The sequence below is a fragment of the Limanda limanda genome, chromosome 15 (genome assembly GCF_963576545.1).
Source record: "Limanda limanda chromosome 15, fLimLim1.1, whole genome shotgun sequence".
Classification (NCBI taxonomy): domain Eukaryota; kingdom Metazoa; phylum Chordata; class Actinopteri; order Pleuronectiformes; family Pleuronectidae; genus Limanda; species Limanda limanda.
The window spans coordinates 18,736,023-18,880,201 of NC_083650.1; the positions used below are offsets into that span (position 1 = coordinate 18,736,023).

Genomic DNA, 144,179 nt, shown 5'->3' on the forward strand with positions numbered 1-144,179 from the left:
GAGAGGAGGCTTTATTTTGGCGCACAGGGGAGTTTCTGTTGTGGGAATAACTAATGGATTTCAAATGCAATAAATCTTCTGGACCTCTGGACCTATATCACCTCATTTATTACAAGGGTATGACGCTACAATCAGCACAGCTCTCATGAGACCCAAGATTGATGCAACAAATGGTATGAGTTATATTTTTTCATATATGTGGAGAGTGATTTTCAAAAGCAGATCTCACAAGTGTCATTTGTGCTCTCCTTTTGTGGAGGAACACTGGGTGGGAGTCGGGCATATTCACCACTCTGCTATCAGAATAACTCTAATTAGGCTATTTTTAACACATCCTTTTCAACAGCTCTCGGGTGTTTACATTTGCTAATGACAGCCTGAGTAAAAATCATCTATCAGCTAGCATCACCATCATCGTCGCAAACAAATTAAGATGAATTCTCTCCCAAGAAAAATGCCACTTACCCAGACTGCCTTGGCTATTCCCCTATTTACATAAAGCATATATATATATAAATGCCCTGCCCAGACCAGCATATTGCTCTGGGCAATAGTATATATATATATACTGACTATATATATATATATATATATATATATGCAGTAGCTGAGGTGATCATACTAATGTATTTATGTAACATATTTACATTTGACATTGCATTTCAGAGAGCTAATTAATAATAGGCACTGAGGCACAGAGTGTTGATGGTATTGTTTGTTTGCTGTTGTGACTGTAGGACAGCTCCTTCAAATCATAGCATGCACCACATTACACCCTCTGTAATTACTCTTCTTGCGTCCGTGTGCTTTTTTTTCAATTTAGTTTATTGTCAACTCTAAAAACACAGCATACACTTGTGATTGTAAAAATATCTTGTTTATCGTTCATGCACAAAGTAAAAGAGAACTTTTAATATTTCTTCAGGGGCTTCAAGTGTGTCTGAGGTATTCAGCAGTTGCTTTATGGTCACCTTGATGTACAATTAGGGTATATCAAGCCCATAATGCATCATCATAATATTACAACTGGGACTTGAATATTTCTGCAGTGATATTAAACTGTCAGTTACAAAGTCCTCGTTCCAGTGGTACCGTCTGACAATCCAGGCTCTATCACTCCATCTAGTGGCCAGCTGCAGGGAAAGCAGGCAGTTGCATTCTCCTTCACTTTCTCTTTTCTTCTTTATTAAGAAAATAAACATATCCTAGCCCATCACAAAAAGCAGTGTTCTCTCAGGAGGGTCACTGAGACCTGAGGCGAGGCCGAGCCCTCTCATTATTATTTGCCACCAGAACCAATTTTGGTCAGAATAATGTTCCAGGGACAACAGCCGCCCCTGAACATGGACGAAACATTTTTATTTGGTCAGCATGATGAATTAGTATTCGTGGGTTGACAAAATAAAGCAGCTCAGAGGAAAAAAATTTGGTCACGAATGCCCCTCTGAGGTGAATCATCGGTGTGTAGCGTCCGAAATGTATACCAGGGGAGGATCATTAGATCTGTGCTCTCCCCTTATTTGTAGCAAATAGCAAATAAATGTTAACACATAGATTTGATGCAGAGGTATGTGAGGCTGCGCAGCCGGCAGATCATGTGGCCTCTCTGCGAGTCAGCCACTTGATCTGAGCTGCAAACAAAGACAGTCTCTAGGCAACCAGCACTCACTGCATCATTATTGCTGACAGCAGATCTATGACCTCCTCTGTCAACCACACACACACTTAGGCACACTCACAGACACACACACTCTCCACTGTTTCTCCAGTGGCAGGAATGAGTGCGGTTTGGGATCCCTTCAAGCCTTTCCCTGCAGAGCAACATGTCATCAGACGGCTGAACTACAGTTTGTACGGGACTGGTGGTAGAAACGGACCAGCACGAGAACCTGGAAGAGCAAACTCTCCTTTTGATAGATTTCACGCACCTGCTGAGCGTGTCACCCGGGCTCCTTCACGTTACGACGTCCCCCTGCTGGATCCGTGCACTGGTCAGCTGAGCGCAGGAGCGGAGGTGGAACTGGGGGTCAAAGGTCGACCCAAATTCATAGATTTCCATCATGTGGCCTCTGCCCTGTGGGTCCCTCCAGGTTTCAGAGAGAGGGCAAGAACAGCCCCGAACCCCCCTGCTGTCTGTGTGGACCTGAGTGAGAACAATGACTGGAACTACAGGAGGATCCCTGATACTGCAAGAACCAAAGGTAAAACTACAGTTAACAGTTTTTATTTGAGACTAGACTATAGATAGAGCCCATCCCAATTCGTATCGGATGATGTGTTGTTGCATTGGTAAGATTTATGAATTTGGAAAGAATGAGCAGTAGTAAAGAATGGATTATCAACAGGAATACCGCCCCAGGACCCCAAACACTGGAAGAATAAATCATAAAACTGATTATATTTTAATCACATCTTTTAATGTCAGTGGCGGATCTTAGATTTTTCTAATTAAGGGGCCAGAATTTACACCAAGGGGCCAATTATATGTGTCTAACATCCATGTACAATTCCTGATTCATTAAGGAGCACAAGCTCTTTATCTTTGAGAATTGTTTAAACACATTGTGTTCTTTAAAAAAGCATAGAAAATACAAACTTTCCAAAGAAATATCCTATTTATTGACAATAAGTGACTTGTCTATAAAAAAAAAAACAATACTGATAGGACAGGGGTACTTCAGGGGTCCAGCAGGGAGGGACTGGCCCACCCCTGGATCCGCCCCTGTGCAATGTTGTATAAGTTGTTTTGTTTTATTACATATCCAACACTGTGAGTGCGGAGTTATAAACTCTTTAAACAAACACTGCTATGACAGTTTCTAAGTCAGAGCCTTACATGGTGTTAATGTAATGTGTAGTGGTTTGACTCTGAGCTCTACATTTCTGTTTGTGCCATTATGCAGTTTTGTGGATGTAAGTCTTTATTAGAAGCTTAAGCCTGGTGTTTATTTGGGGACTTACCACTGTCAGCAAATGTCCTTAAGCTCCGAGATGGAAAACTCGATGCAAGGACAGTGTATTAACCATTTCAGCTGTTTTCATTAAGATCTGTTTAACCATATTTAAAAAACAAACAGACACTAAGCAAACCGTGGGAAGTAATCAAGTAGAGAATTACCCATGGGTATATGCAAATGTGTGTTGTGTTATTATGCAGTATGCTGTGTGTGTGCTCTGTACCTGGTCGAGAGGAACAGAGGGTCAGTAGGAAGCTATGGCTGATTTCAGCTCAGGGTCTTCTTGTTTACAGATATACGTATGGTTCCCAGTTTGCAGAGACTTGATTATTGTTCTATTGTCCTTAGGTTCAGCCACTGCTGATAAAGTTCAACCAACGCACCTCAGACTCACTGATGAACACACTGGACCTCAGGTGGGTGATAACTGTATGATTCCCTACTGAAGTGTACTGCAAACAGCATTGATTTACTGGGTAATAATACTCATATTTCAACTGTACTGTAACCCCAACAGATTTCTGTTTTCATTCTCCTTGATTTCCTGCATTTCGCTCTTAGGGCATTGAAACACTGACTGATTTATAAATTGAATCTGCAGTGCAGACAACACAATCATCTGATTGAACCAAAGCTCTGTTTGTTTCTGGTTAATTAATCACTTCACAACAATGACACATATTAAATATGAAAGAGCAACTCACACACAAACACAGAGAGACCTCCCCTCAGGTCTCCCCCCACAGGTTGAATCCTCAGCCAGTAATTATGTGGGCAGATGTTCACTTTGAGAACATACTGGTGCTTTATTATTCAGTTTGTCACTCAGCTAATTAAAGTCGTCACAATTACCTTGACATTCATTATCCTGGTTTAGGAGACTCAGTTGTATGAGGAGAGGAGGTTTAATGAATGTCTGTATTTGGAATGTCTGACTTGTGGGAGAGAGGTGAAAACAGTGCTGCTCCCTCATGTGTTCAAACATCACATTGTCTAATTGATTCATTCAGATTCACTTATCTGGATTTTTCCCTTTTGCTTTGTATAAGTCGTTCCAGCACCGTCTGGTTCAGGTCGAACAGAATCAGACTACATCCTATGTTTTAATTTGAATATGGCGATTTCAAACTAAATCGATCTCTATTCACACAAGCGTTTTGGCTTCTTAACAGTTTTATCCCCATCAATACTAACATGCCTGAAAATGCGCATATGACCACTCACGTAAACCAGGCATGCGTGCACCGTTGTGCACAGGACATGCTGGAACAGCTGTTAGCAAAGACAAAAGGGTCAGCAATGCTTTTAATTGATTATTCATGTTGGTAGGGAAAGAAGTTGGCCATGTGATAGCAGCCTGTCAAAGTAGAGACGGCTGCTTTTAGACATGTTTCCACCCTGGTTAGGTTTTAGGTTGGTCTTTTCAGTCTTTTGCTTTGTCTGTTCACCACTTTGCTCCAGACTGAAATATCTCAACGGATTTGGAGGATGAATCCTGACAACATTATAGAAACTCAGAGAGAAATATCATAGTTTTCTGTCATGGAGGAATTTAAGCTAAGTTGAATATTCAGATGTGTCTCAGATCTGGAGTCATTACAGGCTACAAGAACAGAGGTCATTTGTAGGATCACCCCACTGGTGTTATGTTGTTTACAGCTCAAATAGATTGTCTAATTCAATGGTTCTCAACCTTTTTTCAGTGATGTACCCCCCTTTGAAAAAAAAAGTGGAAAGTGATGTTTGATTTGTACATGGATTTACATATTGTGTTGGTAAAAAAAGTATATATTGAATGGATAACAGAAAGAAAGAAAGAAAGAACAAAAGAAAGTTAGCTATTGACCTCTGATTGAGTATTCTGTTTGGTTGTTAGTTGCCTCCCGACCACAGAATAAAACCACTGACAGTATGAATGTTGTTTTTCAGGATGACATCTCCTCTGATGTGAGACTGTGGACAGACCCAGTGGGAGTGCGACGCTTCAAATACACATCTACAACCCACAGGTCAGACACACTGACCTTGCATTGTCTCCTTTTGATAATAATAAACTGAAACAAAGCTCAATGCCCACATCGTTCATTTAATACAGTCCACACACACACACAGTGTCGTTTTGCATTGAGGGTTGTTGGGGGTGATCAGGTTTGATTTTGTGCTCCTGTGATATCATCGGGGAGCAGTGCTGCTTCTTGTTGTGTTAATTACTGCTCAGTGAAATTATGCAGATAAACTGTAGCTTTGCTTAAGGCCTCCGGGAAGAATAAGTTCCCCTTTAATCAGCTGTCTACTCTACTTTGTGCAATGAACGCGACTGTATAAGAATTCAAACTGAAGCAAATAACTTTTGGAAATCAAGTGAGTCTATTACAGAGCTCTGGATTCAAAACTTCTCTTTCAGGACTTATGAGAAAGTTGGTTGGGAAACGAAGTTCCCACGGTTCTTGAATGCACCAGAAACATCCCTGATGAGTAAGGCTGACCCAGTGAGTGAGCGTCCCTCGTCCAGGCGCTACAATAGTAGACCTCAGCTGTGGCAGGTGAGTCATGGAGAACAACAGGTGAACTCTGGCTGGTGGCTCTTAGAGGTTTAAGATAAGATACATTTATTTGTCCCAAACACATGCACAGACATGCACAAGCACACTCATGCAAGGAGGGAAATTTAACCTCTGCTTTTAACCCATCTGGTGCAGGACACACAGAGCAGTGAGCAGCCATGTACGGCGCCCGGGGAGCAGATGTTGGGGGAGTAAGGTGCCTTGCTCAGGGGCACTAGACAGGGTAGGGAGAATCCTCTTGGATTTTTGGACAGATCAATCCAGGTTCGTCTTTTTGTTGTTTCTCCGTGGAGTCGAACCAGAGACGAACCAGAGACCTTTTCTGCCCATAGTCCAAGATGAAGTGGGACATTTTCTATTTGGAATACCTGATTATTCTGAAAACGCACAGGATAGACTGATTACCTCTGCTGAGCTGAAGTTACTTTTTCCACAGTGCACTAGATCGACCTCCATCTGTTTTAACTTGGTGTCACAAGAATGGAGACTGAAGGAAGAGGATAGGAAATGAGGGTGAAGGATATCTTTATTGTCCCTGTTAGATAGATCACCCAAACAAACCACAGACACACTCACATACTGTAACATAAGAGATGGACGATACATACAATACAAAAGACTTATAGTAACATACAAACAGGGAAAAAACATAAAACATACATTAATGCAGGGTCTCAATAATTCAAAATCGCAATAATTTATTGAAAGAGGCAATCACAAATTAATTTCTGTGTCTATTTGTCCTGCCTATAGGCAAACTGGGCCCTCTCTCAGAGTCTGGGGTCGGGTGGTATTCTATATTTAAACATAATCAGAATATGTAAATTAAATTTGTCCTGTTTCACAAAGACGCATGTGTATCGTGCACATCATACATACATGGACTGTGTGGGGACAGTGACTGAGAAGAGGATGAGAGCAAAACTGAAAGCCGTCACGGAGCCTCTCATCCTCTCTCTGCTGAACGGAGGCAGCTCAGGAGCACGTTCAGTCACGGACTCATCCAGCCACGTCCCTTAAGCGGTTACAGGGGGGGCTCCTTTGTGGCATCAGTCATTAGATTGCACGATGCCACAGTACCTACAGTCAAACATTGAAAACTTCAGGAAAGAACTGCTGCACATTTTGCACTCAATATATCACAAGGAATGGACAGAACTGCACATGAGCACAACTCTGATTCCCATCTCTATGCTGCACATTTTTGAAAAAACTGCATTGTGTATATATAGCATTATTTCTACCTTTTTATACATAATATTTCTATTTTTATTCATACTTCAAATCTCAATATAATTTCCCCCATGTACAGCTTCTTTATTGTGCTGCTGTGTCATTTGTGACTTTCCTCTCCACAGGGTATATAAAGGAACATCTTATCATTACAATAAATCACTGTGTTGTGTTCCTCATATCTTGCATCGGAGCCATAGGGCTTGGGTCTTTTGAAGGAGTTTGAGATAAAATAGGAAAATATAGACTATGACCCTGAATATCTTCACATTGATGTGGTAAAAATGTACAAATGACAAAACACTGCATGCAGCCTTACTTGAAACAGCTCGGTGTAGTTGGGAAGGTCAGATTGTGAATTAAAATACGTCTATAACAAAGGTTTACACACTGTACACAAGACAAAATCAGTCTTTCCTGGTGTAGATGTCTGATAATCTGCGACAAACAATCTGTTGTTGCTGTCCTCTGTAAGTCTATAGGAGCTGAGTGGAGCCGGCAGCAGCTTCGATCGAGGTACGATGCCAAGAAACCCATATCGTTGTAAGTTAAAATTATAATCAGTGAAAACTCTGTTACTGTCGAACTAAACAGTTTTATGCTGATCTGCACTGACCTCCTGTGACCCCACTTTCTCCTTCTTTTCAGTTGCAGCGGATGTCCAAGGTCGGGTCAGATCCCTCTGTACACGTGAGTACATGTGTCTGAGAGGTCATCGCCCATGACTGACTTACATGTTGGCATGAACGATGAGGCATGTATCCACAGAGCTGACCCTGACCTACCTTAACATGCATGCTGTCACGTATGTGCAGTGGTACAATTGGCTCCAAGAACATGGATAATATTGACAACATGGATGAAACCTTTCAGCCGCTCACCCTGAAGAGGAGCATCGTGCCTCGGTACACACCAACAGCAGGGTGAGTTAGACTTTCATGACTTTCTCCAACATTCAGTTTATTTAGTTTTAGATTTTTACACTTAATAGTTTTTAAATTCCTCTCACATGGTGATATTCAGCCTCATAATGTGTGATCTTGTGATATTGTGCCAGACGAACCACCATCCCTGGGTACACAGGCAGGGCTACCTATGCTGACGGAGGTGCTGACGCTGCACTGCCTGTCCCGGCTCCTGCTCGCTCCTCTGGGTGAGTCCTCACCGTGACTGTCCTCAAACAACTGAGGCAGCAAAACAAATCATTACCTCAAGTTTGCCGCTCAGTAGGCCAGTGTTTCTTGTTTTCTTTTGTTATTCAAGGGGCTCAAAGCAACCTCTTTTTCATTAGTTAAATTCGGCTAATTAATGAATTCTTTCCTTTTTTCTATTCTGTATTGTATGTATGTGTCTGTATTATTTTTCTTTAATGCCACTGTTGGAACGTGGATTCAGATTTTTGGCTTCAACTGTAATACACATATTTGTATGGGCCTGTGGATTAAAGACCTGGGACCAGAATTTTTAGAAATGTCCACTGGAGGGCGATCTAATGCACTCCACTGACAATCTGCCTCAACTTCTAGTCACACTTTTATCGCATTTAAATGCACTTCTGTGTGTCCTGCCACTGGGATCCTTCACGTCTGACTCCCTCTGAGGTTTTCATTAATTTATTTCTCCCATTTCTTTATTTTTTTTTATGGTTAATTAAGGACAGAGGATGTTGCACCTTGCACAAATTGTAAAACCCTGTTGGCAAACTTTGTGAATATGGTCTGTATACAAATATAATTTTATTGACTAATGGATGATTTGATGGCATTCCTTCCTAAATGAAAAACAGCTTAAAGGAATCATTATTATTCCAACATTATACAAATGGGTCATACACGTAAAGGTGAATGAATAATTGAAGATGTTTGGTACATTTTAAAGGTTGTTTAAGTATTGACATCAATTTGGAGACGTTTTGCAGATGTTGGGGGGGATACCAGAGACACCAGGGACACCAGGGACACCACGATCTAACACTCCCTACCCCCTAAGGTTAAACCTAGAAGTCAGAAGTTACCCCTAGGTTCAGTTGACAAGATGGGGATAGAGAAAATATAGTGATGACCATATGTCAGACATATGTTATTGTTATTTAAATGTGGACCGACAAAGAGACATAAAAAAGTAAAACCATTACAAATACAACTAGGGCAGCAGAGACATATTTCAGCCTAAATCCTTTATCAAGGTCAAGGTCAAGCACAGTGGATTTAATAAAACATATATCTTTCTGTTGTATTTTGTTTCTGTCATCCTTCCTTCTTTCCTGACTTCTTAAGCATCCCTTTCAAATTTTGTTGTTTTTTGTATTAGCACTGCATTTGCATAAGTGTGGATTTAAATTTTTGATGAATGAGCTGCTGAGATAATTGTCACTAACAGTAATTAGAAGTGTTCATTTAGAAATTTTAAAAACAAAGGAAAAAAGGGAACATTTTGGGAAAATTGGGATGAAACTAAATGAATTATTTAATAAATAAAAGTGTTAGTCATAGTCAGTAATAGTCAGCTGAACTGAGACCATGTCAGGTTGCGTGAATGCAAATGATAAGTGTTTGCCTTGGCTCCGGGAGTGCTCTCTGTCTGTTAAGGAGGCGTAAACCTGTTTCCTAGTTGGGCCTCACTTGAGCGAACTTTACCGGCTTTTGGAGCAGGCATCTCCAGATGGCTGAATCCAGAGCAGCTCGTGGTAATCGTGGTTTTTCACAACCCAGATCCATTTTCCTGGTGCCTGACACCCCCCGAGATCTGTTTCCTCTGCTGATTAGGCTGGCCTCCCGTATTTTTTCCCCAAAACAGAAGAAAAGACAAGCACTTGGATTGATTAACTGTCTGCTGCAACGGTTAGACGCTTTGGGATTTCCACTTGCAGAGCTTACGCCTTACACAAGTGTCTTTGGGGATATTTTGAGTCTCGGTCTGATATAGGGTCTTTCAAGATAACTGTTGGATTCTTGGATTATTAATTCATCCTAAATGATTCATAATTTAATGACTGTTAAAAATAATCACATATTTTCACAGGGCAATCGAAGGGAGGCCTGTTTTCAGCCACGCGGCGCCCCTGTCCAGAATGGTGACCACAGCGGCCCCCTGTAACCCCTTCCTGAGACTTCCTGTCTCACACAGCAACACACGAGGAGACATTAGACAAAGCAGATGAGAAAGTTTAGAAGGTGTCGGCTTCCTTTCTATGCGCTCCAATCTGTTTATATGAATACGTCTATAATGATGTGATGTCAGTGACTGATTCGCAGGGAGTTGGAGAATAATGAGATGCCCCATTATCATAATTTCCCTGATTTAGATGAGTGGTTTTCTAACTCTGGGTAGTGAGCGCTTGCATTGTGCTCTTAAACATTCACTCTCTCACCGACTCGCTCACTCTGTGTGTGTGTGTGTGTGTGTGTGTGTGTGTGTGTGTGTGTGTGTGTGTGTGTGTGTGTGTGTGTATGTGTGTTTTGCATATATCCACCCACGCATTGTGTTTCTGTAGTGAAGGGTAAATACTGACAAAACAGAGAAAATATGGATGGAATCAAGGATTTTCTTGAATTATTGTTCATATTTACCAGTATAAGTTATGGTGTGTTTATAATGGATCCATTATGAATTGCATTTTGGTATTAACCCAGGATAATTTGCTTGTTAAAGCCACATTATATACACAGTCACTCTTTACACAGCACACAGTTTGCTATAGATGTGACTCTCATGCAAACTGACATTACTGTTGTTTTATGTTTGTTCGGCTTCACGCTGAGGAAGGAAATAGGATGAGATGTTTTCCTTTTTCTCTTCATCTATACTTTGTAAAGATTTAGATTTCACGAGGATTCCTACATCCTACATCTCAGGGTTTAACATTGTGAGATCAATAATGCAATACTTGTCTAATCCACTTCTAAATGTGTAGCTTAATGATGTATAATTTAAATTCTGTAAAACGTAGGGACTTCGTGGAGCAGAGGCTGAGACAACCTTAAGATTAGAAAATTTTATAATAATCCAATATAAAAAAAGTTTCATTTAACATTATGCAGTAGCATTTTTTTATTAGAGCTCATCAGCATTGTGCACCTGTTATCCCAGGACTGAACTTTTCCTTTAGGCTTGATATCAATAAACAGCTCTGAAGTTAATTAATGTTTCTTAACCACCAATTTATGATCTGGACTGTTTTGAATTAAAGCTTAAATTTAGGAAGCAAACCCCAGTATTAAAATGTAGGAGGGACCAGAGTTTGTTGCAATTGACTGAAGAATTTGGGATCGTGGTTTCGGACTTTTATGCTTTGGACTTGGAGATGTCAGCCACTTAAAAATATAGTTTGGTGTTTTGGAAAGTAAGCTTTCCTGCTCAGAATGAGATTACACGATTATTATAACTCAGTACTGTACATGAAGCTACAGCAAACAGTTTGCTAAGAATACCATAGAGACTCAAAGCAGGGTTATAGCTGTATCCTATAAGTCAATGACAATGTGTCTCCAATTCCTCCCACTATCAGGAAATAAAGCTAAAATATCCTGGATTTGAACGCCGCCACCTTGAACATTTGGAGCCAGAGTCTTTGCAGTAGCAATCGGGGGATGGAGCCACGGTAGCGAGGTCCCATCAACACACACATGACCAGTCGTGACTTAGATGACATTTCACTCCTTTTATCAAATTCAGACCAAACTAACTGGAATAATGAGCGCTTGAACAAAATTCCTAACCTGACATGACATTGAGAAAAATGTTTTGTGTAGTGTAGTTTTTAGTTTGGTCAATAAACAAGCAGTCAACATGGAGGAGGCAGGAATTATGACATATACTGCTGCAAGCCACTAGATACCTTCAAGAGCAGTCATGTTGTCCGTCTTTATACGTCTATGATTTGAACTATTTACAGCTACAGCTCTTAACAAAGTCAGCAAACAAGTGATAAATTGACCATCTTCTGTACAGTGAAGAAACTAAAAACTAAAAATGCTCCACACGGTTTAGGTGCCGTAAATCTATTTACTGTTTTCATGACCTGAGGAGGATCTGCGTAAAATTGAGTCTGCGCTTTCTCCGCAGTGGGAGCTTCTCAGCTCAGACACATTCACACAATATCATACACAATTTGTAAAGCGCCTAATATAACAGTTCCTACAATGAGCAAGCATTTTGGCGTTTGTGGAGAGAAAAGCTTCCCTCATTATAACACATTAACACCGGTGTCAGCTCTTATCACCACAAACTCTCTTGACATCTTCGTTGGTGTCTTCTATGTGTTAGAAACGTCATCAACTCCCAACTTACTTGCGGTGAATACTGCAGAGGATCTCATGCTGTGTTCTCACATTGGCTCCTCCGGACTTTCTGTAGACTATACAGGGCCAGATGGTGAAAGTCTGCTAGAAACTATGGAGGCTCCCTCTCGGACATTTTCACCCACACATTCATCTCCTGCGGAGAAACTACGTAAGGTCTCCAGAGTTCAGAACATGTCTGACAGCAGGTGTAGTTTACTGATGAGTCAATAGGGCAGGCGATAAGTCAAACCATTGACTGTATATATAGATGGAGGAATATATGTTAAATACATTTTCCAATAATTTTGGTAAAAATCAGTTATTAGATGCTATAAAAATGGAGGGGAAATGTCATGATTGGCAGCTGAGACCTTGCTACCGCAGCTCCATTCCCCAATCACTACTGCGCAGACTCTGGCTCCAAATGTACAAGATGGCAGAGTTCTTATCTGGGATATTTTGTCTTCACGATTCGGGATGTGGGAGGAAGTAGACACGTGTAGTTCATCTTCAAGGAAATTACTTGTAATGGTCTGATGTACTCATATGAAGTCATTACAGTTCAAATACTAATTTTTTCAAACGTTCGACTGAAAGTTTGAATGAACCTGATAGCCATCACCTCTTTAACTCACTAATTAATATGTTATGGTATGACTCTCTGATGCCTGCTGGCTCTTCTAAACCGTAATGCTAAGCCAAGCTATCCTTCTCCTGGCTGTAGATTATTATTAAGCAAATAGACTTATGGGTGGTATCAATCTTTTTATCTATCTCTCAGCACGACAGCAAGGAAATGTTAAAGCGTTGCATTATTGTACCCAAGACGCTGTTTACTGTTGTGTGTGAAACCAATAAAACTGAGTAACCCTCCTCACAGCAATCATAACTCTATTTTCTAAAAAAAAAAAAAAAAAAAAAAAAGTGCCCCCTCCCCTCATTTTCCAGCCTGTGGTCTGCATCTCATCACTGGCTCCCTTTCAAAACAGCCTCACAAACATTGTGATTGATTCAGCCACTATCCTCCAGGATCTCTCAATGCCTGCCTGGGCTGGAGATTAATTTCCTTTTCCTCATCTTAGTTTTTACTCATCGCCTCTCTATAAAAAGGCTAAATGTCAAGCATGCCTGACTCCTTCTAGTGACACGTCTATTCCAGCAGATAATTACCATAAGGAAATTGATGCTTTAGTGTGCAGAGGGGAATTTAATTTACTCTGACATCCTCACAGCATAATGCGTTCCTAAAGAAAGAGAGTTTCTCAGTTTGCAATTGACTTTTTAGATAAATTGGACTATTTAATGTGATTATCAGTCTTGAACGTCTTTGACTTATTAAGGTGTTGAAACCAATTAAGGGTTACATGCTGCTCATGCTTCCAAATGTGAATCAGTGAATACTGTTTAAAGATCCATGAAATAGGAACCAGCCAGAGTCTATTGTTCCGTAGTCGCCCTGCTACGTCTCCTGATGATGTTTTGAGACTTTCCATAATGATATTAATTACAGCAACATCAGGTTGTGGATTAACCTGAGGGAGCAGAGGGTAATGTTGAGTTTGATTTGTAGCAGAGGGTTGCAGCTTGTATGCGAAGTGTAATCTTTAATGCAGCAGAATGCATAAATGATGTTAGGAATTGTTGGAGCCCTCTGCAGAAATGGGCTTTAATTTGCAGGCATTTGCATATTACCAATGACAATTTACAAGCTTTGTCCAAATCATACTGTAGGATGAGTATCAGTAACTCAGCCAGAAGTGAGAATCGATCCTGCTTTTGCAATTTTTTAAGTTAAAATGACATACAAGATAGATAAGACACATATTTGTACAGAATGAGAAGACAAACAGACAAAACATGAAACAGTTAAAATTATTTATTTGAAAATTAATGATTTAATAAGGGTTTCTGGAGTAGAGATAGAGTAGGGTGTGTGCGTTTGTGTGTGAGTGTGTGATTGCGTGTGCATGCAATGTCTGTCTTCATGGAGCATGTCCATGTTTAGTGGACAAGATAATACTAATAAACACATGCTGTAATATCAACATCTTTATAATAGTTATAATAAACCAATATGCTATGGTATAATACTGTTGCTACCACCATTATTGTGTGTATATATATACACAATACAAATTGTAACATTAAAAAATCATTATCATATGCCATATAATTATTGTCATATACCCTATCATATGATATACAAATAAAGAGTGTTATAATAATATTGCAGTAACTTCTCTCAGATCCTGCCTGAACGGTTGTCCTTACAGTGTTTTGTCAGTGAGTGAAGCTGCTGTGTCACTGAAGGGAACAGTATCTCTGGGTCCTGGAAGAGCCCCAGCCTGGTTGGACACCTCTGCGTTCACTGATAGCGCCGGGTCACATCACAGTCCCAGCATTCCCTCTTGGTGGCCTCAGGAGTCGCACCCATCCTGCAGCCTGGTCATACCTGCACGTGTCAGAGGACTGCAGCCTCCGAACGTGTAAGACAAAGCAAGGAGCACTGGCTGCCCGGCTTTCAGGAAGTTGGCGGACGTTGCTGCAATCCATGTTATGGCCGTGAAGACACAGCAGGCCGCAGCTCTCCTGCCCAAAGTTCCTCCTTTTGCAACCAACTGCCTGAATGTTGTGCTTCTCAGGAGATAAGGGCGGCTTCCAACGAAAGGTGACTCAGCAATCCAGCACGGCCTCTCCTGAGATAAGAGCACTGAGGGGGGGCCTGAGGACAGTGGGATACTGGGATAAACAGTCACAGCTAGCAGAGAGACAGTGGAGCAGAACCATCACGTTTTCTGGGAAAGTGAATATAAACTCTGCAGTGAATATCAACAAGCTCCATCTCAACAGTTGAAGTTTAAGTTCAAATAATTACAGATGGTCCACTTCAGCAGATTCTCATATGCGAGAATAATGACAGGACCAATTTGAATATGAGAGACGAGTTAGCCAAACCATAAGTCATTATTTATTTAGAATTTCCATCAATATTAATCCACAATTTATATTTATTTCAATAATTTCAGATAATATGTGAGTACCCATCATTCAGATTCAAATTTAACAATTGCTCAAGAGACTGACCTTAATATTGGCCTTTAAAGAAAATTGGAAAGTTATTAAACACCTAAAAGGGTCTGTATAGGGATTGTGGCTGCTGCTGTGCATACTAGAGTGTTGATTATCAGAACTACTCTAATGTCCTATTCTAAACCTGCCTGTTTGCAATAAGCTGATCGCGTGTCCTGTGTTAAAGGGATAGTTCACCGAAAAATGGAAATTCACTCATTATCTACTCATATGCCAATGGAGGGGTGGGTGAAGTGTCTGAGTCCACTAAACACTTTCAGGGGTAAAAAACCGTGTTGTAGCCAAGTGACCTCTTCTTACTTGTCTGCAGAGCTTTTTTAAAAACAATCTGGTGCAGAAGTTAGAAACTTTGTGTTCATCATAACTGGTTTAATTGCTGTGAAGACATTGTAGTGAATGTTTTTCATACAATTAAACAGAATTTGTTGAATTTCTGTTGTATCTGGCTTATATATAAGTTTGGATAATTGATTTGATGAACTGTTGTTGAAGTAAAAGCTCTGTAATTTAGCTTAATAAAGCAGCGACAAATGAGCATTGTGCTTTTACTTTGAAGACAAACTGCCAAAAAGGAAGTGATTCTATGAATGTTGTTGTCATGACAGAGATCAGCACCCATCTCAATCCATCTGTGACAGTCTGACATGGTGAAATTAAAACATTCAAATTATCAAAATGCTCGGGCGTCATATTTGACCTGCAGCTTGACCCAGTTACCAACCACTGCTGTAGTGTTTACAAAGACATAGAAGAAGACATGTTCAACTGGGTCCACAAACTGAAAATGCTCTGCCCCCCTCCCCCACTGACTGCTGCAGAGCGCTGGTCGCCTGTTTATTAAATTTGTATTAACATTGAACGTATCACGTGTCCAAATCACACCAAATTCAACACTGCCCTTCCTCTGTCAATGTTCAATACACAGGCCAACTGTGAAGCCCATAGGTTAAACAGTTGGCAAGATATAAGTCCCACATACAGACAGACAGATGTTTGGGAAATTAGTAGGTTGATCAGTGATGGGAGAAGCAAGGGAGATGAAATATTGGGACCTATCCAAATGTATGTGTACTTCAGTTTCAAGGAATGACTAAATGGAGCTCTCATATGGAAGCCTCAGAAGCAAAACTATCTCCGATGGGTTCGGACTCACAGAATCAGTGGCGGAGTAGTGAAAAGATAACGTAGATCTTCACGATGCTCATCTGCAGGACTGTAACCGCTGGGAGTGAGGGAAGAGGCACTCGGTTTACATGCATCTTAAAAGAGAGCAACTATAGCGCATGAGAGTAAAATGTTAGAAAAGGGAAACAATGTGCTCCGACCCACTCCCGATGGTGGACACCTGCTGATGTGATGAGGTGGGACAGGGGGGCTCTGACACTGAGGGGCTAGAAAGTCTGATGCATGAAAGACTACACACATTGGGGTGGAAAAAACTCATTATGTGGGAAAGGGAAAAAAAAAACCCAGTTGTGTTAATTTCATGGACTGCTTCAGCGTGCCAGAACAGGTGACAGTGGAGGGGGGTGGAGGAGGGGAGGGGGGTGTCCAATATGCAAGTGAGGACCCCCACCACCACCACCAACCCCCCCTCCCCAATCAGCTTCCTCAGTGTGAACGAAATAAATAAACAATGAACGGGTCCACTCTCCTCCTGCGCCTCATCCCATCTCATGCATGGCTGCCAGTGATGGTCTACTGGGTGTCAGCTTTTTTTATTGGCACGGCACAAAGCGGGGTGCCAGGGGCTCCGTGCGTGGAGTGAGCAGACTCGGCCCTGTGGATAAAAGCGAGCAAAATGCCTCAGCACAGCTCAGAGGCGTGAAGTCATGTTGGGCTGGAACGAGGAAGTGCAGTGGAGAGGAGGGGAGGGACTCCGGGCGCAGCTCCATGGGGCCGCGGCGGCGCTGCGACCTTCTGCACATGGAGCCGGGGAGAGTTGGAAGAACTTCATACTGCAAACTCAAGGAATAGCAGGTAACGTGAAACTCCGACGACCGAGCCTCTTCTGCTCCACACTGACCTCGCAGGGACTCTCAGGAGCTCTGGACTCTCTCAGTTTGCTCTCTCTAGTCTTGAGGAGTCGTTTGCGCCTGATGGAAAAAGAGCTCTCCATTAGTTTCGGTGCAGGTGCAGCCTCAGCATCAGATCCCGTTTGCTGCGCGTAATTCTCCTCTGGCAGCACCACATGTCAGTGATTAATGATCCACTTTGGTGGTTTGTTTTTTTTAATCAAATGACTAGAAATATGTCATTTTGAAATCCTAATCCTGTGGAGCCAAGTGTCCGAGAGCAATAAAGGAATGTTCCCTGTTTCCCTTGCGTAATTTTCTTTTGGGAACAGGCGGATAAATTATTTCAAAATGATTTTTGATTTATATAAAAACTTCACAAGAAATTTCATAATTTCATAATTATTATCTGCGCGTTTCTTTATAATTTAAACTTGTTTTAAAACATTTTGCACTCCTGTTATTTATAGCACCTGTTGCAACAGAGGTGCGCACTAAACTTCACGCAGTCTCTATCTGGAGTTCAGCAAAGTACTAAAAAGATGTATTTTGAGATTAAAACTTGTATTAAAATGTACATTTGACGAGAATAAAGATATGATAAAGCGAATGTGAAAATATTTTCGCGCCGCTCAAACAGGAAATCAGTACGCACCGACTAACGCAGCTTTTCATGTCTATGAAATAAATCAATAATCGATAGATCTGATAATTTCCTATCGCTAAAGTCTTTGTGTTCACTTGCTCCATCCACACAGTCTGAGTTGTTAAACGTGTGTGTGTGAAGGAGAGAGAGAAACACACACATGTAGGCAGGACTGATGAAAGTTTTTTACACAGAGGAAGAAAGTTGTTCTTCAACGCCCAGAAAAAAAACAAGACACGAAAGATTTCACAGAAAAACTAATGAGGAATTTGATAATTTTCTATTTTTTTCTGGTTTTGAAGAAGTTGAACCTCTGTAGAAAATATTTTAGACTTCAATTAATCTTAAATATTTATTAGATAAGGAGTTAATTTACTTTTTTACAATTTGTATGAGGTAACTCATTGGATTGCCATTTTAATGTATCATACAAGACATATTAATTCAATATTCTAATTTTTTAATAAGTATATTGGATTTGCAGTTCATATTTAAGTAAAATGCAGTTTCCTTTGTTAGGTTGAAACATTTAAGGGCTTTTTAACACAATCAGACTTGAATGCAAACATTTAATAAAACCTATAACACTTGGACAGAGTCTATTGAAAAGTTGGAAAAGAACCCCGGCACCTGCACTTTTTCACAGCTCAGAGAGAGAGAGAGGTGCAAATCTGTCTGCGGATCCATTATCTTTCTTGTCAGCAGACACAGAAGCAGTAGGGGGGGCAGAGGAAGACAGGCAGTTATTAAAATGATTGTTGTCTGAATAGCAGAGTAGTGAAGTGTGTCAGATGCAAATGAAGGAAACTTCTCCTCAGCACCTCAACTCTCCCCTCACCCCCATCGATGAGCTCCCAGAACACATCCGCTCACACTATGTCTACCCACTTGCACCCATACATTTCATGAATTACTGATGAGACTCTTCATGTGCGTATAGGAACAAAGGTGACCGTGTCGCGTATTGTGCAGTGTAGGATGAACTCTTTTCCTAAAAGTCGATAAGAAGATGCCCATAACTTTATTAGTCCACGTGAAACACATCTTTTCAGTCTGATTAGTTTCTGCCTACAGTGGAAACCTTTAGCAAAGTATACAAGTAATAATAATTAGAATGATGTTTCAGGTTATTAAACACTGATAGACATGGCCCTGGAAAAAACCCTATAATGAATATTATATGTTTTTCTATATCATGTTATCTATTAATAGCAAGGTTTCGTTTTTATAAGCAGAAGCATACAAAAATATTTCCCTTGGACTTAACTCACTCTTATATTTTTCATTTCAAAAAATAAATCAGTCCCATAAAAGTAACTCATTACTTTTGTTACTTTTGTGGAAATTATCAAATTATGTCCTATTGCTTGACTATAAATACGATTAATTAAATGTATTACAAGAAATGTATTTTTAGGTAATGTTTCTTTACGGTTTTGTTATTTCTAAATGTGTCTCTTTTACACTGTGCATACTAATGTATACGTACACACCAGTGTTCGAGCCTCTTCCACAGTACCATGTCTTCACTGGTGTGGTCCCTCAGTATCTGTTAACGGTTTCGTTGTTTCTCATCTCCACCCTGCTCCCTGGTGTAGCTTTTGCACCTCACTATGAGCAGACGCCTCTAACCCTAACACCCCCCCCCGTCAACACACCACCATGATACACGAAACACAGACACATACGCACACACACAGGAGGAGGATCGAGAATTCTGTCAACCCACAAGCCTCTTCCTGCCTCTCCCTCACTCGATGCACTCAGACCTAAACTTTTCCAGTCCCCCCTGCGCTGTGTCTCAAGTCTTTTCTGTGGCTTCATTTTTAAGCGGGTGAAAGGTTCCACCTGCCCACAGTTCACGCATACACACACACACACACACACACGCACACTAAAAATCCTGCTGTTTTTATCATTTCAGTTTGATCCTACTACACAAACGATCAAATAGGTCATGACTGATTTGTTGAATGAATACATCACACATTTTCACTACACTATAGAAAACAGAAAGTGAAAAAAAAAAGTAAAGTTTTCATTGTTTAAAAAGTAAAACTTTAAACTTAGGGAAAAGCACAATTCCAGTCCTGCTAGACTGATGTACAATAGACAACTATACTACAATACAATACAACTAAAGAGTTCTTTGTGACAGAAATATGCGGGAACCATGTAGAAAATAAAAGCCGTTTGAAAATAGTCTCACTTTCTCGAACAAAATAGCTACTTCCTGAATATTCCACGTGCACCTTACTTTCCACATGCCTACGCAAGTAGGTTGTGGCTGAAAGTAGGGACTCTCTTTTTTTTTTATTCTTTCTGTCGAAGCCCCCCCACCCACACATCCGTGTTTCCCATCGCACCATCTGCCCAGAAAAAAGGGCACATGAGAATACACCTCCCGCTGTACCCGACCTCCAAACTCCAGATGCTGAAGAAGCTGCTGCTGCGGAGTCGGAGCTCGGCAGAATTACACGCAACACCCCTGTGTTGTGCTTGAACAATTCATCTGCACCAGTGACCTTTGCCCCCCCCCCTCCCTCACACTTGTGTCCTGGGCGTCTGCAGGAGCTCCTGACTTGACTCCGCAGAATATGGTGTCTTGCGACAGAGCGCCCTGGTCGCTTCCCACTATTTGTTCCAAATGTGTGGAGCCATCTGTCAGTAAAACAGGAAGGCCTAGGTTCCCCTTCTCCCTTGGGCTTGTTTCGCTATTTTCGGGAGCTTCACTTCTCCCTGTGTGGCTGCTTGGACTGGGCAGCGGCCCCACCGAGGGCTTCTTGAAGTGGCGGAGCTGGGGCTGAGGCTGTCGGGCCCATCTGCTGCAGGCTTGAGGGCCATCCATTATTAATGGGGCCACGAGCGCTGGTGACTCCTCAGATATTCAGCCCTGGCCAGAGGTTTGCTTCTGGACTCAACTGCCTGGTCCTGCTAAAAGAATGAATAAATAAAGAGAAGATCTCTGTCCTTTGGCCTGCTTTCTGTCTCTTTTCTTTTCTCTGCACCTTCCTGCTGCATTTGCTCTTCTGACTCTTGCCCTCCCGTCGCCGTCCACTTCTCCGCCGCTATATCTATCATGTTGCTGTCTCCTCCTCCTCCTCTTCTTCTTCTTCTGCTTCTTCTTCTTCTTCTTCTCCTCTCCCTTTCTCTCCCTCTCTCTCCCTTTGTTTCTCATTGTGACTTGCATGCATCTGTGCTCCAGCCGTGGGCTCAGCGATGCATGCTCAGTAAATTAGAGAGAACACGAGCGCCGATCAGCTGGGCACGGCGAACACCCGCATCCCCGGTGACCTGGGGGCCAGTTAATTTTCTGCTTAATTTTGCGGCAGTCAGTTTGCATTTTTGGATGATTACGTGGCAGGAAATTAACAATAAATAACAAATGTGGTCTGAAAGCTCATTCCCGGCGAAGTCACGCTACCAGTGGGCCCCATCAGCTGGAGCCGAGCCACTCTCCAGGCTCGGGCTCTCTGTCAGGCTCGTAATGAAAATGTCTGTGATTCTTTGTAATGTAATGTGGGGGACAGTGGTGCGTCTGCGGCTGTGACAAGAGTGATCTCACCGAGGTGACGGAGTCATGCCTAGATGTACACCTTTTACTCCACTGTGGCTTTTTATAATGTTGTTTCCTCAGCCTGCACTTGATTAAACTTACACGCAAATACATCTCTGTCTCTCTCTCCCATTAGAGTACCTGCACCGCATGGAGACAGAGGAGGCCCAGGAAATGAACCTGATGCCAGGTAAAAGACTACCTACTGCATGATTGAGCCATTGAGCGCAGAAAGTAGATACAATAGGCCCACAAACAGGCTCGCACACCCACCTGGAGGTAATTTTGCTTCTAGTGAATGAAACACATCGAGGGGTTGCGCTGTGAGTGATGGGTGTTTGCTGGTGTGTGTCTCCCCAGGCAGGGACAGCCCCCCTCCCACCGAGGCGTCCGAGGACGCAGAGGAGCCGATGGCCGTCCCAGAGGACCTGTCAGCCGGCTCCACCCACCAGCAGAACAACAGAGGGGACAAAGGTACGTGCACGGCAACATCTCCTCAAATTCACCCACAGCCACTCAGAACATCCCTGGTGCTCCTGTTAATTTAGAGTGTGAGATTGCCACATGAAGTGGAGTGTATCCCATGAAGCAGCCTTTCCCAGCTGTAATGTATTCATTCCCAAAGCATCCAAATCAGAGTAAAACGCTTATGAGAGAAACATCAGTAATATCAAAAGCATTAAAAAGCATAAAGATGTTTTTATAACCTAATCTCATGTCCATCCAGTGGGAGAACTTTGCCATTTCAAATCCCTGGGAAAATTAATTTAAAGCTGCAAAGGGACACATTTAGGTCATTGGCAGAAAAGGTAAAAAGGAAGAAAAAAACTCTTTGATCCATGGTGTGTCATTAATAAGCCGAATCTTAAGGAATAGCTAATGTGGCCTTGATTTGAGTTTGTGAACATCAAGCCAGGGAATATCATGGTGGAAATAAGGAGGAGGCTTTCAAGAGGGAACCACAGCGCTGGTGTATATTTATCTCATGCCTGCTGATGTGGGTGGTTTGTGGAGAAAATGTGAAAAGTTATTCAGACTTAACATTCACAGGACAAATAAGTATTATAACTTTTCTTAATATTATTGTTTATTCATGAAATTCTGAACTATGTTTAAAGTTAAAGGAATGTCCAAAATATAAGGGAGGGTCACGGTCAGCGTTAAAGATGCACTCAGATGGAGGAATTTGCCAAATGTATTAGTAACAAATGTAAAATTGGCACAAAAATAAATATCTCAGGAGCATAAAAATTTGACTTGAATATTGTATTTTCATCATGATAATTAGCTTTACCCGATCGCAGAAAAAAATCCAACATGACAGCTGAAATTTCACCACCCTCCGAGTGTTTTTCTACCTTTCCAGATAACGGCAAAGATTAGAGGCACAGAGTCAAAAATAAAGTAGGAGAGGAAACTGAAATAGGATGTGTAAGAGTTTCCAAAGAAGAAGAACATTGCCATCAGACAGTTTCAACACTCATGGAGATAAAGAGTTCAGGAACAGGGCCAAGCTCGAGACAGAAAAGCGCATCGCTACACCACATAGGTCACACACCTGCACACACACACACACACACACACACACACACACACACTTAACTCACAAATGTGCTTCGTCTGACTTAAGAGCAGCTGAATTGTCATGCAGGAATCTCTGAGTTAATTTGTGTTACACGTTGCTCTGTAGATCCATGTTTTCTACGTCTGTGCCCGTCTCATCTCAGTTGACTGATGGACGTTTAGTACAATCTGGATAAAACAAGAAATAGAGCCTTCAGATAATTTAAACATTTAACTTTCATTTAAGCCACCTAAAGACAGTATCGAGGACACAGCTGTCTGTGTGGTCATCTGACTCTATACCTGACTTTCTGTTCAATCCCGATTCAGTATCATTACTTTGCGTGGGTGTGTGTGTGTGTGAACACGTATCTATACAGGGACAGAGAAAAAGCCAGAAGAGCGAAAGAAGGGAAGTGCAAGTATCTGGTGATCTATGCATCGCTGCCTCTGTGATAAAAGCCTGAATGTGTTATAATTATCACTCAGGATCATGTGCTGCTCAGTTCTCTGTAACGAAAACAGGCAAAAAGCAGAGGTCTGTAAGTGGGACATAGGACCTCAAAGTATTGAATGCTCAAAACCTCAAAACCCATGTTCTTTCCTGTTGCAAATAAGTATTTGCAGCAGTTTGGCATTGCCATTATTGCTATACATTCACAACATTTCAAGTATAAGGTATAAACGTCGACGTTAAAATCTGTTTTGTTATCACATTTTTAAAGGCTCACTATATTTAATTTTTTCTTACTCAGCTATAACTGAAATAAATAAGATTATCTCCGTCCAGTGAAATGATTTCACTTTCAGTGAATAAGACCGAGCCCTCTAGTTCCCGAAAACATGGAGACGAGTGTTTAAAAAAAGAAAAGTGTGAGGGGAAAAGCAGTCTGTTTTTGGTGTTCCTGCAAGTCGTGTGTTACTGGCGTGGTTTAACACATGTGGTTCCACTACCTTGCACACAGGGTTATTTTCAGGCAGTGAGAGCAGCACAAGTCAGTAACAGGAACCTCCTGCAGTCTCCCTGTGTCTCCATGATGCAGAACTAACGCACTTGTTATCGTACTTTGTATTTATCATTGATCTCTGTCAGAATAGTTTGACCATTTCTTTTTGTATGCCAGACAGGCTTCACCGCTATTTTGCATACATATTCACTTGTCACTTCTGTCAGTATTTGTCCTTGCCGTTTCATTTTCAGTTACAGTTACCTGTAATCTGAGAATCAGATCGACACCAGGTTAGAACATTGTTTTTGTGACCTGCTTTGTTTGTCTAAACTAAAGTGTGTTCTGGCAGTTGCTTCCCAAAACGAGCTAATCAGGATGTGTGACCGTGACAAACATGATATAAAGTAAAAAGCCTTCTTCCTTCTCCCATTTTAGTCACAACTTCCCCATATCCATGAGAAGCAGGAACATGGTTCCATTCCGTCTGCTTTTGCAGTCTGATAACCTGAGAGCCTCTCTGCTGTGTTCGAATTTTAAGGAACTGACCTTTACAGATAAAAAAAAAAGGTTTTGTTGCATTGATCCAACTATTAATTTTCCTTAAATCTGTTAGAATGTACAAAATGCTCTGTGCAGATTATGCATTGCTTTACGGTTTTATTTGTTGTTAAAATGAATTTTCTCTGGATCAGTGGCTGCACCTGTCGGAGAAATACCTCTTGGTGTACTGAGGAAGACAATAGTATGAATAAACCTTTTTATTGATTAACATAATTTTATAACTCCCTGATGACATAAGAAAAGTAGTTAAGTTATCGAGAAAATTGTGGCAATTTGATGATTTCGAAAAAAATAAGGCAATAACGTATAAATAGGATACAAAAATCTTCATATTGTCTCCCCTAACCTCACCTTCTAAAAAGGGGTGAAGCTATTGAGCAAGTAGAGAGGTTGAAAGATGTAGTCTTCTTAATAGGAATTGATAAATAATAAGCAGAAGCAGAGGCGTTTATATAGTGAGCTAAAAGTAGGTGTGTATAAGTAAAATGGTTAACGTAGGCAAAAAGTACAATGGTTAAAAAAACTAGCGATAATATTTGATAAGGTGTTAAAATAGATATGTTAGCTCCAAGTACAATGGTTAAAACTGTTGAATCCAAGTACTGACATATCTTTAGGTTATCAAGACACGGCTGAAATATTAAGCTAAAGATAATAAACAATGAAAGCTCAAATTAAGGGAATGGTTTAATTTGTTAAAAGTTATGGCAAAATGCTCAAAATATAAGCGTAGGACCATGTCACCAGGGCAGTGGGGGCACAACTGACATAAACAGTTAAGAACCACCATTGTTATTGTTATATGTAAAACCAGAGATTTCGGAAAAGACACGAAAGATTTCAGTTCAATTCAATCGCATATTATCCCTTTGTGGCACTAAAGGATTATCTTGTCTTATCTTAAAAGCATGACGGTATTAATAGCCTAAGAGTCTTTTGTTAACATATAGATTTCTACCGACATCCTCATTGCGATGTAATTGAATGCATGTGTAGTGTGTGCAGTAAATAAGTGCTACACACTCAGTTTTCCTGCAGTGAAGCCTTTCCTTCTTTCTGCGTGCACGATGTGTGTTTGTCTCATGTCATCTCAGCAAACGACAAGAGAGGTTGTCCTCAAAGTGTCAACAGTTGAACCGATGAGAAGATTGTTTGTACTGCAATAGAAAAAAAGAAAAATCTTGCGTGTTGAGAGATGATTGGATAACGTGAAGCTGGTGATCTTTTGTTGTTAGTTCTCAAATTTTGCTCCACTACCTGCTCTCTATGGGAAACATTCTGTGCAATAGGATATTTATGTTTCCTCATGGCTCTCTGTGAAAATTAGTAAAAGAAAAAAACCTGTTTCAGTTACAGGCTGTTTTACAATTCCCTTCCCGTGCTTCCCTTTCTGTCACTTCTCCATAATTCTTGGTATTTCAGTTAGACAGGGCCCTCTTTCTGAAGCTTCCCCTTTTCCATAGATTCCTATATTTCATGATTTCCCCTTCTTCCTCTTCGGTTGTACAAACAGAGCTAGCGGCATGGGGAAATCAGTCTGCCACCACACCATGACATGCAACCACATTCTGGGACTTGCGAGATCTGTCAGTTCTGTGAAATGAAAGGTTTTCTGGTGGGAAAGTAAGGAGTTGGTCGTTTAACGCAGAGGACACTTCTCTTTTTCTGATCACTTCGGGAACACCAGAAAAAGATCATAGATTTTCCTCTAGTTTCACAGATGATGCAATTCTTATTTTCTTTCTGTACGCTTAAAAGTTCCAAATGTCAGAGGGAAGACAGATCACAAACCTTGTAAATGAACAAGGTGGTGAAGGCCATACACGCATGTCTCTCTCTGTTTGTGTGTGTTTGTTCATCGCACACTGTGGCTCTGATGCACACCGCTGTCGTCCCTAGTTTCGCACTGTTTCCTGTGTCTCTGTTTCCTGTTTATCTTGCTGTCATTCGCCTCACCAAAAGTGTGATAGTGTGAGATGATCTGTGTGTTTCTTCATCTCATCACTGACATCCTCAAACAGTGATCGTGCTCTCCACTGGTGAATCCTGATGAAATATGTGTTGCTTTGTTAGAAAGAAGCAGGAGAGTCTGACTAATCGCCAAATGAGTCAGTCAGGAAGTGATTCATTGAAATAAATCTTACACAAGTATATTAAAAAATATATTTAAAAAGAGTAATTGATAATATGAATGAGATATAAAACAAAAAACAAGTTTCTCACCAAAATAAAATGCCAAAACAATGACACAAAGACAATTTCAATAAATCGCTTAATCAAATTGTTCTGGTAAATTGTAAAAAAAAAAGATACAAATAGAAAGAAAAGAAAATAAGAAGATGAAGAACAAAACCATACAAGTAAAAAAGAAGAGAAAGAGAAGCCATACTCGACCGAAAGCAAAAGAGGGACACTTACAGTGTAAAGTAAAAGCACCAGCATTTTAATAAATGATCACTAAGGTAGTTTATTCTCATGTCACAGTATCAACATCACACTGACAAATTGCCCATCTTCAATAAGTAACATCATGAGAGAAGCATGCTCGTATTCTAAACCGTGGCCCCCCCCCTTGCCCTCTTTTACAGTCTGTAACATTAAAGTTGAGGCTCGCAGTGATGAGGAGAATGGGCTGGCCTGTGACATGAATGGCGTGGAGGAGGAGGAGGAGGAGGAGTGTGCGGAAGACTTGCGCGTGATCGATGCCTCCGGGGCCAAGTTGAACGGCTCACAGCCGCGCCCCCAAGCCAAGGCCTTCTCCTCGGCCGGCGGTATCCGGCTGCCCAACGGGAAGCTCAAGTGCGATATCTGCGGGATAGTTTGCATTGGCCCCAATGTGTTGATGGTGCACAAGCGAAGCCACACTGGTAAGCCAACCTGCACTACTTCATGCCCTTCCTTTGCACCCATGTTCACTGTCAGTATGAGAGGCTGGATGAGGGCTAGAAAGGTGTCTGCTGCGGCTCCTCCATAGGTTCAGACTCTAAATGGCAAAAATAAACATTATCAGAGTACTTGATTCCGACAAGCAATACAACAGCACATATAGTCTGCTGTGGATTTGTGTTCTCTATGCCTACAAAATAATAATTAGAAATAGTCATAACTTCAGAGCCTGTACTTATGATTTCAGACCCTTAAACGTAGTTGTGGTGGCATGCCTGCATTGGGCTGTATGCATGTACAGCCTCCTATCGTGCGTGAAATAGACTTTGAGCGTGACATTAGTTTTCATTATTGTTCATCTAAATGACTAAATTACCACATGACAAGCAACTGGTCAAATTATCTTGCGATAAAGTATCAGAGAACAACTTGGTCCGAAAAAAATGGGGAAAAGGCTATCTGCTGCAATTATATGGAATCTCCACCAAGTGACAATTATCTGGCTATTAAAAGTATTTTCAAATTTCAAAATTGATATTCTATTGTAATGGAACCAAACCAGTGGTGGGGAACATTTTTGAAAAAGGCACTTAACTGTCAAGCTTTAGAAACTAATGAAACTCAAAATGGAAGAAAGGAACACCAGACTAATGTAAATGCAAAAGAAACTACAATAAAGGATATAATGAAGTGCCTCCTATTTAAATAGAAAATATTCTGTGGTGAGTCTTAGCTCCTGAAATGCATTTTTAATGAATTTCCTCTTTTATATATTTTTGCTGCTTCACTGGTGACTCTTATTTTATGGGGGGCCTTTGAAAAAAAAAGCCATATTAAAACCTTCTCACAGAATGCCACAACACTCAGAGAGGCTGGATATTGGTTTATTCCAGAAGCGCTGATCAGGAAGACTGGCTCTCAACACAAAGTGTTTCCTTCGCTTTATTCAAATGAGGCTGAATTTGCATTGTGATGTGCCGCTCTTATTTTAGAGATGAAGAAGAGTAAAAAATGAGATTTTCAGATCAAATTGACCTAGGCAATGGTGCATTACGGAACTGGCAGGCTGAGTCTGAAAGGCTCTTGTTCGATCAGAGCGCCAGGAGTCGGCGGGGCCGGGGGAGCAGGGAGAGACGGAGTGTCACTCTGCTGTGAAACCCTCCTGCAGGCTGCTGGATCGCTCTCTGCCCCGGAGACGCTCCATCATCCGGCTTGTTCTGGCGCTCGGGATGCTTGTAGTGCAGTGACCCGGCATTCCCACAGTAGCAGGCTGCTTCTTCTCCACATAGAAAAGAAAAAAGACATTGTGTTGTTATTGTTGTCAGATGAGGAATCAAACATGGTGACATTAGGGAGAGCAGTGCAATTAGGAGAAGCCTTAAAAGCCATAAGTAAAAAACACAAATGGGTGCTGTTGAAAACATACAAGTGTGTTATCGGCCTCTTTACAGTAAAGTGTGTCTGTTGTGTTCTTCCCCCGCAGGAGAACGCCCTTTCCAGTGCAGCCAGTGCGGTGCCTCTTTCACCCAGAAGGGTAACCTGCTGCGCCACATCAAGCTCCATTCGGGGGAGAAGCCCTTCAAGTGTCACCTGTGCAGCTACGCCTGTCGCAGGAGGGATGCCCTCACCGGACATTTACGCACCCACTCGGGTGAGTAGGCACAGGCCGCCCCCACACTGCAAACTTCTGCACTCATGACATGTTCTTCACACAGCGGCAGCTCGGGGCTACAGTACATGAGGAAGTTGACAGGGTAGATATGGTGTCACTTTTATTGCAAATGCTTTGCAGAAGTATGTGTTAATGAAATGATTTGCTTGTAAACAGTATACTCTTGCAAAGCCTGCTCTGAAAGTGAAAGGTTAAACTGCAACATTACAGCTGGAGACAATTTTAGAATTTTATCATGCAGGTTATAATTGGTTTAAATACAACAATGGTCACAAGTATTTTGAATTATTTGTCCAATGCACTTTTTAAGTCTCCACAAGTTGAGATGCACTTGCTACTAAATGGAATGAAATGAACAGTAAAGGCTGCATGGAAGGTAAGGCAATCAATTAAAAGCTTACAAACTGTGGCAAGCTCTCATGCTATACTTGATATATGCAATTAAATATGGTTATAATATAATTCATATAATTTAATTAGTGTTAGGCTAATAGAACAATTTTTGTTATCGTCAACAAATCCCATAAAAAGACCTAGAACCAGTAGTCGTGATTGAAACTTCCCTACCCCATGACTCCTTTGGTTACTTTGTGAACTTTTAAAACCAGGTCGCATACACGCAGGTTCATACAAATAAAAAAAATCCTTCATGTCCCAAACCAGCTAGTTACTGTAATTTTTAACACGTTATTTAAATGTCAGTAAACTGTGCATTTTCCTGTAACTTGTTTGAGCTGCGGATGAATACATGCTGATGAGTATTAATTACACAAGGAGGATGTATGTGGACATCTTTCAAAGGAAAATTACACACGGTTTCTATGCTATTTTGGACAATTACAGAGCTCAATGCTATAGTGGTGACTCATACACAGGGATGTAGACACAGTTTTAGTCATACTGAAGTCATGAGTAATTTATTTTCTTCATAATAATTTAACATATTTTATTTAACTTTTCATTTATAGATAGATAGATCAAATCACCCCATAATAATAATAATAATAATAATCATAATTTAAAAATCAACATCAAAATCCTCCACAGAGAAAAAGTAAATCCGCTTATTATTTAAAAGTAGTTCAATTTAAATTGACTCCATACAGGAATCTGTTCATAAAATACCCGCTCTATGTAAGCTTTTATTTGTAGAGTGTAAAATCCCCTCAAATTGCTTCCAGAATTCCCCCAAAAATACACGAGAAGTGACCTCAGCACTTACAGGTTAATTTTCTCCAAGTTTTTTGCACTGGACTTTCCAGGGATCATCAGTGTGAGTTCTGCTGTCAGGTCTTTCCTGTAGGTGGTGCTCTTTTCTTTGTCTGACCACTGTAAGTGCCACAAACCCATTTGGTCTTCTTCTATTTTTTTCTAATCAAAGTGGACGTATAAAATCCAGCACATCACCACGACAGAGCACAGAGAGGAGCAGAGAAAGTTAACAAATACATTTTTTTAAACATCTTCAAGGCACCTTACTCCCCCAACATCTGCTCCCCGGGCGCCGTGCCTGGCTGCCCACTGCTCTGTGAGTTCACTGTGTGTGTTGGGTCCTGCTTTGCTCACACGGATGGGTCAAAACCAGGGGACAAATTTCACCATTTGCATATACTGTGTCTGTGCATGTGTGTGGGACCAATAAAATGAATCTTGATCTTGATCTTATCATTGTCTTGGCAGTACTTTCATTGCTCTGTTCATTCTGATGAACTGTTTCTTTTTGTTGCAGTTGGAAAACCCCACAAGTGTGCGTACTGTGGGCGGAGCTACAAGCAGCGCAGCTCTTTGGAGGAGCACAAGGAGCGCTGTCACAACTACCTCCAGTGCATGGGGCTGCAGAACAGCATCTACACAGGTTCGTGCCTCGGGAGACGCTCGCTTCTCGCACTTCACCCAAATCTGATGACCTACTTTCCCCTGAGCCCAGCGCTCTCTATACATGTGTACCATATTTTTAGACTTCTTCAATAAGTGTGATGTTGTTCTCTTTGGGTACTTCATGTCATGCCCATTTGAATATTGTAACAGTTTAGGTGCATGTGGGTGGGGAAAATGGCAACAGGCTAAAAAGTCACAGACACACTGTAGCTAGAGATTCCATTATGCTCATCTTTTATTGCTAACATCCACTTCAACCTGACGAAGCCGACTACCTGTCAAACATGAACTAAACAGAGTCCAGTTGTCACCTCAACATTCAGTCACGAGTTGGAACGAGAGGAAGAGTCCAGTATCACATCCGTCCACAGCAGGGCATGCTTCCCAACTAACTTAGAGCACAATACGCAGTCTGATGATGTTGTGTCTCTTGTATCTAGGCAACACATAATGTCTTAAAGGTTCAGTGTGTAGAATTTAGTGACATCTAGTGGTGAAGTGGCATGTTGCAGCTGAGTACCCCTCACCTCACACTCCCATTCCAAACATGAAAGAGAACCTATGGTCGCCTTCAGTTTTCATAAAAACTCAAAAGGTGTTTAGTTTGTCCAGTTAGGACACTGTAAAAAAACATGGCGGAAGACCTGCTCAAAATGTAAATATGAAGTACTTAAATATAAAGGGCCCATTTTATGGTAACAAAAACAACAATTTGTACAATTGATGATTACAGGTGATTACACACTAATGAAAACATCACTAGGATTATTTGACATAACATTTTTGACAATAGATCCCTTTCACCTAAATCATACACACTGGACACTTAAAGGCACATTTCAAAATTTCGGCTGTGACAATATGCAACCAAAATACATTACGTCGCTTTCATAGTGTGCTCTGTGAGACAAGCATCACCAGGCATGTGTTATCAGGCACCAGTTCTTCGCTTTAAACCGTACGACCTCAGAATACATTGACTCTGAAATCTACCTCTCTGTCTTGCTTTCCAGTAGTAAAGGAAGAAAGCAACCAGAATGAGCAGAGGGAAGACTTAAGCCAGATGGGATCTGACAGAGCCCTGGTGCTAGACAGACTAGCTAATAATGTAGCTAAGCGTAAGAGCACTATGCCACAGAAGTTTGTGGGTAAGGGCTGAAATCTGCTTCCTTTGATTGAAACCAATACAATGTTACTTCTGAAAGCTGCTTAGATGAAGCTGTTGTGTGTTTTGTGTTTGTTAGAGGCCGACTCGGCTCAGCATGCAGTATTAGAGAAAAAAAGTTAATTTCTGCAGCTCAGCCTGATTAGGAATTTGTGCCTGTGATTTGTTTGATTGCCTGTAGATTATGAATTGTATCAATATTTCCTGAGTGTTTAATAGTGGATATTATTTAAAAAATTTAAATCGGATATGAGACGTTTAGTCATTAAGAAACAGTAAAAGTGAGTTATTTTCCGACTCAGCTAGAGAGGAACAGACACAGTGTGTAGACAGTGGAATCCCAGAGTGTAGGTGAGAGTGAGAGTGTGTAATCAAAGTGGAACCTTCACATTGCTCCTCTCTCTGGCTCTTCAGGTGATAAACGTCTGTCCGACCTCTCCTACGATGGAGGAGCAGGCGAGCTCATTCAGCCCCACGTCATCGACCAGGCCATCAACAGTGCCATCAGCTACCTGGGAGCCGAGTCGCTGCGGCCTCTGGTCCAGACCTCTCCGGCCTCCTCTTCTGACCTCGGCCTCGGCTCCATGTACCCCCTTCACAAGCAGGTGACCGAGTCCCACGTGGGCCACAACCTGTCTGCCAAAGACAGTGCGGCCGAGAACCTGCTGCTGCTCTCCAACTCCAAGTCTGCCTCCAGTGAGAAGGACGGCTCGCCCAGTCACAGCGGCCAGGACTCCACCGACAGCGACAGCAACAACGAGGATCGTCCAGGCAGGGCGACCTCCGGCCTCATCTACCTGACCAATCACATGACTTCGGGGGGGAGGAACGGCGTGCTCCCTCTGGTGAAGGAGGAGCAGCAGAGGCAGTACGAGGCCATCCGCGCCAGCATGGAGATGGCCTCCGAGGGCTTCAAGGTGGTAACCTCGGATGGGGAGCAGGTGAGGGCGTACAGGTGCGAACACTGCCGCGTCCTCTTTCTGGATCACGTCATGTACACCATCCACATGGGCTGCCACGGCTTCAGAGACCCCTTCGAGTGCAACCTCTGCGGTCACCGGAGCGAAGACCGCTACGAGTTCTCCTCTCACATAACGCGAGGGGAGCACCGTTACTGAGCCCTCACACACACACACACACACACACACACACACACACACACACACACACACACACACACACACACACAGACACAGTTCAAGTGTACATAGTGAAAAATGCCACACATACTCTGAGACATGCATCTGATAGAAATGCATAGAAAAACTAAATGTAAAATACACTGTTATTGTCTGAAAGGTTTTTCTTTTTTTACACGAAGATTGCATGTATGTTAAACACAGATAAACGTATACAATTATTAAAGATATTGCTTAATTTTCATTTCAAAAACCATGCTCAAAAGAAAGACTTGTTATTCATTTGTCTTTTGTAACGACAGAAAAGGAAGACGACACAGCTGAGGTACTGTGTGCCGCTTCGTACACACAATTTAAATCATTTATCTACAGTTGCCACTTGTATAAAATGTATAAATGTTACTTTTCTTTTGGAAAACCAGGCAGCAACTTTTTTTCCTAGTTTTAAAATAATAAGGAGCTCCATCCCTTCATTAATGCAGTCATTTAGTGATGTGTCTGAAATGTCAGTAGAAGATTCTCCAGCTGTTTTCATTAGAGGAACTTAAACGTCAGAATTAAAATCCACTCAATTCAAAACGTAACAATCAGTGTGGATAACTTCACGTTTCCCTCTTAAGTATCAACCTGTTCTGGTATTTGTAGCCGCTTACACATTATTTATATCACATTTAGACAAATCCTGTCTGTTTTTGTATTTATTATTATAATGATTGTTGTTTGTCTGTAGGGTAGTTTTTTTTTTAAAAGTTGCATATTTTTCTGTTCAACTGTACTAAATGTATGTGAGGTGAAAACATGACTGCTGCTGGACGCTTCTCTTGGTTTTATCTTGAGGAAATGTTATCGTGGCCCTTTTTTGTTTTATACCTGATAGCTAAGAATTGTCTCACTCGCATAATGAGAGTGAACCATCTGATGGGATCTTTATGCTTGCAAAATATCAATAAAGGATATTTTATATATGCACAATGAGTGTTTTTTTCTGAAGTGAATGAATTTAGAAAGCGGATATATGCCTTTAAAACTTTGTAGCAGGTAAATGAGAATTAACAGTGTTACTATAATTACTAAGGACTAATCGTAACTGTATATGGGTCATTATGACTTTATTGCACATATAAACAGATATCGGCAAATGTGTTTTTGATAGGATCGTTTTCTTAAGTAGACCGTGACTACAGGAAAAGTTTATTTGACTTTTACGGTTTTATTTTTTTTCTTCTTCAGACATATGGAGATTTTATCTCACCCTCTCGAACCTTCTAAAATAATTAAGGTTGGATGTCATTCAACATGCGGCTCAGTCCTGCCTGTCAAGGGAGCGCCAAGACAGAGGGAATGAGTGGCATCTGTGTATAGAACGAAACACGATCACCATACTGAAAGAAAATGTACAGTTAGAGGGGAATGAATGAGTCAATACCTCCCCACAAACTGAATAATTGCTGTGGGTGTGGTTAGAGTTATCAGACATAAATGTACTTATTTCTAATTAGACATATAATAATGTTTTCATATAATTTCACAAGGATGAAAATCAGACAGAATACACACCACAGTTGGAACTCTCTGCACAGAAAACATCATGCTAAAATTGTGACATACACACACACACACACATACACACACACAATAGCATGCTGACATGTGTCCAGGAGCTGAAGACTGTGGCTGGTCCTCTGAGGAGCAGCAGCAGCAGAGAGCTGGGACGGAGAGGATCAGCCACTGGAGCAGAAGCCCAGGTCCGTCTGGAGACGTCAGGTCAGGGCCCATGTAGGAGCTCGCCATCATTGTGTGGCGACGGCCCCGTCCAGATGGCTGCTGTGTGATTTAGCAGAAACGGGAAGCAGCTGTGGCCAGCGCTGCGTCCCCCCATGCTTGACTGGGGCCTGACATGCAGAGGGAGGGCATTTGCATGAGAGGGATAATGTGGCCAACCAGCTCTGGCCCTGCCAGGATCCCAGATCTCACTTCTGCTTCTCAGCCAGCTGACTTACATGAGCACCCGACTCGACCAAATCCAAATGTAATGTCAACAGGATCCAACAAGATGTTGACCACTCTTTTTTACTTCAATAGATGTGACAGAATATTAAACATCCACTTTGCCAATATGGTCTTGGTTCCAGTCTTTCCTCAACATGGGCTCAGCTTTCCTGATAAAGGGGGTTAATCAAATGATACAATTGAATGCTTCGATTAACATTATGTAGTTAGCTTACTGTGCATCCTTATTTTTCAGATGTATGTGGATTATTAGCAGTTCAATCAAACAGAAATATCCCCTCTAAATACTCATTTGGTGTAAATTTCAAATGAAAATAAAGGCCTAAAGATGTAAATAATTGGTCTGTATTTACAGTGTATTGTGTTTTTCTTGATAACCACTTACAGTACAGTTTAGCTATTAATTTATTCACACACAATCAAACAGTGAGTTTATGTGCAGCACTTTCTTTTTCACACATTATTCACACACTGTCAGGAACACCCGCAGGGGTCAATTTGGGGGTCAGTATTTTGGGATAGAGGAACCAGGGACTGACCCTCCGACCTTCTGGTTAGTGGAAGGCTCCGCCCCCTGTGCCACAGTTTTTTTTTCTTAAAGAAAATAAATAAAATTTGGTTTAAAAAACTTGCGTCGCTGATTTTTTGTACCTTTTGTATTACTCATCAATGATTTCATATTTACCTTGTGACCCTCACATAAACAGATAACTGTACCATGGCTCTTATAGAATTAGCCATACCTTGACCAGCAAAGTCAAACCCTAAAAAATATATAACTCTCAAAGGGACCATTTCCAGCAAAATAAGTATGTTTGATTTCCTATTTTGAAGCTACAGTTTTTAGGATTTCAGTTACAGTTTGTTTAGTGAAGTTTAAAGCAGCAACTTATGAATCCATTCACACGAAAGTCTCATGTTGTTGTAATAAGTCAGTTTAAATTACAAACAAAATCTAATCACTTGTTGAACACAACGTGTAATTTTCCTAATAAAATACAAAAACCACAGGATTTCATGTTGCATTGTTCCATCATGCATGTGAAGGCAATTTGAAAATCCTAAAAGACGTTCTTACAGAATGGAAACGTATTGAATCTTTATTGATGAGGAAATGTTGGCCATTAAATAAAGGTAAAAAACAGGGTCTGATTTGTGATATATTTTATTATAGTTATGATTCATACATGATTTATGGATATTTATTCTGAGTGATAAATCGTCTCCGGGTAAATGAAATACTAAAAGTCTAATCTTCATTTTCAAATGTCAGTGTTTCAGATGTAAATAACAAGAACACAGGCAGCAGACATGTATTTGTCTGTTTTCTGTGAATGCGATGTGTACAGTGTGTCCCTTTGCCACCACACGGCCCCAGATGTATCCGCTGCTGCACAGCCACAGTCAAATTGTGCTACAAGCTTCCACCATATGGCTCAGTCTTCAGCCCATACTCTGTGGACTCTACGGATCCCGCCAGCACCAGAGGAATTCTGTGCATATGTCCCAGTCCAGCTGTGAGGAGTCCCCACGTTCGGAGACATCCACAGGGGGTAGAAAGGAAGGGAAGTGGGGGGGGGGCTGCTTTCAATGCTGGCTAATTCAACAAAGTGTCAATACAGAGGCCAACCGCACACGTCTGAATTATTTATTAGGGACTTGACAAAAAGATGAAAAATAAATGAAAGTCTTTTTTCATGGTCTTCCAGATTTTTAAACATTATTTTCATAAAATTTACATGAGTTTCATTTCATGTTTGCGCAATCTATAATGGTCCTCTTCATCAGTAAAGTAAGTACGACCAGTGAGGGGGGGGGGAAACCATTAACATTGTTAAGACGATCAAGAACCAAGAACTTTCACTTGACCACAGGATAATTAGTTTCTGCGGATATAGTTCCAGACGGACCTGGACAGATCCTCATGTCTGCTTCTGCACCATAAACCCTGTGGATCTGAATAGGTTCTAAAATAATGGAAGTCACACGATTTCTCAAACATGGGAAGTGTTGCAGTAACAGATTTTCCTGTTGAGTCCACTGCTGTGTTATCTCCGACAGGAAGGGAGGCAGGGCATTACAGGTTTCTGTAAACATGACACCCAGGATACTCTCTGTGTGTTGCCCAACTTCCATGGACAGGATTAGCACACCCAGCCTCAGGGGACCTTTCAGCACGATGAGACCTGAGGCAAAATGTGCAAATAAAACTGTGGCCACACTGCCCTCTGTGGATTTAGAGGGAGAAGGATGAAGTGGGAAGAGACTGATTTGGACTTCTGGGGGATTACGCCAATACTGATATTAGGGAGTTAATTTTTTTGATATTGATAGTTTAAACTTAATAAAAAATAAACACAATATTAACAAAGATATAGAATAGATTTTCTGCATAGTTTATTCTGTAAAATAAGTTTTCATATCAGCGGATACCAATGTGCCTGTGAAAAGCTCATATAAACCTATATATCAGTCAGGCTCTGCTTACACTCTGTTTAAACTCTGAGACAGAACAAACTTTACTTTGTGAAATCTTACTCTATTTTATTCAAGAAAAAACAACAAATTTGAAAACGTAATTTATTGGAACTGAACTAAATAAAACAAAAGTGAAGTCTTAACATAAGTGATATTGGTGAACATGTCTCTTGCAATATATACCAACTGCTGAATGTTCAACCTTATTATTAGAAAAAGGATGCTAACTTTAAACAGAGATCCCGTCTCGTTTAGAACACACTTTATGTAAACAACATGGTGCCTAATGCTTACATCGAAGTTCAGAGCAAAGAATGTGTGTAAGAACAAGTTTCGGACATTTTCAGGAATTATGCTTCATCACTCTACAGCAAATTGTGGTGATATTTTTCTTTCCAGTTACAGCAGGCTGGATGTAAGTAGTAAATGATCGTGGATCACACAAGAAATCGGACTGGATGTAACGAGATTAACTCAAATATCAGGATTTAGAAAACTATGTCCTTGAAGGTGCGCTTTGTAGTCCACACCCTTCAACTTTTTTTTCAGCTGCTTTAATATTTTCAAGGACTGAAACTTTCTCTCATCCCAGTTCAAACCAGAGGTAGAGGACAATCTGGATGAGGGGTCAATGTTTTAACGGCCACATCCAAAAGTCTTGTTCCACTCTTCATACAGCTCCAGATCTTTCGATGAGACACTGGGTCGAACCGTCTTCAGAGCCTCCTGGAAATCACAGTAGAGGATCGGTCGCACCTGGTCTGCGGTGATGGTGGCGATGTCGTTGAGCTGGATGCTTCGGATGGGCCCCAGCGCCGCCTCTCGACACAGCTGAGTCATGTCAGCCCCGGAGAAGCCCTCGGTACCCGTCACCACGCTGCTCAGCTCCGGCTCCATCAGCTGGTTCTTCTCCTGGGCCATGAGGTTGGTCACGATCTGCCACCGGGCTGTTGCTTCAGGCAGCGGGATGTATAACCTCTTCGCCAGGCGCCGCCGGGCAGCCTCGTCTATCTCCTGAGGCCGATTGGTGGCGCCCACCACGAGGACCCGGTCCTCCGCTGCTGTAGCTGCTCCGTCCAGCTGAACCAAGAACTCTGTCTTGATCCTGCGTGAGGAGTCGTGTTCCCCGTCTGTTCGCTGGGACAGCAGCGAGTCAATTTCATCAATAAAAATGACAGCGGGCTGGTGACAGCGGGCGATGGCGAACAAGGCCCGCACCATTTTTTCTCCTTCACCGACCCACTTCGATGTGAGCGATGAGGCACTGATGCTGAAGAATGTGGCACCTGATTGAGATGCAATACATTTTCCTATCAGAGTTTTTCCTGTTCCCGGGGGCCCGAACAACAGGATGCCTTTGGGTGGACCCCTGAGGCCGGTAAAGATGTCCGGTCGCATCATGGGCCAAACCACTATCTCCTTTATGGTGGTCTTGGCAAACTCCAGACCTGCAATGTCATCCCAGGACACAGGAGGCCCATGGTCCATGATCTCACTCATGATCAGCTCCACTATCTTTGGCTCAAAGTTTTTCAGACTCTCGTCCACGACCTGAGGCTCCGTGTTGGAGCTACGGCTCTCCCCCCCGTCCTCCTCATCCTGTCGTGGGATGGGTGACACAAATTTAGAAAATGCACCTCGAGGCCTGTTAGCGCCCAGAGATTTTTTCCCAGCTGCTGCCATCCCAGGGGCCTGGCCTCGCTGGGGCTGATGGGAATTCTTCTTCTGTTTGTCAATGATAAACTGCTCGCGGGCCGTTTTGAAGTTGCCCCCAGGTCGCAGGTCGGTGGCTGCTGGACCTCCGTGTGAGCCCCTGCCAACGTCCCCTCCGTCTGGGTTGTAAAAATTCTTCCGCTTAGATGGATTTGAGGTAGAGAAGATGGAGGACTGGAAGTTTTGTGTGCCACCTGCAGGGCCAGGGCTTCCCTGTGGAGGAACTGAAGAAGGACTAAACACGGATTGTGGTCGAGCTGAAGGTCGAGAGGATGAGTTTGGATTAGCTGAGATTCCCTCAGAGCCTCTTGGCCTCTCTGCATGAATATTCGCAGGATTATTGCCACCGTTAACCTCTGTTTTAGACTGTGGTGGTCCTATAGGTTTCAATAATGCAGCGTCTGACCTGACAGCAGAAAAGGGAGCGGACAGGGAGCTGCCTCTGCTCTCTGGTCCCACAGATAAGTTAACATCTGCTGGTTCCACAAGGGAGCCTCCTCCTCCTCCCCCTGTCTGTGCCAGTATCATCTTTTGCACGCAGGGCAGCTCCAGCACACTCTCCGTGGTCAGGGACGACTCCCATTTGTCGCTGTGGTTCCTCTGACTGCGGGCCAGATGCAGGGCGCTCTCTGCGTAGTTGTTGAGCCCCGTGCGGGGGTCATCCGAGTCCAGCACCGCGGCATAGCGCTCCGAGTAGGTCCTGAGCAGGCTGGCCATGCCGGCCTGTGAGAGCTGGGAGCTTGCCCATGCATACTGAATGGAGAGGATGTGGGCCCGGTAGGCATCTGCCGTCTGTTCAGGTGTACAGTTGCCAGATGAAATGTCAAAGGACCTCCTCTGCCATTCGTCCAGGTGTGCGCCACTCATGCCTGGCCTGCTCCAACCTGGGGAAGGAGAGGGGACAAGAGCTATTAAAGATGCATGACCTCAGTAAAAGCCAAGGCACACAATCATCCTTGACCCACACGCACACAAAAGTTCCGTGTTAAAATATTACATTCTTAGAAGACTGTATAACTATTCATCTACCTACTAATTCCACAAACGTCTGTCTGTTTGAACTTGGAGCTCGTATCTCACGAACAGTTCATCTTATCAGCTTCACACTTTGGAGTTGGGACGGGAATCGGCAGGGACCTCCCGATACGATACTATCACGATACTTAGGTGGCGATACGATATGTATTGCGATTTCGGTTATTAACATTAACTTAATGACTGCCGGGCAGCCAATAGAGAAAATAAATAAAAACGTGCCCTATTATTGTATAGCCCCTGTCAACTGCACACAAACTGACAGATTAAGAAATGTATGCCACTTAGGCTACTTTTTTAACAATAAATAAAAGATAAATTAAATAGAATGAATAAAAGTTTACTGAAAATATAAACTTTGAAATAAACAAAAAGTAGGCTATTGTTGTTTGCATGTATTGTAGCCGATGCAAAGCTAGTGCTTGGGTATGTTTAGATTCTTGTGCAAAAACAAGAGCTGGTCAACATGCTTTTTTTTTTTTTTTTTTAAATCGATTTGGGAGGCAGCATATCGATTTAAAATCGTCATTCACAAGAATCGCGATTTGTAACTGAATCGATTTTTCCCCCCATCCCTAGGGAGTGTCTATTGTTTTATGTTCAGACGAAGCAGAGTGCCCAGTTTTGTGTGATTTAGACATGCTGTCCATTCAATGTTAAGAAAAATTGAATAAACAGTCCACCAGCATTTTGTCGCAGTCAGTGTGGGCGGGGCAGTGTGCCTTCAGCCTGTGGACCAAGTTGAACGTGTCTTCTTCAACGGCCTTAGATAAACCACAGCAGTTGTCAGCAAATGAGTCAAACCGCAGGTCAAACTCGATGAAAGGTCATTCTAGTTTATTTTACCCAATCAGATCAATTACAGAACGTATATTTTAGAAAGTTGAGAACTTGGTACTGAAGATTCATCAAACAATCTTGTATAAAAGCCACACGAGAGAAGAGTAACAAAGAAAATTCAGTTTCATTTTATGACAAATATTGGCTGGGAAATCAAAGTTTTCTAACTAGACTGTTGATAAAAAGCTCTGCACACAACTTCCATTACACAAACACTCAAAAGTGACAGTCTATTGTACAACTGTTTGAGGAGGACTCACTAATGACAAGGAATGATCCTGAAGTAGCTGCAGCTATTTAACACAGGACAAGAGAACAGCCCATTGAAATCAGGCAGATTGAGAACTGCACAGCATTGTCCTTCAACGACAGAGTATCATTGGTTACACAGTGGGATCAATCTAACACTAACACATGTTGTGATAAACAGGTCCCACTTCCATCTGTTTAATGCCTCTCAGAGCAAACAGGACCGAGGAGGAGGCACGTCACTTACTGTGGATGATATCTTCTTAACTTCCCCGATTTTAAAAAGAGGAATAAATGGACACTACGCTTCAAACACAGCTCGTAAAAACGTAAACACAGCAGCAGCCATACAGTTTAGCAGTTCCCGCCTCCTGTTTCTTCCTCAGCAGTACGACTTCCTGTCCCGTCCCGATTGGTTGTTCTCAAACTTTAACGAGTCTCTCTCACCAGTAACCAACATCTCTGCCTCTGTACTGAAAGAACCACTAACAGGTCTATCTATTTACTTCAATAACAAACACCAACTCGAGAATAAATATGAGGCAAACTAAGAACAAAACTTAATCCAAACTAGCGGAAGGGGACCCATATCGTGCAACAACAAGGGGGTACTCCATTTATCCCCCAGGTTCGCCCAGGTACCCGCCCCTGTCAGTTAATGTGTTATAATACCGCTTTGTTGTCCACGTAAAACTTCCCATTGTTAATATTTACTTGGACAACAAGTGAGATTCTTACCGGAACTTAAAAAGATCCTGTGTTGAGTTTATAACTATATATATCTCAGTTGTAGTTTCCACACCACTCGGGTCCTCGCTGCGTATTTGTAGTGAGGTCTACGCCGCCATCTTGTGGTCACACCGCGCTACACAAATTAAGCGACTAAAGGCGCCCCTTCACGTTGCATTATGGGAAATGTAGTACACAATATTTGAAATTAGGCAGAAAGAAACCGTAATGTAAATTATTTATGAAATAATCATACAGGAACATGAATTGCATTCAAGGTTGTGTTATTAACTTTTCCTGAAAGTAAGAAACAGTTGATTGACAGCTACTCCTCGAGTCGGTGTTCCAGTATAAACTACAATACCCATAAGCAGCTTCCTGTTTGTGCCGTCGACGGTGGATGACAGCGGCTGCTAAGCTTCAGAGAATGAAGCACGCGTCGCCGGAGGAAATCACACTGCGTTTGTGATGTTGTGTAGTTAAATATCGCGTTTGTTTACATTTGCGTTGACGTTGATTCTTCGTTTCTCATTGGCCTTTGAAGAGGGATCCCGGAAGTGTGTTTTGTTAGCTGTGCACAGTGGGTCGCAGCCCGTTAGCCGAGCCTCAAGCGGAGACAGGGCATAGATGAACCCAGACGGGACCAGCCCCAGGAGCCGGTCCCAGCAGCAGCAGCAGCGGTCACACCCTCGTCTGGAGGTGGCCCTGGAGGAAGTGTGTGTCTGCTGACCGCCATGACACTGCTCTCCTGATGCAAATGCGTGTTAGCCACAAACTGCTGAGTTGTGAGTTAACCAGGATGTGTGGACTGGATCTGACTGACTCATCCTCCTCCAGTTCATCATGGCCCGGAGAGAAGAGATAACCCGGACCAGGCTCTGCGCTGCAGTGCCCACCAGGCGGCCTCTCAACTAGCCCGGACAGCTCAGCCCTTGGCCCCAGTCTCGCTTCTCTCTGTGTAAATGATAAGACCTCGCAGTCAGTGTGGCGTCATGAATTCCCCAGTGTACACCTTTGTCACCCGTGACGACAACAGCACTGTTTATGCTGAAGTTTCCAAAATCCTGCTCGCAACTGGACAATGGAAGAGGCTGAAAAGAGACAACCCCAGATTCAACTTGATCCTGGGGGAACGGAACAGGCTTCCCTTCGGACGCCTAGGTAATCATGTTACTTTTGCAGTTGTCCTATGTAAGCAGCGTGTGTGTTTGTGTTTGTTTGTGTCTACGTGTGTGTTATTGAATGTCTATGGCTGCTGTGACTGTGCAAGGATGCTCATTACAACAACATCCTGTGCAAAGATCGTCTCTTTGTTGAGATGCCATTATTACTATATACTGCTATTATATTGGTATAATTACTATCATATGTAAATAATATATATTATGCTCTATTATATACTATATATACTGTACTATTTTTATATACTGTCTAACAATAACATTACCATCATATCATCAGTACTATCACCATCATCTTGCCACTGCACCTTATCTACCTATTTATCTTGTCTTTCTGTTTTTTATTCTTTCTACCTCAATATTTTTTATTTTATTCTATTGTATTGTATTTTATTGTATTCAAATATACCAGCTGCTATGACAACTTAATTTCCCTTCGGGGATGAATAAAGTAATCTATCTATCTATCTATCTATCTATCTATCTATCTATCTATCTATCTATCTATCTATCTATCTATCTATGTGCAGTGGTGTTCACATGTGACTTCTCTGAAATGATTGTTAAAATGGCCTTGACTTTTACAGGTCATGAACCCGGACTGGTGCAGCTGGTCAACTACTACAGAGGAGCAGACAAGCTCTGCAGAAAGGCGTCCTTGGTCAAGTGTGTGCCTTGTTTTCTTGTCTCTCCATCCCTCACATTACTAATGCACTTATGAGTAAGTCATTTAAAGGGGATTACATTAGCTGACCATTTCCCTTCTCTGCCGCCAGGCTGATAAAGACCAGCCCGGAGCTGTCCGACTCCTGTAACTGGTTCCCAGAATCCTACATCATCTATCCCACTAACCTCAAGACCCCGGTGGCTCCAGCCACAAATGGCATGAGCCATCTGAAGAGCAATCCTAAAACAGATGAGCGGGAGGTTTTCTTGGCTTCTTATCACTCTAAAAAGGAAAGTGGGGAGGGAACAGCCTGGATAGCAAAGTCTTCTGCTGGAGCTAAAGGTAAAATATGTTACAAATAAGCCTTTATGTCAGACACTTTCCCTAAAGGTTCTTCTTAGACTATATTTTAGATTAATATAATCTTTCTGAACTCCTAAAGGCAACACTTTCTCCCCAATTTACCCTCTTTAATGTGATATACAGTTTCAAACTTATGATGTTGTAGATGCCATTACTTATTCATACTTATTCCAACAGGGGCTGGTATTATGATATCTCACGATGCTAATCAGCTGCTGGAGTACATCGATAATCAGGGTCAGGTTCATGTCATTCAGAAGTACCTGGAGAATCCTTTACTCCTGGAGCCGGGACATCGGAAATTTGACATAAGGTGAGTGTGTAGTGTTTAACACAAACCCACACAGATTGTGTTATCTGGTCCGAACCTTGTAAGTGAAGCTTGTTTGGTTTGTGTTGTGTGCGTTTGTCAGGAGCTGGGTGCTAGTGGACCACCAGTATAACATCTATCTGTACCGGGAGGGTGTGCTGCGGACTTCCTCAGAGCCCTACAACGACTCTGACCTCCAGGACATGACCAGCCACCTGACCAACCACTGCATCCAGAAGGAGCACTCCCAGAACTACGGCCGCTATGAGGAGGGCAACGAGATGTTCTTTGACGAGTTCAGGCTGTACATGCTGAACACTCACAATGTCGCCCTGGAGACGAGCATATTACCTCAGATCAAGCAGATCATAAAGTAGGTCCCTCAAGTTTTGCTGTGAAAACCATGGTGATCACATTGTAAGCTGAAATGTATTGTTTTTTGTGTGTTACAGTTGTGTTTAGTCCCATCCCAAACACACAACCCAGCCTATCTGCTGTGGTTGGAGACATCTTCAAAATCTACTACTGAAACTTGTCAAGTCAAAACTAGTCACAGTTGACTGTAACTTGGTAAACTAAGTTATTCTATTAGTGGATAATATTTAGCCCTATAGATACCAGAGTGCAACAGAAGCAATGGCATGAGACAACTTTTTTGTTGTTGTAGGATTGTTGACTTTGTGTCCAGTTTAATTTAATCTTAATTAAACCAGGAAGTCCCTTGAGATTATATTTTCTTTTTCTGGGGAGATTTGGCCAAGATATAAATATCAACAGGGATTAGTTTGACGTATGCTTTACCTTAAAAATTCCCCTTTAGTTAAGTACAGGTATATTAAAACATGTGAGCTGCATGACTCTAGTGATGGTCATATCAGTACGTCATCTGTCCATTGTTTTGGTCAAAACACTATAAGTGGGATTGCAAGCAATATCTGTTATATATTATTTTACTTAGTACCTCTATGAGGTTGTTATTGTTGCAAAATGTCCCTGCTGGATTAATTCTAATGACTTTAGTGACTTCAATTTGCCCCATTTGCTTGGTTTATGACGTTTTACCTGCAAAACTAATGTCTTTCCTCAGCTGTACTTTTTGACTTTTACCTGATAAACACAAGCATCGACAAAGGCTGCTGGCTTTATCAATGTGAACACGTCAGCATCTCGCTTTACTGCAGACTCTAAGAGCCGTTACCATGGCTGCAGACTCTGAGTCTTGTTAACTGTATTATAAGTGAGAATAAATCTCTCCATATCCGACATGTGTTTTATAAACATCAGAGCTACTAAATCTCTAAATGCTGCAGTTCTTAGAATCCACTGCTGTTTCCTGAGAAGCTGCAGTTTAAAGTGCACTTGCTGTGGCTGTGTTCTTCACAAATCACTGCAGAGGTCACTGGATCTGAAGTTTAACTTGCTGTTGTCCTGGTTTAATTTCACATGCAGTATTTAACAATGCACCAAATGGTAATGACAGTCAAAACTGACAAGCACCTGTATTCTGTTAAGATAGTAATTTGAAAATGTATGTGTAGCTGGGAAAGTTTTTACATATGAGTCATTGGTGGAAGAATATTCATCAAGAGTTGCGTTGTGTCATCAGATCATTTTGAAGGATGATAATCTCTACAAATGTGAACACAGCATCAGCTGCAATGCAATTACTCTTATTAATTCATCATTTAACAGTGTGGAAACGTGAACAATAGTGGAAAACTGTAGAACAAAGTTCAGATTACAATAACAACAGTGGGAGTGCAATAACAGAGATAATGATGATAGCAAAGATAATTCCTTTGCAACAGTGCATGCTGGGTAGCCTTATTGTACATTTCCTTTCAAACAGTCAAGATCTGTGATTTGTTGATGCCTGAAATGTTGATATGAAATATGTTTGGTTGCTCATGATTCTGTCGTCTGGTCTCACAGGGGCTGTCTTTCATGTATCGAGCCGTCGATCAGCACCAAGCACCTGTCCTACCAGAGCTTCCAGCTCTTTGGATTTGACTTCATGGTGGACGAGAGCTTCAAAGTGTGGCTCATTGAGATCAACGGAGCTCCAGCCTGTGCACAGTCAGTAACATTCAGCTGATCATTCATGCTGAACATATTCTTTCTTTCTCTCCATCTCAGTCAATTTGTTTGTGATATACACAGTTTTTCTCCATTGAGAAATAGTGTAGTTCTAGTTAATTTAGTGTATTCTGCCTCTCCTGTTCCTCCAGGGCAGTTTTGCATTCTACTTAACATTTGGGGAAAACCAAGCTTTGAATATTAGATGCAACATTCTCTGCTCTCTTCCCCCTGTTCACACCAGGTATTAACATCTGTCCTGAGAGATCCAATCCCAAGGGGACAGAGTTATGTTTGTCTATTCATACCTGGCATTAAAACACATCCTGCAGGGGGCTTCCTGTGGCTTGTGATCAGATCTCACTTCCTTCCTCTAAATGCAAATGAAAACGTGCATAATTTGACAGATGTGTCTGTTGCAGAGTCGTATTGGTGCGGGCAATATGAACGAGAGAGAGAGAGAGAGAGGCAGAGAAAGCAGCGTAGCAGGGACTAGATTAAATATTTCTCGATATGTGGTGATCAGTTGCCACAAAAATATTTAACATATGGGAACTGAAGAGTAAAAATAAGTGTGATTCATTGTGAATGTGCAGCAGGTCAGACACGTGGCTGTTGTGAATAAATGCCAGTTCTGAAAAATGTTTTATTGTTTCAAAGTATAACATTGATTCAACTTCAATCAGTCTCACAAGTGAGCATATTTTCACTTCTCCTATTCTTTCCTCCTGCAGGAAACTATACTCAGAGCTATGTCAAGGCATTGTGGATGTGGCCATTTCCAGTGTCTTCACCCTGAGCAGCAGCAGTGACTCCCCCTCTGCCTCCACCTCTCCTTATTCCTCCTCTCCATCCTCCATGTTCACCACCAACTCCTGTTCCTCTCCCAAACTGAGAGCCCCTCTTCACGTCGGCCCTTTCACTCGACTGTAAGCTCACACTTGTCTCCTGCAAACTAGAAACTTCCCCACGCTCTGTCCTCGCCCGCAGAGGAGATGTAGCACACGCCAGCGAGCAGGGCTTTTATTCAAACCTCCCACTCCCCAATTCCCCAGGCAAGTCAGGCGAGGTTAAGAGGGAGTCTCTCTTTTCATGGAAATCACTGAACTGCAGAATTAATCTCTGCGCTCCTCGTTATGCATATCACAAACGCGCGGATGCTGATGAACGTGTGGGAGTGTCTGAGTGAGGACGAGGTGCCCTTCCATCTCAGTCCCGCCGCCGCCAGTTTTCTCCCTGGGAAGATGAATGGAGCTCTGAGGGCCGTAGAGATGCTGCCAAGTGAGACTAGTGCCTTACATTTCCAACCATGCTCCCTTAAAAAGACTGCCAGTTAGCTTGCTCTGTTACCGTGACCTGTACTTGTTCTATAAGCATTTGCACTGTTGCAGTCAATGCAGTCATGATCCGTCCACATGAGTAAGCATAAAACAGATTCCTTGATAAGATCTTGGTGAACTTGGTGTTGTTTTCTCATCATACACTTATTTTTTATTTGTTTTAATTTGAATCTATTTTTTGATCCGCGGAATGCTAACGAACCTATGTCTCCCATTTATAATAGTAGCTAATATACGAACCAAATAAGTCTGATGAGCGAACCAGTCAATGTGTGAAGGTTTGACATCATTCCTCTGACTTCACAATGTGGACACTACATAGTATTTACACTGAGGGCAGGATGGTGGCATTAGTGATCAGGGAGATCGTCCTTTTGCTCAAACGCCCAGGTTTACAGCAAGCTCCCCGACCTCTGACCTCTCCACGCAAACGACTCCCTTAATACAGTTCAACAGTTTTGTTCCGGAAGGGAAGCGCCCGTTCATTTTCAGAAATCACGTCGGTACAATCGTATCGTTGAGCGTTACTACACAATGTTACTACACTATACACTATCTGAAACACTGTAGACGTACACACAAGACACAAACTACAATATATTGCAATACTATATCAACAATAAGGTTCAATTGAAGAACAAAACCGTTGGAAAGGGATCACTCGCAATGGTTTGTGGGATGTGTGGTTCCTTTGCTCTTAAAATAATTCTGTAGACAGTCCTGTACCTTTTGCCTTTTTTCCCAATATTTCTTCAGCTTTGAATCAAATGATTCATGGTCGTGATTCATCTTGTTGCTGGACGGCCTGGCCTTTTTTTATATGGATTCTCTGAAACGTCAATTCAGAAAATGTATGGGGAATTTACTTCCGAAACCAGAGCCATTCTTTAAGTGGGGCAGTCAGTGTTTAGTTAAGCTGAAGACCCTTTGATTTGTCATGAAGAGAGCATGTTCGTGTGAACGCATGTAGTAGAACGTATCTTCCTAAACAGAACCGTTGGCCCCCAGTTTGTAAAGAGCTGCCCTTATATCTGTGTTCTACTTCCGAACAGATAAGAGTGTAAATGTAAAGTGTTGTTAATAACTGTGTGGATTATGTTCTTTTTATTGTTGAAATGGAAGTAGAATAGATTGTCCAACGTTTGTTGTTGATGATTAGAATTAGTGTAAAACCCCATGACATAAAGCAAGTAAACATTTGTTTATAAGGGAGCTGATGGAGACCAAATGGAAACCCAACAATATTTGGTTAATTTGATTAAATGTTTATTTTTGTTTCAATTACATTTTTCTGTTGATTTTACATTTCATGGGGTCATGAAAATGTTTGAGTTCTTTTATTTTCACTCTGTGAATACCTGAGACATGAGATGGAACTGTTAAGTTTCTTTACTCCCTAATACTTAAGTCGTTTTTTCTTCCTGGTCTCCAGAGGATAGGAGTGTGTTACTTTCCATTCAGAACGAACAGCTGCATGCTGGGTGGTTGATTTTTGTTGTGTTTGCAGGGAGCTCATTTTAGATACAGAACATGTTAGTAGTTTTCTCATAATGTTAGAAACCCTGCTGCTCCTCTGTTTTACCCTCAGTTCAGACGTGTGAGGCTTTGTTTCCCACACTTTATGAGTAACATAAGTTAAGGGACACCGTCACAGCATTTATTCATGTTTTAATCTCCTTGTATTTGTGTTTACTAGATAACTCTGAAGAATGAAGGATATGTGAGTGGTTTGTAGGTCCGAAAAATGAGATTGTCTTGGGCGGGCTACACTGACGGAATACAACTTTGTTGTAAAATGAATCCCAGAAACTAAGGACAGAGTTTGGTGATCAGTTTCTGAGTTCTTCTGTAGCTGAAATGATGTTTGGAAAGATGGTAATGTAAGTCAAAAATTGTTTTGTAGGGCATGATTATTTTGTTTATTAAGTTACAAGGGTTTGATAGTGGATTTTGAAATCCAAAAGCAAACTATCAGTATTATTTAAATTAAATCTTTTTGGAAATGTCTTTCCATCAAAGGGACGGGTGCCTTAGAGGGAATATTGAATATTCATAAATTTTTTTTAAAAAAAACCTGAAAAAAAACGATGAACCTCCAACATTGAAATGCACCTTCATTTGTTTGTACTGAAGTGAATTTGCTTTGTTCTTTATTCAACCTTTCTTGGATTCAATGATGTAATTTCTTTGTCGTCAGAGTTTCTTGCACATCTGACATATTTTCTCATGTTTCGTTTTTTTCTCCTCATCTTTACCAAAGATCAAATTCCAGTTGTAAAATGTTTTGTACTTACTTAAATCTGAACGTCATCACATCGACTGGCCAACGGGAAAGCAAGTCTCATATTCAGGGCGACGTGTGTGCTGTGCTTATGTTCAGTAATGTTTTATTCAGAATCTTGCATGAACATTTGTCTTTATCAGAAACAATACTGCTACAATAAAAAAAAAAATATCATCAAGCTACTGTCATCTTTCTGACTTGACTTGAGTAAAGAAACATCTGGAGTAGACAGTTGCTCCTGGTAAGAAAAGGGAGATTTTATACTGTGTCCTCCAGTGACACCTTTAATTCAAATCACACAATTTTAAATGTTTGATACTTGATGATAGTGTTTCAGATTTAGAATAAATTGTCCTGGTACAGCCTGACTCCTCATTAACTGTACACAGGCAAAATATAATGCCTAATGGTAAGGCCTTTGGTTTGGAAGAAAACAATACATTTGAACATAAGTTGTGTCAGGTGTGTCTCTACTAAACTTAATTCATTAATTAAACTAAAATTAATTTGTGCATGTTTATATATTTATTTATTTATTTTTACTACAAAAAAACCTCCATGAGAACTGGATAGTAAATAGAACACTATCACCACAAGGTGGCAGTAGGTCAACAACTAAGAAACGACCTGCGCAAAACCGGAACCCGAAGGAGAAGTTCTTCCTGTCCTGAGGGATCTACTTCCTGTGTCACTGTGCACATGTGGTAAACAAGCGCCCGGTGTGTGTGTGTGGGAGTGTGGAGCATGGACTTTTCTACAAAGTGGAGTGATTTACCCACAGGTCCGAGTCTGAAGAACCTGACCCAGGGCGGGTTCGGTGTCCTGAAGGAGACTCAACATGAGGCGGTTCAGGACCTGACGAAAGTCCACATCGAGTCCTTCGACCAGGCTGTCACCAGCGGACTGATCCGGGTCGTGCAGGTCTGCTCTGCTCTCACTCATAGATTACTCATATTACTGTATGTGGAAAATGAGCCTTAGCGGTCACCTTTAAATGAAATCTCAGGTAGTAAAAATATTTGTAAAATAAGGTCTCTAAAGTAATAATCTATAGCTGTTTACTATAAATTAAATGCTGCCTAAATTATATAAAAAACAAAGTTAGTCTCTAGCTGTTTATTATAAATTAAATAAGGCTTAACTAAATTATATAAAATCAAGTTAATATTTAGCTTTTAGCCAGAAATGAAATGATGCCTTATTCAATTATTAATAAAATAAAGTTTGTAAAATCTACATAAAACTGCACCAAACCAGATTATACAAAAGTTAGCAGATAGTCTTTAGCTGTTAATGTAAATTAAATGACTCCCAACTAAATTACATATAAAACAATGTTAATATTTAGCTGACAACAATTAATGAAATGACACCCAACTAAATAATGCGTAAAATAAAGTTCATTAAGTTTTAGCCATGTTTGCTAAGGTTTGTATTGAGTACTTCTTGAAATCTGTGCTTTTCCTATTTTTCACTTAAAACACACTGTTCACAGCTCATCTGATCTCAAAATAATGAAACTTTTGCAGACTTTGTAATAAAAAGCTGCACAGCAACGCAAAACCAACCATAAACGTCTGTGAAAGTTAGCAGCTTCAAAACTCTTTAAGGTGTCTATGCTATCACTAGAGAACCACTGTTATTGTTTCAACAGGAACCAATATGTCTGTTTTTTGTTCTCTGTAACTTTCTGTCAGTGTTTGTGTTGTGGAGGTTAACTCATTGTTTTGTGATGTGACGTGTGTTCTTCAGGCCATCCCTCCCCTGGAGTTCGCTGTAAAGAATGACAGGATCAGCCTTTCGTTCGTCGAGGCCTCCATCAACAACCCGGTGGTTGCCAAAGGGAACGTCTGCAGGGACATGAGGGTGTATCCTGCAGAGTGCAGGGGCAGGAGATGCTCGTACAAAGGAAAGCTGGTGGTAAGATTCATACAAAGTCTCATTATGATTTATTTGTAACTGTGTACATTTTCACTTCACCTATTACCTGACTTTTAATGCATCATGCTAAATGATCAGTCATTCCCAGACAAGGAGCCGTAACTGACGGATCCAAGCAACATGTGAGAGACTAATGGTTTCTGTTATTCCCCCTCAGGCTGACGTCAGCTGGTCGGTCAATGGAGTTCCCAAAGGCATCATCAAACAGTCCCTGGGTCAGGTGCCAGTCATGGTGAAGTCCAAGCTGTGCAACCTCCATGCTATGTCTCCGAAAGAGCTAGTTGAACACCATGAAGAATCAGAGGTAAGAGACACGTCTATAATATTTGAAATATAAACGCGTACCGATATATGAATCCAGGTTCGTCAACAAGTGTAAACTCCCTTTACATATTGACAGGAAATGGGAGGTTATTTCATCGTGAATGGAATCGAGAAGGTGATCCGAATGCTGATCATGCCGAGGAGGAACTATCCTATTGCCATGTCAAGACCTAAGTGGAAGAGCAGGGGCCAGGGCTACACTCAGTATGGTAAGTGTAACCCCCTCAGATAATGTGCTGCAGAAACTCAGTGACAGTGGGTGTGTATTCACAGAAATCTATATCTTTTAAAATGGGTGCCATTATCCTTTTTTATTGTCACAGGTATATCTATTCATTGTGTGAAGGAAGAGCACACAGCCATCAACATGAACCTTCATTATCTGGAAAACGGGACTGTGATGCTGAACTTCATCTACCAAAAAGAGCTCTTCTTCCTCCCACTAGGCTTTGCACTCAAGGTACTTATCAGCGAGAATGTCTTTTTGAAAAATGTTGAAATCCTGCTTTGAACTGATGGTTCAAATATTGACAATAAAGGCCATTTATTTTACAAGGAAAATGATTAAATTGGAAAAGCTCAAAAATAGTAATCACTCCGACTTCAGGCGGACAAACAAAATAAACTAAACCAAACTAACTGGGAAGTGGCTGCGAACTTAACAGGAAATAATGAAAACAAACAGCTTGACTTAATAACTAGGTGAAACAGCAGAAAACAATCAACAGAAATGACAGTCCACCCCTACTATTCAAAATGTTATAAATTCCATGTTTAACAATAGTTTTTGTGTGTGGCTCTGGTTTGTTGGAGTGAGCCATCTTTGAGTGGGGAATACCTTCTCGCACCTTCACACATTATTTACGTACATGTATGTATATATATAAACTAAAGCACACGTACAGACAACATAACTTTACATCAGAAAAATTACCAGTCCTTACAGTAGTTTAATAAATAAATGAAGCAGCCTGCAGCATTACATTTGGAGTCAAAAGAGATGTTAAGAGTCCACATCACACAAGAGTTCAAAAATATAATAAGTATGACTTCTTTTTGTGTTGTATGATTTGATGATCAAGCAAACTTGCTCTGTTGTGTCCTCTAGGCCTTGGTGGACTTCACAGACTTCCAGATTTTCCAGGAGCTGATCAAGGGCCGCGAGGACAATTCCTTCTACAAGAGCTGTGTGTCGGAGATGCTGCGTATGGTCATGGAGGAGGGCTGCACCACCCGCAGCAAGGTGCTCAGCTACCTCGGGGAGCGCTTCAGGGTTAAGATGAACCTTCCTGAGTGGTACACAAACGAGCAGTGTGCCACCTACCTGATGGAGTAAGTTTTAATCAAAGATGGATGAGACTATTTTTGTTACTTAAAACCTCTCAATGCACAAGTGTGCTATTTTATGGTACATTTAGTAAAAGGAGTTGTGTTCTGTTTTGATCAGGGAGTGCATCTGTATCCACCTGAAGTCCGACGCGGAGAAGTTCTACCTGCTCTGTCTAATGACCAGGAAGCTTTTCACATTTGCCAAGCAGGAGTGCATGGAGGAGAACCCCGACAGCATCATGTGTCAGGAAGTGCTCACCCCTGGTCAGCTCTACCTCATGTTCCTGAAGGCAAGTTTGTTTTAAATCATTCAAACCGGTTTTGAACAACTGTTGTCCTTTTTTTGAGCTTCTGATACTGAACAGTTGGGTTTGATTTGGAGCTGATTGGGTAAATTTGTTTCCCATTAATTATCAAGACTGTTGCAACCCGACGTACGTCCCGCCACCGTTTCATAAGAAACCAACATTTTTTATACTTTTCATAATAACATAAGAGATCTGTAACTGTGTGGGTGGAGCTGCAGCTCTATCATGGAATGAGGTTGTCTTTCTCACGTGAACTTATTTTAACTTGGAATGTTTCTGGTGTAAGAGCGACCTGTGTGTGTGTGCATCCCCATTGCCGCCATAGATAAATTACTTCTGTGGGAAATGCTGTATAAAGGAAACATTCAGTCAGCATCTGCACCGATCAGCTGTTAGTGATTTAACCCCTAAAATATCTTTACAGGAGAGAGTGGCTGCCTGGCTAGTGTCTGTGAAGCTGGCCTTTGACAAGAGAGGCAGCAGATTGAGGGGAGGATTGAACGCTGAAAACATGATCAAGCTTTTCAACATGGGCACTGATGTGACCAAACCTTTTGAGTATCTGCTGGCTACTGGGAACCTCAGCTCCAAGACAGGTGCGGCCACATGAGTGTGAATACGTGTCACGATAACAAAAGCAGAGCTCGTGTATTAAATCCAAATCGCTCTCTCCCCTGACCCCAGGTCTCGGCATGCTGCAGAACACAGGTCTGTGCGTCGTAGCCGACAAGCTCAACTTCATCCGCTACCTGTCCCACTTCCGCTGCGTGCACAGAGGAGCCGCGTTCGCCAAGATGAGGACCACCTCTGTGCGTAAGCTGCTGCCTGAGTCCTGGGGCTTCCTGTGTCCCGTCCACACCCCGGACGGAGAGCCGTGCGGCCTAATGAATCACATGACAGCCAGCTGTGAGATCGTGGCACCAACCTCGTCCACCACATCCCTGCCTGCTCTGCTGTGTTCCCTCGGTGAGCTCTTTCTTCAGATAACAACTCTGTTCGTTTAAAGCTGAGTTCTCAGGAAACAATTTTCAAAGTTGCTGGATTACTGCACAGTTCACACTACTTGACTCGCTGTCATGTGATCAGGAACCTTGCAGACATTGTGAGTTCATACTACGTGACTGACTGGCGAAAACTAACAGAGCTCAAATGGAACCCGACAGACATTAACAGTAGGGACAGGAATCGGCAGGGACCTCCCGATACGATACTATCACGATACTTAGGTGGCGATACGATATGTATTGCGATTCTGTGGGTTTTGCGATTCTGTAAGTATTGCGATTCGATATTACGATTTCCTGCGATTTCTTTTGGTTATTATTATTTTTTTTAAATACTGGACCATGGAAAAAAGTTGAATCATACCTTCAAATACAACACAGTCAAATTCACTTAGAACTTTACAAGTTTTATTTCAAATATTAACATTAACTTAATGACTGCCGGGCAGCCAATAGAGAAAAGAAATAAAAATGTGCCCTATTATTGTATAGCCCCTGTCAACTGCACACAAACTGACAGATTAAGAAATGTATGCCACTTAGGCTACTTTTAAACAATAAATAAAAGGTAAATTAAATAGAATGAATAAAGGTTTACTTAAAATATAAACTTTGAAATGAACAAAAAGTAGGCTATTGTTGTTTGCATGTAGGCGATACAAAGCTAGTGCTTGGGTATGTTTAGATTCTTGTGCAAAAACAAAGCTGGTCAACTTGCTCCCTCCGTATATCCCCCCCGTATAAACCAATAAATAAGTTTAAAAAAAAATATATATATATATATATGTATATATATATATTTTTAAAAATCGATTTTGGAGGCAGCATGGCAATTTAAAATCGTCATACACAAGAATCGCGATTCGTAACTGAATCGATTTTTTCCCCCGTCCCTAATTAACAGTCTGTGATATACTGTCCCACGAACTCATGGTTATTTCCCTTAATACAGAAATGTTGCGTGTTAAAAATCACGGGCACCTCACCACTACACCTCATCCTGCGCTTTGATTGGCTGGAGTTGTTACTGATTCCGACTAAATTTCCAGCAGATTGAAAATCCGACCTGATCGAGACTCTATAATCGTCTCTTTCAAGAGTTCACACGTAGCGACTGCAGATCAAGTGCCAATAGGGGGACTTTTGTCGGCAACCTGAAAAAGTCAGGCTCAAAGTCGTGTTGTGTGACTTGGCTAAAGCTGTAAGGTCCAAATTCACCGCTTTGTCCTTTTTTTGACACAAGTTTTAAAGCCCGTCATTAAACTGAATTTCATATAATGAAATCTTCCTCTGTCTCTGGTAAGGTGTTTGTCCCGTGGATGGATCCCCCGGTCAACCCTTTGCAGACTGCTACCCTGTGGTGCTTGACGGGGCCGTTGTCGGCTGGTTGGAGACTGAATTAGCTCCAGTTGTGGTTGACTCGCTACGTAGGTTCAAGGTATGATAGTGAAATATTAAAGAGCCGCACTGCACATGTTGTATGTTCAAAAAGGTGACATTTATATGAAACACTTTCAGGTACTGAGAACGAACAAGATCCCTCCTTGGACTGAGATCGTCCTGGTTCCAAAAACAGGCAAGGCCAGCTTGTACCCAGGCCTGTTCCTCTTCACCACGCCCTGTCGCATGGTGCGGCCCGTACGCAATTTAGCTCTTGGAAAACAAGAGTTAATTGGCACCTTTGAACAAGTATGTGTAAACCAAGATTTAAAAAAGATGCAATGGTAGTTCTAAACAGAACACAACTGAAATGTTTCTTATTTTTTTCTACCTTGCTGCAGCTTTATACCAATGTGGGCATCTTTGAGGGGGAGATCGAGCCCGGTGTGACCACACACCAGGAACTGTTCCCTCACAGTATGCTGAGCGTGGTGGCCAACTTCATCCCCTACTCAGATCACAACCAGAGTCCTAGGAACATGTACCAGTGTCAGATGGGTAAGTCTAAGAACACAACTAGAGCCTGCACACACCTACACTGGGGAACCGGCTGAGTAGATTCATATATACCTGTTCTTTCATCGTGTTTGTCAAAGATTGAATATGTTCTCTTTGCAGGTAAGCAGACGATGGGTTTCCCCCTGCACTCGTTCACGGACCGCTCAGATAACAAGCTGTACCGGCTCCAGACCCCACAGAGCCCGCTGGTCAGGCCCTACATGTACGACCACTACAACCTCGACAACTACCCCAGCGGCACAAACGCCATTGTGGCCGTCATATCCTACACAGGCTATGACATGGAAGATGCTATGGTCAGAAAAATACAATAGTTACTATCATTTTTTACTCAAACAGAATTATGAACCAAGACACTACATAATGAACTAATGATGATTATTTTAGTAAAATCCACATTTATCACACTTCTCTTAGATTTTGAACAAGTCCTCGTGGGAGAGAGGCTTCGCCCATGGAAGCATTTACAAAACTGAGCTGGTGGACCTGGCAGACAAGGTGAGGGGAGAGGACGGCGTGGTGTTTGGGACCAAGCCAGGGGATCCTAAGGTGGACGGAAGACTGGACGGCGATGGACTACCTCACATTGGATCAACACTTAATTATGGAGACCCCTACTACAGCTACATCAACCTCAACACGGGCCAGACCTCCATCAACTACTACAAGTGAGTACTCACAAAGTTATGCCCCTTTCAAGACAATGTTTTTACTTTCATATTCAAGAAAATACACTGTTAAACTTTTAAAATTACAAGTATTGTGTTTCTTCACTCTTTATTTCTAGGAGCCAAGAATCCTCTGTAGTGGACAATATAAAGATCTGCAGCAACGACAACGGCTCAGGCTACTTCAAGCGAATTTGCATCACCATGCGAGTGCCACGGAACCCCACCATCGGGGACAAGTTTGCCAGTCGCCACGGGCAGAAGGGAATCCTGAGCCGCCTGTGGCCCACTGAGGACATGCCCTTCACAGAGAGCGGCATGACCCCCGACATCCTCTTCAACCCCCACGGCTTCCCCTCCCGTATGACCATCGGGATGCTCATCGAGAGCATGGCCGGCAAGTCGGGCTCGCTGCACGGGCTGAGCCACGACGCCACGCCCTTCACCTTCTCCGAGGAGAACTCTGCTCTGGAGTACTTCGGTAAAATGCTCCGAGCTGGAGGTTACAACTATTACGGCACGGAGCGGCTCTACAGTGGCCTGAGCGGTCTGGAGCTGGAGGCCGACATCTTCATCGGGGTCGTCTACTACCAGCGGTTGCGTCACATGGTCTCCGACAAATTTCAAGTGAGGACCACGGGAGCGCGAGACAAGGTGACCAACCAGCCGGTGGGAGGGAGGAACATCCAGGGAGGCATCCGTTTCGGAGAGATGGAGCGAGACGCCCTGCTGGCGCACGGCTCGTCCTTCCTGCTTCAGGATCGGCTCTTCAACTGCTCGGACCGATCAGTAGCTCAGGTGTGCATTGACTGTGGCAGCCTCATCTCCCCTCTGTTAGAGAAACCCCCCCCCTACTGGTCGTCCATGCGCCACCGTAAGACTGTGTGCACCCTGTGCGGCAAAAGTGACTCTATCGACTCAGTGTCTGTTCCTTACGTCTTCCGCTACTTTGTAGCCGAGCTAGCAGCGATGAACATCAAAGTCAAATTAGATGTGAAGTAAATTTGACAGGAGAATGAGTAGATACCTGCCGTAAATATGACAGAGTACAAATCAGAAGGAATTTGTTTTATGAATCTGCTTTTGTTTTGTTAAAATGTGTCTCAGTAAAGCTGCCTCAATGATCCATGCTTCAGATCAAATATACTGCACAGACAGGATGTGTATAAAGAGCAGCCAAATACCTGAGACATTCAACTGCTTTGTCCAGTGTTTTATTAGCAGAGACTTTGGAGAAATGACCAGCATGTGATGGAGTGAATGTGCTGACACATTCTGTTGAGGTGTATACAAATAAAAGTTTTTTATACAATCATTGTGTTGAATAAAGAGGAAGTATTCAGACACATTATTTTTAAAAAAAGGAGCAAATCCATACAGAAATACACAAAAATTTGTGTAAGCAAAAGTGCTAGGTCTGCAATGAAAGGGTCCCTGTGACTAATACATGTATATATTACATTATTAGCTTATTGATGCATAAGTATATACGGTTTGAAGTGAAACTAGTTTTCAACTACAGTATATGGTGTGTATTTTGTAAGCTTGTGTTCTTTGTGTTAAGATGCAGAACATGGAAAAGCCTGAGTACATGTGTCACCAAATTATATTTATGTGCGTATTTGAGTAAATAGTATGATTACTTTCTATCACTTTATGAATGGATAGTTCACCTGAGTGCCTGCATCAATGATTACAAATTCTACTTTGGACTCATGTGGTTAAAAAGGTAAACATCAACAGAATGCTTAAAATAAATAAAAGCCTAGAGATGTCCAGGTCATGACTTTTATCTTTAAACATTTTCACGAGATCCCACTTGAAGTGATGTCACATGGTTCCAGTCACCATTTGATTCTTAATTCAGCTGTTCCAGTACGTGTGGCAGGCCCAACACAGTGGGGACAGTGTAGTCTGGTTTCACTGATCCCTCTGGCACTGCTCCTCCACCACTGCTGATCCAAACTGTGGCTCGTACCCCAGCGTTAAAGCCCCCCTGAATATCTGTGTCCAGAGAGTCTCCAACCATAACACAGTCCTGGGCCTCCACCCCCAGCATGTTGAAACACAGTGTGAAGATGGAGAGGAATGGTTTCTGCTCTGCATGTTCCCCCCCAACCACGATGGCATCGAAGAACTCCTCACATTTGACTGCCTCCACTTTCTCTCTCTGGGTCTGAGCGACCCCGTTGGTCAGCAGCAGCAGCTTGTATCGGCTCCGCAGTTGTTTCAGGAGGTCGCAGATCTGAGGGGACAGACTGAGAACTTCCAGCCGACTGTTTTTCCACAGAGAGTAGCACTGAGCGGCGAGAGAGGGCGTGGGAACACTGCCCACTGTCTCCTGGAGGCTCTCCTCCCAGTGACCCACTCGTACGTCATCTATGGATCGTCCGGCTGCAGGTTCAAAACACTCACGGAAAAGCTTCTGCTTGAACTTGTCACAAATGCTGCTGATGGTGTCGTCACCGAGGCCCAGTGTCGTCTTCAGAAGTTCACCGGTCTGCGAATCACACACAACAGATAAGAGGTTGTGTAAGAAATATGACGGACACTTATTTCGATGGATTTGGGAATTTGGCAACTTTTTAATAAATGTGTAAATGAAAAAAAGTTTAAAATGAGGCAAATATTTTGGATTGTGCTAGTGATGGGAGATAAAACAATATCAAATATATTTATAATTAAAAGTATAACAAAGGTTCAATGCATTATCGATATATTGCTTTTGCATTGTGTAAGCACAGTAAGAAGATACAACTGATCTACCTCAGATTTGTAAAATGTTTTGCTGTTTGTAATCTTCTGCTCATAGAGAACACTTTAACACCACCACCTGCACTCAAGAGCTTCAATTAGTCTTTAAACTTTTACAACTTTTTTAAGTTTGTCCAGTCTGGGCAACTGTAAAAAAAACCATGGCGGCCTCCTGATGTAAATATTATGTTTTTAAATATAGATTACTCACTCTAGGGAAAAGAAAACAACAATTCAAACAATTTAGATTAAACAGCCCAATGAAAACATCCCTAGGATTATTTTAGATTCACCTTCTTCCAATAGATCCCTTTCACTTGAATCATACACGCTTAACCTTTAACGTGAAAAACGAATAAATCGTCCAGTTAAATAGAATGAAGAACTAATTGTCATCAGAGTTTATCCTGCTGTCACAAATCAAAATATCTGGCATGAAGACACATATTCAAACTGCACAGTACATAAGCTCAGGCCACAGGAGAGGTGTCAGTGTCACCTCCTTCAAACTGAAGCTGAATATAAAACCAGTGTCTTTCTTCTTCTTTCTTCTTGATTACAACAAATCCAAATCCAAGAGAAGCTTAGTTCACTGGGAGCAATATGAAGTGACACAGTGTATCTGTGTTATCTGGTGACTGTTTAATGAATCAGCAGCTGAGTCCCTCTCTCGCCTCCACGTCACAAACATGGCCGCTGACCCACTAACACAACATGAGGAATGAGAATCACCTTTCGTATCGCCAGTGCATTCGCCCTGCTGGTTTCTATCAGCGTGTTGTCCAGGTCAAATATTAAAGCCTTCACTTCCCTGTCCATGGCTGCAGGTCACCACACCGCTGGATGCAACGAGGAAGCACCGCGGACTGAAGTGCATGCTGGGATCTGTAGTTCTGCTTGAATGCTCGGCGCTTGCAGGTTCTGTCCTCTGGAGGGCGCCAGTTAATAAAATTATAGTGATTTCTCTTTCCTTTTGCGAGTCTGACACGAGGCCATAGATTAGACTTTAAATATTTGTATTTAATTCTGAAAATACATCACATAGTAAAGATGTAAAATGTCAAAGGGGAACAAAAGCCTGTAGTTTGAGGGAGGTTTGTAAATCTTTTAATTTAGAAGGTTTAACTGAATCCAGTTCTGCCAACATTGGTGCGTTCATGAGGGATGTTTACAGTTCAGTAGTTACTGGACCGTGTGTTGTATGTACTGGCTTTACAGAGAACAAAAATGTGTGATAAATAAAAATAATAATTGTATTTATGTGTTATTTGTATTGAATTACCTTTATTATTAATTATTTATTTATTTATTAAGATTTATAGTACATTCGTGGCCAGAAAAGCAGTTTGTATAGAAGCATAGACTCTATATGAATAGGCGCCATTTTGGGTCTGGCAGGTAGGTAAACAAATACACCCATGTGTAATAATCTCAGCAAGCTCTCCCCACAAATCTCCCATACTCTAGTTAGAATACATTATTAAAAAGTACATTGGATTTAAGCCTTTTGTGGGAAAAACTAGTAAATTAAAGGCAAACATACTGCAGAAGCTCATATAAAACTATACATAGGTTACTAACTTTATTGCAAATATAAGTGTTTTGAAATATTTGAAATATTTAAGGGATTTACAAATTATAAGGTTTCTGTGGAGACGCCAGTATACATGTTATATATTTATTATATACGGTAGGTTACATTTGAATAAATGTCTTTAAACAACAAATTAATGGAAGAATTTAAAACAGTAAAATAAATGTACATAGATACTCTTGACACATGATAAAACACAAAAGTATTCAGTTTTGTGGGAAGAATTGATCAATAGTGAGAAGTTTCCCTCATTGGACTCCTCACACACCATGTTTCAAACACCACACATATCGTTTCTCCATCAGGAACAAGTATTCAAGTCGTTGGTGACTGATCTGTGGCAAGAGCCTGTTATTATTACACACCCTGAATTATTTCTAGAGAGTTAACCAGAACCAAAATGAGCGTGAAACAATCAGTGTCATCGCTTCTCTTATTAATTCGCCTACGTGACACTAGACCATGGATATTGCCAATAAAAAAAACACATATCGTGACACTGTCTTTCAAAATCGAAACTTACCTCATATCTTATGAAACCTGTCCTCTAACTCGCTCTCTTATCTGGCAGCGGGCCAGAGGTTCACACGCAACAGTGTGCAGGCCTGTTGCACTACTTTACCAAACCCAATCAGAAATCACAACAATCCTCTCACACTTGGGCTGAGAGGAAACGGATTCCAGATCAGGCGCTCCAGTCGTCAGCAGCAGCCTGACCTAATTATCTCGGCTTCGTTGGCCAGCAAATGTCAAAGATAAACTGTAAATCAAGGAATGATGAGAGAGGCCTAACCTGCTATTATCTGTCAGAACAAACAACACCTGCTGCTCGCATGCAAAGGAGGAGTATGCTTAATTAAAAGAGAGACTCGCAGCAAATGACCTCAAAACCATTTTTTTAATAACTCTCAGCCATAACAAGCAGAGAGAATCATAAACATTGGATATGTGGAGAGGGAACTTACACGTGCAAGGATGGAATTTCCCCTCTCATGTAAAGGGAAGAGAAAAAGAAGAAAAAGGTTTTCCCTAAGAGGCCAAGTGTGACTCGTCCAAAAAAGAGCAGGCATCTGAAGGACGGGTGAGGCCTGGTGTCTTTGTCTGCACGACACCATTCCTCTTTTATCTGTGTGGGTGGCCGCGGCTGCACATAGTCACACGCTATCTCTCAGCTGGGCACGAATCTCCCCACGAAGGGTATTGTTCCACCCAACACCTTACAGACCTTTTATAGCAGGAAGACAACACGTTTGATCCGTCTTACTTTTCCATAAACACTTTGCCATCAACTATTATGCTCCTGGGACCCCTTCCTCCACAGCAGGGGCGTTCATCTGAGCTTCTGATCTGTGGGTGTGCGTGCTGGAAGTGTTTATGAGGGGGTGGGTCTGCTTGTTATTCGGGAGGGACTGGTGAGTCTCGTGGCCGTCAGAGGAAGGAGCTTATTATATTCAGAGGACTGCTGCACCTTGGCAGGTGAGAAGAAGACAACTGTGGCCTGTACGTGACACCAGGAGCGTGCTGGTCACAAGCAAATCAAGATATGAGGATTAAGTCAGACAGATACCTTGCAGGTCATCTGTGCCATTCTCGACCAGGTGACGTCAAATTCTCCTTATTAAAACATGATAATTTTTTAGATCCGAAAGATATGGATCAGACACACTGCTGTGATACAAAGGACAGTGACAACTTAGCTTTCTTTTTTAAGTTGCTCCCATCAATACAAACTCTGGTCACACACACGTAGATGGGAGATTTTATCGAGGCCAGGGGAATTTATGCGCTACAGTATAAATAAAGAAACACTAGTGTACCACTTGTCATGGTAACAGGAGAAATGTGGCAACCTGCACGTACACACAGACAATGTCACGATCTGGGGCAGGATGGTGCCTCTTTAGGCGGTTATGCAATCCCCTCCATGATCAAGGGCCGATATGCTTATCTGTAAAGCTTATATAAATTGTTTGTTTGTGGCCTACAGCGACATCTCTCCTGTTATCATTGTTAGTTCATATACATTTGGTGTTTTTTCCTGTCCTCTGGATGGTGGAGACTCATGTTCAATGAAATTTAATAACCGAATGTGTTCCTGCTCATGAAAAGACTCAACTTCCATAGTCGTTTGGCACATTGCCCGAGCTTCCTGAGGCCCCCGACTGTGCACTGATACACCTGAGTTCTGCTGACCGGCCACTGAACCGCTGCAGCAGCAGGGAGGGAGACAAAGTATGTGTGGTCACTGGAGTTTGGCCCTGAGAGCCTGCACTCTGGGAGCTCATCCTGTCTGTTCCAATACACTCCTACAATCCTTTCAGTATCCAGGAGAGGGGGTGTTAGTTTGTACTACTCGCACTGTAAGGAAAATCAGTTTATACAGTCACATTAGGGAACTTTGTTCAATTCACTTTTATTTGGACAGCACCAAATCACATAATCGTTTGTAAATTATATGTCGTTATGTGTTGTTGTATTTGATCTGTACTGTAGATGTACAATGAGAGAGGAGAAGGAGAGATACTCCGTTGATTTAGTGTTGCACTTAAATAGAGTTGGAGCATTTAAAGCAACACTTTGTAACTTTTACTAAGCAACAATGCTTCCTGGAGTCTCACAGGGTGATTCGTTCCCTTGCGCTCATTGTGTGAGCCATTAAGTAGTTTTCATGTAGAGAAGAAAAACCTGTGTTGAGTGTGTAGTTCCCCTCATTGAACTGAAACACATCTGAACGATGGATATTCCTCGGCTTCCTAAACCAGAAAAGCTGCCGTCGTAATAAAGACACCAAACTCTGTTTAACTGATTTACAGTTCAGCATTATTCTTGAAACAAATGTATTTATTTCTTCATATGTTCAGGCTGTACAGAAAAACAAAAACCAGTAAGATTTCTGACCTTCAAACTGATAACACGTTGATCGCCGCCTTCACTGTGATCCCAATTTCTATTTCAGAGAGACATAAATCACGTAAATAAATCAGGGTTTAAACTGTACCAACAAAATCCTGTGTAACTGAGACTTTAGGTGATCTATGAGTCTAACTCTGGCACATCACTGACACTAATTACAATGTCACATGAGAGAGACGTTAACAACAGTGTTGTCTGACAGAAGAACCTGTTAAACATACAACAAATTACTATTTAAAATACGTTACCACTGTAAATAATTTTGCAGTCTGTTGTCTATTGAGATGAGTTTCCAATGTCAGAAATCTTTGCTGTCATTACTTTTACAGAACTTACACTTATTCACTCTCCATTTGAGGTCATTTTGGCTAAGGGGGTAATCAAAATGTAACTATTTTCCCTTCTCATTTTTATTTATTTTCTTTGTTCAGAATGATTTAGTGGTCTCTGTAACTACATTTTGTAAAGCTCAAAATGAAACTGGAAGCATCAGCAACACACAACACACTGAGCCTTCGGTGGTCCTGAGTAGAGATGGAGCTCGAACCCAGAAGAGCTGAACTCCAGATTCATCACGTCACTGTATCCTAAAGGTGCACTTTTCAGGCTGAGTGGACGAGCACAAGATGGGACAGGCTGAGACAGGTGAGCGGAGGAGGCTTTGATGCTTCTCTCTGAGACACACAAGGCAAACCACAACACAGACACAACTTGCTGTTACCATGTTGGTAATAGTGCAGACTGGGAAAAGCAATGTAATCTCTTATCAAAGCATATAACATAACAGGCTTTTGAGATCCAACATGTATTAATAAAAATAGCAAAAGGTTAATTTAAAGGAAGCATTTTATAGTTTTGAAGAACATACATAATGTATGAAAATACTGTAACACAACTGGTGTTACAGTGTCTGAGGCTGAGGGGAAAGGTCAGATATTATGAAACAGAATTTGAATTAAGTAAAAAGACCATTTGTAGCCAACAAGCCTTCAACTGAATTCTGTAGAAAATGATCTACAACTACTCGTCATTGTGAAGTGACATCATGGCTTTGCACAAAACATTTGTCTTCATAAAAGCCTGGAGGGACTTTTAAAAAGTTGAGAAGCTTCCATCATGTGACAGTATCGAGTGTCAGATGATTACTCATACACGGATGCAATCACAGAGCAAAGCTCCTCTTTCAAGTTGTGTTATCTGAAAATATAATGTAATGGTAAATAACAATGTGTCAGCTTATTAAATCATACTACAGAGTGCCAGCCTGAGAGTCATGGATCCTAAAGGGGTCACAATGTATTTTATTGCCAATATCATATTACATGTGATATAAAGTATGTTTTATATGTCTTCATCCATACTCTCAATTCCACACTGGTTCTGTGCTATCAATAAAGATGAAATGCCCCAAAGACATCTTCAAAACAAACTTATTTTTGTGCATTTTAATGAGAGTTGTTAATTTTGTGTGAAATGGGAAGCCTGCAAGAAGAAGGTGATGCCTTATTTAATGCCAACTTCCCCCGAATTTTATTTTAAAATGTTTTAATTAATCACTGTAAACATGAACACCATGTTCTGACCATTTCCATTTGTTTTTCTTGATTTAAACCAAAGTAAATATCCATTTTTCTGCCATTCATCTTTACCATTCATATACGTTATTTTCTCCTATATAGCATTCTTTCTTTGTTCACCTAATCTGACAGAATGTTTTATCATTTTGGGAAACAAGCTTCCTGTGTTCTTGCCAATAGTTTGGAGAGATGATTGATGCACCTTCATGTCTATGAAGCTAATGTAGCGTTACCTCAGCTCAGCAGGTAGACTTGAGACAGAGGGAAGCTTGGCTCTGTCTGAAAAATATCACCTACGCTACCAGCAACTCTGAAGCTCAAATTCAACATGTTGTAGCCTGTTTGTTTGTCAATACGAATCCAACATGTAAAAGCAACGTAATTCTTATGAAATATAATTATAATAATATATATTATAATTATCAGAATTATCTCTTATCAAAAAATATAGAACATGTCAGACCTTTGAGATCCAACATGGCTGTAGTAATACCAATAGCAAAATGTTCATGAAGGGTCAACAAAGATAATTGCTGGAACTATAAAAATACTGTAACACACCCTGGTGAAGTAACACAGGGACAGGGACACAGGGAATGACAAAACATCAAGTTAGGGTTAGGGTGATTTATTGGCCGTAATGACAGAAGAACATAATAATGACTTATTGACTCTGGTTAAGTTACCAGGCGGCCAACAGAGACTCCATGACTACAGTAGGCTACCAGCCAAGCAATAAACCAGTACTATACCAAAACACTTCGATATGTACCTTTTATACTTTGGTCTTTGTATGAATTAGATTAAAAAATATATAATATGTTAATTCTTTAAGCCTGGATGTGTGTCTTTTATTATTATTATTTGTTGTTGTTGTTTTTACCTCTGGTAAAAACCAGTTGTTTGCTGCTGTTGTCAGTATTGACGCCAAGTTTTGCTTGAGCTGCACATTAACTGATGTGATCGATACAAATTGTAATTTTTTCAAAAAACTGAGTAGGAAGTATCGCTAAAAGTCAAATTTGTTTTGGCCAATGCCCAACAAAAATGAATGTGCTGCAGGGTTTCTCATTGCTTCAGCTTTAAAATACTCCAAAGGTTTTCCATTGGATTCAACCCAGAGGATGTTCTTGGCCAGGTCACAGTTTCCACTTTTTACATATGCTTGTGTGAGTTTTGTTTGGGATCATTGCCATGCTGGAAAAATCCTCTCCTGCCAAGGTTCGTGAGACTGGGAGTCACCTTTTTATTAAATATTTGGATGACAAACTGGCACTCATCGTGCCATTTATAAATGTCACCTCCCTCCATCACATCTGCAAAGTACTCCACCTCCATGTTTCTCGGGTTTATACAGTCACTGTGGTGGTCATGGGCAAGTTTGCACCAAACATGCTGGTCCCCACACTTTTATATTCGGTTACATCCGAGCTGTCAGAAGTCACCAGCAGTTTATGAAACATCAATTACCACAGACGATCCTTGTGCCAATGCATAAGCTCTTACTTTTACACTTTCATTGTTTGTTCGACGAGCAATGCAGCCATACTCAAAACCCTGCTCTTGCACTCAAATAGCCCCTGCTTGTGCTCAGATTTGCTCCACTTGTTGCACTTACATATTTTGTTGCCTGGATAGATTCCTGCCATCCAGCTTTAGGTCTCCCTGCGCTCATGCTGCTTCTGTGCACACAATAATTGTTTTATTGTTCAGCAATGAGTCTATTCAAATTCTCCAACCAATAGAGTAGTAGTAAAGTTAGCCTACGCACCCACAGAATTTTGAGGAAGAATAATAAGAAAAATAAGAAAACACAGTATCTGAGTGCTAGCACACAGTTTAAACAAAGGCAGGGGATATTTGAGTGCAAGCGCAGGGTTTGATGTGACATCAATAAGTCCTACTTTCAAAATGAAAGACCACACTGTTGAATAGAGATAGGAAACAACACCATAGGTTGTCCACCAATGAGAGGGTTGGTGGTCTGATCCCCGGTTCCTCCAGTCCACGTTTCCCCTTTGGCAAGACACGGAATGATCACGTTATGTCGTAATGATGTGTGTAGAAGAGCTGTATGAATGTTTGTGTGAATATGTGGATGTGACTTGTAGTGCAAAGTGCTTTCAGTGGTAAATAAGACACAATATAAATGTAGTCTATCTACCATTTAAACTAGTGATATTGGTTCACAAGTAAAAATTCCTGTGTCGTAAGGGGACGTAAAGTACAAAAACTTGTAGCCACTAGTCATTTTTAAACTCAGCCCCTGGCCCATGATCTACACTAGATATTTCTATGGGTTTTTGCTCTAGGAGGAGAAAACAAACCCAATCAAGTCCCCGTCCAGTCCACTCACTCACTGACAGGTTCATGCAGGGAGTAAAGAGAACAGATGGTGTAGAGCTGCTGGACTCAGACTGCACCCGGCGCTGACACTTTCCATTTGAATTTTTTTTTTTTTTTTCATCATGGAGGAGTGTTTATGACATGATATGCCCTATGTCAAATGCAGAGGTTTAAAAGAGCCTTCCACATGGAGAGTCTGGCACTGACGTGGAGGAGACATGACTCCATATGGACCGTGTGTCATTCCTGCCTCTCCTCGTATTATGGGTTCACTGTGAGATCATCCGCCCGTCACGACGACAACATTTGGCACGAGAGTCAAGAAAAAGAAACTTTTTTTTTTCTCTTTTCATAAACAGTAGCATGAAAGAGTAATTTACAGCCAGCGTGAACAGGAATAGACAGGTTTTCCCTAATTAATAACGATTCTGTTTCTCTTTATAATAAATATTACAAACTTACATGTACTGTAAATACACTGCATCTTTATCAGTGTATCCTCTTTGATAAATACCCAGAGCCTGTCTACTGTTAGACATGTGTGGTTACATAAATCTTTACACCTTGTCTTACAGATGTACAGTAGTTCCCATGCCCATACACTTCCTTTATCTATGAACGGCTCAGTTTCTGTTCACTGTGCCAAATATTTGTGATCCAGTATTGTACGTGCTACTTGTTCAACTGTCAGAGATAGACTGCCAGAGCTGGTTTGATCCTTTTGTCAGGAATAAATAGAACACAAGGATGTTACTCCCACACAATCACATAGCAACACAGCACAGACATGCTTTGAACATTGACATAAATACACAAACACATGTTCACTCAGTGTAAATGATAAACAATTATGCAAAACTGTGTAAATCGATATTTCTTATAAAAACAGACTTGTATCAATGTGATATAGTGTCATATAATTAATTGTTTTTAACAAATTGATGAAACTTCATATTTTGGGTTCACACATGTATAAACAAATGACATAATGGTACAACTTACAAATATGAGGTACAAAACAGAGGATGTGGTAATGTGAAGTATGCATGGAGTCATGTTTCTTATGCATCCTTCCCCTCGAGGGGAGCTGGAAAACTCTGTAATTATTTCTTCTTTTTGCAGTGACTTTATGGCTTATGTCATTTCATAACTAGATCAAGTAGATTTTGTTCACATGGCAATGGGAGAGCACGCTCCAAACTATACTAACATGTTACAACTTCAAACAATTTATAGTCTCGGACATGAATGACTTCAGATCTAGAGAACATAAAGAGATGACAAACATTTTAGTGCGATTTTAAGGAAACTCTTACCTCTACTTGGATGGAAATGATACAAATAATCAAAAGAGTTTCAGTAAGGCAGATGAACTACATTCCACACTGAACATCCTGGGGTCTTTTCTCAAGGCATTGTGACAGATGAGGCCGGATCCCAGATGCTGATATGGGCCGGTGACAGACACCCACCAGGAAGACTGATATCCAGATGCTTCTTTTATCTCACCTGGCTGAGAGGAATGGGACCTCTGACCCGGCCCGCAGAGGCTCAAGGGAACCTTTGTTGTCAGCGTGGCATGGCAGCACCAATGGACAACAAAGGGGGCTCTCTCTGCTGGGCATCAACCTTCAACTCTTATCAGTAGCAGAGGACAGGTACACCTGTGAGGACAGGTACACCTGTGTGTCTGCACAGTCTGTCCATGATGTGGGTAGAGTTGCAGTGTTTATCTGCAGTTATATGGCTGAGGGAGATCAAATGATCAGCTCTGCTTTGGCCCACTGAGTTTGCACATCACAATATGGTAATACAAATAAACTCTCAGCCTGTGGTCCTCAAACAGAGTGTGCAGCGAGTCTTTTAGGAAGTAGGTGTACATGGTGGTGGTGAAGAGAACATGATATTTGATCACCAAGTTTATTCTATTGGATAATCAAGGCTATTTATCAATAGTTATTCAGACATAGATAAAAAAGACGTTTAATACACATAGAAGACACCGAAGAAGATTTCAACTGAGAAAGACAATGACATTCATGAGCTGTGCTGCAAACAAAGACATGTGACCTCCTTATCGAAATTAATATACCATGTAATGCCTCCTGCAGGCAGAATACTCAGACGCTACACCACGCCTTAATGTTCTGTACATCTTCCTGTTGTTGTGAATGCATCTGACCTGAACAATCTTGTGCTGTGTTCTTCATGTGTGAACCGCAAACCCGGAAAATGTCTGGACTATATTTTCCAAATTCCTGTCTGAAAACGGCTCGTGTGCAACCTGAGAGAGTATATTTTCAGCCCCCAAGTGGTGAGAAAAATTATTTATTACTCCTTTAAAAGCAAATGAATTGTATTGATGAAAGTAAATAGAAATAATACAACAGCAATTGAACTGCGACCTTTTATCGTGTCATCCAATGGCTCCACCCATGGCACTACTCTTTGAGATTAGAAGATGTATTGTTTATCATGACAGAGATTTATTAGAAGAACAAATCATCCTCTGATGCATCAACATACCAATGAGTGTGATTTCTGAGACCTTGTTGTGAATAGTGTAACCTGAGGGCACATAAAGTACGTGTTAAAAATGATTTTATGACTTAGATCATTTCCCATGACTAAGACAGGGTGAGTAAGCTGCTGCCGATGTGTTGGGACCTGGGTTTATGAAGGCTGGTATGGTGCTCTTGCAAGCTACTGATGACCCAGACTATGGTTACATTCCTGGAATGATTAATGACTCAAACTGCCTCGAAAGGGGAACAGTATGTTTGGAGTACAGATAATTGTTGGGTCTTATTGCTTAATCCTGCCGATGGATTATGGTTCTCATGACATGTGGTTATGTGTTACGCAGTAAATATGTACAGTATGTCATATCAGCTTGAATCACCATTGCTCTGTCCTTTGTTGTTCCACCAGCAGTATTATGAATAAAACTTTCATCACAGAAACAAGGCTCATGTGTTTATACCTTGTCTATGGATGGATGTCCACCATAAATGAAACCTCCCCCAATGCCTAACAGTCTTCTTGAATTCATTCAGGCTGCACTAAACTGCACACCCTCAGATATCAGACCCATAAATGTCAAGATCATTCTCAAGATCCATTAATAATTCCCTGTGAAAATGTCAAATAAAACCCCTATCTTACAATGTTAAACTTTGAAATATCACCCTCATGTGGTGTGTCTGTCAATGCAGCAGCACCCTCCGAACGCCTGCTGCAACAATACGACCTGCTTTTAAGCCGGCGCATGCTTCTGCAACTGCATCTGCGGCTTTTCACACAGTTGTGTCGTCGGACTCGTTTTAATTTATGGTTCTCCAAAGGTTGCAATGCAATTCCCCGCCAGAACACTAGGCGGAGTAACGCTTTTTGTCGAAGACGACCTTAGAGACGCCTTCTTTGTGTGTGGCAGTCGTCGTCGACTGTTTATTTACATCGCCACTGCTGCTCCTCATAGCCTTTTTCTGGCGGACAAATTGGTCCCTTATCTTCCGTTATAAAAGTGGTCATAGTTTCGGCCAAACGCTCTTCTATTTGATCCATATTCGTTCTTCTAAATCTTCCGTGGTTTCTGACGGTATTATGGGGCATGAAACCGGAAATGTGACTCCGGAAAGGATGTAGTTAGCAGACCAATCACAGCCTTGCGGGCTGCGTGAGGCTTGTGTAGCTTTGCCGTATAGTTAGAAAAATTGGGCGACGCACGAAAGGCTCTGGCGCTAGCGTGCCCCTGAAAACGCAGAAGCATGCGCCGGCCTTCACAACATACATCACAAGCCAACAACCAAACGGGGGGTAGCCGCTATAAGAGATAACTATCACACCATTCTCAGGTTGGACATCATGGCAGAGTGACTGAAAAAAGGACATTGTCAGAGTAAATGAAGACAAGGGAAAGTGAGTGAGTAAGACACCAAACAAGAGTAGATGTCGGGGCATATGTCTCTTGTTGGTGAGAGTCCAACGAGGCCAATGGATTCAGGACAGATGTTGATCTGGTCAATAACAAACGTACGCTTGTTTGCCATGTCTTGTGCTGCTCTGCTTGCTTAACATTGAGGTGTGTAAGGGATGTTGTCGAGTTTATCATCAGGTTTGGCAAGTTAGCCAAATAATTAAAAGTGAAATGATGGGCGGCATGATCGGACATCATTAACTGCGTTGGCTATTTGCTTGCTGTGTTAGCTTGTATGCTACTGTTCTTCTCTGGGTTGAGTCTAGTAAATGTGCAAAAATGCACAGCCAGAGCCCAAAAAGTGTGTGAGCATGAAACTTTAACTCAGTCAAGGAGAAGTTTTCAAGACATAACGTAACAAGTGCTACGACGACTCTGACTTTTGTTTGTGAATTGCACATAGTTTATATTCTACAACATTTTACAGAAGCCAGCTGTTAAGTTTTACTTTAGCATTGCTGCTGTACACACTAGTTTTGCATTATAAGCAGGTAAACCCGTTTCATCAGAGGTTTAGGCAGCAAGTTAGCCACATCAGGGTTAGTCAGGCTCAGACCACAACTCATATTTAAGACTGCGAATTATGCATCCCACCTGTAGGGGGAGCTGGGGTAGAACTGAGAGCAAAACTTGCATTGTGGCGCTTAGAATTCCTATGATTAGGTCCAGTCCAAATGCATCTCCTGTATATCAGCCTTATTTCAGGTTAAACACAACCCTTTTCTTACACCGCGGTGTCATGGAGACACACAATTGACTTCAACAGAATTGGCAACTAGGTTAGAAGTACAAGGTATTTCCCCCCAAATCCCTGTGAATCCAAAACCAGGAAGCTGCCCACGATTTGATAAAAAGAGACAGACAAAATGGCACCACAGTGTTGTTTATTGTACCTGTCCTGACGGCTATTTTCCAACCCAACATCACACAACACAATGGAAGCCACCAGCGAATACATCAGTGTTAAAAATAGAAATGTGGCAGAATCACGTACTCCACAGGTAGACAATTGGTTTCTTTTCTTTTTTTAGGAATGATGTCAACTGGTGCAAGGGTGGGCGAGATTTCCAGACCGTGAACACATTGAGTTTTGTTTCATCACTATTACCCAGGAGGTTTCTTCTCACTCCTTCACACCACGTTCCAGTCGAGGTGCGTTGCTTTATTTCAATGGGTGCGGCAGAAATTGCTTTAACACACTTAAATGCTTCTAAAAACATACAATCCATGGTGGTGGCATTGATGTTTGAGGGAATAGCCACATCTGATTAAAGCGAGCTTCACTCACATCTATTGGCTAAGAAGATAAGTGATGTTTGCAATAAAAATAAAGTGTATTTAGCACAAGCAATATTTACTTCAGTTTTCTATCTGACCTTTGACCGTATGTTTTGCATGTCTCAATGCTCCTGTGTGTTATATTTAACCGGCGAGGAAGGGAGAAAAGTATCACATGTTGACATCAATTAGCAACGAGTAAACAGAGGAAAACAAAGGTCGGTCACTAAGTTCTGTGGAAAGTGTTAAATTCAGCACACACATGTCATCACCGCGCTTACACAACACAATGGGAAGCTGTCAGTGCCACCATCAGCAGCCAGATAATTACAGAACACTTATTTTCAGTTGTGCCCAGGGAAGAGGTCTGGCTCGAGTATCAAAGCAAAGATTACACATAAGTGGTGACTCTCAATGAAGCAGCACAAATTTTTGCATTTGGAAAAAACAAGAAACGAGGCTGGATTATTATTAACCGTGACGTAAACCGAGCTGCGGAATAAGAAATGTCAGCAAATATTTTTCCCAGGGAAACTAGTAAAAGCAGGTACTGTCTCCTGGAGGCATCGTTTGAAATGAAACTGCAAAATGAAGCCAAATAAGAATTATGATGAACTAAAAACAGTCCAGTGTCTGTAATCATTACACTCACATCGCATGATTCTGCATCGCACAATGATGGATGGGTGTCTGGCTGCCATTCAAGAAGTTTTTTTCTTGGGGATTTTTTCCTTTTCCAAATCGAGCATCTAAGGACAGAGATGATGTGATGTTGAGCTTTCTAACTTCAGTCCTTTCAACCACAATCTTCAAACCGAAAGTCACTGCTTATACATTTACTCAATTACTGTAAGGAAATATACAGTTTTAAGGTACTTTACTTTAGCAGTTCCATCTTATGATATTTTATAGTCCTACTTCAATGCATTTCAGATCGAATATTGCATTTTTAGGGTTAGGGTTATCAGATTTAAGTCTCCAGTTACTGGTAACATGAAGAACAAAAAATGAAATAAGTATAAATAAATAAATAATATATAAATAATTAAATAACAATATGGTGCTGCTAAAAGAGACTATTTCCGTATTTGAATATATATTTAATATATTATATTTAATTATTTATTTCAATTTTTGTTACTTTTGGTTCTACATAGTCACAAGTGAAGGGTTTATATAATTTGTGTGGTGAGTTCAGTGACTCTGGTTGATTCAATACTTGTCCGGGTGAAACTATTTCTGTGACCAAACTCAGTTTAAACAGGTAACTGTTCTTAATCAAGAAGAATATCCCATCACTGATGGATCAGAATTAACTATTTCAAAACAGGCTATGGATATACACGAATTAGATGCATCCTTAAAACTACAGGGTAATATATGGGCATGATGATGACGTTACAAATAGAATGTATTATTACTGATTAAACTATCCTGAACAGAATTTGCTCTACCTTTAATAACAACAACAAGTAATATATTAATATCTACCACAGACAGAATCCACTCTGTGTAACAAGTATCTTTACTTCTGCTTCTTTAGTTATATGTTCCTGATAATACTTAATATATTGAATGTATACACGTAACAGGTTTCCACCATAGTAAACTTGCTATAACCATAATCTTACCCTAACCTCGACCACATCATCGACTTGTTATAATATTGTAGGAAAACAGTTAATGTAAAAGACAATAAAAGCTTCTTTGACTGAAATATTTTTTTTCAATCTTGTTTTCAGGTCAAATAGTGGTTTTATCATGTGCACTTTACTACTTGCTTTCCATTTAACCATTGACCCACCCACTTGCACTCAGATGGCAAAAAGCAGCCAGAACCTACTCTCACAATGTGGAGCAGTCAATTGCTCGAGGCAAGTCAACATAAATATGCACAATATGATATGCTCAGTCCTTTAAAATCAGTAGTATGTTTAGTAACAGTATACAACTTTTCAGTATGAACACCTCCTTCAGAATAAACTGGCTCTATTTTAACCAGATTACTCTGCAGCTCTCTCTCACTGTGCTTCCCTCCTTCATGTCAAATACATGTGGGGACAAATGCATGACGTGTTCATTTTGCCTCTCACACAGCTGTCCCAATTAAATGGCTCAGTGCATCCATACACCAGGATGTAAACAGTTAATGCCAAATTAAAGACTTCAGTCACAATGAATGAAAAACACTAAGCTAAAGTGTGTGAGTCAGATGTGCTGGTGTTTGAGCATCAAGCAGCTGCAGGTGTGTCTACACTGCCGAGGCCATCAGTCAGCAAAAAGAGTTGCATAAGGTCTTCACAAATAACTCTTATCCAAACGATCTGTTGCCTTTTGCAAAACTTAGCGACTGTGTCTTTTTGAATAAATGATGTGATGATCTCATTACTTGGCAAAATGTATTCTTCATCAGTGTGTGGTATTTCAACATTGTCTCGATCATTTCATTCTGTCCTTGACTTTCACCTATAGAAGTAACGCTGCCCTGACTCAGACAAACACGCTCCCTGCAAGCGTTGATTTCATTTTTCCTTTGTGCCGTCCCCCTCCTGCTTGTCCCAGAAACACCCCTCCAGCCCTGTTCCGCTGAGCCGAGCCCTCGGGGCTTTCAGCAAAAATCTTGATATCCATGAAAGCATTGCATTTATCTGATGCAACAGATTCTTAATAGCTGCGCTGCAAATCCTCCCCTCCCCTGGTGGATCTTTTCGTGAGAGCCGCCGCACGTGATGGTAGTGCTGTAACAATAACTCGTCGACAGCTCATCTTACCCTGAACACCCTCATCTGCTTCCACCCTAAGCAGCCAAGGACAAACATATCATGACTCAAACTGGCTGTGCACATTTTGGAAAAGAGGCGGCTAATAACAAAATAAACCGGAAAAAACTAAAGCAAATCAATGCAAAACCAATGCATTTAGAATTTTTGGTCTTCAGAAACTTATGTTGCTAATACCTGGGGCTTTCAGAATGCGTGTGCCTGCAGAGCATTTCTCCCAGCGGACGTGTTTGCGTGCAAACGTGTGATTGTGAGACTCAGGAGATTACAGAGCATTGCGTGCTTCTAACCTACAACCTGGTCCATCCAGTTTGGTGTGTCCCATTCAGCTTGACAAACACACTCCATTACCTGGTGACAAACAGGAATTTAAACTACTAAGAATGTCAATGTAAAAAAAAAAATAAAACACTCAGACACACAGGGCTGAACACAGACACTTTTATGAATGGACACAAACCATTCATAAAACCAACTGAATCTGCAGGGAGCATGAGTGCTGGAGAAAACAGGGTCTGAGCTGCAGAGAGGAAACCGATTGGCCACCTTTATCTCACAAACTGTAGATACTGTATATATATAAACACATAAATATACCTGAAGTTGCAATTTTCTCCTCCTAAAAAGTTGCAATACTTGTGCACTGTAAATGCACTTGACAGTAGACTGTGTCTCGTCCATGGCAGCCAAATTAAACACAGGGAGGAAGCGTACGTTCCTGTAGCTTGTAAAAGTTATCTGAGGCTGTCAGAGCACATCAAAGCCCTGCTGAGACAGAAGTAATCCAGAGTGACAGGCCAGCCTCGCACCTCTCTGCTAGACTACCAGAGCCGTGACAGCACTTCTTCTTTCTGTCCAATCTCAAGTCAGCGAAATAAACAATCCCAGTGATCCTGGCAGTGCTGTGTACACCTTGTTAGCTCCTTGGCAACCGCCCGGCTTTGCACTGCGAGGTGATATACAGAGCAGAGCAGCATGGGAACAAAGTTGCAGGAAACTTTAAAAAAAAAATTGTAATTGATCATTCGTCTGGATCCAGTGTCAGAACAACGATTTTCTTTAATCAGGGGTCATACAGGGGCCACAGTTTACACAACCAATTATATGTACAACATCCGTTCACGTGCACATTTAATTCTAATCCTTGTTTACCATAAACTCTATAGCTTTAAGCAAAGCCACATATCATGAATATATTTTGCAAGTTATTCCTTATTCAAGCCCATTGTGTTCTTAAAAAAAACTTAATGAATAAAAACTAAACAAATGTATTTATTGTTAGTAGTGTTAGTATGTGACTAGTTTACTTAAATTAAAAAAAGACCACTGAGAGGACAGCAACACTTCAGGGACCAATCAGTTTTAAGTTGGGGCCAGTGGCCCTTGGCCCTGCTTCTGTCTGGATAGCACGGTAAATGGAGGGTTGGCGTTTCTGTTTGAAGGAAGAAAGAAAACACATGACTCTCAGTGGAAGGACCATGATGCATCAGCGCCTTGGAGACATTATTTTATCAACAGTGAGCAGTTGGAGGTCTGTCTGTCAATTCAGACAAGACAATTAGCGTTCAGTCTGAGTTATTAGAGCATGTCGACCGTTGGAGGCACCCAAACAGCGGAGAAGGACTGGCACCTACATCCACTTGACCACAATTGGACCTGTCAACATTTGTATTGTTGGTTCATCTAAAACACAATGACCATTGTGTTCTATTTAGATTGGCCAAAGATGTAAACATGGCTTTGAGGGTAAAGAACACTTTTTTGGAGGCTTTGATGCCTTGATTTTATAAAAAATCTAGAGTTCAGTTTTAAATCAAATTGGAATTGTCCCTAGATACATATTGATGTTTACAACTTAAATTAAACAATTTTGATCATAAAAAGCAAAAGTTATGGAAGTGTGTGGCCTTGTCGACACTACTGCAGATATTTTTTGGGATATTCTCACCTCCATTTTTAAAACAAGTTTTACAAAATATATCCATCCAGGCAAGAACACAAAAACAACTAAAAATGCTCAAACAAGCATGCAGGGCCAGTAGGTGGCGATATAGTCTACATCAGCGATTCATTATATGTCAGAGAAGAACGCGTGGTTGAGGCAAATGTTTGTGAACACCGGTAGCATGGTGCAGTGATGCTACATTTAGCTGCAAACTTATAATTAGACCTAGCAGTGCTAGCTAAATGTAGAGAAACCCTACATCGTTCCCATTGTTGTTATTGTTTCTGGTGCAGGCTCATAACAAAAAGCAACAGTGGGAATGTGCAATTAAACTCTGATGTCATCGTTTTTGAAAATCTGATCTTTATGAAAATCTCTGTTTAAGCGAAAAAGGTTGTTCCACATAAGTAGCGTCAGAGTGTGAATTTGCAGAGGCTCAAAATACCATTTGGCTGTATTAAGGTGCAGAGTATGCTCGTCAAGCACAGTGGGATTATCAAAGCTTTTTCACAAAAATCAGGCACCTTCTGCAATAAGAGCTGATGAGAGCTGTCGGAGTGAACCAAATAGTAAACCTGTGATGCATGGATTGAAAACAATTAGCTGTAAGATCCTAAAATGGTTGGTTGAGAAGGAATCTGGAGTCAGTTGATAATTATTTGTTAGTTCAAAACCACATTTAAAGAATATATTGAAATGCGATTTAATGCAACATTTTGCAATTTATCTTCATTTCCAATCAAAGACGTCCCTCTCAAAGTGAAGAGAGACTTTTGTTGACCACTGTTGCACCACTGCTGCAGGAAAAATGGTTCACTGCTCATTCCTCCCATGCCCCCAAATGACTTCGCTGCTTTTCAGATGGATTGTCCAAGTGTTCCCCGGACCTCCGCTGTCACCTTTATCTGCAGCAGGAGGAGCTGTGACATTCTGAAAATGTTGTGGCAACACGATGAGAACGTCATGCTTGAGAGATCGGTCGCCACAGTCTCACAGGAATTCTTTTTTGTGTGTGTGTGAGACCGTTTCCTCCCATCACAACAGGGGACCTCCGCGCTCTATGGGTTATTTACTTGGCGATGGTTCTTTTGTCATATAGGGGACAAATGACCACTGTCCTTCTATCACGCTGATTCCCACAATCATCTGGGGCCTAGAGGTTCGGATTTAAATTGGATTTCGACGTTCTGCCGCATAGTTTATTCAAGTCTCAGATAGTGAGCTGGACAAAAATCACATCCATCATTGCTGTTAAAACTTTATACTCCCTCATTTGTATCGGTTTTCCTTCCTCGTTGATGATGAGTGCTGCCATTAAATGTCAACCTGGACCTAAATTTACCAGGAACTAAACCCGGATCACACAGCTAATCACAGTTAGTAAATTTAAATCACTATTTCAATAATAAAATATCGTCCTAAATACTTATATTGAATTTAGACACATTAGTGGCTAGTTTTCTTTCCCTGTGTTAATGCTCTGGAGCTACTGCAGAATTGTTCCTTGCCAGTAGTGAGTCCTCCTGAAACAGTTCTATAATATACTGTCACTTTTCATTGTTTATGCTGGATGGTGTGTGCAGATCTTTTAATAGCAGTCTATGGTGCAGAGTGAAGATAGAAAAACATTTTGTTTATCCTACCTGGTTTATCTGCAATGAAGGTTTTATAGTAATGTTTTTCATGAAAGAAATGGAATTTGCTTTCTACACATATGTGGTTTTGATACGTTTGAGTGATTTACTAAGCTATCGTTATTTTTTCATGCATTATATGTCAGCCAGTTCAGAAGTAAGCAATCGATAATCTTCAGAACTAAGAGCACAACTTTTTGAGTAACGGCTTGTAAGATATGCATTCCATAAACAGACAGACATATCTGAAATTAGTAGGTAGATACTGCATGTTTCATGATTAACAGTTACCCTCCAGCTGTCATATAATAAAACAAAACTCAGTGACCTTTACGTGTGTGTGTGTGTGTGTGTGTGTGTGTGTGTGTGTGTGTGTGTGTGTGTGTGTGTGTGTGTGTGTGTGTGTGTTTGTGCGTGTATTACTTATGCTTTTAACTCAGGTATGTTTTACTGCGCCACTCTCTGTATTTCCCCACCCTTCCTTCTCTCAATAGAATCAGATCCGCTGGGATTTTATTTTCTTCTAGGGGTATTTAATCAGTGGTGGAGGAAGAGGGATGTGGGTGGAGAGGAAGTAGTTTGTTTACACTGTAGGTTATAGAAACATATTATGCAGCCGTATTTCTTTCTTTTGGTAGCTCTTTATGAAGGACCACCCATATCTCGCTCTCTGTTCTCTCAGTATCATTTGTCAAATAATTAAGAAATTAGTTTTCTCTTGAATCTGTATCAAAGCATTATACACTGAAAAATATATGATTTTTAAGATTATAAAAGATTCAGAGATGTACACAATTTATTGTAAGAATTAACATTGAATTTATGGTTGACCTTAATATGATATTTTAATAGCCAGCAATTGTGGATACATTTTTTATTCAAATAAATAAATTACTACACTTTGCAGGCAGATAGTGATCAATTGAAAAACATAAAAAAAAATCTATGAAATAGTCAGAAACAAATCATTAAATTGAGTTACAAATACATAAATACCTTTTTCTAATATATTTACTTGCCTTTTTTTGGTTGAACATAGAAACCTGCAGCTTTGCAAGACAACTGGAAAAAACACAAGAGGTGAGGAAACAGAGAGACATTTCTATTCCTCAACTATGGCCAATTGCATCAATCAAAACACCAAAAGATCAATTATGTTGCTTTTGCACTGGAGCACAAACTGCAGTAGATGATTTTCCCTCATTCTGTCAACACCACAATCGATCCTGCTTGTCGAGCTGAGCCATTGATAAATCCATAGAGCTGAAAAAGGTAATGAGGTCAAATTTAAAAATGACAACAATACCAGTTAAACAAAAACTGCACTAGCATGACTTTATCTGATAGACGGTAACGCCGTATGAGCAGCACCCACAGGCCCAAAGGAAATGCCAATGCTCTCACATATAGGTCTGCAGGGGAGGGGTCTCATGGGGCTATTACCAGCAGGAGCCATATCCACTTGATGCCCTCTATGGACTGTACTGTACACTGCTATAAAATGACAGAATTGGTCCAAATGCTACAATGTCCATCGACTGGGATGGATTAGACAACTTTTAAAGCTCGGTTAGGTACCACACATTTCTGCTGTGATTGAGCAACATTTCCATAAAAACCTTTCATGTAAATCAAGAAGAACATTCTCTATGTTCTGTTTCCAGCCTTGGGGGAAATCGGGCCGTTAACAGGAGACTTTGCTGGTTCAGCATTGACAACTGACAAAGCACCCTAAAAACAGGAAGACTGTATTATTGAAAAAAAGAGTTGGATAATAAACACAATTAGACATGTGTATAGGTCATATATCACGTCCACATATGAAGCGTGTGTGTTCGAGCAGAGGGGCTCAAGAAAAATGCTTCAGGGATTCAGGATTTAAATCAAAGTAAAAAAACAAGTTCAATAACTGTCCACAGAAATCCAATGGTGACCATATCTGCTTCATAGTGATGGCAGAATTTATTCATAAAATTCCCAAATTCCAAGACTTTACACATACAAATCCAATCATAATTCCAGCAGATATTTATCCTCAGCGTTCCGATATAAAAGTGTTTTTTCAGTGCATCATCAGACCAGTACAGGTCCACAGAAATGCATCAAAATTGAGAAGACAGTAGTTCCAGTATTTAGAAGCTGATATTTCCCATTAATTGCAATGATTTTTTGAGTCTTTATCGTAACTGCTTGGAACTGCTTTGATTCAATACATCCGAGATGAAGTATATCCAGTGTCTCTTTTTCCAATGTTGTTATCCAGGAAGTCTGGTGAAAGATTCCCTGAAGACAGAAGAATAGCTGGAGCAGAGAAGTTACCTGGGCAAGGGCTATTTCCTGGTGAAGCAGCTCGGATTCCATTAGACGACATATGAGTCCACTGTCCGAATAAGTTCTTCCTGATAATGTTCCTCTTAAAACTCCAACACAACATCTCTGTGACGTGAAAAAACTGTCTATTGTAAATAGTTATCTCCGCGGCAACATGATCCTGTCTGCAACATTCGCTGTCTTGGGTTCCCGAATCAGATCATCCCACTGTTGTGGCTGGGGCATTTTATACACCCTTTGTTTTCACATGACTGGCAAAATAAGTCACAGTTTACTGCTTCAGAGGACTGATACTGTGTTTGTTTGGGCTTTTCCAGCCATGAAGACACAAACACAAGACAACAATTTGTAATGTGATACAAAGACCATCGGAGCTGTGTTGAATAACTGGCTCATTACGTGCTTCTATTTATGTTTCAGTCATATAAAGAGATTCTGAGACGACAACGATTAATTATTATCACCGCTCCTGCCATTGTCATCCAGTTTTAGTTGAAATTAAAGGTGAACTTTATACATTAATGTCAGTTTGCTTATCTCATGTTTAATACTTTTATAACAGGTGGATCTTCCCCGGCCCACCAAATCCCAGAATTCCTTTCTCTTCAGTGATGAACGGTTTTTTAAAGAGATAATGACTCCAGCAATCCAATGATGTCCGTTGCTTGAGTATCACAACTCAACCAAACGTTTACATAACCAAGGGGGATTAAAATGTCCTTGTCTTGTTGCTAGGCAACAACAATAAGGGGACGAGACAAGGTCGTGACGCTGATCACGAAAAGCTAATGTAGAGCAGAACGCCTCATTCAAATTTGAACTTTGTGATGTATAGAAAACTGTGACCTCTGAAGCTCTAGGCCCTGAATTGAGACACAGCTAAGAATACAATGTTATCAGGTTGCATGATGGGAAATGTAGGATCCAGTGTTATGGGTCCTCAACTAATATAAGGGAGAAGAAGCTCCACTGCTTTGAATTTTACCAATATGTTAGTCTGTTATGGAAGGACAAAATTAAATTGCTGAAGTCTCCCTTTAAATAAGTCTTCATCTGATCTTGAAAAGTCTGTGTTCGTGCCAACTTTTGTAATTCAGACCAAGACGTTGTTGTTACATTGCAAGACAAACAGATTACACAAGCTAGAGTTCTCCTCCCTCAGATCATTTCAAAGATTTACCCCTGAGCTCTCTGCTGGGCTAATTACTGATCATCATGGGTCTCTCCCATCTGCTTCTCCACTTGTTGCTGCTTTGGTTAATGCAGCAGATATAGGAACTCTCTGCCTGGGACAAGAAGCAGCACCTCGCGTGACTTCCACATCTGCAGGCTGCAGCCTATCGTGCATGACTGTCTGTCATCATTACTATCTTGTAAAAACACCAAAGACAGGCCCGGGGAGGGGGTCGCAGGGGAGAAGCTTAGCTCCCCTTTGAGCGCTGCTTCACCTTTGACCCCTCACAGGAGGAAAGAGATAAACACAAGGGGGGAGACGACTAAGCTTCAGTGACTTTTAACGACAGAGCTGGTTTGGGTTAGAATAGCACTGCTGTCATCATGCAGAGACTAGATGAGATTAGGCCTCATCAGGCAGAGGGAAGGAGAAGTTGTAGCCTCTGGTGTTGGGTTTTCCTCTGGATTCATCTGCTTACTGTGTGAGCACAGATGTGTGATTTTACAAATACACGCTTAAAGCTAACATCGGATATGAATAACGGTGATTAGGTTCACAGTTTCCTGCAGTGACCATTCATAAGCGCACCACTGTTGGAGATACAGTTTAGGACAAAACTCACAAAGAGTGGAAATGTCCTCATTTTTACATCTGAGGTCCTGAACAAACACTTTTACATAATCCTCGGTTCATTCCTCTCTCTCAGTGATCCCTAAAAAACACCTCTGCCTTCATTAAAAACTATTCACATTCTATTCACTTGTTACTTTCCATAGACTTCTTCTCAGTCTCTTCAATTAGGCCAATAAAAGCAACGACTGACGACAACAGCTACAAGGACAGAAGCGGGCATGGCTTTTTTAGCTGGCATGGTTTTGAAAAGCGCAGTCATGCGGCGGAACCCGTAATAAGCCTCCCATTCTTTCCAAAGAAGTGCAAACAGTTCAAATGGACTCTGCAGAGCCCTGAAAAGGTTTTTTCCCCCAGTTGCACAAAAAAAAAAAATCGGACATGCACGCTGATTCCGAATTCGGGGGGAAAATGCCCTTTTAGTGTGAGAATGGAAGGGGAGACGCCTTCACGGGCTGCTGACTACGCTTTGGCAAGGGCCTCCGAAGCACTTGGCCGGAAAAAAATAAGGCCATACAGATAGAGGTACCTCAATGAGCACTCAGTTAGTCTGCAAGGTCATTAAGATACTTGAAACACTCATTAGCATCATTCTCATGAACTTAGATGGAGAGGGCTGTTTTTTTCCGGCACTGGAAGAGAAAAGAAAAAGCACAGGATTTGTGGACTTCTGGGAAATATTGGGGTGGCGGTTGGGGAGGAGGGGTTGTTGGACAGTTTGACATTTGGAGTCACCGGGGTCATTCAGTCGTAATGAGGCGCTCGCGGTCCGACCAAAGTAAAAAGAGTTTGCCCCAGCGTTCAACTCTCCCTGACTCGTCGCCAAGCCAGATGACAGTTTGGTTTGGTGGTAACCAATCACACGGCGGCAGGTTGATTCATCTCCAATGGAAAGTAATTAACAAGATGGGGCTTAACACACAATCTTGATGTGTGTGTCTCCCTGTTGCGGCATGTGGGTGCATGCACTTGTCTATTTGCACATGTTTTCCTAATTATGACATAAAGACAAACAATAAAACGCACAATTTGTGACAGTGGATCGTGAATATTTGTGATCTTAACAACAGTGCACTTCAAATTCAGTGTTTGTGTTTCTATTCCCTCATTTGTCGTGCTTGTCTGTCAAGCAGTATTACTTAATCAAGAAAAAATGTTGGCAACTTCAGGCTGTAGAATAAAGAAGTGCTCATATGACAAAAGTGGTTTAAGTTATCCTAATGTAGTAATGTTGTTGTTGTGTTGAATATTCATTATCAGTCCCTAATCTGTTGCAGCTTTCTAAACTGCCCACTGAAACAAAAGGTTTCTGACTTGCTTTTAGTAACTTGTTGTACTTTTTTTTTTCATTTTGGTCCTCAAATGCATTTTTGTGAGTAGGTTTTATCAGTTCTATTTATCATATTAGAAACTTCCTCTTACATCTTCTGCTAATTTAAACCCCACTGGCACATCAGGACCTACACATACGTTTTAACCAGATCTAAGTGTGTTAGCAGCGCAGTGTTCTAAGCCTAACCCTGACAAGCCTGCAGAGGGTAGACCTGTGTTTAGTGAAGATGTCAGAGGCTTCCCCCTCACTTGTCACCCCTGTGATGAAGCACATGTGCGTGACTGCTCGGCACCTTCAGAATAGCCTGGGGCAGTCCCCTCTGTTTTCCCCAGAAGTTCACAGCATAGATTCAGGCAGTGAGATAAGCACCGTAAGTGCTGTAGAAGGTGTGCAGTTCTTAATGCAAACACTAATAAAAGAAATAAATCAAAGCAATGGCCCATTTTTTGTATTTAGCTCCTGATGACATAACTTCCTGACATGGTGCATAGTGACTTCCCCTGCACGTAACAATTCTGAATGTGAGAGACGTTGTGGGGATCGGGCGTGATCGCTGCCCTGCCAGGCTGGAAGTTCACAGTGTAACTGTACCTTTATTGTCTGAGCAAATCATCACCTGCACACACCTTCTTGAGCTCCTCCCTGACCTCCATGCTCACTCACACGCAATGCGCAATTGAGCTGTCAGTCAAGTGGGAAGGGAAACTGGTGTTGATACTGAACTTGCTCAGAGTGAGGAGCTTCTGGGGCCCAGAGGCAGAGGCCCGTCGGTAGTGGGCCCCTCCCCCCCGACAGGTTGTTCTGTGGCTGAAGCCGCCGCACTGCACCTTTTAGGCAGATTACGTCAAAGGTTCGGCATAGAAACACAAACAAATGTGGCGCTTGAGGGCTATTTTTAGGAGTTTGACACTGAAACTGCTGAAAGGTGATAGATTCTACACAGGAAACAGCACTGATGTCTATTCATATTAATGTTTGTATTCTAACAAAGATTAAATTGAAGTATTTACATCTTGTGCAAATATATGTTGTGGTGGTATCCCTGTGCTTGGGTCAGTGGTCTAATGTTTTATCTCCCTCTAAACAGTTGCCAAGTAAATAAAACATGTGGGAAAAATAATTTATCGGGTAGATTTTTGCAATAAAAAAAGACTAAATATCAGATTTGTAGCCCAAAAACACTGTGAAATGGAAGGAATTGTATCTCTCTCATATTCAGTGTTGATATTTTAATGTCTGGGTGCATAAAAAAAGCTGTTTGCCTTTTACCAAATAAAAGACAATCTCCCCTTTGTTGTGTGTGCCATTTAATGTCCTGGGATATAGGTTAACTTGCTGTAGATTTCACCATTCAAGCACATGTGGTCTTTTAACAAAACAGTTAAACCAAAGACGTTGTAACAGAGGTCAGTCAAGGGATGTTCAGGATCACACACACACATTTAACAGTGGTACAATATCTGCAAGTGTATCTTATAAAAAATAAACTATTGTGGCTGGTCAATTTCCTACTACTACACCTACTACGAATAGCAACAACAACAACAACAACAATAATAATAATAATAATAATAATAATAATAATAATAATAATTTATTATCAATACTGATAATAATAACCATAATAATAACAATTTATGAAAAAATAAAACATTTTATTTGCAAGCTTGTGTTATCAACAAACAATACAATCAGCCATAGAAAATATTAGTTTCAAAAATGACTGTTAAAAATTGTTTTCGTAAGGGATGAGAGTTAAATGCCACATTCTCTTTATGTGAATAAAAGGCAGGGGGACCTGCTGGGGTCTGGTCTAATAACTGGGTGCTGCCAGTGAAGGAGGCTGGGACCAGTTGTTCATTCACCAGCTTGTCTCCACCCTCACTGATCCAGTCACTGCTGGAATAAAGCAAGACCCGACACTGTCACCTTGTTAGAGGTTCATCAAGAGGAGGACGACTGGAGGGCCCTGACTCAGTAAGTGTCTGAATTTTACTCAAATATATTTCTTAATTCTTTATAAATTCGAACCCTAACCCTATAAATTCTAAGTTAAACTCTAAATTAAATAATACTGCTATATTTTGATTGCAAGATAAATGCATTAGAAATAATCTGCTGATGTCAATAATTGTGAACCAAGGACAATAACGTGACTGTTCTTATGTGTAATAATGAAGCTAGAGGACACAGGATCGTTTAGAATAAATTATGCATAAGCGTGATCAAACCTTTAATTTAATAAAAATTAAAAAAATATATAAATATATATATATTCATTATACTCTGTAGACTAGTCACTCCATGACAATCTATTCAGGAAAAAAAGGCTACGTCAAAGGTTAATATTATTTAGAAACCAGACTAGCTAACTATAAAAATGTTATGGGCTATTAGTAAAGCAGGCTACTTGATATTTAAATATACATTGTGTACTCGGAGTACTTCAGTATTTTTAATGAGTGTCCTATTCTTAGATTCAAAGTCTTTCATTTATTTAATTTTTGTTTACTTCGAAACAAAACATTTATCATCATCAAATCAAATGTGGCTGTAGTTTTTATTAAAACCTCTATTAAAACCTGGAGGGTCAAAGTGCATCATCATCATCATCATCATCATCATCACCACCATCAACACCATCATCATCATCGCTGTGTTTATTCGAGCCGCTGTCCGCGGTGCTGAAGCTGGATCGCCGCCCAGTCCAGATCTGAGGGGCCCGGGGACCCAGACTTCCTCCACAGACTGAACACAAGCCCCCATACAAACCAAGAGAGTGAACATGGTGTGGAAGCAGAAACACGGACTCGGGCTGTGAAGGTCGTCAACGCAACATTTACTGAACAGCGGCCGATGATTATCTATCAGCTTTGTTTCTAGACTCGCTTGTGATTTAATGTCATTATTTTCTATTCGGGGAGCATGAAAGTGATCAGCAGAGACATAGTTTGTTAATTAGGAGTTAACGAGCGACAACACGGGGTTCGCCTCCTCCTGGTGGTTTGATGGGAAAACGCACCCTCAATTATGATTGAGATAGAGCAGCTGCAGCCTGTGGCACCGAAGAGAAAACCACACACGCACGCTCTTCCATTCTTTGCATTAACAACACGCTAATTGTGTAGATGGATTTTTTTACCACTTGGAGCCCTGGCTGCATGTGGTGTATATCTTCTTATAATATTCATCCACACCTTCCAGTAGCTCGCATCCCCTCATTAAAACAACTGGAGAAAATATTGAATCGTTCCTTTACATGAAAATGTTAATAAAGATGTAAATATGCAGCTTGTTTTATGTGAATTCAGCAGATGTAAATTTACACGTCACATCTGCGTCAAAGCGGACTTAAAATACAAGTTAATATTGAAATTTGAGCCAGAAAACCTATAATTTCTGGTAAAAAGGTTGAACTCCGCTGACTGGTACATGTCGGGTATTATTACCTCCCCGCAGGCGGCTCCGCAAGTTCTCACACGCACTGGGACTCCGAGCCTTTATTGATGAGGAAGCCATGTAAAAATGGATATGAACAATTTGAAATAATAATAATTATTTCAATTATAGTGATTATCATAGTAACCAGCCTTACAATTTGTATTGTAAATGTACATGTGTGCTTCTATACCGATATAGGTATAACCAGCTCCTAAAAAATATAACAATAATGATAATAATAATAATAATAATAATAATAATAATAATAATAATGTATTATTATTATTATAAAACAAAATATATTTTAACAAACAAATGGAAATATTTTATTTAAATTTTCCATAAGACAATGTATTGTCTGCTATGGAAACATGAGTTTCAATAAGATTTGTTTTCATGAGGGATGAGAGGGAAATTCTTCAGTCTGTGAGCATAAAAGGCAGAGAGACTTCCAGTCTGGACTAATAACTGGGTTATGCCAGTATTAATAATAATAACGACAATAATCATAATAATTTTGACAGTTTATACAGATTACAGCAGCGTTTCCTATTATTTTAAAATATGATTTAAGTTAGACAGCCCTCACAAAAACAGTAATATATATATATATTTTTTTTGAGTGTGCACAACCGGAGCTTCCATTTCCAGTGCGTCCTGTGAGGGAGGGAGACAGCAGGAGAGGGAGGTGGGTGGAGGACGATGAGGGAGGTGGTGATGCTGGGTGTGTGGGGTGACACCCTCCACACAGCAACCCTGCCCACCGTGACAGGGCTCTCTCTCGGGCACACGCATGGCGCGGACGGGCCGTGATGCGGAGCAATGACTTGACTCGGCGCTATAAAGCCTGGCCGGGCTGCGGACAGCTCCCACACACACACACACACACACACTGTGGATGCTCAGCAGGCTGCACACACTCTGAATGACTGTTCTCATCTGTTGCTTTGAGGAGATTTTTTTTATTTTTTCAGACAAATAACCAAATAGTTTGAGGAGATTTTATTTTTTTTCAGACAAATAACCAAATATTTTCGATGGATAAAATGTAGTCCAATTATTTTTCTATTCTCTCTATTTATTTGATTTTTTTTTGGGAAAACGAAATCACCTGCACATATTAGGGGGGGGGGATGCTCAAGCCGATGAATCCAGGACATATCTAGGTAATGAGCTTATTCACCAGAACTGCTTTATATCATACTGGACACCCATAGGTTTACCTTTAATGACCTTTAATGCATCTAATAGTGGATGTTTTTTGCAGGATCCCCCAGCCATGGATGTGACACTGGAGGGGATCGACCCTGTGACTCTCCGGGCCGTGCTGCTGGCCTGCGTGACTCTGCTCTTCTCCCTGCACCTGTGGCGCTGGCTGGGGGGGCAGCCCTCGGTCCCGGGACCCCCCGGTCCTCTCGCCTGGCCGCTCATCGGCAACGCGGCTGAGATGGGCAAGCTCCCGCACCTGTACCTCACCCGCATGGCCCACAAGTACGGCAGCGTGTTCCAGATCAAACTGGGCAGCCGCACCGTGGTGGTGCTGAACGGGGACTCCATCAAGCAGGCGCTGGTCAAACAGGGGACCGACTTTGCCGGGAGACCGGACTTCGCCTCCTTCAAGTACATCTTCGACGGGGACAGCCTGGCGTTCGGCCCCTTCACGGACTGGTGGAAGGTGCACCGCCGAGTGGCGCAGTCCACCGTGCGCACCTTCTCCACCGGGAACGCGGACACCAAGAAGACCTTCGAGCATCACGTCCTGTGCGAGTTCAGGGAGCTGCTGCAGCTGTTCGTGGGCAAGACCGAGCAGCAGCGCTTCTTCCAGCCCATGACCTACCTGGTGGTGTCCACGGCGAACATCATGAGCGCCGTGTGCTTCGGGAAGAGGTACGCGTACGAGGACGAGGAGTTCCTGCAGGTGGTGGGCAGGAACGACCAGTTCACCCAGACCGTGGGCGCTGGGAGCATCGTGGACGTGATGCCCTGGCTCCAGTACTTCCCCAACCCCATCAGAACCATCTTTGACAACTTCAAGAAGCTGAATCTGGAGTTTGGACAGTTTATCCGCGATAAAGTCATTGAGCACAGGAAAACCATCCAGTCGAGCACCACCAGGGACATGACGGATGCTTTGATTGTGGCGCTGGACAAACTGGGAGATAAGAGTGAACTCACAGGAGGGAAGGACTACGTGAGCCCCACGATGGGAGATATATTTGGAGCAAGTCAAGACACTCTGTCCACAGCTCTGCAGTGGATCGTCCTCATACTCGTCAAGTAAGTCATTTTTCATTTTATTTCACTCAGAACATTTGAATACCCCTGACCATACACTATCCAACATGAAGAGAACAGCAGACAGTGAGCCAGGCAGCTGAGGCTCCACACTTGAGGAAGCTGGGTAGTGTTATGTAACACTATATGTGGTGGAGCTGAGGCACAGGCAGGTACTGGCAGCAGAACATAAAGACCTGTAACTGCACACCACTGAGAGGGAAGGAAGTGCCAAGTCAGCGTTTTCACTTTTCCACTATACAAGTATCAAAGACCTTTGCCAGATTTAACATGAGTTCATTTTCTAATCTTGCTTAATTGTTTAATCCCATCAGCGCCCATGGATTGAACAATAAAACCCGGCTGCTGTAATTCAACACCAGACTGAGCTTCCTGTTTTAAATGAAGATACAGTAATTCTAGAAGTTTTCCACAACAATGTGAAGAGTTGGGGCGAAGAAGGGAATAACAAATTCGGTTGCCCACTCAAATTTGGTGCTCAGATAAAATGCCATGATGCTTTTCCCTCTGTTACTCCAGTCTTACGTCGCTGATTGAGATTAGAAGACATGCATGTAACGTCCATCCTCTATAGTCGCTAAAACATGCTCGCTGTCTGTGCAGGTATCCTGAGATGCAGCTGCGGATCCAGCAGGAGGTGGACAAGGTGGTGGACCGCACCCGCCTCCCGTCCATCGAGGACCAGCTGCAGCTGCCGTACATCATGGCCTTCGTTTATGAGGTGATGCGCTTCACCAGCTTCGTCCCCCTCACCATCCCGCACTCCACCGTCACGGACACCTCCATCATGGGCTACACCATACCAAAGAACACGGTCATCTTCATCAACCAGTGGTCCATCAACCACGACCCAGCCCTGTGGTCCCACCCGGAGACCTTCGACCCCCAGCGCTTCCTGGACCAGAACGGCGCTCTGAACAAGGACCTGACCAGCAGCGTGCTCATCTTCTCGCTGGGCAAGCGGCGCTGCATCGGCGAGGAGCTGTCCAAGATGCAGCTGTTCCTTTTCACCGCCCTCATCGCCCACCAGTGCCACATCAGCCCGGACCCGGCCAGGCCGCCCAAACTAGACTACACCTATGGTCTTACTCTGAAACCTTGCGCCTTCTCCATAGCCGTAGCTCTGCGTGGACACGACATGTCGCTGTTAGACGAGGCCACGAGGTCAAGTGCAGAGGAGGTCAAAGGCGAGCCCTCATCAGACTCACAAACAAAAAACTGAGTAAAATAAAAACATAAACATTGAAAAAAATGAAGGCTGAAACAAAAAAGACTTGTGTAGACTGTGTAGCTCATGTTTGTGGGCCGAACTGTATTTATAAACTAAAATCTGAGGATAACTTCTTTCCCTCGAACGTTATTTTGGATGTAAGATTGAGCTGAGAGTGATTTAACAGTTGTGATCACCGATTACGGATTTCTTAGTATTGCAGTGCCAGACGGAAACAGATGTGTTTCACAGGAGACATGGCGTGTGGTGCAGACACGCAACGTCTCGCACAGGCAGCGGTTCACCTGGAGTGAATCTCCGCCCACATCAAACGCAATCTGACAAAGCACTTAGGAAACATAGCATCTTCTTTTGATTCATCGAGGCGGAGGACTCCAGTCAGCCGCCGTCACCGGTAGAAACAGCCTCAGCCTGGACGCAGGCAAACAGGCCTTACAAGTCCCAACAGCTGCAGGAACGCAAACCTTGTGATTTCGGTGTGAATGCCATCGCTGAGGAATTTATTAGGGACTTCCTGGTGTTGTTATGCTCTCTCTTCGATTTTATTTTTTCCGTCAGATAAAAATAAGACCTTGAGTCTGCGAAATGTACGCTTCTCATGAATCCCTTTAATTTAGCCACCAGTTTTATTCACTTTTGATTCGAGATCCTTTCAATGCCATTCACAACTTCTCAAAACAAACAAAAATATGTGACATTTGAAGGTTCAACAATCAATACTGGAGTTTTAAGATTTCTCTGTCAGGTTAGATGCCAGACCAGTAAGTGAATCTACACGAACTGTTGAATATGCTCATGTCTACTAACAAACTACTTCTATTTCTAGATTTTTTATATATATATAATATAGCATAGTTCCTCAGGAGTAAGGCCTGTGAAACTCATCATACTGTTTTAGCTACAATGCTTTGTACAGTCATATATTCTAATTCTCACTGTAGTCGTTGTTTGACAGGAGTGTAAAGGGTGAACCAGAGCTGCTGCAAGGACTGCTCTGTTGGTGCATGCACCCACAGTATATGAACAGATGAATATTCTATCACTGTTATTTTGGCTCTTTTTTGGTTTATCTATGTGTTTTTAGGATGCTGTTCTATGGAAAACCTTGTTGCCCGTCACCCATCATTTAATTTCCATACTCAAGATGCCAGTAACCAAATTATTTGGTCTTCATGTTGTTCTATTTACAGAAACATTCATGCATTTGCTGTCTGAGCGAGACCGACGCACTTCAATTCAACTAAGCTGCAACAAATTTCACACAATCATGGATATCAGTTCAATAAATATACCTGATGTCAAAGAAAGTGAAAGAAAATTCCTGGATCCCAACTTTGGGTTCTTCGTTAACACCCACACCGGATCCTTCCACCATCTTTTTTTGGGAAAGTTGTTTGTATTTCTGTGTAATCTTGCTAACAAACAAACAAAAACAACTAACCTAAACAGACAGGGGTGAAAACAACACCTTGAGGGAGGAGCTACCAATGGACGGCTGGTCTTTACATTGGAAGCCGCTGAGAGGTTTTCCCACTGGCTCTGGTCGAGGAAACGGAACGATGCTGAACTGGTGAACCCAGCTCGCTGACATGGGTTACAGTACCTAAGTGTTGGCATTCAAATAAAGTTTAAAAGCTAAAACGCAAGAAATACCTCAAAATCCAAACTGTACACTATCTTTACCTCAAATTCTTCTTTTTAAAGAACTAAACTTAGATGAGTGAAAGGTTGAAGGTGACTTATCATTTATTACCGCTCAGTCTGGCATTGAGGTTCTTTAAGCTTTGGACTGCACACATAACTGCAGCTGTGAATTTTTGCTCTTCTGAGTATGTCCTCAAGCCACTTGCCTGAAAGTTTGTTTGAAATATTGTAATAAACAGACACTTTAACTATCCCGGTCTCTCACTGATGTCGTTTATTTCTTTGAATGGTTAAAGGTGAAAAACAGGTCACATAAAAATGCATGTGAAATCATCAAGCAGAGAAAATCATCAAGCAGAGAAAAGCGGATGAAATAGAATCAGAATTAGCCATCGTAGAAATATTTTTCCCGTTGGTTTGTCCAAAATCTTTGAGAACAGATGTGAGGCCGATCAGCGCTTTTAACAGTCTGGCTGTGAGCTCCTAAATACAAATGCAACTAGCTGTTGGCGCCGTGCCGGGTCAGGTGGGAACAAAGGGGAAGTGTTTGGGAGATCCCTTTCCCTGCATAGCGTTTTTATCTCACCCTGCCAGAACATCCTGTCCTTGATCAGCGAGAGCCAGCCAACCAGACAACTTTCAGAGTGCGTGACAAATTCAGATAGAGCTCCAGCAGATGATTACTGATACAGCTCTACCCCCCCCCCCTCCTTTTTTTTCTTTTTTACAAATAGAGAATTAAAACTGAAGACTAAATAGTGCCAGTGAAGTCATGTGTGGCAGCACTCCAAGCATAACCTTTAGGAATGGGAAGGAAAACAAGTTTGTTTCTGCACCTTTTGGGTGAAACACGGAGTCGGAGGCTGAGCTGACAGATCATCAAACAATAATGAGCTAAAAAAGTACAGAGACGCTGACAATGGCGTGGTTAATAGGTCTGATTCAGTGGGATGATGACTTGGGTAATAATGCCAGACAATATCAAGCTTCAGGGGGTTGTTGCTTTTGTTGTGTTTCCCTCCTTGTGTTACAGGAGGCTGCAGAGGGAAGCAAATATAGAGCACAAGCTTTCATTCTGCAAATCTCGGAACCCTCACTCACACTACACCACAAATATGGGAGGTGCACGCTGATTGAAAATGACAAGAGAAGCGTCACGCGTGTTGCACAGTTAAGCAGGTGCATTGAATAAGTTTTTGCGGACGTGCATGGTAAGAAGGGCTGTGGTGGAATAAGCCAGAGCTGAGAAAGATAAAATATTGCATGAAGAGGTGGTGAGACAAATCCTGTGTCATTACAGCTTAGACCTGTCAAGAGCATATTAACCAGATTAGTGTGGATCTCTGTATTTAAGCTTGTATCCTGCACTGGCTGGGGATGAAACAAGCTTGCATGCAGCACACATTCACAACAAGCTACCTCAGCTGTTGAGCAGGAGTTGTGTAACTTAAGAATAGTTGAGCTCAGTGTGTGAATGGAAGGATACATCAAGATCTGAATGGAGGTGAGCAAGATTGTGCAGAGAAGGTTACTGAGAGGCTGATAGGAGCTCAGGAATAAAACAGGAGTTATGAAATGTCAGCACAGGACTGATGAACACTATTCTCACTAAGCAAAGAAAATTGTTGAACCACTTCAAAAAAAACCTTCACTTGGTGAGACACTGATAAATTAAGTTTCTATTTAAACAACATTTAAAGTTTTATTGAGATAATTGATTACTGTTATTTGAAAAAACTTAATTAAGGCCCATTAATTGGTAAACTATTTTTTACTTTTTGAGTTAAGATAAATCATAAGTAATGTGATTAGCGATGTCGCCTCAGAGGCTCTGGTTTGGCCTTTATGGAGTTTGCGTGTTTGTCCCATGTTTGCGTGGGTTTTCTCCAGGTACGGCTGCTTCCTCCCACAGTCAAAAGCCAATTGGAAGGATAGGGGTTGGGTTTATTGCAGACTCGACCTTGTGAGATTTGTCTGTGATACCAAAGGTCAAAGGTTAAGACAACCCGGACCAAATTGGCTTGACCAGATTGAGAAATAAAGATGAAGCTAAAAAGTGTTTTAGACCGAGGCTGAAAAGAGGAGCTGCAGCGAGTGATGAGCATGTGCACCTGCATGTAATATAATGTAAATTATGAACCTAAATACAAGCATAATATGTTTCCCTTAAATATGAATTCTGCAAATCAGTAGCACACTAACACACTATATCTTCTGACTTTCAAAGTTAAAAAAACAAAGTGTAATGATAAAATTTGATTTGGTTTGCAGCTAAATTTCTCTGCAACGTGCAGTTCTTACTGCATTTTACTTTTAATCAAACAAAATCTAACAAGTTCATTATAACTTGAACTAAATACAAAGAATTTTCAGTATGGTATAGAATGATATTAATCTTCTCATGTACCTCTAGCAAATAAACTAAGTCCCTCAATCAGGCTCTGATTGGAATGCCATTAAGAATTTAATTAACTTTGTTTTTACTCTTTTCTAACCTGTAGTATTGTTATTGTCATATTTATGCTCTAGTGTTGTCTAATACTGCTTGATATTCAAAATACTTCTCGTTGTTTGCCCTCAATTCTTCGCTTTCAACTTGAAAAGCAATTTGTAACTATGTTTTCTATACACAATTTATAACTATTATTATTCTAGATAATATATATTTTTGCCGTTCTTAGGAAAAAATACACCACAGTCCATGAGCAACCTAGGCTAAGAAAAAATGGCATATACCTAGATAGAAAGCCCCTGAGGAGGCTTGAGCTTTTCACCTGTTCAAGACAAATGGCATCTACCGGTTTCTTTTCTGGTATTTGGACGTCATGATAAAACCACACTCTGATGCAGAGGTCTTGTCTGGTACGCAGAAGCATGCACAGACAATCAAGATGAGATGCAATCAGACTCAGAGACGTACAGTACTTTATGATGCCAATGAATAAACATAAAAATTTCCCTCATATTTAAGAAAAAACTGATGTGAGTTTTGCAGCTGTGTCAACTGAAAGGTTTGATTGAAGTGCCAATTAAGTCAGTTTTGGTAGGTTGAAGTTTTCATGACTGCATAAACAAACACCCGTGCTCATTTGGGAGGCACCTATTTGGAGTGGCTCTACCATGGAACAAAATTCTGAAACATGACCAGACTGGTGAGACGTTGGCCTGAATCTGATCCAGTAGCTAATTCCCAAATGGCCTGGCACCAATTTGCAGTCTAGGGAAAAAAGCGAAGGGATATGTGAAAACTCCACAAACATTCATACTCATGCAGGAGCCTGCTCGATACATTTAGTTTTGTTGATTATGGATCAAGATCAATTTAGGTTATAATAAAATTAAAATCACATTAGATTTAATTACAAGTTACTTATGATATAACCTTTAGTGAGAGGGTATTCGCACAAACAAGCTCCTGTTTTCAAACAAGCGAGAAAATGAGAATCTGATCACTCCAATCAGGACAGCACAGATTTAATTATAGACTCCAGTAATAATTGTCAGTTACAGCACAATGCCTATGACTGTACAGTGTAATCTATATGTAGTGTATTAGATATCAGATAGTCTTCATTAATGTTTTGCTTTGGCATGTGAAAAAAAAAAGGAAATACATTCATATTGCTCGTCGAAAAATCTGTAAAGTGACAAATTCTTACAATTAGAGTTATCCTTAATTAGAGTAATCTTAAATATATAGTGAAGACTTTACATGATAGAAAAAGAAAAGAAACATCTCCAAAATAAAAAAAACTTAAGGTTTCATACAACATGCATCACACAAGTCTGACAACAAACATTCACATAATAATCTGGAATGACCAACATCAAATATTCCACCATTACCTCATATATAAGTGGCGATATCCAGCCTGGAACGCATCACATCATGCTAAAGCAACAACTTTGCCTCTTTTTTCATTAGTTTAAAGGAGAATTTCAGGGTTTTTTATACCTGGGCCCTATGTTCATAAATGTAGGTTTGTAAATGAATGGTACTTACAAAACTTTTTGTAATCGTTCCAGTAGCCACGCACCGATTCCAAAGGTTTTTAAAATGAACACACCCACATTTATAAACACAGAGCCCAGGTTGAAAAAGACCAGAATTTCCTATTTAACTTACTCTCACTTTCAATGAGAATATACATGCAAATCAGTCCCGTTTCTTTTTAAACACCCTCGTATATTAGTTGTTATATTAGTTCTTGATTGTACTAATGAGGCTTCATAATCACATATTGTCACTTCATGGAAAAACCATGTGGACTTATCAAGGTTGTTTTCTAAATTAATAGAAACCTGAGCAAAACTTAAATTGAACCTTAACCAGGTTAATTAGATGTTGTATATAAACACAGTGAAACAGAAGCCCTCTACAAACACTCTTTTTTAACTTGAGCTCGAGTGGTGTGCCGAAGAAGGCTCTCCTCTCTGTTTTACATAAAACGCTCAAAATGAAACAGTTCAAATCTAAAAAAAAATGGCTTTAAATTACACATATTTAAAAATAGAGTGTAAAGGAGCCAGAGCTCAATAGAGGAACATGTAGAAAATTAAAGGATATAGGTCGTCATGCTAGAAGAAAACCATTCCTGAAATATTTGAACAGGGTCGGAAAGGTATATTATTTAAAAACGCCACTAAGGGTGCTTATTGTTTAAAATTCTAAAAACATAAAATAGAATCATTCAATAATTTGGGAATGACATATCATGTCATTAAAGTCAATAGTGATATATGCCTGTCCTACAAAGAGTTCAGAGCAAAAATAATTCAATAGGGCATAACAGCGGTCCAGGAAAAACATTACAAACCCAACCACACACGCATTGCAAATAGTGTTCTCACTTGTCTTCCTGTTTGATCACTTAATAAACTGCAATTAACCCAGAGTGACATTACTGTCACAGGTACTGAATAGCAGGAGGTAACCAAGCAATGAAACACTGCCAAAGTCAACAACCACAGAACATCACATCTCATGAAAGAGATCCTAAAAGAACACATTCACCTACGTGTTTACCACATGATCAAATTGTTTCAGAACATGCACATGTGGAAGTGTCCGGCGAGCTGTGACGCTGGTCTGAACGACAGCAGAGTGCGACAGGTCATCCAGTGGTCATGGCGCGCCGAGATCTTTGTTTGGGTGCGCCATTGTCTGATGTGCTTTTGTTATCGCCACTTGAATGTGTAGTGACAGAGAGACAGTGAAAAAAAAGGACAAAAGAGGAAGGAACAACATGTCCCATGGGTCACTTTCCCAAAAAGTGACACAACGTTGTTGTCTTAGAAACTCGCAGGAATCAGATGTCAGAGAGGATATGCAACAGGCTGCTGAACCAGATGGGAACAGATATAGAGACTATCAATCAAATTAAATGCACTACTATCCATTCAATCAACAAAAAAAGCATCTCAAAGGCTTGGTGAGGATCCAGAGAGATGGAAGAAATAATTCTCTCACTGATTTAGTACAACCAGGTATGTGATGTTTATATAACTACACAGTGTCTGATTTAAAAGAACACAGGGTGGTTGTGGCTGTTCCTGTAGCTCGTACTGGTGATAAAAAGCTACACCACAGCTCCTTCCACTCACAGAGTGAATTAATATAAGGGCCGCAGTACACGCTGTGACCACACACCTACACATAGACACACACACCTACACACATAGACACACAGATTAAAAGTCCAAGTGAATGCGCTGCTGAGCTGTGTCATCACACTCCGAGCGCTGGGCAGAGAAGCTCCAGATCCTTTTGTGCGTCTTCATCCTGAGGGAAAAAAACATATTACATGAAATATAATTGTGACTGATTAGGCAGCCAGCCAAACAACTAGTACATTTCTATTAAGAAAAAACAATGAGTCGATTTTCTTGAAACGTGTGGACCAAGGAAGAAAGCATTACACTTTGGCATAGATCCACAAAAAGGAATGTTTTTTCACTTTCACATTGCGAGATACGGCTTTTTGTAATATTTTCACTAATTTCCGAAGGAATAATTCACAAATCTGGCACATTTATGGAGCTGATTTCTATGAGTGTGTGAAATTGAATGCAACTTGATTAGGGGGACTGTTAGGCCTTTGCGGAGGTATGCGCTTTACTGAGTGACATTCTAGCTCCTAGTTTTTGATGCATTCTTAAAAAACAGATGGCATGAGGAAAAATACCTGTTAGACATAAATACAACCTTGCAACATAACAGTGATGGAGTCTCACCTCTTTGGAGACAGAATTCATGGAACAAGCCGTTTCACACATCGTCTTGGCTTTATCTCGCTGCCCCAGGTCTCTGTAACACTGTTAAAGAAAAGACAAAGAAACTGTCAACATGTTGAGTCCCAGCAGGATCCTATAGAACCATGTGACAAAGTTCCAGGTACTGACCTTGGCTAGATATACATAGTTGACTTTCGAATACCCTGGTTTGATCTCGTCAGCCTGAATACAAAACCAGACAAAAAATGTTTTGAGTCATTATTAAAACATTTTAGCTCTATATGAATAATGTCTTAAAGGAAATTCACAAGTAAAACACTGGTGGTACATTGAAGCTGGGTTAACTGTTTGTTTGTATATCTGTATCTTCTCTATTTAATTAAAAATAGTGATCTAATGGCTAGAACTAGTATCTGTATCATCATAAGGGACAAAAACCAGAGACATTTTCCCTGACTCATCCTGATGTTCCAACACAACAGTAAATAGTCAAGTAAAGATAACTACAGGTTAGGAGCCAGGGAACTCCTGCTGGATGTCTGTTAAAAACTCTCCTCCAGTGTCACTAGCAACATGTCATAACAGGACCACTTAAATCAAAACGATGAGTGAGACACACAAGATGTGAGGAGGAGAGAACAGGTATATTGGCCACAGGCAAAAACTTCATTTCTCTGCTATATAAACATTGAAAATGTGGGAACACAGATTATGTCTGTGTAAACAAGGGTTTGGTGTTTGGACTTTGGGCACACGAGCAGCCTGGAGGCAAGTCGCAGAAGTGTGCTGGACAAACAGGACACTGTCTTTAAGCTACATAAATTTTATCAGTTTAAGTTCAGTAATTACTTTTACAGTTAAAACAGATATTAAAAAAGATGATTTATGTCTTAGTCACACATGTTTCTGATTAATTATGCTCACTGATATCAATGGGATTTACATGATAACTGCTTGACACACATTGGTTTGCTTTAAGTCAATGTTCTAATATGTGTAATTGACATCTTGCTGATTATCTAACAGTGAGTGTGGATGTTTATTATACTGTATGAAAATGCTCTGTGTTTACTAGTCTCAGATTTATTTGATTTTTTTCTTTAGTTCTGATGGCGTTTTGACGCATGTTTGATGGAAATAAGTGCCTGTAACCAAAACAACGCCTTTGTGCGCATTTGTGTTTTAACTGCAGGATCTTCATGTTACTTCTATGAGTTCAGAGGACAACATGAAATTAATAGAACTGTGTGAAAATAAAAACAATCACATCTGCTGCCCAATCCGATATACACACATCTCGCGAATGGGCATCTAAAGTCATCAGTTTTGTAGCTCTCTCAAATCAAAAGGCTTTGCCACTTCATGCAGTGTTTGTGCAGGTGTGCAGAGGTGAGAAAATAAACAGGTCTCCCAACACTTACACGATTTATTCCAATTCGTGCAAATTTGATGTTGGGTGTTATGGTTGTAAACAAGTTTTCATTCCAATGTCAACACGCGGTGACAGAATAGTCGTGCAGACTCTGATAAAAAAGGGTAAATTAAGAAACGGTACCTTAAGAAAATGAGTTAGTGCATCTTCAATTGTGGCACTCGGAGGTTCTCCGAATAACGTGGCCGCCACTTTCCTTTCAATCCACGACAACTGAGCGACCTGCAAAACAAGCAAACACCTGACAGTGAATTTACACCAGGATTGATGAAACAAACAAATATGTATTAACTGGCTCCTTCACATTCTGGCAGCAACAAAAGCACATTTCTGACCACGCCCAGCAGTGATGTCACAGTTGACCCATGAGGAGACCTGCACCCTGTTGCACTAGGGTGACATGTTAAATCACAGGTCAGAAAAAAAAGATTTCAGGTGTTTTTGAGATTCTCTATAAGACTTTAAAGAGCAGTTGTGAATAACAGTGGTCATTAACTTCAAACAACTCATCACACCTCAATATAAGTTGGATTTTACTGCTGCTTCTCTTGAGATATGATGCCACGTGGAGGGCTTATTTTCTATCGCATTATGTAGTTTTGGGTTTTAATGTCTTGAAGAAACCACATGTAGAATAAGAGTATCAAGCCAGATTTTGACACATCATTTTTCTTCTTCGGTATTTCCATGACCACATGTTATGGGAGTTTCTTTCCTATCTTCATTTAAGAGCGTGGTCTTTCGGTTTGAGGGCAGGTCTTAGGACGTTCAGATTTTGCAACGCTCTCGCTCACACTCAGGTTTACCCTGCTTGTGCTCACATTTCCTGCGCTCTGGCTTCAGCTCCTCGTGTTCATGCTGCTTCTGTGCACGTGTGACACATCTGTTCTTAGAGTCTTTTTTCTGTGTTGGGACATTTTTTGTGCAAAAAAACCAAACCAATAGAATGCCAGGTGTAGTAATGATGAATGGAACTGTCCAACATGCGTTTTGGTTACTTTTGCTGAAGCTGGAGCACAGGAAATCTAAGCACAAGCACGTTATATTTGAGTGAAAGCACTGCAGAATCTGTAATTGAAAGACCATGCTCTTTAATTAAGATACGAAAAAAGACCATACACATATTATCCACACCTTAGAGTTGATAATAACCAGGAGAAGTCTGGGTCAAACATGTAATGTTCCTGCCTCACACCATTCATCAGAGCCATGTCTAATTGTAGGTGTAGCGTTGCTTTGGCGTCATCGCAGGACCTTTCAAATAGAACCTCTGGCTGAAGGCAAACACTAAATCATTGTTGAACATGGGCGCAACACAGAGAAGCCCATAAAACTCAAAGCTGGAAAATATCAGGTGTTACAGCTCCACTTAATTTACACAGTAGCTCACACCTTCTCTGGTACCAACAGTATAGGTGAGAGTTATATAATTTTATCAGGTCAATCTCCATAATACCCTCCTTCCTTTCTGGAGCTTAGTTTGACAACTGGCACCACATTCAGTAATAAATGACTCTTTAATTACTATTAAATAACAGCAGAATATCTGTAAACCCTTACCTCTAAATGAAAATAATTCATCATCATCACTCACTGTATTTTAATAACAGCAAAGATTAAATAACTGACAGACAAATAAACAATCATGAGCTACTTTAAAAACAAACAGCTGCACTGAAAGAACATGAAGTGAATAGAAACAGGATGGAAGTATGTCCATGGCACAATATCGTATCCTAAATCCCGCAGATGGAAAAATAAACCAGATGGAAACCGAAACAGTTGGGTTAGGTTAAGAATGGGGGTAATTTGGGGGGTGGGTTAGCAGAGGGAGGCAGGAGGCCAGGCAGACATGTCTCTAAATCCCCTGGATGTGAGGAGAGATGGGACAGACGTGTGCTGGGTGTCGGGACGGTCACATACCGAGTAGCACCAGCGGCCCAGCAGGTAGTAGGACAATGGGTCTTGCGGGTTCAGCTCAATGGCTTTATCCAGATGATCCTGGGAGGGGAGGCAGACAGACAGGGAGAAGAGTTTCACTGTTGATTCATGACACGGCTGCTGTTTCCACTGCCTTCTGTTCTGACCTGATCTGTCCTGCTTCACCAACCCACAAGTATTTCACAAACACCTCACACACACGCGATCTAGCCGTGCAAGCACACACTCCCGCTGTCACGCAGCCTGCCGCCCTCGTTCTTTTCCCTTCTTCCTCTGTCTGACTCAAGTTTTTTAAATATATATATATATATGTACACATACACAACATTTTCCTCTCCCGCCTCCTATCTCCTTCTCTTTAGCCTTTCAAGAGTTTGCAGGTATACAGTGTTCGGGGGAAGCTGCTGACAGAAGATAAAATGCTACATGCTGTTGTTCCACAAAGGGCTTATGCAACTGTATGGCTAAAGGTGTGGCTAAGTGACATGAGTAACTATTCCCCTCTACTCTTAGTACATGGGAGGAGCAATGTCCAGTATATATACACAGTATGAATATGAATTTCATTCAACAGTCACACCAAGTTACAGAATGAGAAGTCCAGGACACATCATGCGACTAGAGTACTGTCTGTGTTCAAAAACGTACCTTGAAGATGTATCCGTTCTTTATCTTGTTCTGCACGGTGTCGTATTCCGTCATAATTCCACACATGATGGCATACCTGCACAGAGAGCACAGTGTGGTTGATAAGGTGTCTGTAGGTTTTAGAGTTAGGTCCATCATTTGCAGTTTCTACATACTCTATTTATTGCCCCACAAAACATATATATAAACAGCACTTGAATTAAAGAAAGAAGAGAAAACAACTGAAAGAAAGTGGGAAAAAGTTAAACAAGTTACAGAAAAATAGAGGAAAAAAACGCTTTGTTTAATTTGTAACCTGTACTTTTGTAATCAGTTGAGTCAAGACCTTTCATATCACAGTCAGAGGAGTAGCTTGCTTTTATTTGTTCTGGCAGAGAGCATGGCTGTTATATTCCACTGGTGGACTCCTTCACATTCACACAGATGAAAACATTCAGAAATGTTATTAGAGACATCAGTGTGCTCTGGTCGTAGTTCTTTGTTGGATGGTTGAATTGTGTCTTGAATCTCCTATGCCCAAACTTTTCCAATATAAGAATTGGTTTGGTTTTGTTGTGAAACCATAAAAACAGATGGCAACCTGACATCCACTTTGTCTTCATGTATTCTTCGCACATCACTAATGTGACTTTATTAGTCCTCAGAACCAGTGCCAAAGTATTGGCTCTTGGCCCAGAAAAATTTGTTTGTGTTTGGCACCAACAATTCTCTGGTCTCGAAGGAAGAACCGCTTAATTCAGGAGCTGGAGGCTGTATTATCTCGACAAACAAGACCAAAACGAGCAACCAAAATATATTGACCAATTGTGTCATGTTTAGTCTGCAAAAAATAATTAACCTTTAAAACAATTTTTTACGATGGATAAGCACAGAACCTTGGCTTCCATGGAAGAGACAAACTTTCTGCTTCCTTTTACTGTGGTCCACCATTGTTGACAATGTTGCTTCAGAGACATATAAGATGTGTCTCAATTCAGGGGCAAAAACCAGCTGCATCCTTCATCACCTACTTAGACCGTGTCCTCCGAACGGAAAAGAGATGGTGTGGTCTGCTTATTGCATCACCAGCTGGTTCCACCCTTACAGAAGTTGCTGAGCAACAGAGCGACGGACACTTATTTTATCAACATGTTTACCATTACCTGTTCATTTGAGTTGAAGCAGATACTTAAATTTAAAAACGAATTCGTCCTGACATTCAAAAAACAGTCAATGATGGGCAATAAAACTTGCGATATGTTAGGCCGAGAAGGATCCACCCCGTTGCTCGGGAGTGGAAGGACACATCTAATCTGTCTTCAAATGCAGCCTCTAAAGAATGTGGCCCCGTGATGGAATGACATGGCTCCATGGTGGCTGGAGCCCAAGGAAAAGCAGACTGGTTCTAAAAAGATTCGGAAGTGGAACCAACTCTAAACCCGCCCTAGCATCATCATAGCACTAGCACCAGGTTCACCTTTATCAAAAAGGGGTATGTGTGTAAAAGCACAATACATGGCTTTGAGGGATGACTGTGTGTATCTTTACATCTGAACTATTTGATTAGCGTGTCTTTTTTCCTGTTTCCAAATATGTCTGTTTGGAACAGCTGTAAAAGCTTTTTAGGACGTGGACCACCATGTGTTTGGGATCGAATGTCTTGTACAAAGGCACCGCTGCCCAGCTGGTTCACCAACTTGAATCTCTGACCTTGCTTGACAAGATTCCGTCCGTCCCCATTGTGCCACATCTTTATAATGCAGACAAACTGTCAACAAGGGTATGTTTTCATTGCTATTTATTTGTATTTTTTCGGAACTATGCAAAATCTACCGAAACAATTTTATTGAAACTTCCATTTCCTTCAACATTGTGAGAAAGGGCATTTCTCAGTGAATAATTCATAGATCTCGATGGAAAAAAAACAGGGATTGATATTTGAGTTTGTGCGGATCAGATAAATGAATCCTGATATAGTGAATTTAAATGCAGTTATTGGACCTTGGGGACTGTTGGCCTTGGCTAGTCTCTTATTATTGTAAGCTGATAATGCGCCCATATGTTATTGAAAACATTGGATCAAACTGGAAGAATATAAATATTTTGAGCTTTTCTGACAAATTGGCATTAATATAAAACTTCTGGATTTTCAATGCAGGTTGTCAGGTAGTGAAGTTTTGTGTTAGAAGGATCGGAGAGAAAGTTGGCACCACCTTTTAGTCATACCCTCTTTTCTCTGGTTCACTAACAATGAGTCAAACTAAGGGGCACTGACAAAAAAATAACAAAATTAAACGTTACTTAGGGAGACTCCTCATTAGACATCATCAGCAGAGATAAGCTGCTTCACCTTCTCCTCTCACTCCCTAATTAATACACCGCCTTGCACCAATGGGCAGGTGGAGGGGGAAACAAGGAGAGACTTCAGCTTTGGAATCTGTAAGTCAGCATGACGCTGAGGGTTCGGAGAGGAGAGAGTTGATCAAAGTCTTTTCACCGCAAGGCTACTTTAATCCTGCTGGTACTTTGTCAAACACCACGGAGTGACATAAACACCCTTTTATTTGAAGGATCAGCCTCTACAAAGGTCATCTGACATGGTGGTGCTGATGGTAGATGGAATCTGCAACTGTGCGTGTGTGTGCTGAGGTGTCTGGTATGTGTGAATGGATTCTTTTTTAACAGGGTATGATTTGAAGGTAGGTTACTGTAGTGACTCACTTTTATCTTCCAGTGCAGTGCCTGTTCCAAACCTGCCTGTTTATGCTCTTTTTTTAGTTTGTGGTAATTCTCCGGAGCTACCTATGAATCATTTCTTCAATCTTTAGACCCAAGTTGACAACTTTTGAGCTCTCGAACATGTCACATGTCCTGATCGCACCAAATTCGACATTGTAATTCCTTCAGCACTTAACAATAAAAATACAAAATGGGAAGCGGATAAGATGAACAGCTCTCGAGATATGTGTTCCCCATACAGACAGAGAGATTTCTGGAATTAGAAAATAGATTGATTTGTAGATGGATGGATAGTGATCCAGCACAGCCTTCACACACAAATTACAACATCAAGAAAAAAAGAAGGAATGGTGAGATATCAAACTATAGTATTTTTTGCAGATGAAGAAAATGTAAGACAGTTTTGTCTTAAATTCCGTCAAGTAAGAAATCGTGATTTGACTACAGTTGACAATGCTCTATCTGGTAGGTAAACAAATCTACACAAGAAAATAAAGAAAGCCACATAGATGATTGAGGGGGCTGTAATTGGATGATACAGCATACAACTATCTTTGTGCAAACCCTCATTCATGTGGGTGGTGTGGAAACCAACAGTGATAAGACAAGTACCAGCCACATCACTTTTAAGTGCCCCAAATATTCTCTGCAGAGCAAACAAAGGCAGATGAATTGTAAGGAACTGTAACTAAAAAGATCCATGTTTATTTTCTTAAGGTAGTGTAGGGTGCAAACCACTCTGCCGCTTGTAGGCGCTCGATGAGTGCAGAGCTCAACAACATCACAGGAGCGGAGATGCTATCTGCCTGCAGTTGTGCTGCCTGGCTTCCAATCAAAACAGACTGTTGGATGTAAAGGCTTTGACTAAATCCATCACCGGTGACTAAATATCTGCCGAGAGGAAATAGAGCCAGGACACTTGGCCACTGCATTTCAATCCAATTTGAGCTGCCCTCATACAAAGGGTGAGAGTTGTTCAGAGTATCCAGTTGTTCCTTAATCCAGGCAGCTACATGATACGATTCAAGTAGATTTAAGTGGATCAATTCATTATCACACTCATTATCAATAAGTGTGAAACTGTAGTTTGAACAGCTAGGGAACATTTGTTCAATTTACACTGTTACCTCCATTCAGCAACGTTGACCAGTTCACCACTTGGGTCTTGACTGAAATTCACAGGACGTAAACTCCCTTATGCACATTCTGGCTTTTCCTCTAGTAGCACCACATTTTTGGTATTATGTGAAATGTTTTGTACAACAATTGGTTGCATGAGCATGAAATTTGGTAATAAATGTTGCTTATCAGAATTAAATGGAAAAATGTGCACTTTCCGTATAGTGTAATCATCAGGTCAAACTATAACTTAGTGCAACACTTTGGTTTAGGGACAATACCAGCTAAACTAATGACATCCAGTCTGAACTATGCATTTTGTTTAGTTCTAAATAGCAAAGGTTAGAAAGCCAATATGCTAAACTAAGACGGCAAACCTGGTAAACATTACCTGCGAGGCATCGGCATGTGAGGATTTAAATGTTGAGGCATGTTAGCATGTTGACATAAGCATTTAGCTTTATACATAGAGCTAGAGGTAGATAGAGCTAAAAAAACAGATAGTGGCCGCTTCTATATGAGGAGCTTTTTCCATCTCTTTACCCGCTGTTACCAGCATGCTGTGCAGAACACACTTTAGGCTGTGGGAAACTTTGTTCCAGCATTTAAATAACTTAAATAACTAATAGAAAACCTTTAGTTGCGGCTTTATGAAATATTCTGTTCCAAACTGTACACTCTAGGCTCCTTGAAGTCACCCATACTGCATTGAAAGTGTATAAAGTTCTTCTCTGATAAGTACCACATTACCACCAGTTTTTTTGTGTAATCTTGCTTACAAAAATGTTTTGAAATACAACAAACATGAAAACCAACCAACAAACTGATGGACAGGGGTGAAAACAGAACCTCCAAGGTTTGGTAAGTAATGAGTGCAGCTAGCTTTAATCTTACTTGAGCAGTTATGCTAACCAGTCAGTCATCCCTCTTTCTCCACTAGTATGCTGCTATATACTGTTGTGATTAAAAGCAATAAATCTTAGCAGTGGTGAGATGAGAATAGGATAATAGCAGCACACCACAGAGGAATAGTAATCATAACTGATATTGAACATTTCCCAGGTGTGGGCTGTGGGAGAGATTGCTCAACATGCATGCTACCGCAAGACATATTTCTCCTTCCATCTGATTGGCTCACTGTAACATTATTCAGCATGTGGCAATTCTGGCAGTGTTTACTGAGAAGAATGTAAACCAAAGAGTGCCAGTGGCAGAGCAGCTCGTGATTGGAGAAGCATATAATAGTGTTGGCTCATCTCTGCACCTGGACTTTCCCCAATGGAGTTAGACTGGGTGGAGATGTGAGTTGTTAGTACATCAAAGTAAATCCTCCTCCTGTATTTCTCTATTCTGTGTCTGTAATTAACAAACAGATTAAAGATGAACTTTTCTGCACTCTGCAGGAGATGTTGTTTTTGGTTATCCAACATATCTTTTGTGTGTAACAGCACCAGGCCTTCAGTGGAGAGGCAGAGATAGGGGCGGAGAGAATTCAGGGGAGGGAGCGAATGAGGAGACAGGATGTGAAGGTGTGTCTAGCCCCAAGGGTTTCTACCTGCTGTTGTTAATCTTTGCCTTTCTTCTCAGAGTTGAAATACTATCTCTTGACTGTCTAAGGCAAGAAAAAAGGAAATATCAAGAAGAGGAGGAAAGGTAGGCGGCTGCCAAACATGACAAGGGTGGAAGATAAGAGAAGGACAGAACACTTAATTGTGCAATGCTAGTCCTCGTTTTTTGCAGCGGCTCAGTGAAATCCCCCACTCTGCTGGGCAAAAACAAAACGGCCTTAGTGTCAGCTGCTTAGCGGAAACAGCAGATTGATTTCAGCCTTCAGATCCAAACATAGACAGCTCATTCAAAGGCAGAGAGGGCCAGGCAGGACTCCAAGCTAAAACTTGTACAGAAACAGGAGGAGGAACTTGAGGAATTCAAGGACAACCTGTGTGAGACAATGAGTAGGAGCGTGTGAAGTGCGCTGATACACTTAGCGCCTGACAGAATGAGCCGATAGTGTTTTCTTTGGAGGGGAGGTGGGATTTGAGGCTGTGTGTCAAGTGTTCCCACAGCGATGAGCCAAGGGACTGTGAGGGCTAAAGTTTACACACACGCAGGGTTTCCACAGCTACTAGGAACACAATGCTGCCACGGCGACACTAACGATGACCTTGGTAAACAACAGAGGCACGAGTTCGAAATTAAAGTTGTCTTTGTAAGGTCAAGGTGACCCCATTCTCCCCCCGTTGACCGGGCTCTGCCACAGGCCGCCTGCTTAATCCATGGGCCTTTGTACCATCAGAGAGGCCCTATGGTCAGGGATTTACACAGGCTGAATGAAAACGCACCTACAAACAAAGCCGGCGATACACGAACAAATCACAGCTCCCAGCCATCAGCCTCTTGAGATTTTACAAATAGTTCTCACACTCACTGTCACGAAAGAACCTCATATAATCTTACACACACACACACACGCACACAAGGGCACACACGTGCACGCACACAAATTAATAATAATAAGTAATAAGTAATATCAGCCCCTTTATCAATATTGATCTTGAAAATTACTCAATTTCCTTTACTGGCAATGTAAAGAAAAGCTAAAATCTTCAACAATTAGTGCATCTACCATATATTTGTAATGTAATGCATAGATTATAATTCAGAATGTATATAAAAAAGGATATAGAATCCAGGTCAGGAGATTAAAACCAATAAGGAAGCGCCTGTATTCTCTCAGATGACCTGAAGACCAGACTGACCCCGCTCCTCTTCTCAGAACGGCTTGACAACTTGAGAGACACTCATCTGCTGCAATTGGAGTAGCCTGTGAAATGGGACTTTATCATAAAGAAATTGTTCTAGATTCCGATATTTTCGGGACATAGCTACAGCGGTTGTACCTTTCCCAGAGAAACTGTATATTCACCAATATTTTTGACTTGCCCGGCAGTGGAGCAGATACAGCAGAGCAGGTTTGTTGAAACTGTCCTGCTCACCCTACCAGATACTTTGTCACTCAGAGGTCTGAGGGAAAATGCACTAGGTCATATAATTATATAATTTGGGTAATTTAAAACTGGTTTAACAAAACAGTTTCACACAACATCAGAGCTAGTCACTGAAACTCTATGCAAGTAGTTTCAGTGGCAGAACAGAAACTAACTTGCAGCGCATCTAAACAGCATCTGTCATATTGTGACAAGCTGGGCGGCATTCAGGAAAACAGGTGACAAGTTTTCTCACGGCATCGGAAGACTAAGTAAACAGTTACCTCAGACATAAACTTCCTTGCAACACTGCCTGGCACCGTCCCCGGTCCCGGCCTCCTCCCTTCTTAAAGTGCGGCTTTACCTACTTTGCCCTGTCCATTCAACTTAGACAGTGTTTCTGCTCGGTTTAAGAATCTTACAAATTCCATTAGTGGATATAGGATTAAGCATTAAGCTTTTTTAAAGCTGTTGCTCTTAATTAACTAAACAAACACGGCCTTCTATTTCACTTGACGTCTCAAGTGCTGAGGTATGTGTATGAGCTAATACTAATTATCCCCTAATGAACAGAGCAAACAGGGCTCCTGGCTCAAGAGGCCCGTTTGGGTCTGTTTGCCAAGAGAAATCTTCACACGCACATATACAGAAAGTAGCCACATGATCTCAATTACACCGGACACTAATTCAGGGAATGTAATTAACGGCAACAAATACGTACACTTTGGAGACCTATCATATAAACATGCAAACAAACCAATAGAAAGCGGTCCATATTTCCAGGCCCACCGTTGAACATGAGGTACACAGAGCTACTGCAAGTTAAAGCTGCCTTTTATCATTCTATTGAAGCTGTATTGGGAGCAGACTTTGCAGTTGACTTCAAACCAGAGCTCAAAGTTGCATCTGGTGCAATCACCATCTCTCTTTTCAAGCCAGCGTTTCCATGTTTGATCAGCAATCAAGTTTTGACATGAGCAGTGTTTCAGAAGGGGAATGCACCACTGGGGCAAACGGGATTCATCTCACCAGCTCTGATGCACGTTTCCGCACAGATAATTAAAAGCAAGAGTTTTCCCTGAGTCACTGAGTAACCGGGGGGAATGAGTGAGAAGAGGCTCTCCTCATTTTATTTTCTGAGAATCACTTAAGGCTGCAAATGTCCCTTAACTTAGTTTCATAAGAACGTTCACAAGTTGTTATCAACTGCAGCCAAAACAACTTTGACGATAACTTTTTAGTAATTTAAAGTCAGGCAATAAAACACTGCCTCAAGATTAACACACATTAAATACAATCTAATATTACTAGCGGGACCCAGTCTATCACCAGAGTAACCTGTACACTATAAATGTACAGCTGTAAATATGCACAGCTTGTGCTGTGACACAACAATCAAAATACAGGAACAGCAACTGCAATAACAGAGGACCATTAATTACATGAGTTTTTCCTGTGCATCTGTCAATCTATCTGAACGAAGGTAACCTAGGCTGTGTTTACATTCCAGGAAGTGGATCTGATGCTATCGGGTGGAAGAGGGGGTGATCTGCAGGACGGAGTAGTTTGGGAGGCAAGCTGCTATTATCTCAGAAATATGCACGTCTGCAAAGCATTTAGCAATGCTCCCCTGAAAACAACTTCTTCCCTCTTATTTGAGGGAAATATGCAACTTTCCTTTTCATATTTTGGTCTGTCTTGGTTTGCCCTAAAGTGTAAAAGACCATAATGCACATTTAAGTAGTTCCAACATCTACCCATGTGGGCTTTCTCTGAGTTTCCTTTTGATTTGTTCCTTTGCTAAACACCCCAAGTAATGCACGAGTCCAAGATCCAGTCAAACACGGAACAGTTGCTCCAGGCAGACATATCACTCAAAATTACACCCCACCCCCACCCCCTTAGACATCTCATGTGGGGAAAGTACCTATTTCAGGCTTTTATTCTGTCTAATTCAAACGTCAGTTAATCCCATAACGGAACTAAACGACAGCAAGTCGCATGCCATCAAAATGTAGCATCAAGAATGCTTGATTGATTTGCTTTTGAAATGGCAGCTGGAAAGACTTTAGTCAAAAGAAACAAAGCAGCTGTTAAAGGATGAAATGAAGGACGGAAGGAAACAGCTCAAACCTACCACCGATGACTGTCAGCACATGTGGGGTTCAGGCTCACCGCCTCCTCGCCAACTTTCTTCCCTGAGAGGAAAGGAAAGAAAGACAACAGACAATGATACTCAACTGGAACACAATTTAGCACACAATTCAGCACCCGGACATTCTTGTTCACATGACAAAAGAGGAGCGTGGATTAGTGGAGTCAGGGGGTGTGTTGCCTGAGAAAACACAACAGGAAGTATAGTGCATGAATCAGGAAACATCACCAGGCGCTGGATTAAAGCAATAATAACAGAAGTGATATGAAAATGCAAACCAGGAAGAAAGAACAGATTTAAATCCTTCATCACCCAGTGGGAATTGTCTCACAGCATCTATTAATATCTGGATGAATGTTAAATATGTTTCCCCATTGCTTTGAATCCACATGTCCAACACTTTCGGATGCTTTGACAAAGGTGTCTTTGCAGAAAGCACCTGGCCTGCTCTGATGAGAGGCTCATTGACAAGGAAGGATCACAGAGAAACAGGTAAATCCAGTCTGAACTTCACAAGTGCAGAATCACAAACCAGCCGCTGTTAATGAAATAAAAGCATGACGGTCCACTGCACACAGTAGCCAAACAGAAGACAAGTGTACAGTCATGTAACGTAAAGGGTTAGCTAAAAGGGCCTGTGACAGAAATAAGTTTTGTATTGAAGAAGTTGACTTAAAGACTCTTTGGTTTATTCAATATCTATTTGTGGTGAGGGGAATAGACACACTTTAACGATATGAAAAGCTCAGTGTTCGTAAAACTGTGTGAGCTGCTTTAAAAAATCTGTGTCTGAATGTACACTATTGATTTTAGGCCACATCAGATGAACATCTGGTAAATCTCTGTCTTTTACTGACTGACAAACATAGATTTCCCTACTTTTCCCTATTTCTCACAACCACCAACTTTTATTACTGAACCCCCAAAATTGCGGTTAGTGTAGAAAAGTTAAAATCTCAACCTGAAATCGATGCACAGTGCTCATAGGTGACCTCAAATTCATGTGCACTAGGATATAAATTAAAATAATAACTATGATGTAAAGTTTGGCTTTGGTTTGACTTTTGACTTGACAATATCAGTCAATAACCAATCATCAGAGGGCAGATGGTGACAGCTAAAGACTTTGCTCATGGTGGTGTTCATTTTGCAGTACTTTATTTCAATAGTGGTGATATCAGGTGGCCTGTATAAAGATACCAAACTGGATTTTGAGCTCTCTTTTTACCACATTGACTGTGCAACACGTAAAGATAACACTTGTAGTTAATCATATCTGATTCATTGTGGACTATTAACCATCGGTAATGTCTAAGTATGGTCACTTGCCAAATAGTGTTTCTTCCAATTCATTCTGAGTCAGCAACTAAAACCAGCTGACAGAGGTCACCACAGGATTGCGTGGATTTTTGTTTCCTTATGAGACACTGACATTTGAGGTTTGTCTTGTAGAGCTGTGGTTGTGACATTATATCACCTCACATCTAGACTGAGACGCTTGGTAAATTACATTGTTTGGTAAATTACCAGTTTCTGCGATGGTCTTCTTGTCCTCCAGAGTGGCACTGACGTCATGAACATCAGAGTAAGCTCGGAGCAGCCGCCAGAGAAGCCTCGAGTTCTGTCCAAACTACAGAGTTACAATACAAGTGTTAAAACACAGAAACCTCTATAAACTGGATATATTAGGTTAAAAAGAAATTTAACCTCCTCTCTTTGTTCCAAAAGTATGTTGAGACTCTCTCTTTTGTCGGATTCAGTGCCATGGTGCAAATAGTCGATCCTCTCAAGGAGAATAGATAACTTATCCTCAGGCTGTTCTTCCTGTTCTTCCTCCCTCTGTTCTTCATCACTTATCTCTTCATCGTCAGAGTCTGTCAGAGCAGTCATATACCTGAAAAAAAAACAAAAAAACACAGAGAACATGTCATTAAAAGTAAAGGTACAGTTTCAGTTGCCGGTGCAATTTGCTAACTGAGGACTTTGGTGTTTCCAATCACCAGGCCAGCTGGTCACCATCAAATTATTCTGAGAAGCATGAATACACAGCCTGAATGTTATCAGTTTATGTAAAGGTGATGGCCTGTGTCCCAGTAACTCAATCCAAAAACCATTTTCTACTTGTGAGGTGGATTTCTTCAGAAGAATCTAAATCGTGTCTTAACGAGCATTTTTACAGGTGGTTTTCTGCCAAGTGCTGATTATAAAGGATCAATCTTCACTTCCTGTTCGCACACATATTGTTTGTTTACATAGGTGGGAAGCTTAATTGTTTATAAATGCTATCTGTAAAAAATGTCTTGACGTCTTAATGTGAAAACTTGAAAACGTTTGCATGAAGGGAGATTTGTTTGTCAGGGTGAAGCACGCAATGTTCTCATGAGATGTTTTATAAGACCTTTTCAACTATTGTAGTTGTATGAACTAACACCCTCAAGTAACACTTAAGAAGCAGCAGTAGAAAGAAAAGCAAAAACAATATTAACAGTTCACGTTGTAATGAAAGAGATAGACATGGGTTCAAATATGAAAAGCATCTATTAAGTGTTGGCACTGGCTGCATGTGCGTCAATGGTGGTTAAGGGAAAGTATTGGGCTATGAGCCATGGTTCTGGAGGGACGTGTCAGAGCGGGCCAGAGACAGAAAGACTTTAGGCCCAAAAGGTGCCTGGTGCTAAAGGCTCCTTCCGCCCCACCCACAACACCTCCAAGGAAATGCCAAGTACAAGATAGCCATAAACAGAAATAGAATCTTGGTTCTGTGTATCGGTTCCTAAACTGTTCTGAAAACTTGGCCGAAAAAATGCAAAATGTCCACAATCTCATTTTGCGGAAACGCCATTACTGCCATGGTTGCAGTTCGTCGAGCCTCCTGAGCTCTCATTACTTAGCTGATGCAACGAAACCTTCAGAAAATAAAAACTATAGAACACGTGTACATGCAATTCATATAACCTCCACCAAGATTTGTGTTTTAATCTGTATTTGTTCAGATTACTATGAAACAAAGGAGGTGATATGAGTCAGAAAATAACTCATTTAATTTATGTGCAAGTACTGATCAGGGGATGGATCCAGGAGTTTCTTTTCCATGGGTGGGGTATGGGCCACTTGGAGACAGAGATCTGGACAAAAGGGCGGATCCGGGATTTTTCTTATTCTTGCATATTGCGGATCTCTGGGAATAAGTCACGAATCTTGATGAAATAAATCAGGCATGTTGAGGGAACTGATATCGAATATCTGATATACCAAGACTGTTGTGCTTGGTGAAAATATGGGCTGAAATGAGTGCCATTCTAATTATCAATAATTGAACTTCTGTTACATTACATTTAAAATACATTTAGCTGACGCTTTTATCCAAAGCGACCTACAATAAGTTCATTATGTTCTTCCTTCTTTCAAAAGTTTAAATATTCAAGCTTTAAAGAGCAGCTTGAAGACAATAGTTCAAATAATTTAGATTTTTCACATTCATTAGCTTAATAGGAAACAGACAAACAACATACCTGTATGATAAATTAGACTTTAGAAAATATTTATTTTAATCTCCATGTTTTTATACCATTATTATAGGATCCTGCTCCAAAGCCTTTTTACAGTTGTTTTCTCTTCACCTACCCCCGGGGCAAACCATCAAACTTACAGAAAAAGCTCAAACCATTTATTGCCCCAGCTTAAAAAATGTGAATGGGTGCGCTTTAGTGTTTACTGTGATTGCTGTGGTCTTTCTTTTTAGTCTGATCGCACCATATTATAGAGCACTGCCTTGCAATAAATAGACCAGACATTTAACTGTGGCATGACAGTCACATTACTGAACTTGGGTCATTCATTCATCCCAATTCATTCATCCTTTTGTTCTTTCATTCATGCAGCAGTCTGTTTTCCTTCCCTTGCAGCAGTTATTTACTCAGTAGAGCTGGAGAGACAGGCAGCACTGACTGATCAGCGCATTCCTGTCACGCCATTCCCCGGCTCATGAATGACTTGAGTCGAAAGAATAAAGAAACTAAGGGTCCATTTAAGAGTGCTGTATGTATATCAATGCAGCAACCATTATTAACCTTGCGCCGTTACAATGCACAGCTGTGAAAAAACAGCTTCTTAAATAAAAGGTACACATTATATGACAAGAAATGGTTCTGTTATTGGTTTATTTCAGTTAATAAGGGAGTTTTTTCTCTCCACAGTCACCAAAGTGCTTGCTCATTGTGGGAAGTGTGGGGTTTCTAAATAATTTGAAGGACTCGACCTTTATATGTTATGATTTGGAGCTTAGAATTGAACTGAATTGCAGTGGATGTTGCGAAGAACTTGTTAACCTTGTTTAGATAAGTGCTATACAAGAGTTATTATTTGCTGGGAAAAGGTGGCGGAGAGGGTTATTTGCTAAGGGCTTCAGCCATTGTTGCGTTTACAAGATGAGATTATAATACCACCTCTGAGCAGCACTACTTCTTCATAGCAGACTCAGTGGCACACTATTACATAGGGTTGGTATGGGCCTGCTGAGCCAAGGCTAGCTGGTTAGCATGTTCACTCGGATCAAAGCACAAGTTAACATTAGTGTTACTTTCCATCTCTGGAGACAGCTCTTGGCAAGTAAAGGAATGAAGTTTCATGCTGAATTTGTGAGCTTTAGAAAGGAATGGTGGGTAAACAGTTGGTCATGCTCACATTGGTTATGTAATAATAACAATACTCTTTTTCGTTTTTAACAGGCTGTGAGCTCAGATAGTGAGGTCATCCTTTCAGTGTACAGACCCCGAGGGGCGATGAAGAGATCTCTCAATAGGGCTTAGCAACGGCAGTCTCTGTGGTTGCACTGATCAAAACAAACCAGTTACCATCCCAACATCAGCAGGACTCAGAACATGCAGCCTGGCTCATTAAGTGTGTGTAGCTGTGGTGACAGGATCAAAGAAAGCCTTCTCTACAACAATAGCCACTGGCTGATTGACTGACCCAAAAGGCTGGACAGGGTGTGAATCTTTAATCTAACTTTCACTTTCCCACTGATCAGTTGCTGAGCCACCTGTTGACAACATGACTGGATTGTTTTTCTAACTATACCTTCCTCTGTTGTGGGACGTCTTACAGGACAGAAATAAAAGTTGGACAGAAAATCAACCATAATTAATTTCTTACAGATACATGAAGTTACAAGTCAAGAATGAAGGCAGCAATTCATCTTGAATATGAATGCAACCATTGAGATTTTGTTCAGATGTTGTAATGCTTTGTTCTTAAAATAGAACAAGGAAGAAACTAATTTGGGTTTGTACAAACTCAGGGGCGTGGTCAAATGTTGTTATTTTGTAAAGACGACATTTTTCATTTCATTTATCATTTTACCAGTGGTTTAAAATGGTTTCACATTGATGACGATATTTTTTAATACAATAATCTCTGGGACAAAATATCATCCAACAAAATTGGTTATTGTGAAAGGTCTACCTTACTATTTTGAATAATGCATAATGTTAGAGTTTCCTTGTTCCGTTTGAAGCCAGGCAAATCCAGGCAAAATTGGTATTGTACAATGAAATATCCTTACATAAACAATGTATATATGGGAACTGTCAAGAAAAGGTATAATTAATAATAGTGTAATATTGCGTTGCCAAAAGGTGCAAGGAAAAAATGTAGTTTTAAATGACATCTTCAGTGCAACATAGCAACGTTCTTATCCTAGATATTTTGCCCTTTTTCCTGCATAGTGGGAGGAAGTGGGGACAATTTCTATATACAAACTACGGTGTAGATGCATTAGTTTGTCATAGTTGTTTAGCAAAATACAACTCTGTCATTGATAAATGGAATTGATAAGCTCAGAACCATAAAATGATCATTTGGACGATTTAGAACCAGTTCCAAAATGCAAACCAGTTTTCTATTACCATAATGATATGTGATCCATTGGCAGTATGATCAAATATTGGTTATAGCAAATTTAATGGGTAAAAATATTCCAGTTAGTTTAATACAAATTGTTTTCTCAAAAATACATTTTAAAGAGAGACTGAAGTTAATACAACATTGATTTCATAATTTAATCCATTTGTATTTAGGGCCTAAAATGTTAACAATTGGATTTTCAGATAATTACCTAAAGGACCTTTTACAGTGGAGGCAGTCGAACTATTGACTATGAATAGAAGATGTGGGTGGTCAGAGTCAAACTTGACAGATATAGGTCAGACAAACTGACTTGGACAAAACAAACAACAGAACGTGTCTGTGCTGTGTAGACATTGCACTCAGAGCTAGGTTCAACAAATGTTTTTGTTTGGCTATAAGCCTTTCACTGAGGTATTAATATGAGGGTATAAATCAGAATGTCTTAATAACTGACAGCTACAGACCAACACGTACCATGAAATCACAGAGAAGGTAGACCAAAGCTTTTAATCACAAATTAGACAATGAGCTCCTTTATCTCTCTCTAAACATGTCTGTGTGTGTGTTGATCAGGCTTGCCCCTCACTAAACCAAACTGCTCCTGCTTAAATCAGCTTGAATCAACAACTATCCAGTGCCATGGATGCAAATTTTTTTGGAAAAGGAAAAAAGAAGTGGTCATGTCCTTGAGCTACAGAGATGTGTGGTGAATAATAAACTTAGTGGGAACTGTTCGAGGAATTACAAGTTCCTACAAGACACTTTTAAATGAGGCCACTGACAGTTTGGCACCGGGACAGGGTGATTGATGGGTCTCCTTATCTGCAGAGATGAAGCTCTGAGGAAGCAGTTGTGACATATGAGGAGTCAATGAAGTACACAGCTGGAACTTAAGTAGATGGGTCAACATTTACATTGTGTCTCACTCATTTTTCCTGTAGTGGTGATTTTTTTTTTTACAGAAGTACTGCATCATGAGTTTTCTTATCCGACAATTTTTTTTTTTTTTTTTTTAAATGATCAGCTGCATTAATGCAAATGAAAGCCACATATCAACAGGTTAGAAAACCATTAAGCCAAAAAGCAATGAACTCCACGCAGTCATGAAAACATACATCAGCCTATTCATGGCGTGCATATTTCAGGTGCAGCAGCACAGCTCTCTGTGAACATTCAGTTAAGGCCATATTCATACTTGTATGATACCCCCTATTGGAAATCTACTGCCCCACATATGCATATTATGTACATTAGTGATATTTACAATTCACTTTTTTTTTCTAACTTATGGTCAAATCACTTGTTCATTGCTACTATGATTATAGGAGATACAAGTTTAAGATGTGTTCAACACATCTCTGATCTTAACAAATCTTTGACTGACATGTTTGCACGCTTACATTTTGCACAAAGCAAAAGATATGCCATTGTTACACGTTTAAAATATATTTTATTGGCCTAAATTTGAACAAACAAACTATGAGTAAGTCCCAGTCTTGAGAATTATGGCCATTGCGGAGATATTGTGTGGATATAGTGTGGAGAGATATTTTGCTCCAACACTTCCAATCAAGCCGAACACACACAAACAGCCCTTTGAAATCGATGTGCGGTTTTTAGTTGTATCTGGTTCCTCTGGGGGAACACTACTCATTCCCTGAGGGGCTGGAATTTCTCCATTGCACTATTCCCACTCACCCCCACACCCTCTGCTCATACAAATAACAGAGCGGCAGGAAGGGCTCTTTAATTGTGGGAGGTGTGCGTGATGCGATTTCTTGTAAAGCATAATAACCCGAGCTGTAATTAAGAGCATTTGATGTAGCCAACGACTGTCACTCTGTGAACCAGAGTGAACCTGTGAACCAAACCGGCTAGAGGGCTGTCTTGCACCTCCATCTGGCCCTTAAGCAAATGAGCAGGGTGATGGTAACATAAGTATAGGCACGGGGACTTGAAATGTTTACCCGTCATGAAAGAAAAACTCATATGATATGGTGTTATTACCCGTTGAGGAACTGTCTGTGTTCTTTTGCCATCAAATGTATAGGATCTGAAATACTTTTATGGTGAGAGCATGACTTCTTTTGTTATTGTTGACACTACAATGGTGAAATATCATCTTCCGCTGGAAAAGGAAATGAGAACAATTTCTCTGCAGGTGATACACTAATGTGCGAGAGACAAATGCCTCCCAAACTAAATAGGAATTATGATATCTTTTTTTTCCAGTTAGATTTGTTTATGCCTTCATGCATCTGTTTGAATCCGATTTATCTCGAGAATCTCGAACATTATGTAACAATTGACTTTGGCTTCTTGCCTGAAAAAAAAAAAACATGAAAGCAAAACAAAACAAAGAAACACACACACTCAACCCAACCTCTGCATGGAATGTAATTCATAAAGGACACAGATGCAACAACACACTGGGTTGGATTGTTCAGTTGGACTCATTAATGGGCAGTAGTTGTAAAAATCACTTCAAGGCAACTGATTCATATTTGCACGGACAGTGACAGAGGTGTGGAGGAACCCTTCCTATCTGATCTAAGGCTCACTGCACATCTAAAAATATTATGTGGTTTGGAAGAGCAGCTGCACGTAGCGTCTTTAAGGCTTCCTGGCATTTCACGTGCTCCACTCCCTTCAGTGGTCAATCAAGGTTCATCACTCAAACGGCAGATACAAATCCCCATCAACCTTGCATAGATCTGCATGTGCTACAACATCCAACCTGATTTGCTCCCTGGATTTGTTACAATTTCTGAGCCACGTGTAGAGAAAACATATAATCGTGTCCAAGAAACACTGAAGCCTGCCTGAGTGCTTAATCATCATTTCACTGTTGATATCTGTTTTAATAACATGAGATTTTAAATGGTAGCCCATTCAAAAGGAACACATCTGTTGTTTATGTTACCCGAGGTTGGCACGAGTTCAAGGCATTTAGCTGAGGGTGGAGGCGGATGATTCGGCATGCGGTGCTCGATTAGTCTGCTTTTCTCTGCAGCACCTGAGGCTAATATACATACTGTCAAAACTATAATTTACTGCATAAAATAGGCATGCAAGTTCCACTGGTACAGTAGGAAAGTTTTCATCCACACACGAGGTGGAAACTACCATGAAATAAAGCTTATGTTTGTCATCTGTTGAATGTCACCAGGCAAGATATAGAGAAATAACAAGGGTCTGCTGCAAGTTGATTCTAATATATCAGTCAATTTTTACATAAATGTTTATGTTGGTGATCAGAAGAATGAAAAAAAGATATTTGAACAAAATCTTAAAGCATTTTGCAGCAACTTCTCCTCAGCTGTAGTTCTATGTTGACTCTTGAGCAACAGCAGGAGTTTCTAAGTATTGTAAACAGTGAAGTCTGCTGGACAAACCATGTAATGATGACAGTGACTCTTAACTATTACCAACAACTTTAATTTACTGTAACATTCATTTGATTGACTGGCTTTCACACCAACTGTTAATATTTAAAATAATATTTTCTCTCCACTGGTCTGTCAATCTGGCAGTCAATCTCAACTTCTATTTGCCCACAGACTATACTGAGGTGTTAGCAGTCTCCGTTGATTTCTATTTTGCTGTGGTATCGAATTTGGTGTCACCAATTAGGTAATTTGATGGGTATTAGTAATAGTAGTAACAACTACAAAATGTCTGCTATTGTGACAGCTCTGATATTTGCTATAATAACGTGTAATTACTATTCATCATAGGGGGAAAAAATAAATCTAAAGTCTAATAAAAGGCAGCTACTGTTGGGACACAGAACTTATTGATACTGTGCGTGTCCACCAGAGATACAATACACTATTCTGTCGTTTTTCAATAATGGGCACAGTCAAAAAGTCACATGACACCAAGGATCCAGATAGACTCACTAGGTATCTTTAAAAAAAACAGCACAATTTTTACGATTAAAGCCGTCAGTCTATATTATTTATGTATTTAAAAGCCATCAGTCATGCTGATGTATTACTTTCATGTCATATCATGAGTGTTCGAGTGGCTCCACCAGAATAAGACCTTCATGTAGTTGCATTATGTACCTGTCTCTTTCTATAGTAAAAGGTAAATGTAGGAAAGGGGATGTACTTTTTCAGGACATCTGAGAAAGAGGAGATTTTTTATGATGATATGATACGAATAAAAAGTGCATGTGTACTTGTTTTCTGGAAGAGTCAAAGAATGGATAGAGGTTCTAAGAATGTTTAAATGCTTAGTCATACTAGGATGAAAATGTGGCAGTATTACTCTTGTGACTAGCTTAGGGGATTCAGGAAAGTATACTACTTTCATAAAATCTATAGTGTGTTTGGGTAATTTAACAGAACTATGCAAGGATACATGTCTGAGAAATTACTAATTATATATTTTAAAAACGAAGTACTGAAAGTGTTAAACGTTCTCTGTGATTAAGGACCACATAAAGTACTCACCCTCCCTCACTCTCTGCCTCTTCTGAGCTCCGAGCCTCAGCGCTGGTGCTACTGATGGCGCCCACAGCTCTTTTCCTCCGTGTTGGCGTGGTCCTGTGCAGAGGGCTGGCTCGACGTGCTTCATCACGCCCCCTCAGCTCCTCCCTGACTTGCTCCTGCAGTGTAGGCAGTGCATTCTTCAATGCCCTCATCTCATCCTTGAGCTCAGATACACACTGGTGCAGGGCCTCGAGGCGATCCAGCACCTCAGCCTGACCCGTTGGCAGGGAGTTAGGCCCTGCCCAAGAGGCTCTTCGCCGTGAACTATAGCCCTGGTAACACATCACAGCCAAACCGACACCAGCCACTCCAGCCAACGCTCCCAGAACCAGCCCCTTGCCGCCGTCTGCCAGAGCCATCTTGGGTCTCTGCAAAGATCATAAAGAAATAACGTGTTTTAAGTCACTGATCTCAAAAACATTCAGCTTAATTTGTATATACAAAAGGTGAATAAAATGTTTGTCTTCTTTCCATTTGGTGAGGGTGAGAGCTATACATAAAACAGATAATATTTCAACATGGATTTGACAAGTAAGACATTTTGGAGAATATAAAAAGTGCTGAAAAAAGATATTGGAAAAAAAGCACAGGATTTAAAAAGACATCTTTAAAAAGACAAACCTCATCTGATTTGACATGGCCCCAAACAAATTAGCACCTGCCCTAGACCTCCCAGAGTAGGGTGTTGATATGCATTGACTTTCTCACCAGCTGACTAGAGAAGCACTTGGGTATTTAGGTATCATAGTGAATGTTTCACTCTTTTCCCTACAGAAATTACTCACAATAAAGAGTTTAGTTAATTCACGATTTTAGCCATGATTTTTTGAATCACCTGCATGTTATGGAGATCTTGGACCAAAGCCTCAGAGATCAGAGGAAAAACTATTCTCTATCTCTAGTTGACTTGTGACCCAAAACAGTCACCGAGCATTGACAACCAAAAGATATCTCAGCATAGATGTTAGAAGTAGGGGTGCAGAGGCTATGACAGTTCACCCTATTGATTGCTTCTCTGTATCAAACCATTTTTTTTTTTTAAATAAAGAATTTCTGCTAAAATTGTTCTGACTTTAATGTATTCATTTAATATTTCTGCACAACATAAATACTATATTACAACACCTATGTTGTTCTGAAGTACTGAATACCTTTGCTCAAGCAAAAGTAGCCTACATTTACACATTATGGCAAATGTAGTCAAGTAAAAGGCTTAAAAAACATGTACAGTTGTTAAAGTTTCTGAATGTGCAAGGCGCCACCCACCAGCTAAGTAAACTACAGGTGCCATAGCCTCATGTACAGATTCACATAGTTTACTTTGAGCTATATAACAATAGTAACAGCCAGCTTTCATACAAAAGTGGCGTCTCATTCAAGTATGCTGCAAATATTTTTCCCTTTAATGGGTTTTATCTGCCTAACAACTTTTGATTTTGCACATTTTATTAATGGTTTCAATCATGATTGATATAAGCATGCATGACAGAAGTTATGACTCTTGGACATGACCTATCACTAAAGACGCTTTGAAAACATCTAAATCTTACTTTATTGTTTTATTGATAGCTCTATAATTACAAAATGATTTGGTGACACATTTATTGCATGTGCTGTCACTTTCTTATGTCACTGGAAACTTTCCCTTGACAGAGGCTGTGAGTCTGTGCTCCTCGTTCTCTACAAGTCAACGTATCTGCTGTGAAAAAAAGACCTTTGTAAAATACATAAACATTGTAATTTGTAAACAGGATGGTAAAGTTAATAACTCTCATGTTTATCATGGGCATCACAATAAGCATGACAAACTGGATAGATGAGAAGACATAGGATCCAACATTTACTTGCATTAACGAAAGATTTCACAACCTCCTCCATGTAAATTTATGTACACTGTAGAAAACAGGAAAAGTAAATTCCACTTTATGTATTTAGGATAATGTTTATATCCTGTAGTAAAAACCTGTTCTGACGATAAATTCATGTTGCACACAGAGAGATACTACGTCCACACTGCAGGCAGTCTTAAATATCCAATATGTGCTTGTATGCTTAAGGATCCATCGTTTCACCTTTCAAACACAAGTTTACAAAGCTTGACAATTTCAAGATTCCTGATTACAAGGCAACAAGTTGAGTATAGTGACCATGTCACAACTCAAGGAGGACAGGGACACACCAATGTGCAGCTCCTCCAAAAATAACTAATCTCTTATCTGTGTTTATGCATCATGCTGCCTGCTTACATCCTCCAAATATTGTTGTTGTTGTTGATTCAATCCAAGGGCACACTAACCAGATGGTCAGTGGTTGGATCCCACTCCGAGCCCAAAGAAGCCCCTCAGCCTGACGACTATGCCACTAGTGTGCAATTAATGTGTGATAGAGAAAGCACCGCACATAGACGTACTGTATGAATATCGGTGTTAACGGCTGAATGGCAAAACGAGCGGTCATCAAGACTAGACATTTACAACAGGAGATGAATGATAGCTTTTCAATCCTATTCTGAAAGTTAGTTACAGTAAACATGCCATTTAACTGTAGACTTTGCAAAAACCTCTGTAAGACAGCAGAAATTTAAATGTGTCATAGCAGGAAAAGAGCTGATAACATTGAGGATGGGTCTGTTCTGTGCACCAGCGTTGCAAAGTACCAGGACCCTGAAACTGAAGCAGCTATACATGGAACCCAGCCTTAGTTCATGTTCTAATGTACACCAGAGCTTTTCAAACATGCAACATGTCAAAATAACTGCAGAGAGAGGAAGCCAAAACAAACCCATTCACCCACTGTTTACAAGCAGCTGCTCTAAGAAGGGCTTTCTCTGCCAGCGTAGATAAGTGGATCAACACGTCTCTAAGAAGGCGTGCTAGCCAGCAGACACACTTTCTACACCATGACAACAGCGAGAGAGTCATCGTCCTCTGGGTAAAAGCTGTGTTCAAACACACGACTGTTTCAATGAGCTGCCAGTGACCCTGCTGCTGCTCACAGCAACACACCGAGGCTAACACTGAAAAACAAAGTCACTCACCGAGGCTATGGACTCACAACTGTTCTTACACAACACACGAGAACAGACGCTGTGCACACGAAGTTGTTCTTTTTAAATACCAACACAACACAGGACATTAGAGACCTCACTGTGCAGCTAGCAGCCTCCTCTGTTGACTTGACAGCTCTGTCTGGTGCAACCGTCTAATGATTCCGGCGGGGATCATGCGACACTGTGAGGCGTTCCGGCAGGGGGATGCTCCATAGACTAGATTTCTCGTCTGCGTTGCCGGCCAACGGAGCCGGACGTCTATGGACGTCACCACATGGCGGCCATCTTGCTAGGGGGCAGCTATTCATAAGTATGCAGTGTCATTTTTGGTGGTTATTTATCACTACCAACACAATGTTATGGGTGAGCGAGCTGCCCCGTAGCAAGATCGCCATGTGGTGACGTCCGGCTCCGTCGAACGAGACATCTAGTCTTTATATATGTCTATCGGATGCTCTGCCACAAACTGACTTTTAAGAGTTGCACTTAATATTAAATATATTTAAACTGGAAATAAGGACTTGATTGGTTTCGAGATAGAATAATGCACAGTCATGTCGACAACTGCAAATAGATGATTTTATTATTTCCATGTAACCAAACTAAAACAATAATGTAAGTAATGATGTCTTCAGGATATTTGACACACATTTACCAAACTCATCAGACACAATTGTATAACCAACAATTTACAACTCTCAGTGTCATGCCTGATTATACCTGAAATTGCAAAAACTTAAAAACTTAGCCACAAATGTGATCATTCGAAGAGCGGGAAAGATAAAATTTCACAAACACCTAGATTTACATGTACTATCACCAGGGACATAACGTTTAGTGAGTGCACGTTATTGATCTTTGATCCTGATTTAGTTTTTTAACTTGTAGATGGACATAAACTGGGTAATACATCTGTAGGAGCCTGCACTCTCCCTTTGTGTTGCAGTATTAAGTAGCCAGTGTTACAATAAATGTGTATGAAATCTAGTGGCACATTGAACACGTTCGGTTCTTTTGCAACATAATTATTTTCTTTGAGAGGAGATCTCATCATTCTTATCGGCACAAAACGCGAGTGACCCATCTGAGGCCAAAGTTCGAAAAAGATCTACAGCAGTGCAAAGAGTTTGTTGTTAAAAAGTAACCTGGACATGCAACAAAAAAATCTCTCTAAAGGGAGTTATATGTTGCAGTTTCCTTTTAGGCAGATAATTCCAAGTCTCATGTGCATCTGTTATAGCACCTATACTTATTTCTGTCTGAGTAAACAGTATAATGACATTTAACATATATATTATATTATAAATATACATATTAAACGGCTCATAATAAAAATTCAATAACAATGAGCTCAAGTACTGACTCACCCTTCCGACTTGCTCCTCTCCCAAGTGTGTCCCTGCAGTGGACTTGCATAGAGCGGGCAACGGGATTTAAGAAGTTAATAAACACATGTATTATCACAGCAACCTTGGACCTGCAGTCAGTGAACACAAGGCTGCCCTGGCAGATTTGTATTCAACTCTTGTCATTCAACACATGACATTTGGCTGCAGTGGAGCATTAGAATGGCCCAATCTTAACTATTTGACTCACAAAACCCACTGGAGCATAAGCTGGGGTTATCAGAACCCGGCAAAGAGAAGGAACCAACACATATCAAAAAAAGCAGTTAAAACATGTGGTTATCCCAACAAGGAAAACAAGGATCAACTGACCAAGGTTGTGATCACTTATGTTGCTGGAGTATCTGAAAAACTCAGAAGGATTTTCAACGAACACCACAGTATATTTCAAGCCTCCCAACACACTGAGGCAAAACATGCACAAAGCACACAACGTAGTATATGCAGTTGAATGTAGTTAGGAATGCACCGACCTGTAGATTTGGGAAGCTAAACAACCCCCTCACAAACGCATGGAGCAGGAGAACCAGCTCCTCTTGTCAGGACTTCCCTTTAATACAACAATGTCCACATTTTGGCCAGGGAAGACAAATGGTTTGTAAGCGGAATGAATGAAGAAATCTACATCAAACTAGAAAAACCACCTCTGAACAGAGGAGGAGGCTTAAGACAATACCGATCAGCCACATACAATACAGTCTTAACTTTCATCCCCAGGAAGTTTCACTACAATTCACACCTTTGGACCCATGACTCACGACCCACAAGTTAGATACCTGGGACTCCCAGCAGTCAGGTGGCCTCTTGGATGAGAGCTGCAACATCTTAAAGAAACTCAACTAACCTGTTCCTAGCACCTGGATAAATTGTGATGGGTAGTATGGAAATTTTCAGTTGGATAAATATATAAATTGATAGAAAAACAAGAGCAGGGCCTTTCAGAATGAGTTATTGCCTCTTTCTGTGGTCCTCATGTGACTTTGCAGAGGCGTGTGATAGAAAGATAGAAAGGTGTACTACCTTGGAAACAGGGGTAACTGGGAGTTCCCTTGCATAATACGATGTGGGGATCGCTACGTGCAGTTTCGGCCCTGCTCTCTGAGCACAGTATTGTTCCGTAGCCCACAGCCTGCATTCTGCCTGCACAGAGAACAAAAAGCCCACCTGAAACCTGGAGGCATGGCGGTGTTTTAAAAAAAAGGCTTGGCCAGTGGCTGTGGGTTGGCCCCGCAGACGTACACATGGCGATGAGGGAGACGCATCCAGCCGTGGCCTTGCTCCCATCAGGTCAAAGCCATCAGATAAGGAGATATTGTCAACACTGTCGTTTTTATCCACCCACTACACATCTGCTTGAGCTACCAAACCGCAGGGGAAGGAATAAAAACAGCCTCAGTTTTGCCTCTGTGAAGAGAAATAAGCCTGTTACAGATGTCAAACAATACATGGGAGAAAAATCAGGGTGAAATAAGGCATCACTATCAGGACTGTACTGACAGACCACAGAGCGTGAAGCCCAATTGTTGCCTGTCAGTAATGCAGGAGTTCATGTATGAGCCGCCTGCCTCAGTGGGACAAAAGCTAAGCCTGTTTACAAATAGTTTAAAGATTCATTCAGCCAGAAAGATTTGGCAAGTGTTGCATAACAAAATCTCACAGTATTATTTAACTATATAGGGTTTGTAAGGAACTGGGGTAGTCAAACCCATAGGCCAACATGCTCTGTTGATGTTTATCTCAGCTTCAGGCACTCGGTGTTCTTATCCTGAGGCCTTACAAGAAAATCAGCTAGTTCTTCATTCACTTACACATTTTTTTTTAAAAGAGCAGTTTATTATCTGACGCTGCAGTGTCATAGCTGTGATAGAAGATGTAGATACCTGGAAACTTTCACAACAATTTATTGCCATTAGACTGTGTCCATAACTGAGAGTTTATGAATATTTTTCTACATCGATCCCAGTTCAATATACTGTAGCGGTTCAAAACATTGAAAGTTAAGAACATTTTGCACCATCCATATCTCCATAGGTTCCCTTTTTGCAAGTAAGGATGAGGATGAAGGAAGTTGTGTGAAGAATCTTTACTAAAATTAAGTCATGAATATATACATTTTTTTCCTCTGTACTTTTACCATTTCATAGACTTACTAAACCTCTAATTTGGTATAAATCAAGCATGACAAATAAAAGTAACCAAATATATTTAAGTCAATTGATTATATCCAAACAAAAAGAATTGGATAAAAATTCAAACATTTTGAAAAACAACCAAAAAAGTAAAAAATCTGCAATAACTTTAAGTAATATACAAAGTTTTCACGTGTTACAATACATATACATACAAAGCTGTTTGTGGACAAAATGTAGTACATACAGTGCTAGTTTTTTCAGAAAAGATTCATTGAATTAACAGAGAAATTAAATTTTTCAAAGTAACACAAACCTATATTTTAGTCTTAATCTGTGGTTTAAATGTCCAGTTACCTACACATCTGACCTACCTTATTGAAACCCTGTTTCCCTGCTTTGACAGTCACTGTCTTGTCAGACCCACCATGCGTTTTATGATCTGAAACAAGAATTGTGACAATTACCAGATAAGTACTTCCACATTGCGTGTTGGAAAAATATAGAAAAAATTCATAGCAATATTCAAATTCTAGTCTGTGTAATGTACATAAATAACATAAAATGAACTCTAGGTGAATGAGAGAAGCGGTCAAACTCACTACAACCAATTGTCCAACTTCCTGTGTTTGTTCAGTTGTTCCAATTGTCAGTTATTAGCTATTAATTTGATTCCACTATTATCTCAAAACACAAGTTATGTTCAGTTTAAAAGAAGGGTGTGGGAGGGGGGGCTATCAAGAGTTATTTAATTTGTATATCCTTTCGGGGCCATTCTTAGTTGTGAAACTCACACTTACCTCTCTGTTGAAAACCGTGAAACAGTTTTTTTTTAGCATGGCATCTGATGTAACATGGTTGTGATGATGACGATGATTCTCGCAGCTGGTTTCTCTTTGCAAGAGTCCGTTTTGAAAAGGACTGCTCACTTCTGCAGGTCCTCCGCAAAAAACATGCAAGCATCAGTGTACCGGTGATCATAATTTGACAATCTTCAGGAGGTGCATAGACAGTTTATAAGACCCGAATGCTTTGCAGCTATTGGTCAGATACACACACACATCTCCAGCTAGTTGCAAGATTGAACATTCTCATGCTGCGTATCAAACAGGGAGTCTGCCACACAGCAGATAAGACTGAGAGGAGGTTTGCATACCTTTTTTCTAACAGTATTTCATGAATTACTTCATTGTATTAATTCTGAGACATTCTCTCTCCTGTGAGATCATCAGTCTTAGAATGCTTTGAGGCCAGAACACTATGTCCTCTGGTAACCATAGCAATGCCGCGCACCTACAGTATCATCAACCCAACGAGCCAGGAAGGCAGGACTGCCTTGTGAACCAGCCAACATGGCACTGCCGCGCGTACAAGAACCTCTGTCACGCCCAGTATGTGGATATATAAAGTATGTGCGCACTTTGTCTAAGCGCCATTTTTCCTGTGCAGCTTACTGCGTAGGATTAGAGGTCCATGCATGATCATTTGCTAGACACCGCAGTTTCCTGACCTGTGACCTCTGAATAAACTTGCTTAATTTTAACTTGAGAACGACGACTCCTGCCTTTGATTTCCACCCGCAACACAGCTCATGTACTTTGTATTGACATTTACTTAGCTTAACAAATATGTACAGTGCCTGATGTGTATTTTTCACTTCATGATATGGAACTAAATGCCTAAAGGAGGGTTTTAGCCTCTCGGCTATTAGCTCAGTGACCACAAACCTGCCTGGATAACATTGTCTTGTCTTGTCGGGGACATGGTCGTGTAAACACACTTTGTTGAGTTTTACTGAAGCAAATTGAAATTGTCCGTTTCTGTTGGAAAGTGCAACGTTGCATATCTACTTTTCTGTTCTTGCCTGTGTGGGGCCTCAATGACCCAGGGCTGAGCCAGTAAAGTTCTGTGTCCTACTCCAGCTCTGTGTCCAAGTAATGCTGTTACAGAGGTCACTAGCGTCAGAAAAGCACTGTGGTGGCAATTTCTGTGAATCATGCACAAGGCAGCAGATATTTCTGCTTTCTGTCTTGTTTCCTGTTTATCACATTGTATAAAAACCTTCCTTTTTCACTACTCGTGGTTGAGCCACGTTGCTGACCGTGTAACCGTCTGCCAAGCTAATAATTCAAACTCTAAGACAACTCCGGTCTGAGAAACTCATTTACAAATCTGGAAATAAATTTTTATCCTGGAGTGGAAAATTCCATTCTAGATGGGATTCAGGCAGTTGAACATATTGTCCAATTGTACTTTTGATTAAGGAAGTAACCATAGCCTTAACACAAGGAACAATAAAACAGGCCAACAACACTAATATTCAAAGGAAAATCAGAATAGGTGTCAAAAACTTCCATAACGCATTTTTCCATCCATTTAAAGTTAACCATGACCACCAATTCCACCCTTCAGGAATCTGAGAGTCCTTATTCTTGTCCTCGAACAATAGGTAATTCAAATGAGAAACTTTATTCGCATATTGTCAGAAATGTCCGGTATGTATGTCCAGCAATCCGTCCCGATTATGTGGATGGCGAGCATCATGTCCAAAGCCATCCTATTTTTGCAGAGCCACCTTTCTGTTATTCGGTTCTATCAGACAGCAACCAAAACAAACCAAAACCTGTCTGGACAGACTGAAGAAAATCTACGAAACAATCCTGTTTATGCGATGAGGTGATGGTTTCTCTAGTTTGACATAGATGGATTCCTTCACTCCTCTTTCAAACTATCAGTCTTCCCTGGCCAAAATGTGGACATTGTTGTCTTCGAATGAATGTCCTGTGAAGGAAATGTGTAACTTTCCTAAGACACAAAGTTTCTAGCAGCGGTAAAACATTGAGCTCAAAACAATTGGAAGCCATCCTCAAGCTTCCAAAACCTTGTACCAAAAGACAATTAATGTCATTTTTAGGGCTGACAGGCTACTGTAGACAGTGGATCTGTGATTATGCATCCCCGGAGGCTCCATTCCTGTCTATTATGCATGGCCAAGGCCTGAGACCAACAGACAACCTGACGTGGACGACAGATGCTGACACAGCATTTACTCAGCTAAAACAGACTGACTACTACACCTACTCTGGGACTACCAGATCAAAACAGATCATTTACACAGACTGTAAATGAGAAAGGGGGTTTCATGACAACAGTATATTTACAAGACCATGGTGGAAAACAACGACCAGAGGCGTATTTCTCCTTAAAATTAGACAGCGTAGCATTGCAGTAGCCGTAAGGCAAAAGGCGATAAACGCCTCATGTAACATTGTAGGATATCAAGAGGTCACATTGCTAGAGCCACATTTTCTATTCCGCTAGAGCAACAACCTAATGCCTAATATAATTTTACTCCCTACAGCGAAATCTGTAAGTGTACAGCTCACATTAAAGGTGATTCTGTTTCAACAGGTATTGCTCAAGCAGATACAGCAGCAAAGGAAGCGGCAGAACAAGCTCACATACTGTAAATGTCACAATTGATTGCTACTCCTCTTGCCTCGCTCACAGGTTTAGCAGAAGCACAGAGCCATGCTGACAACACAGAGAGAGCAGCCTGGAAAAGGGCTGGATGTACATATGTTAATAATGTATGGCAATCTGAGGATGGACGTCCCTGTCTGCTTTAATATTTGTTTGTTTTGTTTGATTTTTAGGCAAAAATTGTCGGCCTTCAGAATTTACCCACAATGTTTTTTCCAATTTTTTTTTTCTAACAAGCAACACTACAAGAGGCCAGGATGTACAAGCCTCAAGCCACCCTTCCCCTGGCCAACCGTTTGATAACTTGCAAATAGATTTCATTGAACAAACACCTTGTGAAGGAAATAAATATTGTCTTGTGGCTGTTGACATGTTTTCTAAATGGGTTGAAGTTCTCCCTATAGGTAAAGCAGTTGCCTCTGCAGTGGCGACGGTGTTGGTGCGGTCATCTTTAGCTCTTTCACAAGGTCACTGCAAACCACATGCAAGGGGAAAGCAGGCACAGAAAATAAGGACTCTCTTTTCTTATCTGAATGTTCAAAACAGGAATCCCCACTAGCACACCTAATAGCGTTTGTCACTGCACAGGTGGGAAGTAGAGCAAAGAGGGTTCTATGAGGATAGAGTGTCCACTGGCACATCAGGCCACACTTGACCGCCAGCCTAAGATGATCTGCACTCCCCATAGCCCCATAGGCAAAGAAGGGCGCACTCCCATGATCACATCAACTTGCACCAGATTTGAGACTGGTGTCAGTTAATGCTGAGGAGCAGAGACGACTGTCAAACCCATCCGTCTGACCTCGACACTGGAACCAGTGTTTGTCTCAGGAGGGAAGGTCAACACAGATTCCACAATAAATGAGTCCCCACAAATCCCTTTAACTGAAAACCTTTCTGTCCCTTCCGTCCCAAACTTGGTTCCCACCAAAAAAAAACTTTATTGGTCAGGACAAACTCATCTGCAAATCTAGCAGCATCTGTAACCCTGCTTACTTGCTTTTCATGAATGTAGGTAACAACACGGTCAGGCAAATTATTTTTGAACTGTTCAAACAAGATTAGTTCTAAAGATCCTCCATAGTATTTACCTGAGAAGCAGAACACCAACGATTAAGTGAGTGGTTAAATCGCGAGAAAACTCAATTTGAGACTGCTTCTCTTGCCAGTGAGCACACATTGATGCAGAAGGGTACACTCAGCGTCCGACCAATTTCGTGCCAATGCTAAACGCTCTAACAATGCGAAGAAAATGTTGACGCAACAACAAATGATGAAATAGGAGGAACAAACGATATTGACTCTCCAACTTTCTGTGGCTCAGTCTGAGCGATATAAGCTCCCGATTATATCGCTCCAACTCTAGCTGGTGTCTTGCCCTAAAATGGGCTAGTTCAGCCTCCCGAAGATGGGCATCTTGTCTTAACTTTTCTAACTCCAGTGTATTTTTATGTTCCTGTTGCTAGATACGCTGTTTTTGTTGCTAAAATGTCAACCCAACCCCAAGTCCAGTCAAAAATAGGGGCCATACTGGACACTTTAACTGGCCCAGTTACCCTGGTGGAGGCTACATGCCAAACACTATCCATTTCTACAGATGCATTTAAACTCCCCACTAGAACAGAAAAAACTTTTTCTCCACAAATTGGGGCTTCAATGTGAAATGTAAAATAGTTTGACTATTGTAAAATATGTAAAGGATGTAAAGGATTTAAGTGAGAGAGGCTAGGAAATTATAAAAACAACAGTGATTTCATCAGTGATGTCATCAGTGATGTCAACATGAAACGTCATATCTACAGTTTATATGAAATTTTATCATTTTATTTTCTGTTTGGGGATATTTTTGTATTTTTCTTTCATTAATTTTGGTCAGATTGTTCTCATTGGCTTTTTTGTATTAATACATTTTTTCTGGCCCAAATACCAAAGGTTCCCTACCTGCAGAATATCATATACATGCTGTATATGCTCATTCCAATATATATAACCCAAATTTTATTTTTTGTTATGAAGCTATAACAGTGTTGTTGAGTGGGTCATTAAACTGGGTGATACATAGCATCTGAAATGTTTCCGGTCTTTTGGTTCAACTAGCTCTGCAGACTGCCTTACATTGTCTCACTGATCATATAATATGTTGAGTGCACTTTGACATTCATCAGCTACAACCCAGCACAGCTCAAAGAGTGACAGTGGTGACCACTGGTGAATGCTGGGAAAGTCTAAAGGCAGAAAGATTACATCAGGAACGTCTTGGTTAACGACCTCTTCCTTCCTCTCTGTCCTCCTTTGCATGTATAATTAATGATGTCATCAGACATGATGCATTCCTCCAAAAGGAGATACATATCATTTACACAACTCGCAGATTTTAAGAGATCTTTGACCCTCACAATAAAAAGGAAAGTTGAAACTGGAACATTTGGTGAAAGCACAAGGTTGCCTAACATTAAAAACAAGAAAAAACAACACAAACACATTCCTTGAACTTTGGTCAGGCCCCCCAAGTCTCTGCCACTAAGTCAACACACCAGCTTATACAATTTATCTTATCTGAGATATATCAGTGTTCCCACATCATTTAGTTGGAAAAATAAACATTGGGCTGATTTTTAAGGTAAACTCAATGAAGGCCACCTTAATGACCTCTCATTATCATTCTTCAGCATTTAAGTCTGATGGGCCACATAATGAAAACACTTTTTTGTTGCAAACACAGCATGACCACCAGGTGGCGACCAAAGAATAAGTATTGAGCTTCTCCTGTGGGGATGAAGTGAGGCTGAGGAGCACAGGTGGGATTTTAAACATTATGCACTACAAGCAGAGATATTGCTCATCATCCTGCTCAGCATATTCTGTATCGTGTGCGATAATCAGCTCCAGCAGTCATCAGCATCGGCCCAGACACAATAGCTCCTTGTGGTTTGGGGTGGAATAAACAAAAGATCAAGATAATCTGCTTTTAAACACAGTCTGTGTTTGTCGGTGGTACCAGACATATTAACCAGGCTGCAATGCTGTACTGTATATGAAGGTGAGGAAAGCGTGAGTCATGTCTATAAGGATAGTTGTATTACGTCTGCTCTGCTCTGGCATAATTCACTATTGCCAAACAAGAGTCATTGATTCAGGTTGGGCGGTCAGAAAAATAGGAACTATTATAGGAATAATAGGAATACTATTCAACAGATGCAGCAGTCTATACTACACTACACTATACACAGTATAGACTGTCTCTCTGACATCTCTCTCCCATATCATACATTTCAGGATGAATACTGTATAACTGATCAATAACAATTACAAATTTTATTTAAAGAGAAGTTGTGTGTCTTCCAAGATCAATAAATCAAACAGATCCTTTTGACCTTACTGGGCCTCTAAACTAAATCCTAGCAATTAACCAAGAGCTCAGATCTATGAGAGGAGAGCTGCTGTTAGTGGGTGTGACTGATGGATGTATTTGATTAAAAGAGAGGTTACCCAGTGGAAGCGGGATAGGCCCTTAGATGTCGGCAGTTAGAATGTAGGTGTGCTTCCTCGCCACCAGCTTCATCAGTCTTATAAGAATTACATCCTCTAGGGCCATAGGTTATATCCCTTTTAAAAGAGAGCTGGTCATGGACTCCTGATCTAAATAGTAACTAATCGTAATCAGAGATAAGATTACAAGTCTTGAGCCATGGTCGAACGTATAGGCACAATGGTCCTTCGCGCTAAATGCTAATGTCAGTAATTAGCACAAGACACAAAGTAGAGCTGATGTTGATGGATATGATGAATGATGATTAGTCGTATATTTTAAAGTTTTACTTAACATGGTACCTGATTTGAGTTCTGTGAACAATGAATGTGTGCACAAATCTATCAAATAACTGTGAGATATTCTCTGGACCAAAGTGGTTGATCAACAGACCAACAATGCCATTCACGTATCCATGCCTCCAACACATCTGGTTCAAGTCTGTGTTGATAATACCAGTTACAACTTACAACAAACATAAACTAAAAGATAGCGAGAGAAAAACAAGCAGCTCAGAGTCTATGCGGCCTCAGGAGACGCTGTTGCAGAACATCGTGCAGCTTCAAAGAGAAGCTGGTTGTGTTCGTCCTCTCTTCATTTTCTTTTGATCAATGTTGAATGATTTCTCAAAGCGAGGAACCAGTACGTGTCCAGCAAATAAAAGTGAATTCACTCATAGACTGAGAAATACTGTCTGTACTAAAAGCTGTCACACACTACTTTTAATTCTCATCAGTGAAATATCTTTTTCCATTCTGATGGGACATGGGGGTACACTGTAGGAGGTAAATCTCCTGTAAGTAGAGCTGACTGACCTCTTTAGAACAGGCGAGGGTGAAGTCATTCTCATAAAGCAAACTTCGGTGAGGTTGTGTCATCAAGTTACTGAAAGTTCAGTAGGAGGTTTAGAAGATGCTTTATTGTCCTTGACACAATGAAGTGCTTCAGTTTTCAGCACAGACTCGTATTGTCTGCGAGCAATGAGGCCTCACAGAGGAAACATTTGTGTTCTTTCGAAAACACGAGACTGTCAAAGATGCAGGAAGAATTACGAGGAATGGAAATCTAACATTTCTTGGAAGCGCAACAGAACAAATCTGCTTGTTATTGTATGGAAGATTTCAAACATTGCCGCTCATGACGTGACAGATATTAAGCTTTGTTCCTTTAACTTAAATTTTGTTGTAATATTATACTGTACTGCGTCATTTATCATTGCAGATTTAATGCTACATCATCTATAAACAGTGTACACGGATGATGCCATTGTGGGGTGATTTGTGAGAGAAGATAAAAACAGATGCTGGTGTGGTCATATGAGGCAACAGCACAAGTAAGAATTATAAAAGTTGCACCGTAGGATCCACCAATAAATTACAAGACACTTGATAAGTATTATTTCACCATCAAACCCAACATTGCAAAATTATTTTGTCCCACATTGTCCCACTACCACACTATCATCCGACTCACATACCACATGGAATGATGGCACTTTGTCAGGCCGCTCCTGATGTTAGTCAGATCTCGGCCACAAGTAAACCACAGCAATGCCACATGTTAACTAAAGGTTAAAAATGTGGCCTGAATTAGTTTTGTGCTATTTGGGCCGTATTCACCATTTACCACATGGGCCGCTTTAGGTTCACTTCCATTATCACCTTGCCTATAACACTGCACATTAGCCAAAAAAGGCCCACATTTGTTTTGGAATATATGTACAGGACAGCATAAGCATGAAATATTGAGAGACAGTGTGGAAGACATGTTGCAAAGGGACGGGTCAGAATCGAACCTGCGGCTCCTACAAAAGGTATATAGGGCGCCCACTAGCTCACCAGGTTTTAAACAAACTTTATGTTTAGCCAAATCTTGTTCCTGGTTCCACTTAGATCTACCAAACTTGCTATAGTTGCAGTTTATTGCAACAAAAGTACTAATAGTTTGTGCACTCACATTTGGTTTCATTTCCAGATAATAAGATTTAGATAAACTGGCTAATCTATTGATTTAGTCACTTGCTTTTGGATTACGGTGTCCAGTCCGATTTAATTGTTGTGATATTGCCATACATGCCAGATCTTTGCACCGCTTGTGGTTAGTTATGTTATCATAACTGATAGAAGTGACAGCCAAAACAACAAAGAGTGAAATCCAAGTTAGAATAAACTGAAATTATGCTTTAAACATGCTGAACTGCTGGTGCTGATGCCAACACATGGTAAACAGCAGCGGGATGTCTTTGTCTTAGCGATGCCGCAGTCCCGTAAATCAGCTGAAAAAACAGTGGCACAGCACACAGTAAACAATGCATATTCTCCCCTCTTCGCCTGAAGCTTCAATTTCCCATGTTTTTCTCTCGCAGGCTCTATTTGTGCGGTTGCCGAGTGAAAGCCACCACAGTGGCAGAGAGGCCCAGAATAGCCGAGGGTGGGGAGAGCCAGCCGACTTGCATGTGGGCTGCGGAGCTGTGAGCTCTGTAGTGTCTCTAAACCATCCGCTGGCCGGTGGAATGGAGGCTGCTTCCTCATGCATGCCAGTGGTCAGAGCCGAGCCTACACACCCTCAACTATTTCTGTCTTCTCCTCTTGCTCTTTCTTTTTTTTCATTCTCTCTTTTCATCTCTTTTTTCTCTTTTTCTATCTCCCGTTTTCTCATATATAGCTGCCTCCTGGAGTTATACGAATTTGGAAATGCAGTGGAGGCATACAGAAAGGTGAAAGTTATGGAGAAAATAGTAGTTCGAGAAGGAAAATAGTTAAATTATATCCCTCTCCTCTGATTTCCACTATGTAATTATCCTAAAATATATACAAGTAAACATGGATACATATCTTACTCTACTCCTCAATTCCCACTTTTACTATTTTATAATTTAGTTTAGAGTTTTAAGAAGGCAAAGGTTTTTGACTTGTTTGTGCCACACACGGTCCGTTTTGAACCGTGCATGTTTAATGTATTTTTGGCTGCTGTCCTGTAACTTAATACTGGTGACACAGGAATATGCATCTATTTTTTTCCTCTTGTCGTAAACCGCTGAGAGGAAGGAAATGCTCAATTGTAAATGGGAGACATATATGCAATGATTTTAATGGATGATGCTATTTCTGAATTTTAAAATGCAAGCAGTACGGGAAAAAGGATAAACACGCCCCGTGGTGCTGTTAATCAGTGCGTAATGCACTTTTTAACGATAACACCGACATTCCTGGGGCGTTACTGCAGCCGATCACACAATTATGTGGCGCTGATTAAGTCCAATTCAATGACTAATGAATGTTTAGCTACCTCCAGGCAGGGCAGTTAAATCTGAGAGAAATGTTCTGCGTTCCTTTTGTTTAGAATCCAAATGTGTCGGTGAACTGCACCGCTGGGAAATATAAATTCAAAACAATGTAATGACAGCCTGTTGGTGAACTCTTCAGTCATGTACAGAGAGGGGTTATTGTTTTAAGGGAGGCCTTAAGTTAACATTTGTTATTCTCCGGCTTTCTTTGCAGACTTAAATGTGCAGTGTTCAGCAACACAAAGGACCATATGAGTGAAATATTGCCTGTTTGTCCAGAGGCATTCCAGGCACCTGGTGAAGCACAGACACACACACACTCACTGTAGAAGAATGCTTCCACCAAACACTGTATAAAACGTAACCTGCTGCTGTATCTCCCACTCAAAGACCCTCACTCCCTCTGTCTCCCCCACTCTCACACTTGGAAACATGCCAGCTAGGCCTACTGTATTTCTCACTGTGTTGTACACACACGACACGCCGGAGAGGCCCACTGTTTATGGCTTAAGTGACGTACACGTATATATATATACTACATGTAGCACACACTCTCAAATCCAACACATTTCAACCCAGAGATGCAAATAAATCATCCCGTTTTCCATCCCCCATAATGGTAAATGGGCTGTATTCATAAAGAGCTTCTCTAGTCTTGATAGCCACAGTTCGAACACTCACCCCTTCACTCACACATTCATACAGTGCATCTATGTGCAGCACTTTCTCGATCACACATCACTCACAATGCCGGTTCCGCCGAGAGGGGATATTCTGGGGTTCAGCATCTTGCCCAAATACATTTCTCCATGTGGAATGGGGAAGACTGGAATCAAACTGTGGACCCACTGCGTATTGAATAACCCACTCAACCTCTGCAGGCTCCCTTATATTACATAAAGCACATAATACACCTCAGTTTTGTCTTTACATCTTCACAGACACTTCTGTCTGTACCTGAAGGCTGACAGCTCTGATTGACGGCCTGACTTGGCTCCACTCAGTTAGAGATAACCAGGCCCAGATGGGACAGGTCGGATATGTCTGCCCTACATGATTTAGCCCCTTTTCTGGGACAGTGGAGGGGACCTATATGCAGAGCCTGCACCCCCACCCCTTCACCCATGTCAAATTCATACCACATGGGAGAGGTGTAGATAACCGTTTGATCCGTCCTTTGGGGGAATAAGGATATCCAGACAGCAGCCCTGGTGTATTCCACTGCCTTCAGCCTCTGTATGACCCAGCTACCATCGGGCATACACACCGTTTACAGTGCAGTGTATGAAATATGCGGCCGCTCATTATGACACAGAAGAAAGCTAAATGACCATTTCTTTATGACCCTGCTGACTGGGAACATTGGGAGATTGCTTTACACTGAGCTCAAGTAAAATAGAGTGGATTGAGGAATGACTACCAAGAAGATTAATGATGGCCAAGGAACAGAGGCAGATGGTATCATGTAAGAAAAAGTGTTTCTGTCTGACCTGGTAGATTGAAAGGTTAGAAGATTATATCCATTATTTTGTAGTAAAAATAAAATGTATGAGGGATAACAAGTCAGTGATATAGGTGGTGACCGAGAAAGAAAACAAAACGCTAACCAATTGACCACAAGGTTCAGTCTTTACCTTACATGTATTTTACAGACATCATACAAGCCCAGTAAAGGAGGTATATTACACAAGCCTTAAAGATAAGACTATATTTTAGCTGTAGTTGGCAGGTGTATTTATAATCCCAACCCAACCCCTCTGTGATAGCTAAGGATGATTTACTCCCCCAGTATCCTTTATCTTAACTGATGTTTAAAGTGTTCATGCCTGAAGTTTTACATGCTACCATTATAGTTTACAGAGATATATGCACTGTTTTAGCCTTTGAGTTGGTGGGAGGAGCACGAAAGCTTATTAACAGACGTAATGTTTCCTGCCAAAGATGAAGCCAAGCATAATGGAATTGGTGTAGATTGATAAGTGTATGACAAAACTAATGCTATGTGGTCTATGCGGCCAATATGAAATTCTGGTGCCGGTAATTATTGGTGGTTTCACGGTTTTCACAATTATTCATACTATAGAAGGAAACAGACAACTATATCCAATTAGTTTTTATAAAGTAACATTTGGCCATTTAAAAGTAATTTATGTAAACTATTTTATTCAGTTGCCTTATTATGGAATGTGGGTCGGTGAATTTGTGTTTCCTGTCATCATAAGCAGTGGTTCTGTTTGGGACTTTTATTGTGAAAGGTCACCGACAAAAGTTGTTTTTGGAGTGACCTCTTGACTAGTTTTGAAAAGTAAAAGGGCATATTGTCCTGTTTTCAATCACACATTTTTCATGTTCTTATTATACTATTACCTTTCAGTATAGGTGACTTCAACCTGACTACATTGTTAATGGTAATTTCAGAGAGAGAGAGAGAGAGAGAGAGAGAGAGAGAGAGAGAGAGAGAGAGAGAGAGAGAGAGAGAGAGAGAGAGAGAGAGAGCGTCACTAACGGAAGGTAACTCAACAATAATACTTGTATTGGTATCTCTTTTGCATGTGGGGTTAAATTCCACCAGAAAACACAAAGATCAAGATAAGGAAAACAAAACATAAATAAACTATTCAATAGTGTAGGTATATCCCTTCAAATAACAGGTAGTATGTATAAGAAAGGCGTAGGTGTGCGTAGTTCACAACTCCTCGTTAGTATAGTGGATAGTATCCCCGCCTGTCACGCGGGAGACCGGGGTTCAATTCCCCGACGGGGAGGAAACAACTTTTCTTTTTTTCAATGTTTCGTTATGTTTAAATACCAAACCA

General features: G+C 41.1%; 8 protein-coding genes across 13 annotated transcripts; 5 read left to right on the top strand and 3 right to left on the bottom strand.

Annotated features, from left to right (window-relative positions):
- The first annotated feature begins 1,777 nt into the window (after positions 1-1,777).
- Positions 1,778-14,526, top strand: LOC133021052 (protein SPMIP7). Its single transcript, XM_061087821.1, has 9 exons — positions 1,778-2,201; positions 3,306-3,373; positions 4,887-4,966; positions 5,362-5,500; positions 7,230-7,297; positions 7,403-7,444; positions 7,570-7,677; positions 7,812-7,907; positions 14,310-14,526. Exons 1-9 carry the CDS (start codon positions 1,778-1,780, stop codon positions 14,524-14,526), a joined length of 1,242 nt encoding a protein of 413 aa, XP_060943804.1.
- A 2,478-nt stretch (positions 14,527-17,004) lies between these two features.
- ikzf1 (IKAROS family zinc finger 1 (Ikaros)) lies at positions 17,005-33,137 on the top strand. Of its 5 annotated transcripts, none has more exons than XM_061087189.1 (8): positions 17,005-17,106; positions 21,480-21,533; positions 21,704-21,817; positions 27,006-27,284; positions 28,787-28,954; positions 30,705-30,830; positions 31,867-32,001; positions 32,433-33,137. In XM_061087189.1, the coding sequence occupies exons 2-8, from the start codon at positions 21,494-21,496 to the stop codon at positions 33,134-33,136; spliced, it is 1,566 nt and encodes a 521-aa protein (XP_060943172.1). In that variant the 5' UTR covers positions 17,005-17,106; positions 21,480-21,493; the 3' UTR covers position 33,137. The 5 variants fall into 5 exon arrangements, with proteins under 5 accessions (XP_060943172.1, XP_060943173.1, XP_060943174.1 ...); XM_061087190.1 differs by having other exon boundaries at positions 31,870-32,001; XM_061087191.1 differs by lacking the exon at positions 31,867-32,001.
- Positions 33,138-37,787: 4,650 nt separating this feature from the next.
- fignl1 (fidgetin-like 1) lies at positions 37,788-41,771 on the bottom strand. Its single transcript, XM_061087611.1, has 2 exons — positions 41,730-41,771; positions 37,788-40,242 (listed from the first exon to the last, which is right to left on the bottom strand). Exon 2 carries the CDS (start codon positions 40,223-40,225, stop codon positions 38,282-38,284), a length of 1,944 nt encoding a protein of 647 aa, XP_060943594.1. The 5' UTR covers positions 40,226-40,242; positions 41,730-41,771; the 3' UTR covers positions 37,788-38,281.
- Positions 41,772-42,638: 867 nt separating this feature from the next.
- Positions 42,639-50,594, top strand: ttl (tubulin tyrosine ligase). The gene is made up of 7 exons (XM_061087612.1): positions 42,639-43,372; positions 43,980-44,058; positions 44,169-44,401; positions 44,600-44,735; positions 44,836-45,105; positions 46,665-46,808; positions 47,543-50,594. Exons 1-7 carry the CDS (start codon positions 43,174-43,176, stop codon positions 47,739-47,741), a joined length of 1,260 nt encoding a protein of 419 aa, XP_060943595.1. The 5' UTR covers positions 42,639-43,173; the 3' UTR covers positions 47,742-50,594.
- Positions 50,595-51,140: 546 nt separating this feature from the next.
- Positions 51,141-59,277, top strand: polr1b (RNA polymerase I subunit B). Its single transcript, XM_061087398.1, has 15 exons — positions 51,141-51,353; positions 52,185-52,352; positions 52,531-52,677; positions 52,774-52,906; positions 53,021-53,157; positions 53,806-54,029; positions 54,145-54,316; positions 54,759-54,930; positions 55,019-55,300; positions 56,643-56,776; positions 56,857-57,027; positions 57,120-57,276; positions 57,397-57,593; positions 57,715-57,965; positions 58,085-59,277. Exons 1-15 carry the CDS (start codon positions 51,177-51,179, stop codon positions 58,965-58,967), a joined length of 3,405 nt encoding a protein of 1,134 aa, XP_060943381.1. The 5' UTR covers positions 51,141-51,176; the 3' UTR covers positions 58,968-59,277.
- Positions 59,278-59,327: 50 nt separating this feature from the next.
- On the bottom strand, positions 59,328-61,571 carry nanp (N-acetylneuraminic acid phosphatase). Its single transcript, XM_061087502.1, has 2 exons — positions 61,452-61,571; positions 59,328-60,465 (listed from the first exon to the last, which is right to left on the bottom strand). Exons 1-2 carry the CDS (start codon positions 61,536-61,538, stop codon positions 59,824-59,826), a joined length of 729 nt encoding a protein of 242 aa, XP_060943485.1. The 5' UTR covers positions 61,539-61,571; the 3' UTR covers positions 59,328-59,823.
- Positions 61,572-90,300: 28,729 nt separating this feature from the next.
- Positions 90,301-95,094, top strand: LOC133020593 (cytochrome P450 1B1). Of its 2 annotated transcripts, none has more exons than XM_061087214.1 (3): positions 90,301-90,359; positions 90,939-91,948; positions 92,570-95,094. In XM_061087214.1, exons 2-3 carry the CDS (start codon positions 90,951-90,953, stop codon positions 93,186-93,188), a joined length of 1,617 nt encoding a protein of 538 aa, XP_060943197.1. In that variant the 5' UTR covers positions 90,301-90,359; positions 90,939-90,950; the 3' UTR covers positions 93,189-95,094. The 2 variants fall into 2 exon arrangements, with proteins under 2 accessions (XP_060943197.1, XP_060943196.1); XM_061087213.1 differs by lacking the exon at positions 90,301-90,359 and adding an exon at positions 90,812-90,837.
- A 3,205-nt stretch (positions 95,095-98,299) lies between these two features.
- Positions 98,300-128,972, bottom strand: LOC133020419 (regulator of microtubule dynamics protein 2). Its single transcript, XM_061086972.1, has 11 exons — positions 128,898-128,972; positions 124,443-124,849; positions 115,783-115,969; positions 115,603-115,705; positions 114,058-114,118; positions 105,097-105,172; positions 104,431-104,508; positions 102,631-102,729; positions 101,244-101,297; positions 101,076-101,156; positions 98,300-100,623 (listed from the first exon to the last, which is right to left on the bottom strand). Exons 2-11 carry the CDS (start codon positions 124,838-124,840, stop codon positions 100,570-100,572), a joined length of 1,191 nt encoding a protein of 396 aa, XP_060942955.1. The 5' UTR covers positions 124,841-124,849; positions 128,898-128,972; the 3' UTR covers positions 98,300-100,569.
- Between the last annotated feature and the right edge of the window lie 15,207 nt (positions 128,973-144,179).

Bases quoted from the DNA above. Each gene is read 5' to 3' on its own strand.
- polr1b (XM_061087398.1), top strand. From the start codon at position 51,177: ATGGACTTTTCTACAAAGTGGAGTGATTTACCCACAGGTCCGAGTCTG. The intron at 54,030-54,144 runs GTAAGTTTTAAT...TGTTTTGATCAG, and splicing joins TGTGCCACCTACCTGATGGA to GGAGTGCATCTGTATCCACC. The intron at 54,931-55,018 runs GTGCGGCCACAT...CCCTGACCCCAG, and splicing joins GAACCTCAGCTCCAAGACAG to GTCTCGGCATGCTGCAGAAC.
- LOC133020593 (XM_061087214.1), top strand. From the start codon at position 90,951: ATGGATGTGACACTGGAGGGGATCGACCCTGTGACTCTCCGGGCCGTG. The intron at 91,949-92,569 runs GTAAGTCATTTT...CTGTCTGTGCAG, and splicing joins ATCGTCCTCATACTCGTCAA to GTATCCTGAGATGCAGCTGC.
- fignl1 (XM_061087611.1), bottom strand. From the start codon at position 40,225: ATGAGTGGCGCACACCTGGACGAATGGCAGAGGAGGTCCTTTGACATT.
- LOC133020419 (XM_061086972.1), bottom strand. From the start codon at position 124,840: ATGGCTCTGGCAGACGGCGGCAAGGGGCTGGTTCTGGGAGCGTTGGCT. The intron at 115,970-124,442 runs GTGAGTACTTTA...TTTTTTTTTCAG, and splicing joins GAGGCAGAGAGTGAGGGAGG to GTATATGACTGCTCTGACAG. The intron at 115,706-115,782 runs GTTAAATTTCTT...GTAACTCTGTAG, and splicing joins TTTTGGAACAAAGAGAGGAG to TTTGGACAGAACTCGAGGCT.
- nanp (XM_061087502.1), bottom strand. From the start codon at position 61,538: ATGGACAGGGAAGTGAAGGCTTTAATATTTGACCTGGACAACACGCTG. The intron at 60,466-61,451 runs GTGATTCTCATT...TGTGATTCGCAG, and splicing joins ATGCACTGGCGATACGAAAG to ACCGGTGAACTTCTGAAGAC.
- ikzf1 (XM_061087189.1), top strand. From the start codon at position 21,494: ATGGAGACAGAGGAGGCCCAGGAAATGAACCTGATGCCAG. The intron at 30,831-31,866 runs GTTCGTGCCTCG...CTTGCTTTCCAG, and splicing joins GCAGAACAGCATCTACACAG to TAGTAAAGGAAGAAAGCAAC. The intron at 32,002-32,432 runs GTAAGGGCTGAA...CTGGCTCTTCAG, and splicing joins TATGCCACAGAAGTTTGTGG to GTGATAAACGTCTGTCCGAC.
- ttl (XM_061087612.1), top strand. From the start codon at position 43,174: ATGATAAGACCTCGCAGTCAGTGTGGCGTCATGAATTCCCCAGTGTAC. The intron at 43,373-43,979 runs GTAATCATGTTA...TGACTTTTACAG, and splicing joins GCTTCCCTTCGGACGCCTAG to GTCATGAACCCGGACTGGTG. The intron at 44,736-44,835 runs GTGAGTGTGTAG...TGCGTTTGTCAG, and splicing joins CATCGGAAATTTGACATAAG to GAGCTGGGTGCTAGTGGACC.
- LOC133021052 (XM_061087821.1), top strand. From the start codon at position 1,778: ATGAGTGCGGTTTGGGATCCCTTCAAGCCTTTCCCTGCAGAGCAACAT. The intron at 5,501-7,229 runs GTGAGTCATGGA...GTCCTCTGTAAG, and splicing joins GTAGACCTCAGCTGTGGCAG to TCTATAGGAGCTGAGTGGAG. The intron at 7,678-7,811 runs GTGAGTTAGACT...ATATTGTGCCAG, and splicing joins CGGTACACACCAACAGCAGG to ACGAACCACCATCCCTGGGT.